Source organism: Microchirus variegatus (genome assembly GCF_963457635.1).
Source record: "Microchirus variegatus genome assembly, chromosome: 11".
NCBI lineage: Eukaryota > Metazoa > Chordata > Actinopteri > Pleuronectiformes > Soleidae > Microchirus > Microchirus variegatus.
The window spans coordinates 20892895-21037073 of record NC_139812.1 but is presented as its reverse complement, the minus strand read 5'-3'; the positions used below and the strand labels follow the sequence as shown (position 1 = coordinate 21037073).

The 144179-nt window shown below is 40.0% G+C and overlaps 3 protein-coding genes across 3 annotated transcripts; 2 read left to right on the top strand and 1 right to left on the bottom strand.

Moving 5' to 3' along the window:
- The first annotated feature begins 9499 nt into the window (after positions 1-9499).
- edrf1 (erythroid differentiation regulatory factor 1) lies at positions 9500-21951 on the top strand. The gene is made up of 25 exons (XM_083897211.1): positions 9500-9709; positions 9950-10158; positions 10623-10689; positions 10780-10905; positions 11042-11166; positions 11293-11440; positions 12402-12503; positions 12613-12734; positions 12988-13099; positions 13304-13451; positions 13538-13649; positions 13755-13866; positions 14212-14499; positions 14600-14671; positions 14756-14903; positions 15007-15198; positions 15368-15568; positions 16202-16420; positions 16521-16747; positions 18083-18241; positions 18338-18487; positions 19954-20107; positions 20404-20513; positions 20603-20754; positions 21358-21951. Exons 1-25 carry the CDS (start codon positions 9611-9613, stop codon positions 21518-21520), a joined length of 3717 nt encoding a protein of 1238 aa, XP_083753337.1. The 5' UTR covers positions 9500-9610; the 3' UTR covers positions 21521-21951.
- A 3840-nt stretch (positions 21952-25791) lies between these two features.
- Positions 25792-34065, top strand: dhx32b (DEAH (Asp-Glu-Ala-His) box polypeptide 32b; the record flags this gene model as incomplete). Its single annotated transcript, XM_083897424.1, has 11 exons — positions 25792-26076; positions 26193-26386; positions 29582-29960; positions 30059-30298; positions 30424-30517; positions 30608-30757; positions 31781-31972; positions 32061-32201; positions 32457-32647; positions 33236-33426; positions 33864-34065. 11 exons carry the CDS (start codon positions 25792-25794, stop codon positions 34063-34065), a joined length of 2259 nt encoding a protein of 752 aa, XP_083753550.1.
- Positions 34066-37977: 3912 nt separating this feature from the next.
- Positions 37978-133722, bottom strand: adam12b (ADAM metallopeptidase domain 12b; the record flags this gene model as incomplete). Its single annotated transcript, XM_083897423.1, has 23 exons — positions 37978-38029; positions 39148-39314; positions 46424-46675; positions 50042-50150; positions 51911-52097; positions 52249-52357; positions 55740-55817; positions 57063-57261; positions 57790-57898; positions 58594-58789; positions 59859-59948; positions 64499-64676; positions 80156-80304; positions 84721-84805; positions 85905-86074; positions 86486-86557; positions 88344-88409; positions 89997-90189; positions 91236-91312; positions 95685-95763; positions 126191-126264; positions 130489-130607; positions 133491-133722. 23 exons carry the CDS (start codon positions 133720-133722, stop codon positions 37978-37980), a joined length of 3042 nt encoding a protein of 1013 aa, XP_083753549.1.
- Positions 133723-144179: the final 10457 nt, after the last annotated feature.

Genomic DNA, 144179 nt, shown 5'->3' with positions numbered 1-144179 from the left:
GCAGTTAGCTTCTTACTTTAGATAATCTTAGCTATAATGTTTATTCTTTATAGTTGGTTGGTTGTTGGTGTTTACCAGCAGTTAGCTTCTTACTTTAGCTAATGTTAGCTATGATGTTTATCCTTTATAGTTGGTTACTTGCTGGTGTTCACCAGCAGTTAGCTTCTTAGTTGAGCTAATTTTAGTTAAAGTGTGCAAAGGAAAGAATAATGTTATGAACATTATGGAGACTAATAACCGCTGAAGAAGTAGTAATGTAATACTTTCTTTTGGTTTTAATCTGTGTTATACAGCAATAAATTGACACTGAATTTATGTTGTGTTTTAATCCTCAGGACCACACTATGGACACAGTATTTTCGACAAGTTTTATGGGTAAGGCTTTAACTGTGACATATTCAATGTTAGGGGTCATAAACTCAAGACAAACTACTGTGACACTGTGAGCCTTTTTCCTCTTTGTTTCAAAGGCGATATATTTCCTCATGGTGTTGTCTTACAGTGTGTTTATTAGCAACGGCGAGCACAATGGTGAGGTGGTTAGCATTGGTGCCTGAGAGCAACGACACACTTTGATATCTGGGGCCATTTGCTTTGAAGTTTGCATGTTCTTCCTGTTTGTATGTGTTGTTTTTTTTATCCAAGTACTTCAGCTTCCTCCCACATCCCAAAGACATACAGGCTGCAATTAAGATAATGAGAGAATCTATATCGCCCGTAGGTGTGAATGGTTGTTTGTTTCCGTGTAGCCATTTCCAGACATGAACTCGAGACAATGCCAAGTGTTTACCGTTCAAGCGCAGCGGGGTGATTATAATAGAGAGACACATTCACAGCAGGAGAACAGCTTGAGCATGAAGGAGGCAGTTTCACCTGCTGCATTCTCACAGATTCACTTAAAAAACGATCCAGAGACTAGACTAAGGAGCTGGCAGAATAATGTCCGCAGAGACTTTTGCGGATATTTGCATTCTCACATACAGCCCCTTCGGACAATCTCTGGACAATGTCCAGACTTAATTTCATGTCTGAAAGCACCATATGTTGGCTCCGTGTTAGGCTGGTGACTTATCCAAGAGAGCCCCCCCCCCCCAAAGAATAATTTAACAGAGGATGGAACTCTCTTCCCTGAGCATTTCATGGTTTTATTTTCACACATCAAATATTACTTTTGATAGAGTCAGTAAAACAGCTGTTTGTTTACAGTGTGGTAATTGCACTTGTAAATGCTCAACCAAAGCTTCTTCATTAGTGCTGATGTTGGTCATTGTTCAAACCTTCCTTTATCTTGACCCCCCCCATCAACTACACACTCTCAATTAAGAAGGTGAAAAAGATGATCCAGAAGAAGGTTCTTGGTTCCCACGATGACCCTTGTGTGCAGCACTGAAGTGAAGAAACTATTTGATTGCAAGATGGCCATTTCACTTATATTAAGCAGTGTTATTTCAACAGATTCTTACTTTCTGAGGTTATCCACTGGGGAAAACGTAGGCTACTCTTTTTCCTTTTCCCTGTGGAGGCGCCGCTTCAGCTGTTTGGCCAAACGTTGCCACCTGATAAAAAGCAGTAATCTTTATAGTAAATCTTTATTTTTAAACCTCATTATTCAAACAGACGACACAACTTAAATCATCTTACCTTTCCTGCGCATCGTTGTACTTATTCAGCCTGTCGGCCTCCATCTGCTTCTCCTCCATCCATCGCTGTAAGAGTTCATCCTTCTCTCTGCAAGCCTGTGCCAGTGTTTCCTTTAGTCCGTGCTGCTCTGTGCACAACGACGCCAACTCTTTGGATTGACACTCTATGGTAAACTCACACTCCGAAAGGGTCATCTTCAAAGTGTTAGACATCCTTGCGTGGTGATGTGCCTCTTGGCGGTACTGCGACATACTGAAATAGAAAAGTAATTAAAAAAAAAAAAAAAAGAGTGATTCATTCCAACTATGATGACCTTGTCAAATTGTTGCTTTGCTTAAAGATGTTAGTGCTGGGGAACAAACGTGGCTTAAATTACAGTTATTCAATGAAGTTGTTGTTCACCATGACCCAAGTTTCTATCACAGAAGCCAACTTTCAAAAGTAAAACTTATTTTCCTCAATAGTGTTCTGCAGAATGTCTATTTGACAGCCATGACACAAAACAAAAACAACTCTGCAAGTCTCCTTATAAACGAACTGAAACCACTTGCCAGCCAAAAACAACATTAAGGCAACAGAGAATCCATTAGTCAACGCATTCTGCGAAAGGAATTCTTATGTCGTGAACATGCAACTGCCTCGTCTGCAAATAACAGGCGAGTCTGATTAGACGAGCACTGATGTGATTACCGTGACTGCAAGTTCTGCAGTTCAGCTTCCTTAAGGTGCAGGACTGTGGTCAAGTCAGAGACAGTCTGGGACAGCTGTGGGGAGACACACACACACACACACACACACACACACACACACAAAAGCAAAGCATGAACATATAGTGAGGAGAGCTATAAATTGAAAAGATGGCACCCACCCACAGGGAAAATAAAAAAAATAGTAATTTTTTCCCAGTTGTATCTGCACATCATTTTTATGTCTGTCGAATTCTGTGATCGTTTGCCTTTGTATTGGAATGACTGAGAAATAGTCATATATATATACACACACACAGACACACACACACACATATATATAGTATATCAGCAAGCTTGTGTATGTAATTCTCGAGCATGTCTTGAATAAACATGAACAATCATACACTTAAATTAACCTGTAGAAGCTGTTTTTGTTCCTGGACAAATGTGGATGTGTTCCAGTAAAGTGTTTGAGAAATAGCTACTTATTGTATGGTAAATATAGAAAGAAAATACAAAAAAAAAACTGAGGTTGGGAAGCACAAAGTACTACCCCTATTCTAGTAATACAAAGCTACATGCAAGACGGTGAAGTATTCCTTTAATTTAATGAATCATTTGTATACACTCTTTAAGTGGGTTATAGAGGGTTTGCACCTACGTCACGCTCGGGACAGTAACCCGGATGCGCGGCCATATTGGAGGTTCTCCAATACTGAACTGTGTGATATCATGAATACCCAAGGTGTAACGTTAGCCAATAGTTTTCCATTTCAAGGACCTACAGTTTGATATGCATGAGTCCACAGACCACGGTCTATATTTCTATACACTGTACACTATATGAAGTATATTATTATCATCACATTAGAACATTATTTAAACTCTTTTACAACCACGGGGATCACCGGTGACACCGTGGCGCATGTGTAATTCAAATTACCGTAACTCCTCCCCACTTCTTGCAATTTTAATCATTCGAACTGCCCCTGAAAGTATGTAAATATATCTATTATTATGGTGCTAAAAAGGTTAAGAGCCGCTGCTATCAACAATTCACTTACCCGACAAGAAATGGGCCGAGCGAATTCGGATGTCCAGATTTTTGCCTCGTAGATCCTGATTTAGCTTCGTTAATCACAAGCGCCTCCTTTCCTCTGATAACTTTTGAAATTGTTCTCCGCGATTTGTTATAACCCTTGGCAGTCAATAAAACTCCAAATGACCGATTAGTACAGCCAAAAACACGGCAATAATTCATAATTTCCTTTCGTTCGACGTTCGGGATCTGCTTGAGCGCGATTTGTTTACCTGCGGAGTGCATCCAAAATGGCGACTTCCGGTTTGATGACGCGGTGATGACGCGCCGTGAAAACCCTCTATTGCTGTAAATCTGGTTAAAAGTGACTTACATAAACGTATACTGTACCTGTGAACATGACTAATTAAATTGACCATGTTATCATCCGCATGTAACTCACCTTTTCTGCCAGACGCTCAGTCTCTCTCAGCTGCAGCTGAAGGATCAGGGTGTTTTTCTCAGTATCAGCTCCAGCGTCATCCAAACTGAACATAATCGGGGATTAAAATGCGAAAAATATACATTTTATCAATATGAATCAAATGATTTACTTCTAACCTTTTGCACTGAAAGTCGTCCAGAATTTGTGTGCGAATTTCCAAACGCTCCTCCAGCTGAGACACTAAAACAAACCACACACAACGCATTTATAATAGGCAGAGAAAGTGGACGCGTCATAATAAAAGCTTAGAATAAACAACAATCGTCTCACAGCTGGCAAAAACACCAACGTATGGATGTTTCTCAGTCTGGTCTCGCTGTTGCAGCCGAGCGCGCACGTGATTCTTCCAGCTTCCCATCGTGGAGTCACATTCATTCATTCAGTGAATGTTTTCCAGAGTTTTCACAGCTCCTCCTCCTCCTGTTTGTCATTCTTCTGCTGAAAGTCACTTAATTGTGTACAAACTTCGTCGTAATTGATTGGTTTGTTTAGTTGCATTCAAATATCTTCCTACTTATATTACACATTTCTTTAATTATTTTACTTTCTCGTTGTTGACGCTCATTTATTTCTATTACTTACTATACATATATTTATGTGTGCATATAATGAATTAATGAAACATATCCTATTTGCTAGGGTGAAAGTTAAATAGCGATGCTCCTATGAACATTCCTATGAATTAGTTTTTTTGTTTCCACAAAAATCCACTTAAAGTGTCAAAGGTGATATTTACCCTAGGTATTAATTATATAACTAACTGAGCAGAAGAGAAAAGTAATATCTTTAATAGAAATACATTATCAAATATCAATAAACCGAGAGGGTAATGGCTGCAGCCTGAGGGAAGGCGGAGTTGGACCATCCAAAGACTGTAGTGTGTTGACCAAGTACTGCAAAACTAATTTATTCCCATTCCAAGGGCATCCATAAGGCAATAATGATGGTCTCATGCAGTAGTAAAAGAAACATAATAAATGTGGATATAGATCATTTAATAACTAATAAATATTGTCACGTCCTGGCTCTAGGACAGAGACAAATAAGGGGAGACCAAGCTGGAGTTCAATGAAAAGATGTAACAAATAGATTTATTATTAAACAAGCAATAGAGTGCAGTTAAAACTGCCTCAACTACAGGAGTGCGTCTGGGAAGACAGAGAGACAGCTCTGCTGGGATCCTCAGCTATATAGACTGCAGTGGTTCCTCAGGAGCAGGTGAGCTGCAGTCAGCTGGCTGAGAGCAGGTGAGCTGCATCAGGCCTGGATTACCTGATGCTCTGCTGGGCTGTCTGCAACAGATGAAAGAGAGAGACAGACAGACACAACAGCACAGCCTAGAGGCAAGCCAGCAACCATACAGTGAGTATCTCTATGGGTAGAATATTGACCAGAGGACCTCTACACACCAAAGATTTCTTCAATGTGATAATCTATAGAAAATAAAGGGGGAGCCTCTAACAAGGACTGTTTTTATTTACCGACAGGATATTCAGGAAAAGGGAAAAGAGGGATTGCTTCGGGGAATCTACCCTGAGAACTCGCACGCTGGCTTCTGCTCCCACTTCTGCCAGCTTTGTCCAGGGTTTTCTTACAATATTTTATGCAAGTAAGTCAGTAAGTAAAATAAATCTTGCATCCCATCCAACGTTCTTGCTTTTCCTCGATTAGTTGTAAATCGTAATAGGTGTACATTCGTCTCATCCTTAGTTTTTGAGTCATTTTAAACAGTGCATTTGTGTTGCCTCGCTCTCCTCACGCTGATAGTGATGTACTGTGACTGTTGACGGGTTTCTGCCCAACAGCCATTATCTTACTGAACGGTGCTACCAAAGCATAGCTTTTATGTTTTGCATAGCTTTTATGTTTTACATGTTGTGAATGTGGATTTGTATGGGTGGGATATGTGCAAGGCTTTTTCCATGCACTTTTTTATTGCTACTTTTGCACTGAACAAGGAATGCACTAAATTTCGTTGTACTTGTTAACAATGACAAATAAAGATATTCTATATTCTATTCCATTCAAAGTCTCCTGTCCACCAACTAGCCTGCAACACTTCACTTTGCCAGGAGAGGTCACTGTAACTGAAGCTTTGAGTAATTAACACATTTTCTAAACAAAAGTGGTTCAGTGTTTCATGGACAGGTTGACTTTAGCTGGACGGATGTGTCCAGAATGAGCAAATTAGATACACAAATACATGTGTGCCATCTCCAAAGCATTGTAGCAGTTCTATGCAGGAGAAGACAGACCTGAAGCTGCCTCCTGCCAAGTGGCTGAATGAAAACCCCCAGCTGGGCAGTGTTGGCGCCACAATATTAGGCTCCAGCAGCAAGAGCAAGCCTTTTTTCAAGGTATAACTCAAAATACTATTTTTATAACTGATACTCATTGCTCCATTGAGATACAGTGTTGACCTATGTAATAATATTGTTAGTTGTGTCATGACAAGTATTTTTAAGTTGGTCATTTAATTTGTCGTTTGGCCTCACTCACTGTCATCTATCTAAACATTAATCTTAACTGTTTTGATAAGCAGGACTTTTATAATAGCAGGTATATTATAAATCTAGCCAGTGTTAGTCTGATTAATTGGTACAGTAACTGCAGTTGCTGGTGCTGTTGAACTGAATTAAATTACACTGTTATTGCACCGGATGACTGACTCTTGGACAGAGACTGAAGGGATATGCAGGATGTGGAGCCATAGACTTTAATTAAATTAAATTGTTATATATCATTTATATATTTTTTAAATATGAGAAGATGATTCCTGGAAATGCAGTTACAGTGAGCAGATGCTGAAAATTAATGAAGGAACTTTGTTTAAAAGAGAAAGAAAAACATGACATCCTGACAGAAAGTAGAGATGATAAGGTAACAGATGATTTCACAAGTGACTGAAATCATCCAAAAAACTATACAGAAATTGTGATCCTATTTCACAAGCTTTCTACAAGAGGATATAAATCAAGAACAAGAGCATAGTGCATAATGTGGCAACTAATCTTGAAATGGTAAATTAATAATTTCCAAGAGATGTAAATGAACTTAATTCTATGCATCTTATAAAAGCTGGAAAATACAAGAATAATGCTCAAGAAAGAAAGTTTCCAAGTTTAAATGTGTTTGTACACATCTTATTGTTTTTAGGGTGTTCCTAGGTTTTAATTCAATTCAAAATAATCAATTATTTTTATATAATCGATTCATTGGTAATGGTCATTGGCCTCATTTTAATTTTTTTAATGTTTTATTATTGTTATTCTACATAGCTTGTCAATTGAACGTCGCTGTAGTGGCACTGCTGTCAAGGACAAATTTCCATCAAGGACAATAAAGTTTATCTTGAATCTAATCCACGGCTCACTTAATTCGCACTCACAGCGGAGTCTCAGAACACACAAAGCAAAACACATCATCTGTTGTTTAAAAAAAATAAAAAATAAAGAATAGTGGACTCACAGTTAGAAGAGCTGACACACTACCCTGCTGCTGACCGGGAACAGCTGCGTTGGCTGAGCTGAGCTTCAGCTGTAGAGCTAATGCTAACTTGGCATTCTGTCGAGATTTCGCCGCTTTCTCCTCCCAAAACGAAACAACCGGCCTTTCGTCTGATACTACGCTGGATTCGCTGGAAGTATTGTTGTGTCCGCCAATAAGCCATTTTATCTTGTTCCCATCGCTACAAATATTGCCTTAAACTCAGACTATCAGTTTTCTTTGAGCGGCGAGCGTACATCTCGCGTGACCTGATGCCAGGTAGGCGAGATCTCGCGTTAAATTTGGCTTATAAATTAAAGGAACACTATGTAGTATTTATGGGTTTATATAACCCAAAATCCACCTTTTATACATATTATGTGCTCCTGCATTGTCTAGTCGCTGTATAATAGTTTTTGTTGCATTTTCGTAGTGTTTCAAAAAGTCATGTAAAATAACATGGTCGCGGGCCGTGGTTGCAAAGCCACTGTTAGCAGCGAGACGCCATGTTTCTACCGGAGCCTGTAAGGACAAACGCGAGAGAACAAATCAAGCGTCTCTTTACTTGTAGCGGAAGTCCCGCCTCCTCTCTCTCCGCTTCGTCTGCTACGGCCGCGGTAGCTCGCCCTCTCCCTCGCCTCACGAACCTCATCCGCTGACACGGAGAAAGACGAGGACGACATTTGACCGGCTGAGGATACCGTAGCACTCAGGGAAGGGAGGGGGTGAGCAGAGCAGCAGGTCTTTGTTGTAAATTTCAGCCTCTCCTCTAGATGGCACTATAAACTACTTACTCCACCTTTACATTTAAAAAATTGGCCCTTTGGAACACAGAGGTTCTGATATATATAAATATATATATATATATATATATATATATATCCTTGTGCTCCCCTCACATTCTCTTGACTCCCCTTCTTTCACTGTCGGATGAGCAAACTGTGAAAATATCGAGGAAAAGATTTATCAACTTCCTGAATTTCAGAAATGATGACACTAAACTACATTTTTAAAATCCAACACATCTACTTTTTTGTGTTTTAATCCTCAGGACCACACTATGTATGGGTGCACACAGTATTTTTGACAAGTTTTATGGGTAAGGCTATAACTGTGACATAAACTCAGACAAACTACTGTGACACTGTGAACTTTTTCACACGCTCTCTTTGTTTCAAAGGTGATATATTTCCTCATGGTGTTGTCTTACAGTGTGTTTATTAGCAACGGAGAGCACAATGGTGAGGTGATTCATTCCAACTATGATGACCTTGGCAAGTTGTTTCTTTACATTTAGATGTTAGATAAAAGGTTGCAAGTTAATCTTCCTAGATGCAACAAACAGAAGAAACACTTTTGTGGTTTTGGATTACACACTTTAACCCCATTACCCAAGTTTTTATAACAGAAGAAACATTTCAAAAGTAAAACTTCTTTTCCTTATACGTGTTGTGCAGAATGTCTATTTGACAGCCATAACACAAAACAAAAACAACTCTACAAGTCTCCTTATAAACTAACTGAAACCACTTGTCCACTTGCCAAAAGTGTCAAAGGTGATATTTGCCCCTGGGAATTAATTATACAACTAACAGAAGTGGAAAAAAGTATTATATTTAATAAAAATAAATTATAAAAATGTTAAATTGTCACGAATAAACCCGCAAAATGTAGAACGTGCTCGACTTTTCTACAAAGATCGAAGCCCAAAGCGTCTATGAACTCTACTACTTCCGGTTCATAGTGTTATCCTAAAAAAATATCGCCGTGAATCAAATATGTTCCGTGACATCAGCTGAAATTTATTGAACAAAATAATAAAATATATAATATTTTTTTTTCCTTAATGGCGAAGTCATTTCAACGGTTGAAAAAGTAAAACAAGAAACATGCGGCTAAAACCGGAAGTTGTTTGCTGTCGCAGTGTCGCGTGTTTCCTGACAACAACAGACTGTGGGAATGAGAGAGAAGCTGCTGCCGTGTGGATACACTTGTATAACTTTCCGTGTTTAACAAAGCGACAACTGCTTACGGGGTGAAAGTCACGGACGTTTCTTCTAACAACAGTGCTGCTTAAGTACACTTTATTTTCTCCACTGTTCTGCGCCGTTCTATGGATTAGCTAGCATGTCAAGCTAGCGGATCAAAGTGTGTGGCGGATCGCCGCTAACTTTATTGATAAAAGTGAGTGTCGTCTTTGAAGTCAACCATGGACAGGTTGACTTGTTGTTAGTAAGTGACTGGTGTTTGCTGGACGGTCGTGTGTCCAGTATGAGCGAAGCAGCAGCTGGAGACGGAGGGTCCGGAATCCTCCCTGACAATGCACTGGAGCAAAGTAGTGGTGCCACCTGCTCCGAAAGCAACAAATATGTAAGTAACTACACCGATGGGCATGTAAACATGTGTTGTTATGGTATAATAACGACAGCTAAACCACAAATATATGCACTAGTTGGCTACAGTGGTCAGTAGACTTCAGTCAGTCACCACCCAGAGCCTCCTTAAAACAGTCAGTGTTACCTCAAAAGTGCTGGTTGTACAGTCTGACTGTAGCAGGGAAGAAAGACCTCCCTTACTAACATATGATGCTTTTATTTCGTTATCCTTCAGGAATCTGCTGTATGCTCAGGCAGCTCTGAAATCAAGAGCCGTGCTGTGGTCAAGTACTCTGCTGCCCCTCCTCCTACCAGCTATGCCTTGCTGCAGGAGAAGACAGACCTGAAGCTGCCTCCTGCCAACTGGCTGAGAGAAGACCCCCAACTGGGCAGTGCAGGCACAACTATACTAGGGTCCAGCAGCAAGAGCAAGCCTTTTTCCAGGTAACTCAAAATACTATTCAAACAACTGACTATGTTGACTAACATAACAATATTGTTAGTTGCAGCATGAACAGATATTACATGTTTTTTTATTTTTTTATAAAAAAAACTAAATACTATAAACACTATGAACTTGTTAGTCGGGCAGATGGTGTCTGTTGATGGTCAGATCCTAACCATTAAGAGAGATTAGTTCTCGCTAGTCAATTCGTTTTAGGTACCACGGTGTAATGGTTTCAATATATTCTGCCTTTTTCCACTGGTATTACGAAAATTGTGTGAAAGAGTTAGCAGTGCAGTGTTTTACGAAGCATTGGAGAACTTCCTTCTGCATAGCTAATTATCAAACTAGTACTGTGTTTTTACAGTGGGTATAACCATTAATCAGCCTGTCTCTACTCTATGACACAGTAATTAAGTTACTATTAAGTAAGTTAAGTAATTAACTTTTCTACTTTTTGTAGTTTCGGGATGGCCTACGACTTCATTGACTGCATAGGCGATGATGTTGACGTGGTGTCAGACTCAGAGGTTTGTGGGGCTGTTGTAAAGCTCACATTTGTTTCCTAAAAAAAACACACACCCCACCTGATGTGAATGTCTGTTCTCTGTTACATTCAGAACATCAAGAAACTTTTGAAAATTCCCTTCAGCAAGTCCCATGTCAGCATGGCTGTTCACCGGGTCGGGAGGACGCTGCTGTTGGATGAGCTGGACATTCAAGAGCTCTTCATGAAGTCCTCTCAGGTACAGCAAAGCTTTTTACTTGGACAAATTAAAGTTGTGCCGTGCTCTTGTACAAAGATTGTTGCGCAAGCATTTTAAAATTACATCATGGCAGAAAGTGGTTTAAGTGATTCACCCTGCTGTGTTTGTTTTGTAGACAGGAGATTGGACATGGCTGAAAGAATTTTACCAGCAGCTAATTGATCAGAAATGGCAGAGGAAAAAGAAAAGTAAAGAGCACTGGTATCAGCGAGCAATTCTCTCTAAATTCCTCTATTACAGGTGAGTTAATGTGTGGTACACAAATTCTGAAAAACAACAAGTTGACTGCACCATGGAAGCTGGATTAAACGTTCTGCCCTAGTTTGTTTTGGTCACCACACTGTCAACATCTCTGGTTTCTTTCAGTATAAATGGCAGTGGAGCTGAGGAGGCTGTACCAGAAAAATCCAATGAGGGGGATTTGGAAAATGGTACAGAGGAGTTCAGTTATTCATGGCCTGCCTCATTCCTGAGCACACAGTCAGATGCAGAGGAGTCAGATGCTCCCAAGGAGGTACACAAAAAAAAATCCTGAGAATATCAACTAAGCCTCTGAAAGATATAATGCTTGAAAATACACACATTTAATTGCTAAAAACTAGTGCTGTCAAACGATTCAAATATTTAATCGCATTAATGTCATAATTCACTTCGCACAGTTTTATCTATTCTAAATGTCCCTTGATTTCTTTTTGTCCCATTATTTTTTCTCATTTTAATGCTCTTGTCAACATCGAAAAGTGGATCAGCTTGCTTTGTGCAAATGTTTTATTATTATTATTATTATTATTGTTGAAAACAACATTGGTATATACTGTAGTGTAGGGCTGAACAATTAATCAAAATGTTTTCGAAATTGCAATACAGAGAGACGCAATATTTGTGTCGGAATTATTATTACACATCTTATTCTACAGACTTAAGAAACATTACATAGCATATATACGTATATTTAACATATACCAGACATACATTAGCGAGTGGCAGGTGAATATCTCTTGTCACCCTGCATATTTTGAGTTATTCCTCTTACCGTGAGAGCCGCACATAGCATAGGAGAGGCTGCAGTGTTGTGAATAAAGTACCGCTCTTCAACGCAGATTAAGTCCCGTAGTTTAATGTGTTGTTGCCGTAACGAGCTAAAGCAGCTGGCGGTCTTCTGCATACATCGTTACTTGGATGTGTGGAGTGCGTCGAGAAATGATCCAGGCTGCGTTGGATACGGCGAAGCGCATAACGCTCACCATCCAACGTTAGACTACTAGTCTTTTGCCAGCTCGCAAGCCCAAACAAGCGTGTGCGTCTCCAGTCGAGCTACATCCGGTGTGGTTTTACTAACATTAGAAAGTTTGCAAGGCCAAAAAGTACGTTCAAAAAAAAACATAGACACTGTTAAAATGCGTTAACGCCGGTAATTTAACTGACAGCACTGTGTGTGTGTGTTTACTGACGGTATTAATTTGTGAAACATGCAGGAAAGTGATTCTTTGGAGAGCAAGTTTGCTCTGGGCCAGGGGACATCTGTACCAGAAGAGCAAAACCTCCCTACACTGTTCAACGAAGGGGAGAACAGTCAGGTACTTCCATCTTTCCCCCCTCTTCTTTATCGGCATGCACTTAAATGAAGCTAAATAGACGCTACCTTGGTTTGTTACATACTATGTGTTTGTGTTATTTGTTTGACAGGGTTTAAGAAACGACTTTGTGCGAAACATCATGTGGACTTTTGAGGATATCCACATGTTGGTTGGCTCCAACATGCCTATTTTCGGAGGTGGTCGATATCCTGCCGTCAGTCTAAGACTCAGGTTGGAAGTTTGTTGCTATCGTCCATGTTTTAAATGATTAGTCTTGTAATTTTTATTGGATTGCATCTTAATTTTTAACAAGAAACTGCACATCTCTTCAAAATATGGCTTGAAAATGGATGTGATGACATGAGAACGTTGTCTGTCGGTCAGTAATTAATATGAGGTAATCAGAACAGCGGTGTTGAACTAGAATACAATGGCTTGTTTGTATCAAACTTGTCTCCACATTCTTTCTCTCTGTGTTTTTCAGGGACAACAATAAACCAATAAACATTTTGACAGGTATCGACTACTGGCTCGACAATCTGATGTGCAATGTCCCAGAACTGGTTATGTGTTTTCACGTTAATGGCATTGTTCAGGTAAATTACTGCTCGCTTTTTTTGTACTTTAGCTTCTTTTCCATCGTATATCATTTGTATTGGTAGTGAACGTGTTTTTGAAGGTCCCATATTTTCCATGTATTCTGAAATATAAACAAATTATAATTTGAATATGGTGAAAGTGTTACACCGTCAATATACAGTGTTTACATTAATAATGGGTAAATACATTTGTTTGTTTAGAAATATGAGATGATGAAGACTGAAGACATCCCTCATTTGGAGAACTCAACATTCTCTACAAGGGTGGTGAAAGACATTGCCCAAAACGTCCTCTCCTTCCTCAAGTCCAACTGCACCAAAGAGGGTCACACCTACTGGCTTTTTAAAGGTGGGAGACGAGCCACACAAATTCTTGAATCTGTACTTGTGCTGTACCCTGTGCACATGTCTATCTTAGTGTTTTCTTACCGACAGCTAGTGGGAGTGACATTGTGAAGCTCTATGATCTTACTACTCTGTGTGAGGAGGCTGAAGAGGAGAAATGTCAGAATCCGTTCACTCTTCCTGTGGCTGTGTTATTGTACAAGTAAGTTTCTGCAGTTGTGGATACCATAAATATAATATACTGTAAAGTAAAAATACATTTTAAAAGTTTACTTGAGTCAGTTTTAAGTTTTATGTTTTTTTGCAGAGTGGCAGGCAACTTGATGCTGAAGGCAAAGCAAAACAGGAAGCACTATGGCACAATCCGAACACTACTCTTAAACTGTGTCAAACTCCTGGATCAGGAGAGGCATCCCCAGGTAAGAGGGAATCCTTAGTGAAAGTTAAAGACATCTTCGCACTTTACACACTCTGTCTGCAGAGAGCTGCTGCAAATGCACATGTACATGCCATGATTCCTTTCATACAAAAATGGGGGTCTGACATGAGGAGGTCTTAATCTCCTTAAGTGAACGAATGGACACAACCTATATGAGATAGAGAGCTACTCTGCGATAGGGCTGCGATATAAAGAAAAGATCAGATTCCACATCCTAATGGAGTCAAGTCTTTGATTTTAAATTTAAAAAGTATTGAGATGACAAAGAAAGTACAGGGTGAAATCATTGATTGGACCTGCCTCCCTCGTTCATCTGTCTGTTCAGATCATTGCCTCAGCCCACTATATGCTATCAGAGCTGTTCCATCTCGACGAGACTCCGGAGGATTCGGAGGATGAAGGAGAGTCGCTCCAGGCCGGGGGCTCAGAGGACAGCTATAGCGATGAAGACAGAGAGGAAGAGGAGGAGGAGGAGCTGACAGAGGACAGTGACGAAAACGACTCCTTCAGTAGCTGCACCAGCCCACAGGACGATAATAAAGCTGTGGCTGTTATCCGCTCTGTGGGGGAATTGTCAGTCCCAGAGAAATACAGCTCTACTCACCAGATCAGAGTGAGTGTAAAGTTCAATGTTAAACAGATTAAACAGTGTGTAAAAAAAAAAAAAAAAAATTAAAAGCGAAACGACAACTAATATTTCCTTTTTTCTCCAGCCAAGTGGTGCTTTCCCCATTTCTCAAGACAAGGAGGAAAGATGTAGACACGTCCTGAGCTATGTACTAAAGGTGAGTCAATGAATGATGCTTACGTTTGCTGCACATACACACGTTATGTGTCATCAAATAATAATTGTGTCACCCATATCACAGGGCCTTCAGGCAGTGGACGGCAGCATTAAGAAAGAGAGTGATCTTCCAGCTGCAGACCCTAACACACCAATCCCTCTTAAGTATGAGGATAGAGATGCTATTGGGGCCTGTGCATCTGAAAAAGGCACATCTCTTCTGCTTGAAAGAGGTCAGCGATTGTTATATCTCATAATAGAACAGTAAATAACGTTGCTACTTAACTCGCCTTGTATTATCTTGGTGATGTATGTTGCATCTTTCTCTGTCACCAGCTGGGCCCATGCAGGTGGACCAGAAACATCAGACACGTTCAGGGATGATCCCCGGCTCCTGGCAGCACCACATGAAGCTACAGCTTTTCCTCAAAGCCTCCAAGGCCTACTACATCCTATCTGATGCAGCCTCTAATTTACTGAAGTACGGACGAGCTTTGCGTTACATCAAGCTCTCTCTGCAGTGCTATGGTAAGGTTATCTAACTTTTTGAAGAAAATCAATAAATTGTTCATAATGCTACTATGACATCGCTGGTTGGAGGAATTAAGCAGTTTAGGAAACATTTAGATTAAACTTCTATGAAGCAAATTCACAGGTAAACATTTATGTCTTCTACACACATATTGTCTTCTTCCAGATGCCTATTGCTCTGTGAGCATTGCACGACACCCACAGGTGCTGCAGTTTCACACCCAGTGTCTCGCTCTGTGTGGAGACATCCAGCTGATGTTGGCCCAGAACGCCAGCAACAGAGCGGCTTACCTGGAGGAATACAGCTACCAGACCAAAGAGGACCAGGAGATCCTTCACAGCCTGCACAGAGAGAGCAGCTGCCAGAGTCAGTCACTAAAAACTTAAGGGCCACTTACATGTAGCCGTTTCATTTTTCAACTTTCCAACTTACACTGCCGTTCAAAAGTTTGGGGTCAGCTTTACAATTTGTTTGTGTTTTCCATTAAAAGTCACACTTTTATTAATCAAAAGAGTTGCAAAATGAATAGAAAACATAGTCAAGACATTGACAAGATTAGAAATAATGATTTTTATTCAAATTAATAATTTTCAAACTTTGCTTTCGTCAAAGAACCAGCAAATAATTTTTCAGCTGTGCGAACATAGTTGCATACGGGTTTTCAAGGGTTTTCTAATCATCGAATAGCCTTCTAATGCAATTAGCAAACACAATGTACCATTAGAACACTGGAGAGTTGGTTGATGGAAATAGGCCTCTATACACTTATGTAAACCAGACGCTTGCAGCTAGAATAGTCGTTTACCACAGTAACAAGTTATAGAGTTTATTTCCGAGTCATTTAATGTAATATTCATTGAAAAAAGAGCTTTCCCTTAAAAAATAAGGACATTTCAAAGTGACCCCAAACTTTTGAATGGTATTGTACCCGTTTGTTGTCTTTTTTATTTGTCTTAGAATGACCAATTATTCATCAATCCTTTTACTCTTTCCATCCAGCCTTTAACATGGCAACAGACCTAGCCATGGACCCTGAGTGTCAGCTGTTTGTTAGCAGCAAGTGCTATGAGGAAGCGTATGAACTGCTGGTTTCCAAGGCTTTTAAAGGTCATGAGTCAGATCAACTGGCCAAGGTGCTCAAACGACTGGGAAACATTCGCAACGAGATGGGAGTGTACTATATGAACCAGGCAGCGGCCATGCAGACTGAGAAAGACGGTATGTTGGTTCACATTTGCAACACCCTAACAGTTGTATAATGACATTGAACATAATTCTATTGGCCCTCACCAACCCTATTCTCCTACTCCGCCTACAGTGAAAAAGTTAGTTTCTGTAGCAGAGCAGGAGTTGTGGAAAAAAAGTTTTGCCTGCTTCGAGAATGGCATTAAGGATTTTGAAGCCATCAGAGATAACGCCAACATCTCCTTGCTGCTGTGCAACACTGGCAGACTGATGAGAGTCTGTGCTCAGGCTCACCGTGTAGTCTCTGCCAACCAGAGCAGAGGGGAGTTCTCACATGAGGAGGCCCGCTACTACAACAAGGTGCCATATTAAACTCCTTTCTTTAGCCACACTGAATGCATATGCATTACATTGCTGATCTGCTGCTTTTGTGTTGTGCACACTAGGGCTGGAATGCTTAGTTGACGTAATCGATTACGTCAACTTACAGAAATTACAGAAATTTGACGATAAAATTTAAGCGTTGACCCGTTGTGTTAACTTGCTCATCTGTAACTGCAGTGTAAACAAACATACTCGAGCTCTCCGACTCAAAGTTTCCAAAATTTGGAAACATTTCACTGAAAATAAACCTGCGGAACACGTTAAATGCGATTTCTGTGAAGCGCAACTCTCATTCCATGGTAGCACTACGGCGATGCACGAACACCTTAAACGCAGACACCACAGAGCTGCTGTATCATCACGTAACGCAGAGAAGTGAGTTCACAAATAACGTTGATACCTCATAGATATTTCACATGCTCATTTATTAATTAACCATCAGCCTATGATGCAAGTACATAATACGTTTGTGTCATACGTCTATCTGTTGGAAAATCATGGAAGAAGCTAGCTTAGCGAACGCTCGTTCACTTCCGTTAATGCGTACTTTACAGCAGTAATCAGTGAATTCCAGTCGAAGCTGCTTTGACATACTTAATTTCAGCCCCTGTCGATACTAGCATTCATTATGAATTGTAAACGTCTTTCATTTATCAACTGTGTGATATGGAGCATATTAATTAGATATTTAAGCTGTAAGAAATCTGTGATAATTTGTTTTAGGTATTTAACTGTGTTATAAATATTGTGTTATTAAAGCACACACGTGAGTCCACGCTTATGCGGTGTGACGTTAAACAAGTCCAAAATAGGTGCTAACGGTGATAATCACGATTAGTCGACTGATCGAAAAATAATTGATAGATTATTCGACAACAAAAATAATCGTTAGTTGCAGCCCTTGTTCAAACGAGGAGTAACTGCTGTGTATATATGGTCGGGTTAAATAATATAATATTAAATATGCCCATGGACTCCAGCTAAGACCATTAACGTATCTTATTTTTGCAGCTAGTGGTATCTAATCACTGTGCCAGTTATTAGCATAGCATGCTAGAATTTAAGAAATGCTTGGCATGCTTGGCAAACAATCATGTTTTTCCTAAACATTGATGAAGCTACGAGTCAGAATATGAATGGAATTCTTAATATCTTAGTTTTATTCGGTTGACTCTTTTAGTGTGGCTCAGGATGACTTTAACCCCAGTATTTAAAAAAATAAACTTATCTCACAAAATGGGGAAATTATATATTGCTGATCAGTATGCTGTCCCATTCTAATGTTCTTCTTTTTATTTAATTTAATACTAGGCCATAGACTACTACCTGCGGTCTATGAGGTCACTGGCAATGCGAGAAAACCATGCTGTAGTGTGGGACAATATAAACTGGGATCTGTCAACTACGTATTACACGCTGGCTACACTCCTGCAGGACTACGCCCATCTGTCCGGGAAAACCCAGGAGCAGGTGCCCTTTTATCGCTAATATATATTTTTTTAAGCATTAAACATTTAAGCAGTTTGGGAAAATCAGTCAAATCCTTCATTGTAATGTTCTTCCCAGATTCAACGGGAAGTGGCTGAGGCGTTGATGAAATCTCTGAAATACTGTGACCTCCAGACCGAGTCGGCTCGTCAGCCGCTCTACCAGTACAGAGCTGCTACCATTCACCACCGACTGGCCTCTATGTACCACGGCTGCATGCGCAACCAGGTGAGAAGTCATGTTTTTCTTTCTTAGGAATACCTTTTCATCCATAAAGTGTAGCAGTAATTAAATCCGCGAGAAACGCGCACGGATATGGAATCGGTCTCGCGCGTCCGCGTCGTCGTCGTCCGCAGATTTTAGCCGTTAACGGGATAACTGGAAAGGCGTTTGAGATTAAATGTTCTTATTTTTTTTATGGGTCACATACCCCCTGTAGATGATCCCTATTGATTTTGAGCTGTCTACCATTATTATCAATTAGTTAATTAATTAATTAATTAATTAATGATATAAAAACCATATTTTCGCCTGTATCTTCCAAAGTATTGCAGGTATTGGCTTAAAATGTTGCATGGGCATCACATACCACCTGAGAATTATCCCTATCTTTGTAGCTTTATTATTAATTAGCAAATTAATTAATTTATTATGCTAAAAACACATTTTCGGCTTTATCTTCCAGACTGATGGAGATATTGCCTTCAAATTTTGTACAATGATTCATGTAACAACTATCTACAAGTACAATCATTATTACTTTGGCTATGATTGGTAATAGTTACATAATAAGTTAACTGGTTAACTTATTAGTGAACACAGAAAAAATTGTTACGGCATTTTTTCTTTATTATTGAGCTCATTTGGACACATTGAGGATATCATGGGTTTATTTAGTACTTATTCATAATATTTATTACATTATAATATAAATTTATTAATTATCATATAAAAAATAGTTAAGCCTCCATTTCTTTATTAATGCATTGAATGGAAAGTTTGAACATATTGTATGCTTTTTCATGAAATTTAATAAACAGTGTTTTTCATGAAATTTGGACACTGTGAAGATATGGCAGGTGTGGTTAGCATTTTAATATTCATAATATTTAACAAGGTATAATAGGTTAACTAGTTTTATTAAAAACTAGAGAAATTTATGAGTTCAGGTATTCTGTGTTAGTTAGTAGGGTAGTAGTCTCAGTGAGTAGTTTCCTTCACCATCAAAAGGCACTCAGAAACTGGGAGAAACTCTGACAGGAAGAGGTCTGGCAGACCCAAAGCCACAACAGAATCAGAAGACAAGTTTCAGAGAGTCAACAGCTTGCGTGATAGGCGGCTCCTCATCATCACCATCCTTTTGCCGACTCGACGACGTACAAAACTCCTGCGCGATGAACCGAAGATTTCAAACTTTGATTCATCTGTCCATAACACCTTCTTCCAGATTTCAGTAGTCTATTGGCAGTGTTGATGGCCCAGGCAAACCTCTTCTTTTTATTCTGACGTCTTAGCAATGGCTCGAAGTCTTCTTTTCACAGTTGAAACTGAGCTTGCTTATACGACCACTATTAAGCTGTGCTTGAAACTGTTGTCTGTGAGCCGCCTATCACGCAAGGGTTACCCTAGTAACCCTAGTGTATGTCACCCAGTAGTGAAGGATGTCCGTGTTTCTGGCTCTAATTGTTTGACAGGTGGGGGATGAACGCTTGAGGAAGCAGCACCGGAGCCTTGCAGAGCTTCACTACAGCAAGGCTGTAAGTTTATTCCTCAGCCTCAAAGATTCTCCCTGTGAGCTGCTCCGCACTCTGCTGGACAGGGTAGACTTTGCTGAGTTTACTGTGGCAGGTGAGAAACTTTTCCTTCCCCACCAATTTTAACATAACATATCATAAACAAATCAACTGGCCAGTTGGCGCCATCTCAACGTGAGACAGCCTTTTCCAAGAGGAAGTTGAAGCCTCAAATGTGTCATTTGTGACCGGCTTCCATAAATCCAAGCTTAAATTGAAATACTGCAAATAAATTGATATAATACAGCTTTAAAAGTCTATATTCTCCCTAATAAAAAGTCAAGACTATAGTTAAATTTTGGTAATCAACAGGCCTCTTGCAGTTAAGTTTAATATCTTGTGCTTCCACAGGTCAGAGCAGCAGTGCAGCTAAGCTAAAGAGCCTGACTGGAGCTCTACAGATCATGACAGAGACTCGCTCTGCTTTCCAGCTGATTCACAGTGAGCTGCAAGAGGAAGAGGTAAATTAAAGTCGTCGTTACAAACTTCACTGAGCTGTGTTCTGTCACCATTATCACTCTGTAATCCCCCCCCCCTGTCTGTGCCGTAGCTGGGTGAATCAGTACAGTCTCCTGATGTGGCCAGTGCCTCCACCTCAGGCTTGAACCACCAGGAAGTAATGAATTTAGTTGGGTCATTTGAGCAAAGTTTCTCCTCCCTGCTGCTGCAGCTCAACAAACAGATGACGAAACAGAAGCCAAGGTGAGAGAGAATCCACACACACGTTGCTTTAAAGATGTCTAACATTTAGGAGGGTTATTGGCAGAATTGTTTATATATGTGTATATTGCCATTAAATTCATAGCCTCAAAATGAGTGCTTTATAGTTACTTGAAGTGACGGCCTTGCAGGCTGTATCAAAGCGATATTGTAGGTAGTCATGGTTGTGATATTTATTACACTGTAAAAGGACATTGTTTCTGTTATGTGAAAGCCACTGCAGTTCCCTGAAACTTTCACTAATGCTTACAGACTGGATGTTTAAGGCTTGACTGTGAATATGCCTGAAGGTAGAGGCAGCTTTCAGAGGTTACTAGAGCAGTTTATTGTTGTCATGGCAACTTGGTGCGCTGCTCTGTCATGTGGCTTTGTACAGTGTACTGTTTGAGCTTGAATACATACACGTGATTTGATTGGCTCACATCTCTGTATGACAAGACTTAATTGGCTGCTGCTTGGAAATGTGGACATTTGTCAACTTCTACCTCACAAAGTGAACTGTATCCACAGTGCAGTTTAAAGCCTCTGTGGTATAGTCCATGTGGCTCTGTCTATGCTCACTCCAGACATTTATGTTTATGACAGCAATAAGGATGAGGAGCTGCTGAAAACATACAAGAACAAGTACTCCAAGCTGCTGCGAGCTGACAAAAACGCACCTCTCCTCAGTCGCATCACGCTCTACATGGAGCTCCTGCAGCAGCTGAACCCACAAACAGGAAGTGAAGACGCAGGTACACCTTCATGATAATGACATGAACAATGACGACGCTCAATACTGTGACTCCTGCTCTCTGCACCTTGCTGGACAACCAAACAACTGTCTTCAGAAAAAAAAAACATAAATTCATAATCACAAAACACCGACATTGGTGTTATAAGGCACATCCTCAGGCAACACTGACAAAAAGAAAATTTCACCTCCTGCGCCTTTAAAAGAAAAACAAAAAACCTGTGTGCCTCACAGGTTTTCAGTTGTACAATTTTGTTTGTAAATTTAAAATGTCTAATTTAATTTTCTGTTCATTTCAACAAACAACATATGAAGAAGCTGATTTATAAATAATTATCATTATGGATTTTTTTTTTTATAAACAATTGGTGGCTTTAAAAAGTGAAAATATTTACGCTCAGAAAAACTGTTATTGAAGATGGACGTGATGAGCTCAACTGTGTTAATTTCCAGGGGGGAAAAAACATTGTGCAATAGTTTTGCAACATTAAATGCAAACTCAGAGGTTATGTTTTGTTCACAAAGCCGAATGTATACATGTGTGTTTATATCAGCATGGTTTGCTGTGACATGGAAATAAAAGTTTTTTTCACATTTCAATGAATTTTTGATCTATCTGACCCACGTTTACAAACAGTTCAAAGTGCCTTTAACAGAATACAAACTGGAATGTTTTAGGTAAAGTGTTTCTGTCATTTTATTCTCAGTGGTTAGTCTAGTGGGATGTCCCGGATTGATAAGTAGTATCGGAAAAGGTAGTATTGTTAAAGTCTTAATGATACCTATTCCTAATCGCTAATTGGCCCCAGTGCCATCTCTGAATGTTCAGCTTTGGGGTTCAATGTTTCATGGACAGGATGTCTCAACTGGACAGTCATGTGTCCAGTATGAGCAAATTAGATACACAAATACATGTGTGCAATCTCCAAAGCATTGTAGCAGTCCTATGCAGGAGAAGACAGACATGAAGCTGCCTCCTGCCAAGTGGCTGAATGAAAACCCCCAGCTGGGCAGTGCTGGCTGGCAGCACAATATTAAGCTCCAGCAGCAAGAGCAAGCCTTTTTTCAAGGTATAACTCAAAATACTATTTATACAACTGATATTCATTGCTCCATTGAGATACAGTGTTGACCTATGTAACAATGTTGTTAGTTGTGGCATGACCAAGTAAACTTTGTCAGTCCATTTTTCCAGTGACTACTTTTAAAATGGATTGGGTTTGTTATGTTCTCACTCACTGTCATCTATCTAAACATCAATCTGGAGTGTTTTGGTAAGCAGGAATTGTATAATTGCCAGTATATTATAAACCTTGCGAGCGCTGGACTGATATTTGGTATGGTAACTGTAGATGCAGGTGCTGTTGAACTGAATTACATTACACTAACAGTTCTTTTTAATTCTAATAATCTATCCATCACATTTAAAGAAGGGTCAATTCAATATTGTAAACACCTGTCATTAGTCAGTCAAAGTCAAAGTTTGTATTAGAGGTGGAAAGCATCATGGTCTCTGCTCTGCTTAATTATGAAAACTGGCTGGACAGATGGTGTCCATTGATGGTCAGATCCCACTCATTAAGAACGATTAGTTCTCCAGAGTCAATTAATTTTAAGTAAAGTGCACCCGCAAAGTACGTATATAGTTATATTACAGCTTTATTACAAAATTGATTAAATAAAAATGTACATAACATGTACATAAGTATTCACAGCCTTTGCTCAATACTTTGTTGACAATTCCTGGACTTCATGGCTTGGCTCATGCACGGTCAACTCTGGATCCTTATATAGACATATAGGTGTGTGCCTTTCCAAATCCGTGTCCAATCAACTCAACTCAATTTGCTAATCCATTCTTCAGATGTTTCCTTTGCAAATGTTCTATGTGGAGAATATCTGCTTCCACTTTAAATCCAGTTACTGTTTAAAATTTTGTCAACATGCTCCATCCTTGGCCGCTTTGCCTTGAAGAGAAAAAAAAAACAATTCAAGGTGGTCACTGCAGAAGGAACATGACATTTTGAATGCAGCAGTGTCAGTGAACCGGATCACCCCTCTGGTCACTGGACTGCAGCAACAGCAGATGGAGCCCCAGTGGAACCCAAACCGTGCACGGACCTCATTAATCAGACTGGACCGCTGGTGCACCGGGTGACTGACTGCTGCACAGAGACTGAAGGGATGAGCAGGATGTGGAGCCATAGACTTAAATTACATTTTAAGACATACGTTTTAAAATGTAAATATATATTTTTTTAACATATGAGAAAATGATTCCTGGACATGCAGTTACCTTGCAAGGATGTTGAAAATCAATGAAGAAACTTTGTTTAAATGAGAAAGAAAAACGCGACATCCTGACAGAAAGTAGAGATGGTAAGGGCACAGATGATTTCACGAGTGACTGAAATCATCCTCCCCCCTCCCCCCAAAAAATAAATACAACTATACAGAACTTGTGATCCTATAAAGTAGTGTTTGAAAAGCTTTCTACATGGGGATATAAATCAAGAACAAGACCATATTAGTGCATAATGTGGCAAATAATTTACATCTTGAAACGGTAAATTAATTATTTCCAAGTGATGTAAATAAACTTCATTTTATGCATATTATATTAAACAACTAAAGTTTGGGAAATACAAGAGCAATGCTCAAGAAAAAAGTTGCCACAAGTTTCTCCCAGATTCTTATTGTTTTTAGGGTGTTCCTAGTTTTTCAAGTATCAATTATTTTTATATAATCGATTAATTGCTTATGATCATTGGTGTAAATGTTTTTTATTATTATTTATCAACACGTCGCCTGTAGTGGCACTGCTGTCAAGGACAAAGTTCCCTCTGGGACAATAAAGTTTATCTTGAATCCAATCCACGGCAGGCTCACTAAATTCGCACTTACAGCGGAGTCTCAGAACACACGAAGCAAAACACGTCCTCTGATGTTTTTAAAAAATAACAATAATAATAATAATAATAATAACAACAATAATAATAAAATAATGAACCATAATAAAATAGTGGACTCACAGGTAGAAGAGCTGACTCATTATGCCCTGCTGTTGACCGGGAACCGCGGCGTTGGCGGGGCATCAGTTGTAGAGCTAACGCTAATGCTAACTTGGCATTCTGTCGAGATTTCGCCGCTTTCTCCTCCCGAAACAACCGGTCTTTCGTCTGATACCACGGATACCTGGATTCGCTGGAAGTATCGTTGTGTCCGCCAATAAGCCATGTTTATCTTGTAACGATCGTCACCATGAGTGCCTTAAACTATTATGTGCTGGTCAGTTACTGTCAGCTTTCTTTCAGCGGCAAGCGTAAATCTCGCGTGACGTGATGCCAGGTGAGCGAGATCTCGTTGGCTTATAAATGATATCACATTTTGGCCCTTTGGAACACACAGGTTCTGGTTTCTTTAAACACTATAAATAAATAACAAAATAATATAACTTGTAGTTTTTTCCTTTTTTTTTTTATTTTTTTACTGGTCTTTACTTTTTAGTTGGATTTACCACTTATGTCCTTTTAAATAATAATAAATATCTGATATTGGAAAATGAATTGCAAAACTAAAAATGTAAAACTGATAACTTTGAAAGTTTTTATGAACACATGCAGTACCTGCTCGACCCACCAGGGGGCTGCTGCTCAAACTGTAGGTATCACTGGAGTACAGAGTTCCCATTTTTAGTATAAATAAATTAACATTGGAAAATAACAATAACAATAGTTCACATTGTTTATCCCCAGGCTCACATTTAACAGATATTTGCCAAAGTGCATGTTTTAATTTGGTTTGATTATAGATTTAAAAAGCTGTTATCGCAGATTGTGCCAACATTAACAGGTTTTCATTTTCAAGCATTTTTTTTGTCCTTTTTCTTTCTTTGTTTTGGAGACATGTAAATATGTTTGTCAACCACTGAGATAATTAGTTCACTTATTAGTCAATTCAAACCACAGCTGATGAATAAATGTATTTTACACAAAATCGTCTTCAGCTTGTGGCCTTTGCGTGTGAGCCAGTTTCCATTTAAAAAGACCAGACCCCTCTGAGTCCCTGCCCATCCATCTTTGTTCTCACACAAGTGTGTGTGTGTGTGTGTGTGTGTGTGTGGATTTCAATGGGATTAATGTCCACATGACAACACTCGACTGGCTGCCCAGTGAGCCTTTCATTTGGCGTCTGTGCTCAGTCCAGTACTGAAAGCTCACAGTTTCCAGACTCCATTCCTTCACCCTGGATGTGTAAATGAAGCCTACACCAGACAGATACTTGTGATGGCGCAGGACGACACCAGCTGGACAGGAGAGGACTATTTTGAGGGGACACTGCAGACTCTGTGTTCAGACACAGCAGCACTGAGTCACGGGGACAAAGGATATGATGACATTTTGGAGCTTAATCCGTTTGACGGTCTGCCGTATTCTTCCCAGTTTTACAAACTGCTCAAGGAAAGAAAAGAGCTGCCAGCTTGGAAAGCAAAATGTGAATTCATGGACACTTTGGCCAAAAGACAGTTTGTGGTCGTCAGTGGCTCTGCGCAAACTGGGAGAAGTTCTCAAGTGAGTATACTGTGCATGTTTTTGACACTCGAGAGTTGGGAAAATACTGCACTTTTACTTCAAAGTACTCCATGTGTCACATTTGAAAACTCTTCTCACTCTTCATTCTGAAACAGATTCCACAGTGGTGCGCTGAATTCTGTCTGTCAGTCCAATTCCAGCACGGCATGGTGGTTTGTACCCAGATCCACACGCAGCAGGCTGTAGATCTGGCTTTAAGGGTGGCTGATGAAATGGATGTCAACATTGGACACGAGGTCGGCTACAGCGTCCCTTTGGAAACATGTTGCACTAACGACACAGTCCTCAGGTACGTCTGAGCCTGCACTTCCTACATTCGGACTGTAGGTGTTCTGTAACCTTCTTTGAACTGGAATTAACATCCGTCCTGACCGATCCGATCACGTCCAATGAGTTACAGCAGACATGAACATAATCCATCCTCAGCATGAATTAGAGATCAAAACTAATCAGCACTGCTACAATATTTGCACTAATCGCTGTATGGTACATTTTTCTAATGGTTATTAGAACTTAGAACTGTAATTCACTCGAAAAAATATAAAAACATTAAAATTGCAATTTTGTTCTTGGGAACAGTCATGACATCGGTGTGTATTTGAAAACAGGGCAGGGAAGCCAGATCAGATCTCATGTTGTCACACGAGATGTAACCAGGAAGCATTTTAATGTCATTTGTAACAGTCCTACTTCAAACTGTAAACACTTTAAATATTAACATCATCAAAAATAACACCAAAAAGTTACGCAGTGCAGCTTTAACCCTCACTCTTCAATTTAATTTACTACTATATAAAATATATTAAAGGTGCATTATGTAATAAATCTAAAGCAACTGGTCATAAAATCCTCCTAATATGTCACAGAGACTCAGGAATAATGTTCATATAACAAACTGAACTCACCAACAACAACAACAACAGTACAGCCAAAATATTTGCATTCAAAAAAAAATCTTTTGCAGACTGCAAATCATGTTTATGTTTTGAAATCATGTTTTGGCATGTGGCGCCACCTACCGGCCTCTACCAATCATTGCAGTCAGTAGAGTCTCAGCTGCCGAACAACCACAGGTTACCAGTTACGTCAGAAAACGAAACCTAAAAGACCTCGGTATTTTGAATTTGAATGTAGTAACCGTTTTTGACCACATTCTTACATATGGTGCCTTTAAATATTAACATCAGCGAAAATAACACCAAAAAGTTACGCAGTGCAGCTTTAACCCTCACTCTTCAGTTTAATTTACTACCCTAAAGTCATTAAGGACAAAAATGCCCACTTCCAGATTGATCAAAAGATTTACCCAAAAAAAGCAGAAAAAAATATATTAAAGGTGCATTATCTAATAAATCTAAAGCAACTGGTCATAAAATCCTCCTAATATGTCACAGATGCTCAGGAATAATGTTCATATAACAACAACAACAGTACAGACAAAATATTTGCATTAAAAAAAAAATCTTTTGCAGACTGCAAATCACGTTTATGTTTTGAAATCATGTTTTGGCATGTGGCGCCACCTACCGCTGTCTACCAATCATTGCAGTCAGTAGAGTCTCAGCTGCCGAGCAACCACGGGTTGCCAGTTACTTCTGAGCTACAATGGCGGAGAAAAACGAATTTGAGTGTAGCAACTGTGTTTGACCACATTCTTACATATGGTGCCTTTAAATCTTTACTATTTATTTGAAGCATTTTTTTTGAAAGTGGCCATTTTCTCCTCTAATGACTTAAGTATAGTTAATTATTTTCGCAGTGTTCTATTGATCTATTGGAATTGAATTAAATTTGAATTCCCAAAATTTGTCAAGAATACAAAAAATTACCCAAAATTAGGCCAGAGCAATCTTCCCCAAATGGACATTAATGAAGCCTGAGGCTTTAAGGCGGTCCACATGAGGACAGATGTCAATACTAAATCTGAACAGGGCCTTTCTCTCCTTTTGCCGGGTTACAACAATGTGTGGTTATCATCACACACGGCTTAAATCACCGTGCCTTTACTTCCTCTCAAGTGAACAAAAGGCCTGAGGGGACTCTTTTCAGAGGCTCCTCACAGCTGCCTGGCTCCCCGTGTACCCATATGTCACACTCCCTCGTGTGGGTCCCTCATCATTCAGCTGGGGGAAAAGTAACTCTGCACATTAAGAGGACGGAGGAAAGATAAACAGACAGCAGGATGGTGTGAAAGGACCCACTCCCCAGACTAATTATCAAAGTAAATTACACTAAATGGGGCCAAAGCTGAAGTGTAGACAAAGTGCCTTTCATTAAGATGCCATTCCGAGGCCAGACGAGTGAATCTTCTGAATATAGCGCTTTGCTGTTTAAGCCTAGGGGCTTCTAATTAAGTAAACACAATGATTTATATCTTTTCAAGTACCCCTTTAAACCAGTTTAGACACCAGTTTAATCCTGGGCTTAAACTGGGTTTTCACTCCTGAGTCAAATGACTGCCATTCATGCTGGGGGGTTTATGCACCGTTGCAACGCGCATTCATCTTCTGGCCAATAGGGTAGCTGTTAGCATTAACCCTTTATGGTACAACTCAACCATTTGGTCGACCACACTTTAAGTCACTATATCTCAAATTAAAAATGCATCAAGCTGAACTCACTAACAATTAACGTGACTTGTGCTGAATGTTGTACTTTATGAATCATGCAAACCAGGTTTATTATGAACAGACGTCTCAACCGTTTGGTAGAGGCCTGTATCTGAAATACTGTAGGGTCTAATTAAAAAAATAAATAACATATTGATTGTCGTTATTGTTATCATAAGTAAATAAAATAAAATAATAAAAAATGCAAAGAAATATTTTTTCCTTTTTCTTGGTGCGTACCTTAAAGGGTAATTCTTACTTTTCTGGCAGTTGCAGTGCTCAATACATTTATTTTCAATTTAATTTAATTTAATTTAATTTAACAGATCAATTCAAAGAGAGACCCAAGTAAAAGATTCTGAAAACATTATCACATACTTCATCTACCTTTAAAAAAAAATCATAGTGTAAACGAGGCTGTAGTCATTGCTACGTGCTAAGGACACCAATCTTTACTCACATAAGTGTACAATATCCTAAGAATATGTTTGATTTTTTTAGCATGTTGTTTACTGGCCTTTTCCAATTGAAAACAGACATTTATGTTGCTTTATAAACCACTCACTACCACACCAAAGAGAAAATCAGCGATTTTATATCATGACTCACTGAGCCACTGCAGCCTTAAAGGTGCATTATGTAATAAATCTAAAGAAACTGGCCATAAAATCCTCCTAATATGTCACAGAGACTCAGGAATAATATTCATATAACAAACTGAACTCACCAACAACAACAGTACAGGGGTTAGAACATGCTTCCTGGTGCAGGGGGTGCACACAGCACTGTCAGCTGTGTCCATACTTCGTTATACAACCACACAGGAAAAAAAAAACCTGTCTTTGGTGTCAGTATCATTTTATTATCCATGTCAGGTACTGCACAGATGACATGCTGCTCCGAGGGATGATGTCAGACCCTTTGCTTGAGCACTACGGCGTGATCGTGGTGGACCAGGCTCATCACAGGACCGTAGCCACCGACGTACTCCAGGGTCTGCTGAAGGACATCGCCCTACAGAGGCCAGAGCTCCGCGTGGTCCTCCTGACCTCCGCTGACCCCGGCCCCAAGCTGCTGGCTCACTTCACCAAGTCCGCGGTGGTGCCTATGATTCACCTCGACAGCCCCAGTGGAGGGGAGGTGGTGTACGGCAGCACAGGCGACGGCTACTTCTGCTCTGCTCTCCGTCTGGTGCTGGAAATCCACCAGTCTGAAGAGGAAGGAGACGTGGTTGTGTTTCTGGTGACGGCGCAGGTTCAAAAACACACACATACACACACACACACACCAGCACATGACAGATTTCAGCCTGCAGTGAATGTGACCTTTCTTCTCTATTTGCCCTCCACCAGGAGATAGATCTGGCCCACAACATCCTGTGTCATGAGAGGCACAGCTCAGGTCTTGAGCTGGGTGAGCTTCTGCCTGTCGCTGTGCATCCTGGTCAACCTGGGAATCTACCAGCTCAGGGGGAGGAGGAGGAGAAAGGCCGGACCCGCAGAGTTTTCCTCACATCCAGCCCAAACGAAGACTTCTTCTGGGCTTTTGGCTCAATACGCTTTGTGATTGACGCTGGGCTTGAAAAAAGATATGTAAGTCAGTCCTTCTTTGTTATAAAATTGATTGGGCTACCCAGAAACAAAACCAGAGCTTTAAAAATATGTTGCTGTCTAAGAAATCTAAGTGTAAATACTTGATATACGTGATGCCGTTACAGGTTTATAATCCCAGGATCAGAACTAACTCAGCCATCTTTCAGCCAATCAGCACGGGACAAGCTGAGAGTCGCAGACAGTTGACGGGTCCAACAGGTGAGAACTTTTTTAAACTGTTTAAAGTAAATTCACCGTTGCCGACATGTCAACATGATATATTTTTTTCGATTTTTTTTTGTCCTGCAGGGAAGTGTTTCCGTCTGTACCCGGCGGAGAGAAGCCTTCCTGCCGAGACACGACCACACATGGTGGAGTCTGACATCACGTCCACTGTGCTCTTCTTGAAGAGGATGGAGATCGCTGGGCTCGGTCGCTGCGACTTCATCGACAGGCCGGGTAGCTTTTTGACATTTTTACTCTAAATATTACATGTCCTCAGAGGTGGTTATTATATGAACGTTGGGCTCAGGCAGTCTGTTCCCTTTTGTTTCCACATGAGAACTTCTTTTTATTATTATTATTGTTGGAGAGCAGTGAGCTGTGTCTCATCTGAACTGACAGCTCCTGTTCTGTGAGAACTGACCTGCTTCTGTGGGCTTTTGTTCCTGCACATTTTATTCACTCGAGTCTCCCATTAGTTGATTGCTCAAGCTGGTATATGTGTGGGTGGAGAAAATAATTGATAGTATTAATGTTGGATTTGTATTCTATCCTCACTATCTCTTCTTCTTTTACAACAAACTTGATTTTTGCAAAGCGATGTGTTAACAGACTTATGCTGCTGTATTTCCTTGTGCAAACGAGGATGTTATAACACTAAAGGTCCAATGTCGCACAGGGACAGAAATTTGGATTACAGTTAAAACAGAAAATAACCCCTTAGAGATCTTGTCAGTGTGTATTTACATGAATGTCATGGTTCTTTGTTGAATAATAGTCAATCAAGCAAGCTTCTTGTTGCAGCCAGTGGAGTCGCTCCCTGGTGGCTATTTAATATGTTCTTCCTGTTTAGCTGTTTAGCTTCAAATCAGCAAAACGGAAAACTATGGCCATTTTCTATGCAGAATGTGGTCTAGAGCTGCAACTAACGATTATTTTCGGAATCGATTAATCTAAAATGTTAAAAAACGTTGATCAGTGTTTGTCAAACCTGGAAAGAAACTAAGAAAATATTCATATTTAAGAAGCTAAAACAATCAGAAATCTTGTTTTAATAATGAAAAAAGCTTCAAACCGATTATCGATTATCAAAATAGTTGTCGATTAATTTAGTAATCGATTAATAATCGATTCATCGAATAATCGTTTCAGCGCTAATGTGGTCTATAACTGGTAGATACTCATGGTTGTAATATTGGTATCACTATTGGACGAAAGTGGTGTTGAGCCACACTTACTGAAAAGGTTCCATTTTGTCAGATCCTGGCAGCCTGATGCAGGCTTTGGAGGACCTGGACTACCTTGCAGCTCTGGACAATGATGGCAACCTGTCCGAGGTGGGCATCATCATGTCCGAGTTCCCCTTGAAGCCCCAGTTGGCCAAGACTCTGCTGGCTTCGTGCGAGTTTGACTGCGTCAGCGAGGTGATCATCATAGCCGCCATGTTGACAGGTAACAAGAGTCGGCGACGACCTGCGCCGCAGAGACACGCGTCTGTCAAACAGTGCATTCTGAGCATCACATTTGGTTTTTTTTCCAGCACCTTCTTGCTTCACGGTTCCCTCAGTGAACCTGAAGCCAGATGTGAACCAGTGCCGCATGAAGTTCCAGCACCCAGAGGGAGACCACTTCACCCTCATCAATATCTACAAGGCCTTTAAACAGGCTCAGCAGGATCCATGTGAGATTATAGAGATTATCATCTTCAAACGCCTTTTTTGAAGTGTGGTTGTAGGACACACGGGAGGGAAATAGCCTGATAACAAAAGGCTCATCCAATAAGAATCTACACCAGCGATATCTTAAGAATCTATGTTTGCTGCTTAATCAACAGTAGACAGTTAGGGGAACGTCCTGAGAACTAAAAGAGAACGTTCTATAAAGGTTGTACGAAGGTTGCGACAAAGGCTTCTAATAATCTGCTCTCTGACTCCAGACTGTAACGTTAAGACGTGGTGTCAGGATTCCTGTCTGAGTCTCACCTCTCTGCTGATGGCGGACGCGTTTCACGCCGAGCTGACCGACACTCTGAGGAGGATCGAGCTGCCGCTTTCGTCGCCCGCCTTTGGTTCCCGAAGAAACACCGTCAACATTAGGAGAGCTTTGCTGGCAGGTTTCTTCATGCAGGTCAGATTATATAGGCGTTTCTGAATGACGTCACACAAAATGCACAAACAATAAAGCATTAAAAAAATACACATTTTATTTTAAAAATACATCTATCTATCTGTTTATCTATCTATCTATCTATCTATCTATCTATCTATCTATCTATCTATCTATCTATCTATCTATCTATCTATCTATCTATCTATCTATCTATCAGCTAGTTGTCTATCTATCTGCTGCATATGCAAGCTAGTTATCTATCTATCTATCTATCTATCTATCTATCTATCTATCTATCTATCTATCTATCTATCTATCTATCTATCTATCTGCTGCATATGCAAGCTAGTTATCTATCTATCTATCTATCTATCTATCTATCTATCTATCTATCTATCTATCTATCTATCTATCTATCTATCTATCTATCTATCTATCTATCTATCTATAGTATCTGCTAGCTAATTATCTATCTATCTATCTATCTATCTATCTATCTATCTATCTATCTATCTATCTATCTATCTATCTATCTATCTATCTATCTATCTATCTATCTATCTATCCATCCATCCTTCTGTGATTGGCTGTTTTATTGGACCTCAGGTGGCACGAGACGTGGACGGTTCGGGGAACTACGTCATCATGACCCATAAGCACGTGGCACAGATCTACGCTCTGTCAGGTTACGGAGCCAAGAGCCCGAAGCTGGGTCTGCCGGAGTGGGTGCTCTTCCACGAGCACTCCTTCTCTGAAGACAACTGCCTCTGCACCGTCACCCACATAACACCCCAGGAGTAAGTCTCCCAAGTGTTACTCTCATTTAACTGTATATAGAAATGGACTGAAGTAGTCATTTTCAAAAAAAAGTCTGTTCTAATGTTAGTTTGTGGGAATATGAGCATCTACTTCTCACATGATTCATGACGTCAGTAAACATTTTCCTAGGTAATTTATGAGAAAAATGGACATGGACTTTTAGTTTTCTCCTGAAGCCAAACAGGAAATTATAGTAGTTGAAAAGCTACTTAGAGGATGAAAAAGCTGTTTTAATTGAAGCCTATGGGAAATTTAACCTAATTCTCACTTGCTTTATCTGGTCTATGGAGCTTTAAAGACACAGTTTAACACATTTTTTTACTTTTAGCACAGAACATGGAACTGGAACATCAAAACTGCAGATATAAATTGCGATTTTTCCAATTTGCTTGTCCGTTTGTTTCTCTCCTACTAGGTTCATTCAAACGGCACCACAGTATTTCTTCTACAACCTTCCGTCCAGCGAGAGCAAAGACATCCTCCAGAACATTTTGAACCACGCGGCGTCTCATAAACGTGAAGAGACGCCTTCAACCTCCGGAGAGCAGCAGCAGCAGCAGCAGCAGCAGCAGCAGCAGCAGCAGCAGCAAGGCTACGATCGCTGTGTTATACAGTGACTGACAATTAACTCACTGTTCCCAGCAAAGGTGATGAAATATCTAGTATTAACAGTAACCAACAGTAAGGACTAATTGCACTATACTGTAGTGATTTCCAAAGACTGGGTCACGACCCATAAAGACATTATGCACTAATTTGCTCTTGGTCTCGATTTATATCCTCTAGTGTAAAGCACGCGAAACACTGCTTTAAAAGGTCACAATTTCTGTACGGTTGTATTATTTTTTTAAAGATTTCAGTCTGATATCATCTCAACTTTCTGTCAGGATACCATGTTTTCTTTCTCATTTAAATAAAGTTCCTATGATTCAATAAAATATGGAAATTATATAAGTGTAATTAATCTATGGCTCCAAATCCTGCTCGTCCCTTCAGCCTCTGTGCAGCGGTCAGTCACCCAGAGCACCCACTGTCCAGTCGGATTAAATGAGGTCCGTGCACGATGTGGGTGCCACTGTGGGATCTCCGTCTGCTCTTGCTGCAGTCCACTGACCATAGGGGTGATCCGGTTCACTGACACTGCTGCTGCATTCAGAACACCATGTTCCCTCTGCAGTGTCCACTCCAGCATGAATCTATTCCGGGGGGGGGGGGTGTGTGTGCCAGTGTTGGTACCACATCAACAAAAGATAAATCTGTAAAATACAGAGAGAGTTCAGCATTTCAAATTGTCAACATATAACGTTTTCTCAAGTGTCCGTTCCTGCGTCAGTCCATATTTGAACACAAAAAGTCAATTTACGCACATTTTTAATGTACTTACAGTTTATTTTCCATCGCATACGAGTATACCTTTAGCCTACCCAGAACAGGTGTGACTATCTTCAAGAAGCTCTTGAAGACCCAGCAAGGATCACAACTTGCCTGCAGCTCCATATTAGCTGATTAGTTGTCCCAATATTTCAGTGTGTGATCCTGAAAAAGATCTGGGTTACAAACCACCATGTCGTGCCGGAAACTGGACAGACTTCTGGACAGCTGTCTGCGACTGTGGCATCTGAGAAGAAGAGTGAGAAGAGCTTTCCAATGTGACACCTGGAATGTAAAAGTGCAGTATTTTCCCATTCAGTGTATACTTACAGCTCTTTCCTTTCCTTCAGCGGGTTGTAAAACCCGGAGACATCAGCAATCGTTTACACATCCAGGGGAAGGAACGGAGTCTGGGAACCGTGAGCTTCCAGTAAATGTGTTGGACTGAGCACGGACTGCTTCTTACAAGTGACGCCAAAGGAAAGGCTCACTAGGCAGACGGCCGACTGTTGTCATTAGGACGTTAAACCCATTGAAATCACACACACACACACACAAACACACTTGTGTGAGAACAACGATGGATGGGCAGGGACTCAGAGGGGTCTGTTCTTTTTAAATGGGAACTGGCTCTCACACGCAAAGGCCACAAAGCTGAACACAATTTAGTGTAAATTGCATTTATTCATCAGCTGTGGTTCCAATTTACTAATTAGTGAACTAATTATCTCCGTGGTTGACAAACATATTTACAAGTCTGCAAAAAAGGAAAGAAAAAAGAATATAATGTGGGCATAAAAGCTGTTAATGTTGGCACACACTGTGATAACAGCATATATTAGCAATATTTAAAAAGTGAGCCACTGTTGTTGTTATTCTTATTTTCAAATGTTCAAAAGTTTTGTTTTTATACATCTTTATGGACCTCTGTGAGCAGCAGCCCCCTGATGGGTCAAGCAGGTACTGCAGGTGGACCACAACCACAACTTTTTTAAAAATATATTTTTGTGTATTTAAGCTTCATATGTCACACATTCATGAGGATTGAACCTCATACGTAAAAATGTTTGTTATATTAACTTTCAGTTAGTCAATAAGGTGAAAAACAAGGTCAATTGATTACAAATGTGTGTTTCCTGCAAATATGCTGAACATTTAATGATCTTTTTTGAATTGGGAATATTTTTTCTATATATATTCTTCTAACGATTACCAGATTTTTAAATTATTATATAATTTTATGGATCGTTTTTATACAAGGCAACAAATGATTATGCAAATGAAATAGCAATCACCTTTAATTGGTCCTGGTGGTCCAGTGACACAATGTGAGAAGTATGAATCGCCGTCCTGCATTCAATTATTTTTACCAGCAGTTTTTGTAATAATATAAACTGTGTAGAGAATTTTTAGATATATTTTGTATTTAATTCACTAGACAATCTGATACTTGCCATTTGTAAATTAAATTACACATGTTTTAATTACACTGTAAAGTTAAATTGTTGATTTTTAGAGGCAGTTTGAGAACATTAAAGCAATTTAACAAGAAATAACTGTAGACTGGGTCACACGGGGTCTGCAGATTAGATTATTAACCATAGGTTAGCCTATAAAAGAGGGAAGTGCTTCATGTTCTGTAATGACCACTGTAGTTCAGCAGGTGGCAGTGTCGGGCTGCTGCTGCTGCTGCAGTCCGGCTCTGCATATAATGAAGCTCGAGAACAATGAGAATGAAAACAGAAGTTGTTTGTAAAACAGTCATAAAGGCAGTTTTATTTGGATCTGATCTCAATCAGTCAGTCAATCGAAATCTCTCCGTTTAAATGATCCGACGAACATTCGTCGTGTGGCCTACGAGTGACAGGGTCAAAGGTCAATTCCACCGCCTGTAGTGTAAATGAGGAACGGCCATGCAGCAGTTTGTATATTACTGTGCTTGTAAAAAAAAAAGGTCATAAGGAGGACGTACAATATTTACAATTTACAATGGGTACAAATGACAAAGCACTCACAAACAGTATTAAACAGAGCACGCAGTTACTCCAAAACAAGAACGCTCAGCCTTTTTTTTTCTTTTTTGTTGTTGTTGTCGAAACAGTTGAATCCCTTCATGTGTGACAGCAAACCAACAACAAACACACATCACGCGAGGACAGTGCCGAACTCAAAAGTGCAACGGCGAGAATGTCACGACGGCAAAGTGAAAGGAGAGAAGATAGAGATGGAGTTTGGAAGAAGGCTCTCGTCATCCAGCTTCAAAAAGACAAAAAAGTGAGCGAGTTGGAACATTTTTAAAAAACACAAACACTGAAGTCGACGCCGAGCTATTTGGCGTCGGCGTAACTCTCTGGCACACGACTGCTCGGGTCGAACCCGCGATGAGGCCCTGCAGCGTCTGCCAGCATCAGGAGAACCGCGTCCAACACACGCAACGAGCGGCGCGGTGTGTGTGTGTGTGTGTGTGTGCTTTTCCTGTTTGTACTTTACGGGCCAACGTGAACTTATAAGGGAATAAAGGAGAGGAGAGCCGATTTGATTGATCTCATAATAATAATAACGCTGGCGTCGCTGAAAGTCCAAGTATTTGAATCCAGCTTTTAGATGATGCATCTAGAAAACTATTAGCACGGCTAGAAAAGCACCCAAAACATGATTCATCTATCTGTAAATCTATCATGAACGTAAGTGAGTGAATGACCTGAACTCCATGTCCCTTTATTCTCATTTAAAAAATCCAAAAACCAAACATTCAAGCAACTCCACAGGTTATTATTTATATAAAAACATTATACATATCGGCATTTCACTTGAGAAAAACAACCAAAAAACGTATAAAAACCGTCAAAGAATGGAAAGTGACTGTGACACCATGTTCCCATTCTCTTCCAAACCTCACTCTTTGTGCACAAACTGGTGATACTGAAGTTAAATAGTTAAATAGATAAATAGTTCATTGGTACCTGAGCGAGGAGAAGAAAGCACCTTTTAAGAGGCGTCGGCGACGTGTGTCACCGTTAGCCGTCCTCCTTTTTCATCAGAAACTCTGCCCGACGCTTGGAAAATGTCCCACAGACGCTGACAGAGTCTTTAGTGCAAATCGAGAGAGTCTCCATCTGTAACGTTGGGTAATCTACGCGTCCATGACGTCCAAGACTTCAGCAGTCCTCTTGAGTCTTTGGTGGTCTGTAGGGCAACACCGGCACAGGTCTGAAAATGTAAACACAAGCATGAATAAATTATGTCATTGCAGGAAGTTAAAGGTGCCATATGTAAGAATGTGGCCAAGAATGGTTACTACGTTCAAGTTCAAAATACTTTTAGTAGTAAATGCTTTTAGGTTTTGTTTTCCGACGTAACTGGCAACCCGTGGTTGTTTGGCAGTTTGATTTCAAAACATAAACATGATTTGCAGACTGCAAAATATTTTTTTTAATGCAAATATTTTGGCTGTACTGTTGTTGTTGGTGAGTTCAGTTTGTCATATGAACATTATTCCTGAGTCTCTGTGACATATTAGGAGGATTTTATGGCCAGTTGCTTTAAATGTATTACATAATGCACCTTTAAGTTCTAAGTCAAGTGCAAAATTAGGTCTTAAAGGTAACGTTCAGATTCAGGAGCATGAGACATAATGAGTATTTGATCGGACAATAACTTAAAGTAGACATATTATACCCTATTTCTCCAAGGTAACCTAGTTCCCTGGTGTCCTTATGAACATGTCTGTGACATGCTTTGGTCAAAACACCTTAAGGATTAAGCACCATAGCAGTTCAATCACTCTGCCAAAACAGCCCTGTTCAGAACGCTCTGTTTTGAGTGCCCGTCTCTTTAAATGCAAATGAGATACAGGAAACTACGTCAGCGTCACTGAGGCTCCGGCAGCTAACAGCAGTTAGTATTCGGGTTAGCCATCATTTGCCGACTCTAGCCGGCACATTGCCGTCATATATAACATGTAAATCCTCTGAGGCTGGAAGTTTGTGTAGAACTCTGTGCTGCACTGTGCAGCCAAGAATAGAACACTTTGCCGACATCTGCTCTTCCGGATACTGTTGCCCTCGTCTGCACTCTCGTGTTTTTTAGGGACAACGCCGAACTCCACAAGACAATTCCAGGAATGTGTGATTGTGACGTAGCAATGAGTGCGGAAGTCAACATTGCGTGTTTTATCTCCTGTAGGCGGACCACAAAACACTTTGCCTACTCATAGTCAAAAAAAGTTGATTTTGCATAATATGTCTCCTTTAAGATCACGACCACAACAATCATCTCAGACACCAGGACTCACTAATGTTAAGCTGATGTTTCCTGTTTGCACTGACCTGCTGGGTAAAGGGATTTTGGGTGGAAGCCTGGGCACAGTGGGGATGGGGACGGGGAGCGGGATGTGAACCCTCCCTGCTGCTGCGGTGCCGTGACCCGGCCGAGAGATCCTCCCAAGTGGGTCTGCAGGCAGAGGCTTCTGGGGTGGACTGGGCTTGTCAAAGTCCTGTACGGAGAACAGGAAACAGACTCAAGAGTCAGTACAATCCAACCAGTTAGTTAGCTCACTTTAACTTGGAAAACCCTACACTACTGTTCAAAAGTTTGGGGCCACTTAGAAATGTCCTAATTTTTGAAGGAAAATCAAATTTTTTTTTTTCAATTAATATGAAATTAAATGAATCAGAGATATAATCTAGACATTATTAATATGGTAAATGACTATTCCAGCTGCAAACATCTGGTTTTTAATGGAATACATAGGTGTATAGAGGCCCATTTCCAGTGTTTGCTAATGGCGTTAGCAAACACTTTTAAAGGAAAACACAAAAAAATTGTATAGGTGAGCCCAAACTTTTGAACGGCTCCAACCTCTCTTTAAATATGGATTAGCTGAGCAGACGCTACCGGGAGACACGAGCAGCCACGTTTCACTAGAGGGCACTGTTGTGTTATCAGCAACTCCTTTGTGTTCCCACAGCTCATATAAGTTAACCCCCCCCCCCCACCAGTATCACCAGCACCATCTCCCCCGGTGTCTGTGGCAGCGTCTGAGAGAGTGCACAGGGTTATCTGAACGTGGTGCCACCGTGAGTTACCGATCTACAGTGAACGAGGCGAGGCGGTGATAATCATCTGCTACCATCGCACCCACGTCCACGTTCACACTGGCCACACCACAGAGCAATAGTATATGGATGAACTGAAGCAGAATATAGACTAAAAATAAATCCACCAAAAGTAAAATAAAAATAATATCAGATATCACTTAACAAGGATAAGAATATTAATACTTATGTTCCTTGGGCCAGACAGCCTTAAAGGAAGGTTGTCGGTTCAAATACTTGGAAGGGACACAGGCTGGGGTGTCCAATCCTCAATCCCCCACAGCAGACCCTTACTACTATAAGTGAGGTGATAAAAAAATAAAACTGATAAAATCCACTTTTTGTTGAACATTTATTCAGGTTAGACTTTTTATTGATCTGTTTTTTCTTTACCGAGACCTGGGTTCCCTGGGTTCAAGCCCCAGTTGGAACAAGGGCCTTTCTGTAAAGAGTTTGCATGTTCTCCCCGTGTGTGCGTGGGTTTTCTCTGGCTTCCTCCCACAGTCCAAAAACCATGCAATATGGGGATTAGTTGAATTGGTCACTCTAAATGTGTGTGAGTGAATGGTTGTTTGTCTCTATATGTGGCCCTGCGATGGACTGGCGAACTGTCCAGGGTGTACCCCGCCTATCGCCCTATGTCAGCTGAGATAGGCACAGCACCCCCCCACCCCCTGAGGATAAAGTGTTAGATGATGGGTGGATGGATGTTTTTCTTTACCTTGTGTTTTTAGTTCTGTCTGTTCAGTTTCTTGTGTCCTGTTTTATTTTGTATTTCTTCCTGTTTTCCTTGTCCAGTTTTGCTTCCTGTCCTGTCCTCCCTGTTGATCGTTTGCCCTCACCCTGATGTGTTTGCTCCTTTTTATGGTCTGGTTTTTGTGCTCCTCATGTTGTTTTTTCTTTCAGTTCGAGTTTTACCTTTTTTGGACTTTTATTTCTTCAAAGACTTAAAAAAAAAGGAGTAAAATTGCTTTTGGGTCCTCCATTTTTTCCACCTTATGTCACTTGACTAATACGCAGACAACTTTGAAGTTAAAAACAAATGCGTCAGGACACATTTTTACAGTTACTGGTCAATAATTCCACGATGTTTACTTTCTCGATTACATCCAGAGACATTACAGACGTATATAACCAATTCCTGAAGCATCACTACTATAAAACTGTATCCACTGTATTCTTGGGAGCATTCAGTTAGAATGTCTTAAAAAAAGAAGAATGAAGGCAGTAATTCATTCATGCCAAATAATATTTCCTTTATGTAGAGAGCGAGAGAAAAAAAAAAAAGTGGTTTATCAAGATGCGACTTCAGCAAAACTCTCTGAATACAACAGCCCCGAAGCACTTCAGATAAACACAAGGCGCTCCGCAGAGGTTGAAATGTTGTGATGCTTTCATCAGATTGTTGCTCCGTTCGCAGCACAGCAGGTTCGGATTCTGCTGAAATCTGCACCACGGTCCCACGTGGATTCTGTTCTCACTTGTTGAGAATTTTTGGGGGTAATAAAAACGAACCCAGCGGGGGGAGGAGGGTGGGGGGGTGGGGGTGTCACTGCTGTGATCCTATTAGAAGAATCTGGGTGAATAACCCACTGAAACTAACAGCATTTCACAGACTTCCGCATAAAACTGAGCCACCCGCTGTGATCTTTAAACACATATTCGGCCCTGATAAAATCCTACACGTGTAAGTTATGGATGGTTTAGTTTCAGGCTCTCGCTCCACAAAGTGTCGGGACGGGTTTTTTCGACAGCGAGGGGAAATTAAGACGTGAACTGCCAGATGCAACCCTCTCAAACCACCCCCCCCCCCCCCAGAATAATTCCAGGTGCCATGTGCATTTCTAATGCCGCTCTTGGCAGGAAAGCCTCACACTGAGGTGTTCGCACGTCTCAATTCAACATGAAGGATTGCATTGTGCTCTGTGGCTTGAGAAAGATCTATGAGCCTTGGGCTTACAAGCACCTTTCACAACCTGCCAGAGGAGCTGAAAAATGTGTGGACGTCTGGCCAAAAACAAAGTGATTTGTCTAAGTTCCTGAAATGATGACATTTTTTTTTTTTTTTTTTTTTTTTTTACACTGCAGCAGTGAAATGATAATGCTGCAGTCTACATTTTTGCAGTGCACCTGACCCGGTTACAGCTTTATTTCACTGCACAGCAGTTTAAGAAATTAATTTTTTTTTATTGTTGCTCCTGTGAATTTGGATATTTTCCAAAGCCAGTTTATCAGATGTTGGGGAAATACCTTGTTCCTTCTATCAGGCTCCTGCCAGAGTTCTACAAATCAAATTTAAGGCCTTTTTTAAAATGCCATTTAGAATGAAATGTAATGCCGGCTAAAACTACCATCATAATTTAACACATTGGCCTCAAACTCAAACGAGCTGGAGGCCAGTGAACTTCTAGTCTGGTCAGACGGGGGTCGGTGATGTAAAAAAATCAACTATTCGTGATCATATTGCAGCCAATTTCAAAATAAAAGTCTTTATTTTCATCTGGAACGCTCAACAAAAAGCATTTATGATGCAAAAGGGATCTATAAATGACAAAAATAACAGACAAACGTGATAAATCTAAAAATATATATTATCATTTTAAAATTTTGTTTGCTGTTCATGCAAAATTGCTAACAAAACAACACATATGATCAACATTCATTATAACTCAATATTTAGATTTAACAGTTAGTGGATTCCACGCCCTAGAAAAATCATTATGCCGATGACACACTAATATTCGTATTTATGCATATAATATTTATGCAATAAAAACGATTAGATAAGTGTATTTATATTAGGCCAAACTTTCCCAACACTCCATAGAAATAGGTTTTTTACTCTCTATGAAAGGAAATAAATATTCAGCACTATCGTCGGCCAGTGTGGCGTCTTTTTTCTCCTCCATTTTATCGTGTTTATTTGTCACAAATTGCTCACGAACAGTCACAAACGCACAGGGGAACCAAGCGAGACAACACGACAACAATTGCCCACGAATCCCCGCTGCTTCCCGACGTTAAGAGGATTACAGAGTTGGGAGTCGTGCGCGTGTCACAGACGCCGAGCTGGTCATTTCCAACCTCGAGCTTTGCAGAGTTAAATATCTATTCTACGGGTACGTTGTGAATTTCAAGGTGGATATTAGATATTTCAGGGTCACTTTTGTTCCCCGACGACGACGACGACGCCTGCTAATTTCCTCCGCCTGCTCTACAGGTGTCTGGAATGTGTTTTTGCTTCATCGGAACAAAATAATAAGCAGATGTGTTTGTGGAAACTCACAGCGCGCCCACACTTGTTTTCTCGCCTCATTTTAATAAATGCAGGAGAGGCTTTATTTGTCTGAAACCCCCCCCTTCCACCCCCCCCTTCCACCCCCCCTCCACATATAATGAAATGCTGTCTGCACGCAGGCATAAGACAAACCAGTGGAAGAAGAAATCTTTTATAATTGGACGCATTGACACAGACAGCGGGGGATTGTGTCAAGTGCGACAATGAGGTTGTAAATACACGATTCCTTTAAAGATTGATGTCCTCCACGTTCCACGCTGGCCTGTTTTTAATTCTCAAACGGAATCCTCTCTCCGTTTTGCTCCATCTGTTTCATTACAAGCGGAAAAAAACGAGCGAGCAGATATGAGCAGGTAGCTCGGGTTTCATTGTTTTGGCAGGTCAGCGCGTCAGGACTATTCATAAAGCAAACAGTGGCCTTTTCAGATAAAGTGCGTCGTTAGTTGGCGCAGCCTCGTAACAATCAAGGGCGACATGCTGGTGTAACAAAGGGCACCTTTTTTTTGTTTCCGCTGGTGACTGATGGCTTTGGCCTTGTAAATTTTGCACAGTTGGGTTTGTGTTTATTGCATTTTTTTTAGCACATCGTTTAGCTATCAGCACATTAAAAAGAGGCGAAAGACAAAGACACAGCAGACGCAAGACTCAGCGAGCGAGTGTGTCAAAAAAAGACCGTGGCTGTATGGAGATATAGCATAATTAGCATTAGCAGTATTCTCCACCCAGGTTTTGAATATGGAAAAGTAAAGTAAGCTAATTTGTAGCATAAATCAATGGAGCATAACAATGTTATCAAAATGCAAAAATGCTCTAATAATTCAACTGTAGCATTTATCATCTATTTCTGCAGCATCCTGAAGGTGCAACAAGGCAACAGAATATTCAGGACTGGACATCAGGACAAAACCCCCCAGAAAATACATTTAAGAAGCTAAAAACTCAAAATAATTAAGGATTAATTTAGTCATCAAGTAATAATTGATTAATCTGTGCATGCAGTGGGGTAAAAAGCACTTTGTATTTGCTTTTTAAGTCGATCAGAATGAAAATGCCCCCGTTTAGACAGCTGAAAACACTGCTGCTGCTGCTCCCTCCTCTGCTCACCTGTATAACAAACAGTGGGAGGAATTATCTGGATTTACGTTCTGCTCTGTATCCAAGTGTCATATCCTAAAGCTAATACCTTCCTTGTTTTTAGAAAGCAACAGACATTTGCCAATTTCCTCTTCCCCCCTAACCCTCCCCACCCCCGGGAGAGCCAACGAAACAGCACAACTCCCCCTCCGGTATAAAGGAACGGAACGGATCAGGTTTTGGATCCACAACCAGAGCAGACAGATGGATTTACTATATCCACTGAATCCAATGCTGCTGACTCAGCAGAAAGCAGCGCCTTACTCAGGAGTTAAGTCAAAAAGGGGGGAGACCGATTGAATTTTGCCGTTATGTGAACAAGCCATCGGACGACAAAGAGTGACCGTAGATGTGCCTGAGCAACTTTTTACACCATGATCGATTCGATAGCTTTCATTAACCGCGATTTATATACAGCTGAATCATCGCCATGTGGCGAGAGAAGGGACTTACAGTATAACACTGTGTCCGTGTGGAATGAAAACATCAGAAACTCGTCAAGGTCAAGGGTGGAGAGATTGTTTTGTTAGCGGCTGTTTTTCAAAGCTCATAAATGAGCTTTAAAGCCAACGGTGGAGGAGGAGCAGCGAGGGCCCTTAACCACACAGCAAACTTTTATCTGCTCAAGTGGATTTATGCGACACGACTGGCAAAAAATCCAGAACAGTGAAATTGTTTTGTCAACAAGAGTTAAGAGTGTCCCTAAACGCATCACCAATGATTCATAACAGTCCGACGAGAGTGAAACTTTGAGGCAAAAGGAAGAAAACGTACAGTGTGGCCTATTTTGGTCAAGTTTACATCTCAGCACACTCATTTTGATACTCCATCCATCATCCGTTCATCCATACATCCTATTCTCTGTGGATCGCTGACTCTGAACCCAAAGAGTATCAGCAACTTTTATCTACCGCAAAGACTGAAATCAAAAACTGTGACTGGAACATAAAAGGTTTCTGTCTCACTCACCAGTTACCAGATTTCATTTATGTATTTGAGTCTATGTGTGCAAGTAAAAACCTGTTTTTAAATAATGTCATGACACCAGAAAAATCCAAACTTGTGGGGAGACACGGTGCACAGAGTAAAGGTCGTAATTAAAATCTAAATTTTGAAAATCACTGAAAGAAAGTATGGTTTAGACCAGTGGCCCAGTAGTCCAAGACAAATCAGGCCCCTCAACCTGAACCCCTGTTCATGTGCACACACCAAACGAATAAAGTGAATAATGACAAATGTTTATATGTAAAAATAAACAGCAGTTGTAGGCTTTTGTTCCTATTCTCACTGTCTATATGGATAAAAACTGTCCTGTGTTTATAAATAAATCAAAACCAAGCTTACTCTTGAGATGTTGCCTAGTTTGACTTTAGAATTGCTCGGACAATAAAGGTAACAGAAGTTCAGAGGTCACAGAGGGGGTTGGGAATAAATAAATAAATTCAAAAGTGGACCAACAACAATGGGTTTTAATTTGCATCTGATTATCCAACACAGTATGTGATTGTGATTTTCTTGTCTTCTTGCCAGACGAATTCGTCTATTTACGAAGTGTGCACATCGCTAAAAAGGATGCCAAATTCAAATTCTGTTGAGTTTAGACTGTGGTCACAATTGACTTTTTTGTTTGCCTTGGGCTATTTCAAGTTCCCACCAAGTTTTGTAAAATTGGGTGCAACTTAATCTTGGCTTGCTCCATCCACGTTTCACCTTAGGGGGGTGCTAAAGAGCCCTGGTGCAACGCACGAATCCGAGCCCCATGCCAATATCGCATTTTCACCAGACCTGACCTCCGTGCACGTTAACCCCCTCAACTGGCATATTTTAATAACCTCATAATCTCAGTTCTGATCTCTGGCGCCCCCTCTTGGACCCCAGGTTGAAGAATCAATGGTTTAAAAAATAGTCAAAAGTAAAGCAAGCTAAAATCTTAATATGACTACATGGTTTTTATCTACTACTACAAGGCTATTTATGACCAAATAAAAGCTCTAAACATTTCAGACTTGATGAATTCTTGAGTCCACATGAGGTGGATCATTAAAGGATTCATTAACAATTTTCTTTCAGACAAACCTGGTCGACCCTGTACGACGGCTGCTGGCGAGGCAGGCTGAGAAAAGGCGGCACCCGCGGCGGCGAGAGCGACGCGTGCGCAGGCAGGAGCCTGTGGTGGGCGGGGAGCGGCGGCAGCGTGGGCTGACCCACGCTCAGAGACACCGGCATGGGCTGGCTGATGTGCAGCGGCTGGTAGAGAGGCAGCCTGCGCAGGCTGTGAGAGTGGAAGCTGTGCTGAGGGAGGAGCGGCTCCGTGCTCAGGAGAGATGGCTGCAGGAAAACAGGAAAAAAAAAGAGAAGAAGAATAGGATGAGTCTCATCTGTTACAGCAGACACAGGTGTCACTAAAGACATTAAAGACGTCTGTGATGAAGTGTCTCACCAGGACAATAAAGCGGTGGCAGTAAACTGTTGCGGCCAAATGGAATTCAGCCATAATTAATTTTAATATTATTGACAGTCGAGGCTTTTTCCGACTTGCGACGCGTCAAAACGTCCTCTGTGACTTTTTAAACGCCGTTTAAATGTCAGCCTTTGATGAACAGTGGAATTAATGATAACAATAAAACTGTTATTATCCAGCTGTACAAATATCCTCAGGAGTTTCATTCAGGTTTGGCCTGCGCCAAGTCCAGAACTTTGGACCAAATCAAGGTGGTTCTTAGATGGTTCTCAAACTGTGGTACGTGTACCACTGAGGTTCCTCTAGAACAGGGGTGTCAAACTCATTTTCAATGAGGGCCACATCAGCATAATGGTAAGCCCCGAAGGGCCAGATGTAACTGTAACATACAGAAAAAATGTAACTAAATGTAACCAAATATAATGTACAATAAAGGTAACTACTCTGTAACATATTGCTAAATAACTTTCTGTATTTATTACTTACTCAAGTTACAAATATGATGCATTATAGATGTAACCTGGTCCGTGATGGTGTTTCTTGACAAACTAGCAGTTTTAAAAGTCTGTATCTGGTCTGGTCAGGCACAATAAAGCAAGCTTTCACTGCCGCATCGTTTTTTGGTTGTGGCTTTTGTGAACACATTCTGCTACGACCACAGTCTCAATCTCAATTTCACTCGTCGCACGATGCAATGATACACTGCGATCTAGTGGCGGGAAACGTAGTTTATGGTCAGCGCACGCCTTAAAGCGGACCTAGACCGGAAGTTGAAATTAACGCTGTTTTTTAGTGTGTATCTGCGACATTACCTTGTTTCTGAAGCCCTGAAGGTTCAAAACAAACAGTTCAGCCACTGCTGAGAACGCTGTGTTTTATTGTAATCTCGGGCTCAGCGAGATCTCTGAAAAAACCCAGTCCGGTTTCGTAAACACCGGTTCTCCGGAACAGCAGATCCTCCTGCTCCAGGGGCACTAGTCCGGGCAAATCCGGTTGCGTACATTGAACCGCAGAAGAAGAATAACGTCCGTTGTGGAGGTGTTTCATGAGCAACAGTGTCTTCTGACTCTGGGTCTGACTCCGGGTCAAAGTCATAAAAGGGACTGCGGCGGGGAGTCGTGACAAAGCTATTTTTAAACATTGATAAAACAATGTTTTGATAATGAGTAGCAGTGCATCCACCGTTCCAGAGGGGGGAGCTGTGCTTCTGAGAGAGCGGGTGTGCTGAATATGTCACTTCCGGGTACTGGCCAATCACAAGACTCTGTCTTCTGGGTGAGAGAGTTGAGTCGCGGCTGGGAAACACCATCAGAAAAGAGGATTTCAATCGGCCTCGTTTACAGCAACTAGGAGGTTTTTGACCATAAAAACAAGTTAATGTATGTAAGTAGACCTCCATAACTAACATATATGTGCAACAGGACCACTCTAGGTGAGCTTTAAAGCAGCATAGACCTATTTTAACACCGATTTTTAAGACCAATTAATCACTCGCGGGCCACATGAAATGACATGGCGGGCCACATCTGGCCCCCAGGGCCTCGAGTTTGACACACATGCTCTAGTGTTGCTCAGAGGAAAGAATAAATCTGCCTCCTGTGAAAAGTGTTGTAGCCGACCCATTTACACCACTGTATTTTAACGACGGTGATAATGGCGTAACTTCAAGAGCTCAATATTTTCTCAGGTGCTACTTGGTGTAAAAAAGTTTGAGAACCACTTTCTTAATGCATTCATTCATTAATTAATTCTTTCAGAGAGTCACAGGAGGAGGAGGAAGAGCTGGACCCAGATCCAGCTGACAATGGGCACAGAGCGAAACCTTCAAAAACAAACACTCTAAAGTCAAATTAAACCCCACTCTGCATGTGTTTGGACTGTGGGAGCACAGGGAGACGGAGACTTCACGCAGACACAAAACGGCTGCAGATGAAGCTGGGATTCAAACTGGGAACCTTCTGGCTGTGAGTCATTAGAGAGTTGCGTCACTGTTGTGTTGTGACTTGGTTTGACAAAGCACTTCAGCTAATCAACAGGGTCCCAACTAATGACTATTTTTCATTAATGACGCATTTATTTGGTTGTGTTTATTTGTCATAAAATAGGACAAACATGTTGGCACATAGTAGTGGCAAAGCAAAAAAATTGAAAAACCAAAGCAATTAATTGTCACAATAGGCAATAAATTACATCCTCCAAGGAGGTTTTTATGGTTTTAATTATAATAACAAACTTTCATTGTTTTTGGCAACATTTGTCTGTTGTGAGCAGCATAACTCAAAAAGTGAAGGACGGATGACATTTTCTGTGGATTATTAGATGTTGGTGTTGATCCAGGTATTGATCTGGATTTGGTTTTATACACAGACACTCTGGGAAACTGTTTGAGGGCTTTGTCTAGTTCAGTAATCGATTAAATGCATCGGAAAATATTATACAAACAACCTTTTATCAATAAACCCCAAAAAAACTTTCTCTAAAGAAGCAGAAAAAAAGAATCACTTTCCAGTGCTATAAAACTCTCCTTTATCTGAAACAGCTGATGTTGGAGTTGGTCATAAAACTGGAAAACAAGATTATTAAATATGACGGTTTGAAAGTGAAATGTAAAACCCAGAGCCATGTTTTTTTTTCTCTCTCCCTCGTCCAGCTGTTACTCGTTTACACCAGATGAAAACAATAACACTTTAAACAAGCACACATGATGTTAAACGTACCCATTGAGTGATATGGGCGATACAGACTCCTGCACTCTTATCTGTGATAGATAATGTATTAACGTTTCATCGTCCCCTCTGTGCTTATCGTTCGTCAAACAAGAAAATATATTTTCTTCTATGGCCTGAATCAATCAACTCTGCCCCCCCCCCCCTAAAAATAACAGAATCATCTTTTATCATAAACACATATTAAAGTAGCTCAAATGCATCCAATGCGGCAACCTCTCAATTACACTTCCTCTGGCTCCTGTCAACAATAGCCCTGTAATTAATATTCTCTCTTCGGGAGATACAGCGAGGTGGAAATCAATCAATCATCACCGGGCGTCTCGTCATCCTCGCTTTTGTCAATGCTAAAGCGAGGCTTTGGGCGGCAGGAATGTTATTACACAAGACAAGCGAATCAAAACGGCTTGTGACAGAACAAACGCCCCCACACACATGTAGTCATACTATATCGATATAGAGTGGCTGCGTATGAACCATCAGGTGCAGAAACAGAGAGTGACTCACTTTAAAACTGCTGGATCCAGAGGGTTTGGGTGGAGGTTTACGCTGAGGCGTGGGTCTGTACGTGGACTGGGTCCTCGTGGGGCTGGTGGGCCTGGTGGCCTCCACAGATCTGCATACACAACATGAAGAAATTACACAAATTACATTTATTAATTTTGTAAACGGCTAACATATTGTTGTCCTTAAGATTCTTATAATATCTGTGGCTTTGCGGTCATTTTGGAGGGAATTAACGTGCATAAAAACTTTGCATGGAGGTCAGGTGTGGGGAAAATGCGGTATCGGCATAGTTCCCGGACCCGTGTGTTGCTCAAGGGCTCTATAGCGCCTCCCCAAGGTGAAAACAAAATTGAGTTCACTGATTTTCCCGAAACTTGGTGGGAAGATGTTACAGACTAAGACGAACAAAAAAAGTTGACCTTAACCATGGTCTCAACTCAACAGGAAGTCGACAGTTTGAATTTTGACGCCCATTTTGGCGATTTGCACCCTACGTAAATGAGCGAACCCATCAAAGGTAAAAGTTGTGCGTGGGGCTTTAAACGTTGATGAAAACGGACAAATATTGGCACGCAATTCTGGCCAAAAACGGGCAAAAATGTTATAAAATGAAGGAAATATGTACAAGTGGTACAAAATGGCTCAGTTGCGCACCCTCGGAGGTGAAACCCAGTAGGACAAAGTGGAAATCAAGTTGCACCGATTTTCGCAAAACTTGGCGGGAACATGGTACAACTCGAGAGGAACAAAAAAGTCTATCGGGACGATGGCGTCAACTCAACAGGAAGTCGGCCATTTTGAATCTGGCATCCATCTTTGCGATTTGCACCCTTTGTACGTAAATGAACAAACTCGTCCCGAGAGCGTTAATCATACCAACATAAAAAAAGGCGTCAAATTATCAAAAGGTCCTGCAGATTGAAAAGGGGGCGTGGTCACAGCAACCATCGGGAATTTGGGATGAATTTAGACCAATTTTGCCACAAAACAGGAAGTGCCGTGTAACTTTGCCGTACATTGAGAGCCCCGGCCAGAAAACAACACATCCACACATTTAATCTGACTCAAGGGTATAGCGCCACCTGCTGGCAGGGCAGAGTTTTTGAGGGTTATAACAGTTGTTTTTGCTTTCACATGAAAAATGAACAGTATACTGTATATAACTATAACTATTTACTACTGTAAAAACATGTTGGTCAGTATAATTTTTTATCTTCAATTTCAGCCAAATTAAAATAATTTCACCTAGAATTTACACACTGGACCTTTAAGAGCTACTGCAAATAGATTACAGTTGCACCTGATACTATGAAATACATAGTTAATACATATACATATGACAACATAAACAGATAAACAAGGACAATAACACATTTACTGTATTTATGTGTCAAACCTCTGAGTTATGACTTTGACCACGAGGTGAATTTAAATGAGGTTTGGGAAGAGCACATTAATCTGTGTCGTACAGGTCTGTAATTTCCTAATTATTTAACTATATCATTAAGAGCTGAGTGAAAAAAAAAACACTATAAACCAGAACAACCTCATCATTTGTTTATAATTGAAAACGTTATCTTCCGCATGTACCGAATTGTACAGTTTCCAGTGGACAAGTTTCACAATGACCTTCTGTGCGCTGATTAAAAATATCGCTGGTTATTTTGGAAGTTCATTTAAAATGAATCAACTCAAAGTGGACCAGATGAACACAGTAATGTGGCTGTTTCTCCCTCGCAGAGTTCTTCTCCGGTCACTGCGGGAAAATGATTAGGGAAGTTTTTCTTCTTTTGCGAAAAAAAGAAAAATCAACTGCAAATCATTTATGTGTTTGTAAAAATAAAGTTAACATTAAAATATAAAGTTCACCTGAGTTTCTCCAGCGTGCTCTTCTTATCATCGAAGAGGAGCCGCAGCAGGGTCTTCCTCTTCAGAACGACGATGGCGGTGGCTGCCAGGAGGCTGAGCAGGGTGACCAGGGTTGCCACGGTGATGGCCACGCTATCAGCTGATGCCATATATGACAACACGCACATTAATACGCACACACGCACATCTACAGCACAGAATGGTGGACAGGACATAATGCAGAGACACAGTTACAGCCGGGCCGCGGTCGGCAGCACAGTTTTGACATTTGACATTTTCATTATTTGAGCATTTCTGTGCGTCACTCTTAGAAAACGACATCTTTTTCTCCTCAGTACCTGCTTGTCTCATTGGCCCGCTGTCCATGCTCCCACCAAAGCCGCCTTTCCCGCAGAGCGGAGGAGCCCAGTGTGCTTCGCAGTGGCAGTTCTTCTTGTTGTTGCACACCTGCAACCGTGTTTTTACAGTTTAGCACTTAAGTAGTAAAAATCTAAATGTCATTTCTTAATATAGTGAGCAAAAAAATCAAAGATATGAACCTCTCTAAACAGGATCTATCTTCAAATAACAAGACACGGTGCCACTTCACAATAAGATTTAAGATTTTATAAATCACTTATTCTTTGATATTTGGAATCCTACGAACGACCATCTTCGATAAAATGGTGGAAAAATGATTTCTGTTTCTGAAGGTAAATACTTTTTGATGGTTAGTCTACAAGAATTTTATTTTGCTCTGAATATAATATACCGAAGGCCAGAATAGGCAAGAATGTATGAGTTAAAAATGTACATTATGTCTAGGAGCAAAGTGTTTCTCCAAAACTAGTGGCCAAGAACGCCAGTGTTGAGAATCCAAGTGTCCATTTCATCCATTAGACATATTCAAAATTCAGTTTAATTATAAATATTTGAACATACAGTTGAATTTAAGTACTTTGACATACAGTATTTGCCCACCATAGTTACTTTCCCGGGTTACTAGTTACTTTTATAATGCTGTAACTCACTTTCTTGCCCAGTTAGCTTTGGGGAGAAGTAACTATAACTAATTACATTTTTAAAATAAAATAGTGTCCTTGTCTGTCTGTTAATCGTATAAATGCCCAACTTGGAAGAAGCTTCACTATGGGCACCAGTGAGTGCAGTGGCAAATTTGACTTTGTTTGGATAAGAAATGCAAGAAAACGGGCTGCATTAGTCGGTAAAATGAGTTCTACAAACATCTACAAACAGAATCTTTGGTAAAGTGAGATCGCATGTGTCTAATTGTATATTTATAAACCCGTCAGTGACCTATTAATAAATCCTTAAATAAGATTATTCTTATTGTAAAGTGGTAACATGACACAAATTGACCACTCAACTAAGTCTAGGTGAGGTCCTAACACAAAAGGAATGGATTTGTTTGTGCACACGAGTGCGTCATAATAGATAAAACATGTGTTTGGGAGAGACCGTCCTGTTAAAGCCTCAGGTGTCCTGTGAAGGAGCTTGGATCCAGGAGGATTCCCCTGGTGAGGTAATGAGGACCAGCTGTCAGTCGGAGGGAGGACGGAGGAAACGTTGAGGCGGCGGGAGACGCGGAGAAGCCGCGGGTGATTTACATTTAGCGCAGGCACGCAGTCAAGTGCCTTCCCTGCCTGTAGGCCGTGGCCACTTGTTTATACGAGGTGACGCGGGGTTAAGAGACCCTCGGGGGCTCAGAGGGAGGCAGGATTCACGGGGAATTCTATCCGTGCATGAAGCCAAATACGGTACGAACAAACACTGGCTCAAATCTGACGAGAGATTTTTATTCTCTGCAGATTCAACACCGAAGACGCGTAAACAATCTTGAATGTATTTACATTTAATGTCATGCATTTGAAGACACGCACTTTCAGTTGTTGAAGAAACGCACGTACAAAGATGCAGCAGCAGCCTCTTTTTTTTTTGTGCAAAGCTGTAGAAAAGCTGAAGCTTCGAGCAGCTGCTGAGATTCCAGTGGACCCGAGTACCGGTCGGTGTACGCCATGCAGATAAACTCCCACAATGAATTCAGCAAAATTCAATCTCATGGTGTCGGAGAAAATGTCAAGACAAATCGATTCAGCAGATATTTTCTGCAGGAGGAGGAAAGTCCACAAGCGTTGGCAAAACACTTTCACTCCAACACTCCAAAAAAAAGTCAAATTCTCTCGCTGTTATTGTTGTTACTCTGCACGAGCAGCTGTAACCCATTATCCGTCGAAAAGCTTTATTGACCAGCTAATCTGGTTTAGGCGTAGTCATTTATGAAGTGATAAAAAACCTTATCACCTTATTATATGCTTTAAAACCTGCTTTGTGAAGCTTTTTAAAAAAAATACAAAATGCTAATTAAGCCCTTCAGCTACACCTGATGCCAACGCTGCGCACGGGAAGCGAATCGTTTCACGATAAATCGGCATCATTGAGCTCTTAAAGCATCCATGTAAAACTTCAGTAGTAGTGCTGGGCACGTTAACGCATGATGCGTTTCCATGATGACTGACCGGAAAAAGACGAGCGTGACGTCATGTTTACGCGACTCCCCGATTGTTAAAATGAGTCTCTAAAGTAACGCTAAACTTTAAAAACAGAGGCACACGTACGCAGTGCACAGGTACGCTGGTTATTTGTAGCGCTGCTCTTTTCGTTTAACAAACAGACCGCTCCAGTTCGACTGCAGGCTCGCTAACGGCGCTAAAGGAGCTAATGCAGCTAACGGAGATAACTGGTAAAGGGGGGACCGTACCTATGTTCCCCGGGTCCTATGTTCCCCGATTTGTATGTGACCGGGGAACATAGGACCCTTTCTCTAAACTTAACCCTAACCCTACCCATTTCAAAAAAGGGTCCTATGTTCCCCTGTCACATACAAAGTGGGGAACATAGGACCCTTTTTGGAAAAACGGGGAACATAGGACCCGGGGAACATAGGTACGACCCCGTAAACGGTGCCTAGACACCGGTGCCGCGGTATGTAAACATGACGTCATGCGGGTCTTTTTCCGGTCGGTCTTCATGAAAACGCGCCATGCGCTAACATGCGCTAACATGCGCTAACATGCGCTAACATGCGCTAACATGCGCTAACGTTGATGCCGTTATAGTGCCCAGCAGTATTCAGATGTAAATTCTACTCCTCTTGGTCACTCAGCAGTTTGATAGCGTAAATGCTTCTTGCCCCCGCCCGCCCCAGCGCTGCTGCTGCATACACACAAACGCTCCCTCGGTCAGATATGATAATAGCATTGCCTGACAGAGCCATCGACAACAACAAAAATCCTACCAGTGCCAGATTGAGATAGCGATAGCTGTAAGTGCAGACCACAGAGCAGAGGTCACCGCAGACAGATTTACTTTGACTCTCGCAAACAAACAGCAGAGTAAATAAAACATGAACACGGCCCGTGTTGAATATTTGATAAGAAAGGTGAACGTTTTCTTGGCAGGAAGTGCTACTTTCGTGCTCCAGCTGCAGTGCCATACTGTATCGCATCTCTCCGTCAGAGTCAGAAGATGAACAACTATTAGATGGACCCTAAATGATGCCGTTAACCAGAATTGATTTAACCTCAGCGGGACAATGAAGACTGATTGTACAGCACAGCAGCAGCTGGCGTGATTCACTGGCTGCACTGTAAATACAGCAGCTCGTCCGCCATTGTGTGCAATTAAAAGGCAGTAAAATTAAGAGCGGGTCTTAATTCTGCTCGGCGGGTCAAAGTGACGCAATTGATAGACATGATTTTCAAGGGCTTTGCTACATAATTTAACAGTAAATATCGAGCGAAAGCGGGCGGCGGCGGCGCTCTGCACTCACCCCACGTCCGTTGCACTTCCCCGAGCACTCGTGCACGCCGAACACGCTGACGTTCTGACACTGGCGATTCATGCACACCTGTGAAAGAAGACGCATCGCTGATGAGCAACACAACAGAAACACACATAACACAGTTCACACACCTTGGTTGACGTCACTTTCAAGGACTTTTTGACCTCTGCCAAGGAGGTATATGTTTTCCTGTCTGTTAGCAACATAACTTGAAAAGTCACAGATGGATTTGGATAAAATTTTCAGGAAATGTCCACAATGGGACCAGGAACAAGTGATTCAATTTTGGGCATGATCCATAAACGCAATCACTGGTTGCAACACTCGCTGTCTGACCCAGGTGTGCCAACAGGGTGTATTTTGACACTGAGCTGCCTTGGCGGAGGTCTGTGCTCTTCGAGTGCTTTTCTAGTTGAGAGATGCAACAAATGATTATTTTTGTAATCGATTAATCAGAAAATATTTACATTTAAGAAGCGATCAGGAATCTTGTTTAAATAATGAAAAAGCTTTGAACCAATGAATACCGATCAAAATAGTTGACGATGAATTTAGTAATCGATTAACAATCGATTAATTGTTTCAGCTCTAGACTTTTTAAAGGACTTTGCAGGAGCAATTCCCTCAAAATTCAAAGACTGAATGTGCTGACACAGCTTAGGATGGGAGGGAAACTTGTAAGAGCCAATTAGCCCATGGAGCCTGGATCTTCTGGATGCATCATCTGGACAAAGTGATTGTCCTTGGGATCGTGGTCTTTGTCAAAGTCAGTGATCAAAGTCAGTCTTTCATCATTTTCTTTGATGAACCAGAGATCTTGGAATTTTCATTTCCCAGGCATCACGTCGCCATTTGCTCTCTTGAAGTGTATCCTTCGATTTCAATGTACAATGTTTCAATGTACAAAATTGAAATAATTTCCAAACAATAGCATTAAATGTTTCCGATACATCCACACAGTTGCGTGTGTTTTCCTGGTTTACTCGGGAACGTGATGTACGATCACCATTAACACATTTTTGCAACCTGATATAAGACAAATAAAAGTTAATACTTATAGCTATTTAAGTGTGGATTGTGCCATTTTTAAGGAAAAAACTGTTACGCAGCAATAATCCATTTAAAATCGCTTGAGAACTGAATCGTAATGAAATCAAACTGCGATGTAACCAGAGATTCCTACTTGTACTAAGACTACAAAAACCTAACAATTCTGTCATAATCAGTTATTATACACTGATGCAAACATACATTTTCACTAAATTCTTTGCCATTTAATCCACCAAAAAGTGCAATTTAACTTCTCCTCACCATGCCCTCTCCACACTTGGTACCAGCCAGAACCAGTCCAGGGTCGGGCATGTCGTCGCCCAGGTAGACGTGCGTTCCCCGACACAGAATGCGCCCTCCTTCCTGAAGCGGGATGTTGGTTTCTATGGAAACGGCATTCGTTCCGATCACAGGCCGGTTGGCTCCTCCCTGGCACTGAATTTTACCGCACTTGGCATCCCTGAAAAAACATCACACACACACACACATCAACAAGCGTGCACGCAATCTTTAATTAAAAATAAAACACACACATCATAAAACACTTGATTAAAAAAAAAATCCCTTAAACATACAGGCCTATCAGTGACAGGCAGAGATAAGTGTCACTGTAGCGGGGGGAAGAAAGCTGCGCTGCTTCCAAAGTGCGACCATTAAAGCAATTACATCAATTAACAAAGAGCTTGATTACAGAATTCACCCAAAGGGAGAAGATCCTTCGAGTAATTAGCTGACAAGAATAGCCCGAAATGATTCACAAGCACTTTCTCAGCCTTTCATTATCCACCGTCTTGCTCGAATTACGCTTTGTTACCCGTGTAAACTTTTGTTTCAGGACCACATGTCAGACTCCAAAGCGTGATGATGACGACGACGACGGCGGCGATGATTGCTAATGACACCACTTACACTGATCACTTGTGTTCGGTAATTTTTTTTTACTCGGAATCTTTTTACTGCACCGGTGCAGCTGCGGAGTCTTGTGTACCTGGCATCGCATTTGGCAAAGGAACCTTTGGAGTCCTTCCCGCAGTTCCCGTAAGGATCGCCTGCGGAGTTGACTCTCTCGAAGCAGATCCCGGGGGCAGGTTTGGCACCTGCAAGAGAAAACAAACAAGGAATTACAAATAATAATCACAGAGACACTGTATGAAAGGATGGATGTAAAAGGCGGAGATTATACACATGTATAATGTCTCTATAAATGCACCTGTGTGTGCCAAAATATCGATTTGGTGATATATCAACGTCCTTCTTTGTGCATTATGTGCATCGATACCCCTGGTGCTCTAAAGTAAACAGTCTGTGCCAGTTTCACTCGTCGGGCGTTGCTGCCCAAATGAATGAGGGGAACGTTGAGAGATGCCCTATCCATGTTCAATACATAGACTTTATGACCATTGACCTTTCTCAATGTGAGAATGACAGCTGGTATCGTCCAATAGGAGCGTGGTTAAAGGCGACATCGGCTAAGTTCTGGTTTGAAACAATCAAAATAGTGAATCTTGAGGCTTCAGAGCAGGATTTCAGATTCTTGAACGACATCACGACCAATTTCCACCTGGTCCTTACCTCCCTTCTTTCCTGCCTTCCTCTCTTTTTATAGAGTCAAATCAAACATACCAACAACAAGAAACCACTATAAAACAAAGACAGACAAATAAAAAGGAGTCAAAAACTTGTACCAAATCAGATGATTCCAATCAACCTTTTTGTCCATTCTTTAATATATCTATTTAAAACCAATCTTTTTTTTCTTGGCTTTGTGTCCCCTCTTCAGTATGTGATTTACCTGGTCCCCACAGAGTGATGCACTGCTGCTCGTGAGTCTGGCAGATGCCGTTGTAGCAGTATCCGTCCACGTCGTGGCAGGCGTGGCCGTCGTGCAGGTAAACGTTGGACGGACAGTGAGGGTTGGAGCCCGTGCAGAACTCGGGCAGGTCGCAGGAGTTGCTCGACTCTCGACACAGGGTGCCAGCTGGCTTGAGCTGTATAATCGCACACAGATGATTACAGTGATTCCCGAGAGACTGAGATGTTGATTGTGACTTAATTACTATTTACTCAGTGTTAAATGTTTTTGTTGGACTGTAATCTCTCTGCGTGGATGAATAGTGAACACGGCGAGGGTCTTTTTTCTTGCACCACAAAAGGTTTTTGATGAACTAATCTGACATGCAAATTTAGTTATGTATGCAAAACGTAACATAGGACACATGTTAAAAGGGATAGTTCAGGTGAAGTGTGGTTGTATGAGGTACTGAGTTCCAGTGGAGATACCTCTGGTGAAAAAAAAGCTATATTTTGTGATTTCTATGTAAATTAATTGTTTGGATTTATTTACACAAATGTACCAAACAAGGCAGCAGTGATTCAACCTTCCAGAGAGTATTAAAGGTTCAGACAGTTTGAAGTTGAGAAATTGTTGTTCATAAGCTCTGGAGAACGTTTGCGTCGATGAAGTGTGCTAGCTTAAATGCTAGCACGTTAGCGATGAAGTGTGCTAGCTTAAATGCTAGCACGTTAGCGATAAAGTCAGCTAACTTAAATGCTAGCATGTTAGCGATAAAGTCAGCTCGCTTAAATGCTAACACATTAGCGATAAAGTCAGCTAGCTTAAATGCTAGCATGTTAGCGATAAAGTCAGCTAGCTTAAATGCTAGCAAGTTAGCGGTAAAGTCAGCTAGCTTAAACGCTAGCACGTTAGCAGTCAAGTCAGCTAGCTTAAATGCTAACACATTAGAGGTAAAGTCCGCTAGATTAAATGCTAATGCATTAGCGATACATTCCACTAGCATAGCTGTAGAAGAGTGACAATGTTGTGTCATGAAGGGAGTTGTCCTCGGGGTGGCAGCAGAGGCTGTGTAGTTGGGTTAACCCTTGACCCTTGTATCGTAAGGATATTACAATAGCAAAGAAATTGTGCTGGGCTGACTTACTCGTGGCTGGTCACATATCTAGAGCAAACCTTTAAAGATGCTTTCCATCTATAAAATAATATAATTTGGTTGTAGATAATCCAAAATGGAGGACTACATGAGGTAAAAAACATCTTACCTTGCAGTCTTCACAGCATTGTCCGTGGGCACACACGGCATCGCCCTTCAGTGTGCATGTGGTGGCGTTGCAGCATGGGTTCATACATTCCTGAGACAGAAAAACAAAGTTTACAAAATAGTTTGAATCTCTCAGCTGATCCCTGACTTCCAGGTCAGGGGGAGCACACTTCCTGTCCAGAGACTCCCCGTCTCAACTTCAAACCCTGACCTGGAGACGTCAGACTGGAAACAGGCATAGACTTTTTGACTCATGCTGGGTCACCGGGTGATCTTGTGTCGCCTGGTGACATACTAGAGTTGCACACAGGGAATACTTTGTCTTATGCAAAAACAGACAGGAGGTTTGCCCCCATATGCCCCTGCGTATACTAACCGGGGTTCACACACTTTGGTTGACAACAAATAGAGTTTTCAAGGACTTTCCAGGACCAAATTCCCCCAAATTCAGTGACCGAATGTGCCGACACAGCTGCAGATGGGAGGGCAACTTGTCAGAGTTGCTTCGCCCATGGTGTCCACTTTTATTGATCTGCATCAATCTGTGTCTGTGTACATCAAGCAATGCAGGGCACGAAACAGTAGGTGGCGTCGCAACAAACAAGGGGGTAATTTACCTAAATATCAACTCCTTTGTGCACAAACTTCAAGCTAGTTCAATGACCCATGTCGATTTAGGGTGATTTTGGGTGAAAAAACTTTTCAAGGACCCATGAGAAACCCTGACAAACACTCCCTGGGTCAGGTCTGATAGTATTGCCTGACTCCTGAGTACATTTTAAGATGAAGGGCACAGCACATAAATACATTTACAATATTTCTGTTCATGTAGCAACAATCAGAGGCAGAATAATAAAACAATCCATAACAAAAATCACTGAAAGTTTCGCACTTCAACTGAGGACCATTAGGGCGTTAAAGGAGCTCAATTTGGGCTTTAAAAGGCGTCAAGAGGTGAGGAGAGCAGTAAAGAAGCTACTTCACCTTAAAGACAAGAGGGGAGAAGATACTCGAGAAGCTGAAATGGGAATAATGGCACGACAGACTTTTAAAAAGTGATGCTCCATGACGTTCATACTTTAGAATATCACAAACCAAACATGGCCGCTTCCCTCGTGAGGCTCTCGGCTAATGATAAGACGTGTTAAAAGAACAAGGAACATGGAGGAAACTGTCGGACGTCTAATTCCCAGTCGATGTGTGGTTTTACGAGTCTGGCTGTTTACCGCTTGGCCCTGACGTAAGCTTATTGTTTGGAGAGGAGAGGGAGAGAGAGAAAAAAAGATTTGCTTTCATGTCCCCGTGTAAGTGGGCCAAAGCAGATCAAACAAGCAGAACCATCTGTGGTGATGTGATGGAGGTTATGGAAGGGCAAGCTGGCAGGGATGGAGCTGTTAAACACCGTGGTGCTGCTTTGTTGGTGATCAAACGTACACAGGTGTGAGGACAAACTCGTATTTGTTCGACAGTTTGTCATTCATTAAACCCCTTTTTTTTCTCTCAGGATAAAATAGGTCACGATATCAGGTCACACCACTGAAGGCACAGATCACTTTAGTTTCTTTTCTTCAACCGCACTTTAAAGGTGAATTATGTAATAAATCTAAAGCAACTGGCCATAAAATCCTCCTAATATGTCACAGAGACTCAGGAATAATGTTCATATAACAAACTGAACTCACCAACAACAACAGTACAGCCAAAATATTTGCATTAAAACAAACATTTTGCAGACTGCAAATCATGTTTATGTTTTGAAATCATGTTTTGGCATGTGGCGCCACCTACCGCCGTCTACCAATCATTGAAGTCAGTAGAGTCTCAGCTGCCGAGCAACCACGGGTTGCCAGTTACGTCAGAAAACGAAACCCAAAAGACCTCAGTATTTTGAATTTGAATGTAGTAACCGTTTTTGGCCACATTCTTACATATGGCACCTTTAAATCTATCTTTAGTCTAATCTCATGAATTGTATTATTTTTGTGTGTCACGGGGGAGACATGGATTGCATCGTTTAAACTGGATGTGTTTATCGGCTGCAGTTTGTGTTCAGATCATATAATTGTTTATTGTTTTAATATAAGATAAGACAAGATAAAGTTTATTTATCCCTCATCGGGGGGAATTCACTTGTTACAGCAGCAAAAACAGTTATGACAGACAACACAAAACAAGCAAGGGTTCAAGAAAGGTAAAACAGAAAGAAAGGAAGGAAGTTATGGACATTATATGAATGAATGCTAGAGAATATTGCATAAATAAAAATAGTGTAATATGTGAAATGCATTGAGATTGTTTGCTGATTTCTGTCAAGAAAATCAATAACACGATTGATTTTTGAACTGAAAAACACTTTTCCTCAGCAGCATGTGTGTGTGTGTGTTTAAGTGACTAACTAACAAAACAAAACATAGCAGACTGGACACACTCCGATGTTTAAGAAGCGTATTCTTTGTTTCCTTTGTCACAAAGTTGACCAGGGCTTGGATGAATGGGCCTCTAATAAGACATTGACATGTGAGAGACATTTTTTTGTGAGTACACACTGGAGAAACACACAGAGGGAGGGTGTGATGTAAACAAAGCACTTACTGCACACACTTTGTGTGTGTGTGTGTGTGTGTGTGTGTGTCTCAGGTGGTTTTAGTCTTTTCTTTTTTTTTTTACACAGCAGGTTTTAGTGCTTTTAAGCTGCAATAACAGTGTCAGTGTCAGAGAATGTTAAATGTGAAGCCTGTTGTTTTATTGGTGTGTGTGTGCGTGTGTGTGTGTGTGTGTGTGACTGAGCTCTTGAGAGCTTCAGTGGTTCTGGATGACTGCTTACAGGACAGTTAGTGATGTTTTCTTTGGACAGCTTGGGTCAAGTCAAGTTAGAGAAGTGCACGTTTGATCGTTTATTTCTGCTTTACTGATTCCACTTCAATTATTTTCTTTCTTTTTGTTCCTTTTGTCTTCTATGTTTTTTTTACTTTTGTTGTTTACTGGATCGCACGATAAAAGGGCCACCTGCAGTGTTTTTTCCCTGAATAATATTATCCACACATCAATGGAGTTGGAATTTTAAATGTCTGTATTGAAATATCTTTAAAAAATGACATACGGCACGTTATATAGTTTTATTTATTTAATATTTCCAGTGCGTTGGTCCAAAAACAGACAAAGAAACTTATAAACAAAGAGTTTACAGCTATTTCTAATTTATAACTCCAGTCCCTGTTTGGCCCTTTACATAAAAAAATACATTATAAATACGGATGCACTATATGATCAGCAGAACACTGGTATCAGCTGAATATAGATAGATATAGGGCTCAATTAATCTGTCGACTATTCTCTCGATTAATTGCGTCCTTGTTTGCTCCATAAAATGTTGAAAAATGTCGTTTCCCAAACCTCAAAATGACTCCTTTTAATGATTTATTTGTTACATGAAACAGAGAAAACAGAAAATATTCCACATTTAAGAAGCTGAAAACCAAATCAATCGATTAGCAAAATAGATGTTGTCTATGTCTTTTCAACTGAATTAGGACCATTTTGTACCACTGAATGCAAAAATGACATCCATTTTTCTCAATCAACATTCGATTTTGAAAAATCCGATCTGACTAAATTGATTACATTTTTGTGACATTATCAGTTGATTTTCATTAATATTTCTCATCCAAAAAAAGGTTTTAGCAGATGTAGCAGAATACGTCAGGCTTATTTTTGCAAGATCTTCCAGTCGAAGCCATTTCATTCACTTGTAATGTATATAAAAAAATCAATTAGTCATAAGTTGGCACATGCAAAATCTTCAGAATTTGTTTATTGCAAGAAAGAATGTTGCATCATATGACGTGAAAAAACCCGTACATGTAAACAAAAAGGTTAAAAAACAAATATGTAGCTTTGTTCAGAAAGTTGACCTGATTGAGCAAAACCAATGTGATTTTTGGATTCAGCACATCAAAATGATCCTAAATCAACTAAAAAACCTTAAACAATAAATTTGGTGTTGACCACTGTAATTGAATAATGCAGCTCTACATGAGCATGAGTCACTAAATGACCTTTTGACCCTTAGACTTATCCATCTCTGTGACTGTCACTCCTGATACACCGGCATATCAGATATTGACAAAAAGTAAATCCCGTAAAACACCCCTAACTATAAAAAACCTGCAAAAACACGACAAAGCAACCCAATGAAGTCTAATAAAAAGCACACACACACACACTCACCACACTACAATTATCACTAATAAGCTTAAAATGGGTACAATTAAACGATTTAACACGAGTCAGCGTTTAACCTTCAAGGCAAAGGATTTTATAACTAGCAAAATAATTTGATATCAACTGGTGATTAATACGTTTTGACAGCCTCTAACAGAGAAGGCAAACCTATTATGCTCCTATTTACTCTCTTACTGTGTCGTCTTTGGAGAAATCTGGATATATTTAAACCCTAATTTAAGAAAACAGTGTTTTGAAGCAAATTGTATCTTTTAAATATGCGATAATGATGACAGTGGACGGACTTCTCGTCCATTGTGAGTGAGTGTGTGGGTGTGTAGTTTTATTAATCAACATCATCTATTTTTAAATGCACTTATCACCACACAGCGCCGGAGACTCTTGATTGTCGGTCCTTACCTCGGGCTCCCCGCAGTCGCACTCCTCGCCCTCCTCCACGTAGCCGTTGCCGCACTTCTGTCCGCCGTAGAGAACCTTGACCTCGGGCATGTTGTACAAACACATGCCCACGCCTTTCTCCAGACTGGCAGCAAGGTCCTTCTTACTGCACGTGCTGAACACCGTCGGGAACGGATACCTACAAGGTGAACGCAACACTAAGGATTAGTGAAGTGGAAAACGTTAAAAAATGAACCCCCCCACCCCCCCTCCCCCCCGAAAAACTTGAGCTCCTACTGTCCGTCAACACACAAAAGATTCAGCCAGAGCAGAGAGCTCTCACTGCTCCTCGTGCGAGAGGCTTTTTCACGAGGACATAATGGTCACTGACATTTTATGAGCTTCGCTTCAAGAGAGTTTCAGTTCTACTCAAAGGATAAAGTGGCAATCAAATGTCCATTTTCTCTCACTTTCCAGCATATCTTGGACGGAGCAGGACAAGTACGTGACCGGAGGGAACAATATGAAGACGGGTAATGATAGATGTGAATGACCTGAGTGTGTGTTTGTGTGAAAACCTTGATAAATGACGAAGCCTAAAACCATTCTGCATTCGTTTCACTCTCTGGTTTGTGCTTTACCCTAAAGTGCTTAGCTAATTTAATGAAGAAGGGAATTAAGATTTCTATATTAAATAAAATAGACGAAAAGTTCAGGATGAAAACTGTGCCAATAACAGCTGTGAAGCCTGAGGGAAACGGTTTGTGTTTGCTGCACTGAGTTTCTGCGAGAACGACAAAGATGCAGAGAGAATCACACACACACACACACATAAAAAAGGAGACGTAGTCATGTAGAAGCAAAACGAGACGGAGATAACAAAGAATAAATAAAGAAACTCTTACAACAGGCATGAAAAATGGAACACATTGACCTTAAAGATGTACAAAATGACCACATTGTAATGCAAAAATTGCTACTAAACCAAGGACAGGAATTAAAAACACGGACCAGACAGAAGAACGGCAAGAATAATAAGAAGGAGGCGACCCACGAACAAACCTTCTTTACAAATAAAATAAAAAGTATGTGTCGAAATGTGAAATTAAAAACAAACAACCCTGCATGTGCTGGACTGAAATTTAAAAATAATATTACACATATTGTGTGTGTTTGTTGTGCAATTAGGTGTGAGGTGATGAGCATGAAGTGTATTGTGCATATTGATTAGCGTGTGTGCGTTCTTGTACTTGCAGCATACTGAGGACCAGTGAGGGTTTTTAACCAACAAAGCGAGGTCATTTTTACGAAGTGGGGACATTTTTGGCCGGTCCTCACTTTGTTTTCATTGAAATCACTTTTTTTTTTAGGTTTTAAACATGCTATACTCTTTTTTTTTTTAACAGGGGTCTTCAATTTGGTACAAAAACCCATTTTCCAGACCTGGTGTTTCACACACTTTTTGCTCTGGGGCTCCACCTGCAGACATGTTATGGTACTGCACCCAGTAGTTCTTTATAGATGTCATTCATGAAGTAGATATTTGTAATTGTGTTGATTTATGACGTGGAAATGCTGGTCCTAACTTTGTCAGAAACCCAGTGCTCAGTATGCAGTAAGTACGAGTATCTGTGTGCGTGTGTGTGTGTGTGTGGTTTGTCCAGATTTCAACCCGAGGCTATTGTGTCTTCACGAGCCTGGAGGTGTTTGCACAGAAGCATGAATGATTTGGAGTCTCTGTAAATTATGATGAATAAAATAATTATTATTAAATATCAAAAATAATTTAAATGTGTGAGTGTTGAGAGTCAAAACCCACCTTTGTTTAAACTGCCATACAACATTAAACTATGTCCACACTCTGATGCTCTGATGTGGTTTCCCCATGACAAACCCCCTTAAAGCTGCCTCCTCTGAAGCCTGCATGTGTTCTGCTCTAATCTCGTTACACACAGCACTAAAACAAAGTGTGGGACAACATCATAACACGGCCTTGACCTTGTGCCCAAAATCTCACACACAAGTGTGCATGTACTGTATGCAATTCATTCAATCGACACACACACTGTGTTCGTTTGTCCACTATTGTGGGTACAAAGTGATTCTAAGGGTGTGTCTCCTGAGTAAAACCACATTATTTCATTTTCATGCTTTCTTGTGCAAAATACAGTACAGTTCAAAAGTTTGTTTTTTCAATGAATATAACATTAAATGAATCAGAAATACACTCTATACATTGTTAATGTGGTAAACAACTATTCTTGCTGCAAATGTCTGTTTTTTTTAAGGGAATATGTACATAGGTGTATAGAGGCCAATTTCCATTGTTCTAATGGTACACTGTGTTTGCTAATTGTGTTAGAAGGCTAATGGATGATTAGAAAACCCTTAAAAACAAAGGGCAACGTTTTTATTTTGAATAAAAATCATTATTTCTAATCTTGTCAATGTCTTGACTGTATTTTCTATTAATTTAGCAACTATTTTGATGAATAAAAGTTAAAAGAATAAAAGAGTTTTAATGGAAAAATTGTAAAAGTGACCCTAAACTTTTGAACGTAGTGTATCTTGAATTATTTCCCCTACTTTGCTTGTTTAGGAGCTCCACATGTGTGACTGGTGGTTTTGTTTCATTTTATTCTCGTCTTGATTCCAAAAATCATTAGTAGTCCAGTCCTAGTTGCTACAAGTCAACAAATGCAGATCTTCAACTAAAACTCAGGGTCCTTATCCCTTTAAATGATTGGATTTTTAAGCCTAGAACAAAGGGAGTATAGTTACTTCAAATTGCAGCTGATTCAATTAACAAATTTGACAAAATGACTTTGTTATAGGTGTATTTACAGTGTTTCTAATGTTATTTGTTGTTAACATGGTTCTGCCTTCACTGGGTCTCACATAATTTAGTCGAACAAAGATTGAGAAACAACAATAAAGACGTGCGACAACCACCGGATTTGGCCTCGGTCGTGAAAAGAGAATCTCACGCAGTCACGGTGGGAACAAGATCTTAGCTTCAAACGGAGCACGCGGAGGATACGGGGGGTTAACGGGGGGCCGATGTCTGGCAGAGAAAGAAGAGGCAGCTGGTGTTGCACGCTCGGAACGTTGACTTCAGAGAGAAGAAGAGTGTCGTGAAAGTACTTAAGCGGCGACGGACTAATGAGGTCTTCAGAAGCAGCGAGGTGTGGAGACTTGTGTGTGCAGAGCTCACGGCTCAACACGGCCGATCTGAAGAAAGTCAGCTTTACATAGGATATGTTGAGCAGAGGTGTCGTGTGTGTGTGTGTTTGTTAGGACTTTTACTGGTATAAACACTGACCTTGTCAGGACCAGTAGTCCTCATGGAGACCAAAAACCTGGTCCTAATGAGGCAGAAGATCATTCCTGGAGGAGCTGGTTAAGTTAAGGTAAGCTAAGATTTGAATTGTGCTTAAGCTAACCCTTCAACACCGAGCGTATCGCTGACGACTTTGCATCACCGTAGTTACGCAGCGGTTTGTGCTATCGGAAAAATTCCAACGGTTTCTGAAAGCTGAGAAGTTGCACACCACTCATGCCAAAGTTATTGGTTATTACGGTAATTTAACTCGTGCTATTTCAGGAAGCCGAAAACACTGCGTCTTTTTCGGCAGAGAGGAGAGTGTACGGTTTCCTTTTTTTTTTATTATTGTAAATATGTTTTACGCTGATCGAATTCAAAATTTAACACGCACAATCTGGTGTTCATGTACAACTGCAGTGTTTTTCTAAATAAAGTTTTTCTTCATTTTAAATTGTTAAAATACTACTTTAGCATGCAGTAAATTGTAAAATAACTGCCAGAAATTGGAAGTCATTCTGGGACAAAACTGGACAAAAGCACATTCTCTTGTCTTTTTATGGTTAAATTATGCAAGGCAAGGGTTAAAGGTGCCATATGTAAGAATGTGGCCTAAACGGGTAATACATTCAAATTCAAAATACCGAGGTCTTTTAGGTTTTGTATTCTGACGTAACTGGCAACCCATGGTTGCTCGGCAGCTGAGACTCTACGGACTGCAAAGATTGGTAGACGGCGGTAGATGGCACATGCCAAAACATGATTTCAAAACATAAACATGATTTGCAGTCTGCAAAATATATTTTTTAATGTAAATATTTTGGCTGTACTGTTGTTGTTGATGAGTTCAGTTTGTTTTATGAACATTTTTCCTGAGTCTCTGTGACATATTAGGAGGATTTTATGGCCAGTTGATTTAGATTTATTACATAATGCACCTTTAAGTATTAACTTCTCATGGTTAATGTTAGGCTGTCCACGTGATTGGAAGTGTCCGAAGCAGTGCAAACCTCTGTGTGTGTGTGTGTGGGGAACAAGACGACCTGCTAAAATAAAAAAAAATAAAAAAGGATTCCGGGAGATTTAGGCTGTGAACATGGCATTGTTGTATATTTTCTTTTACACATATCCATATCTTGGGTTGACAGAGAATGTTCTGAAATACAGAAACTATGCAGCGAGTGGCAATTCTTGCTGCCAGAGGTCATGGGGGGAGAATCACCAGACTGCTGAACTCAAAGAACCACTTGTTCCAGCACAGGTATGTGAAAAATGTCTCTAAAAACACAAAAGTGATGAACCCAGGAGCAGACTGACCAAACACCAGCCATTTCTGTAGGTGAATATCGTCTCATCCCTGTCCCAGACTAAATATGGGAAAACCAAAGTATCCAAAAAAAAAAAAGTAATTACAATCCATCAAGGCTTTAATGATATTTAGCGAGACTGAACATTGATTGAAATCAACAACCGCGTTCACAGGAGGACCACTGGAACACGCTCGCGTTTAAAACGGAACACAATTCCCATAAATCTGCGTGAAATAATGTCGGAAAACAGCTCCGATCTGCTCCGGAGCCACGTGTTATCACAGCTGCGACCACGCGGCCGCTGCGCGGTGTAAAAGGAAATTAGCTGAGCTGGGAGCGCCGTTTTTTTCCCCTGGATAATATTAGCTCTAAGCTTGTGCACACTCTCCAGGTGTATTCTGCTGGCGCGGTTTACTCAGTTACACAAAATCTAATTAGGCAGTCCTCGGTTTTTTTTTGGGGGGGGGGGGGGCTGTCGTTAGTGTTTAAAGGCTAATGTGTCTCGCACACTGAGAATACCACACTGTTCTAGATCTAAATCTCATTAATGTCACACTGCCTTATGCGTTTTGTAAACGTCGACAAAGAGAAAATAGTCGGCGGGAGGAGAGCACCCGTCGATATCAGCTCGACTTTTGTCATTGCCGAAATCTCAAAGAACATTTCAACTAATGCCATCATTTAGTGTTTTCAAGGGGCAAGGAAAACAGATATTTGCTCATCTCATGCTGCCTATTTGTCGACTTCCAGAGAGTTGGTGCACGCTTCACCGGGGCTTTACCATCTGCTCTCTCCGTGGGCCGACTGTGGTCATGCTTTGCTCAGACAACGGACAGTTAATGTATTTTGGCACGAAGCAAACTTTAAAACTGAGTCCATTAAAAGAAAAACGTAAAGCATGAAACACTCGCAGCAAGCTGCCACCCGTCTCTGCTGCTGCGGTCCTTTACCTAAACTTTTGGAACAATACCATCTGTTCAGTGTTTAAGTGTCAGTGTTTTCAAATTAAACTGTATACTCCTTTCCATTAAAGGGCCAAAACGGAAAATTAATTAGAGAGTCGTCGGATCCCAGGTTCCATAATATATATATTTATTCTCAGTGTTCACAAATTCACATATCTGTACTTTACTTTGTTCATCAAAATCAGTAGAAGAAGAAGAGTTGGTAATGGTCTGTATTTATGTGGAGCTTTTTCTAGTCTTAATGAGCTGCTTTACACTACTGTTTTCACCCATTCACACACTTCAACATGGGTCATGCTCAAGAACCTGTACTGTAGACTAACAGAGGCAGGAAATGAACCTACAACCTTCCAGTTGAAGGACAACTCGCCCTACCACTGAGCCACCATGGCTCAATCATAACTCCTCACTCCTCACCTCAAACACAGTAAATGTTGTATACTTAAACTGAAGTAATATTATAAAAAACTGACTTCAACTTCTACAAAAGTCATTTTCTGGTGAGATACTTTTACTCAAATATCCCATTAAGGTACTTTTATTCTCATATGTATACATGAGAAATCCACTTATGACCAATAACATATCTCTGTGATATAAGGCGCTGTCAATGTTTGGCCACAGCGTGACTCACAGAGAGATTAAGGACAATTAATTCACTTTCTAAAAATAATTTCAAGGATAATTTCCATAAACGGCGATATTATAATTCTGCATAGTCTGACGGGCCAAATGAAACCCCTTTGTTGGGCCAACTTTGTCCCTCAGGGCAGTTTTTTTCTGAACTTTTTTTCCCCTTCGGTTTCACAAGCAAACATGAATTAAACATTTTGCTACAAACCACTTTTATGATGTGACATGTTGTCCAGAAGGAACAACAGTCAGTGGGTGTGGTATAAGAGGAGCCTATTAAGATTCAGTTGTTACTACGCAACACGAGACATACACCTAAAGTTTATGGTTTCATTATTGCCTGCACATAAATTCAGAGGGATACACGGAGACAGATTGAAGAAAAGGAGATGAGCTTAAGATATATTAGTTTTCTTTCCTGTGTAGTTGAATATATACTTTATATATATATATAATACTAGGCAGAAGCTTTAAAGGACTCATATTATACCCTTTCTCCAAATTAAACTAGTTCCCTGGTGTCCTAATGAACATGTCTGTGACATGGTTTGGTCAAAATACCATAAGGATGAAACACCACAGCAGTTCAATCACTCTGCCAAAACAGCCCTGTTCAGAACGCTCGGTTTAGTAGCGTCTCTTTAGGTCTACCTTAAAGGTCCACCTTAAAAAAAAGAAAAAGGCTACAGGGAGCTAACATCTTTTAGCATTTGGAAAAGTGATCATTTGCAAAAGTGATCATTTGCAGGCTCTAGCAGGCACGTTGCTGTCAAATATAACATGGGCAGATAAATCCACTGAGGCTGCAAGTTTGTGTAGAACTCTGTGCTGCACTGCAGAGCCAAGAATAGAACTTTTCGCGGACTTCCGTTTTTTCCGGATACTGTTGCTCTCGCCAGCACTCTCTCTTGTGTTTTACGGACAAAGCGAAGCTCCGCGAGACAACAATTCCAGGAATTTAGCGCATTGTGACGTCCCGAGGAGCGCGGAAGTCAACATCGCATGTTTTATCTCCTGTACTTGGACTGACGAGGACCACAAAAACACGAGTGAGTCATTTTTTTTTCACACTTTGCTGACTGATAGGATTTAAATGATTAAAAAGTTTGATTTTGCATAATATGGGAACTTTAATTGTTCCCTCTGCTAATCAACAAATCAAGGAGGTAAAGGACATATATTTTTCGTGACATTTTTGGGAGATGGAGGAGATCTGGATCAGAGAATCCCGTATCATCAAACACTCAGATGCGGTGACGCTCGTCTCAATCAACGGGCTTAGACGTCTTAGACGATTCCTGTCAAGTTTAATCACGTCACGCATGTGAGGTCAGTGGGATTAAAGAATAAGGAGGAGGAGGAGGAAAATGTCACTCAGAGAGAGTGGAGGATGAAACAGGTTCGTATACATTTTAAGCCGTGGCCACATGAGGTCTGTGAAGGCCTCTCTCTCTCTCTCTGACTGACACCAGGCTGTCTCTCCCGCTCTGTGAGCGTCACCACAGACTGACGTGCGTTTAGGTTGAGGCTAAGCAGCAGCGACGCGTCTGACCTTTCGGGCAAAAATGTATAAGGCTGCAATATACTGTCGGGAGCCCCGAGGTGATTAAATATCAGTACACGCTAAAGATGCATTCACTACAAACACCCACGAGCGAACTTTTTATGCAAAATCTAGATATGTGTTTGAGCGGGGAAATGTACAGCCAAGAAAAGCAGTAGTTTTATCCGAGTATGTGTGCAAGACAGAGGGAATAAATGACTCTGAAGCTCTAATGCAGGAGTCCTTAAACTCAAATGACCTGGGGGCCTCAGAGAATCTAGTCTGGTCCTTCATGGGTTTCAAAAAAAGTGTGTTTCACAATCTCGTCCACAATAAAAACAGATATACGACGCAAAATGAATCCATTAAATAACTGTAATAACTCATTATGACTTGAAATTACTTGGAGGGCCACATGAAATCAATCGGAAGGGGAGAGTTTTGCTCTCAGGTCGTGTAATATTTATTCAAATTTGATTTCTGCGATGAAAATGTGAGCGCCAGCGTTGCCCCTCTTATCCACAACGTCAAATTATGACACAGTAATGTGGAAATAAGAGGATAATATTATGGTAATATCGTGTCGCAATATCCAGGTAAAAAGCTCGGTAATGAAAATTACAAAAACGGCTACAATCAGGGTAACCTTAGAAATTAGAATTAAAATAACATAATAATCCATCGTGAGGTTGCAATAAAAACATCTCGGGAGGATATTGCACATCATTTTAAAAACAATAAAACCCAATAAAATTTATGATGCAAAATGAATCTGTAAATAACAAAAACACATTAAATCAAAATATCATGTAGACAAGCTTACATATGCATATATAATTAAATGTTGAATTTAATAATGTGATTAATATTATAACCTAATGTATGATTATTATATGGTCAGTTTGGGCCATGTTTCATTAGAATTTTTTGTGTTTTAATGTGACTCAAAATGTATAATTAAAGGTGCATTTATGTAATAAATCTAAAGCAACTGGCCATAAAATCCTCCTAATATGTCACAGAGACTCAGGAATAATGTTCATATAACAAACTGAACTCACCAACAACAACAGTACAGACAAAATATTTGCATTAAAAACAATATTTTGCAGACTGAAAATCATGTTTATGTTTTGAAATCATGTTTTGGCATGTGGCGCCACCTACCCCCATCTACCAATCATTGCAGTCAGTCGAGTCTCAGCTGCCGAGCAACCACGGGTTGCCAGTTAAAACGAAACCTAAAAGACCTCTGTATTTTGAATTTGAATGTAGTAACCGTTTGTGGCCACATTCTTACATATGGCAGCTTTAAGTTGAACACACATTCAAACACACATTTAAATTGTCACCAAGAACAAAATAAGGCTCAATTTGACGCGATTCCAAATCCATCCCGGCCGCTGCTGTGTCTCCTCCTCTCTGCTCAGGTAAACGCACAAAGACACGAGAAAAATCACTTTTGAGCTTTTGTCTTCTGATGACGAAACTCTCCGCTCAGTTTCCACGAGACAGACGAACTTCAAACACGTCCACGTTCCTCTTCTTCTTCTTCTTTCCCTGCTCTCTCTCTCTCTCTCTCTCTCTGTTAACTCTCTCCTCTCTCACTGATGTGGCCGGTGGGAGCGTCTCACACAGACCTGCCACAGATGCTCACGCTGACATCACTTCACTTTTGTGCTCTCTCGTCTCTTCCTGTTTCACCAGCGACGGAGATAAAAGGCGAGTAAAAAAAACCCAAAAAACCCCGCCGCTCCCTCGCTCTGCCTTGTCTATCCAGGGCCTCTCCGCAGATCTGCCGCTCTCTCTTCAGCCCCGGCCCTGATTGCAGCTGGCAGCGTCACTGCTAATCACGTCATCTGGATGCGGCGCGTCCTCTGCCCGATTAGCGTTACGGAGTCCGGCTTTAGCGTCTCCCGAAAACAGCAGAGTCAAATGAGCCACGCTTGCTTTTACAGCGACGTGTTTGAAATCCTAAAGGCTTGTGTGCAGATGGGTTCATACTCTTCATTTTTCAAACTCAACGGAGAAATCCAGTTGATTTGACAGCCTTACTTTCCAAAATCTGGCTGCCTTTTAGCTGTGAATAAGCTGTGAACACACCATGAGGGAGCGTCTTCCCAAAATAAAGCTCATTTACACATCAAGCAGATACAGCGGCTTAATTAGCCTCATCACCTGACGATACAGAATCCATTATTTTTTTTTCCCACTGTTATAGAGGGAAACTTCACACTCTTTTTTTTTTAACTGACAGATGTTCACCGGGGGGGTGTTTGTTGCCGGGCAGGAAATAACAGTAACAGTGGCTTTATATTCAAGCTGACAAGTGACAGTGAACCAAATTGTAAAGCTGCAGGCCGAGGGCACGTACGAGCCAAGGTGGGGAAAAGGTTAGGGAAAAAAAGAGAAGGCAGTAAAACAACAGAAATGCCAACTGCCATAAAATACCAAAGACGAATAAAGAGGAGGCCGTAACTCAATCTCAGACGCCGTCGTCTGTGAAGTAAAGATGAAGAATAAGAAAGAAAAACCAGAGCAATGAGCAGGAGAACTATAAAACATACTGTCGAGTAAAGTGACATCGGTAAAGAGCGTTTTCTGATATAAGAAATAGACAGATTGAAACGGGTTGTATTCTGATTTTGGCTGGATTAACCACAACGTAATCAGATTAGAACACGAGATTGAAGGTTTTCACTCTATGACACTTTAAAGCAGTGTTTGCCAACCCTGATCCTCAGGAAACACTGCTGTGCCATGTTTTACATGATGCCCTGCTCTAAAAACACCTGATATAAATAAAAATGTCAGCTCATCATCAAGCTCAACTTTCAACTTTTGTCAATTTTTTTTTTAAATGTTATATTTCAACTTTTGTCATTCTTTTTTTCAATTTTTTTTTTTTTCTCAAATTTTGCCTTTAAATTTTTTTTTAATAAATAAAATCAAAAAAAAGTATTTTTATTATATATTATAATTTTTTTTTCAAAACTGTAATGTTTCAACTTTTGTAAAAAAAAAAAGAAAAAAAAGAAAAAAAATCTTAATTAATGTTTTATCTGAATCAGGTGTTTTTTTTATGGAGCAGGGCAACATCTAAAACATGGCATGGCCGCGTTCCCTGAGGACCAGGGTTGGGAAACACTGCTTTAAAGATTCAACACACACCTTTATTGTCCTTTCACAATAAAAGAACAACACAGTCGTCTCGCTGTCCTTGCCAATTCAGAAGAGCAAGAATATAAATATACAGGAAATAAATGGAAGGTAAATTTGTCTCCATTGTAACGGCACGCTATCCTCCAGTGGGCTCCTTCATCACTTTATACTTCGTACGTATACATCTGTGCTCTGTCTTTGATTGAGAGGGGAGGAGAGGGCAAGAAAAGAAAGACGGTGAAACAATCCAGAGACCGGAAAAGTGCAATATTATTTCAGAAACTTACAGTGAAACAAAAAACCCCACCAATGAACCTAATAAAAATAATGAAGATGAATAGTTTTGCTGTAATTGAGTCAGTTTATGTCTCGTATATAAAAAGTCTTTAAATCCCCATGATTTGTGACAACACTGTGGATTTAAAGCATGTAAGGATCAATCTAATGACCTGATTTCCTATACAGACCCATTGCTATCTATCTATCTATCTATCTATCTATCTATCTATCTATCTATCTATCTATCTATCTATCTATCTATCTATCTATCTATCTATCTATCTATCTATCTATCTATCTATCTATCTATCTATCTATCTATCTATCTATCTATCTATCTATCCACTACCATTCAAAAGTTTGGGCTCACCTATACAATGTCACACTTTTATTCATTCAAAAGAGTTGCAAAATGAATAGAAAATATAGTCAAGACATTGACAAGACTAGAAATAATGACTTTAATTCAAAATAATCATTTTGCCCTTTCGTCAAGGAACCAGCAAAACTGTTTTCATCTGTGCTAACATCATTGCACAAGGGTTTTCGAGGATTTTCTAATCATCCAATAGCCTTCTAATGCAATTAGCAAACACAATGTACCATTAGAAATGGGCCTCTATACACCTATGTACATATTCCATTAAAAAACAGACGTTTGCAGCTAGAATAGTCTTTTACCACATTAACACAGTATAGAGTGTATTCCTGATTTATTTAATGTTATATTCATTGAAAAGAAAAGTGCTTTTCCCTCAAAAATAAGGACATTTCTAAGTGACCCCATACTTTTGAACAGTAGTGTAGAACATTTAAACGCCTACAGTAGGTTTCATGGCGTACACACAGATTTATCCTGCGTTCTTAACTCAATACAAACAAAAAGGTCACCGACTCCACCGTTAATCTCAAAGAATCCAATGACTCCGCCGTGACTCACAGCATATTTACCTCACGCAGATCAGTCATGTGTTCATAAACTGTCTCTGCACGACAACATTAAATGAGTGTTTGGCCAAAGCAAAGTCGTCATCGCGCGTGTTCACTGTGGAGTGCATATTTTTACAAACTACACGGCATGTAAATCCAGCCGTGCTTTTTTTGCTCTGCATGCATTATGCATGTTTTTATTGTTGTGGTGTGAGAACAACAGGGTGAGCTCACTGTTGCGTCGCCGCTAGCTATAACCGATGTCTTCATGTTTTCCCTCTGTACAGTATAAAAAGGGTCATTTCAGTTTTCCTGGGACTGGGACACTTCGAAAAGGAAGTCGTATGTTTGTAATTGTTTTTATCGTACAAGTACATTCTACTCTTCTGCTCAAGAGGATTTGCACGACATTGTTGAGGAAGTGATACAGGAAGTGTCACACACGCACAGGAAGTCGGACGAAAATACAGACATGTATACTAAATAAAAAGTTTAATGTCTGTCAAATTCTGTGATTTTTTGCCAGTTTTAACAAAATGATGCGAGTGAAAGTGGGTCTCACTGCTAGGGGTGGGGAAAATTTTTTTTTTTTTAAAGTTTCTATTTTGAAAATAAACAAAAAACAGTTTGTATTATTTGTGTACAGTTTATTTTTGTAACTTCTGGGAGAAAAAGGCTGCTAGCCTAAGCTTTTATTTATGCAAGTTATAGTTTTTATTTGTTTTGAATGAATAAATTAATCCAAATGTGCCCTACTGTGATGCAAAACGCGTCATTTGACTCACAGTAGGGCACATTTGGATAAGGGAAAACAGATTCTTTTACAAGTCAGGGAAAAACTGAGGGAGGGAAGCACATTTCCTAAAAAATACTACTGCTATTCTAGCAATACAAAGCCACATTCAAATCGGTGAAGTATCCCTTTAACTTTTGTCTTAAGTTTGCCTTTGTGTGATCACATTATCACATTATCTTATACAAACTGTATTTTTTTGATGCCATAATTTGCCTTAACACACTATGCATTGTATCAATTTTTAATCGAGAATCAATTTTGAATTGAATCATGACCCTAAGAATCGGAATCGAGTCGAATCGTGAGCCACCCAAAGATTCACATCCCTACTAACTGCCTTCTTCTGCTTCTCAAGCGTTAATCTTGATGTCTTGAATAAAAGGCTACAATACTAACCACTAAACCACAGAATGACCCCATATTACATACATTTCCTATGTTTTTTGCTTACATCCTGACAAAGTGATTGATAAATAATCACATACGGTCATTAAACCACTGCGTCTCAACACTTTATCGACATGTTAATGTCGCGTCGGACCTTTAATGTGTGCAGTAAAGACATCGGGTGGAGTCTGTGTGAGCTTTTTCTTCTGAGCAGTGCTGTGGAATTTAACCCCCACACCACATTCATCTGTGGCTCTGAGGCACTCAGACCATCAGACGAAACCAGAATGGCACCGGACCAGACCAGAGGGGTGAAATCTGGTCCAGCGTCTGGGTTTGGGTCTTATCTGCTCGCTGTTTACCGACAGTCACCGAGTCCATCACTTGCAGCAGCAGCAGCAGCGACGGCGTTATCTCAGCGAGCCAGGCGACACGAGCAGAATACGAGAGCAGCTGCTTCAGTCGCCGGCCAATCTGTGCCTGTGTGTGTGTGTGCGCTTGTATTTGTCACCTCTCTAGGACCTTTGCCAGGACTGGGTGTCCTCATGGAGACCAAAACCTGGTCCTGATGAGACAGAACCTCATTATTGGGGAACTCGTAAAGTTTAGGTTTGCGAATAAAATTGGCCAAACATATTTAGACTATTTATCCTCTTGATTGCTAAAGAACGGCGTCAGCATTCGCAGTAAAATCCTAGAGTATAAACTTCATATTTATCTATATCTTGTAAACAATAATTTCTGAAAGGTTCTCAAATTAAGTCCATACTTTGATCACATCTCAATTGTTTCATTTCAAACTTCATCGCAGGGTTGTTCAGTCATTGTCTTAATATATATATGGCCCTAACTATATATATATATATATATATATATACTGTATTTTACACAGTATATATCTACATATTGAATTATTGCCCAGTCGGAGTCACAAGAGTACTCTGATGTTTACCAAGCAAGATTTTATTGGAAAAGTTGATACATTGAAATGCAACTGTTCCTCTTCTCATCCTCCATATTTCTCTTTCTCATTTCTTACCTTATTTGTTTCTCTTCATATAAGCCCATAGAGGCAGATCCCCGTCCACCCAATTCTTAACCCTTTAACACCTTTGTTTTTGGTGCTAATTTTAACCATAAAAGGTCCAGAGGCTAATTTTATCAGAATAACCGTCAATATCTGGCAGTTATTTACATTTTTACTACATGTTAAAATTGTGCATTAACCATTTAAAATTAACGTGAAACACGAGCACCAGATTTTGCGTGTTAAATTTGAACAGTGTAAAACATATTTACATTAACATTTGTTGTCACAATGTCCAAAAACAGGCCAAAAAACAGAAACTATATATGTACCAGTGTTCTTTCCAACTCTCTCTTCTCTGGTGACTAAGACTCTGATTTGCCGGCGTCCTGCAACAATGCGAGTGAAATTACCGTTATAACCACGTTGGCTTTAATGTGCAACTTCTCAGCTTTCAGAAACTGTTGGAATTTTGCCGTTAGCACAAACCGTCGCGTAATTATGGTAAAGTTCCACTTTCACACATTTGTAGTATCACATACAACATGTAATTTACTTCTAAAATATTAATTATAAAGATTGTATGGCAACAATTAAGATGAGGGAACACATATTCACCATTAATAGGTGCTTTCTAACATATATAAGTAGCATACTAACCCTTTATTAGAAATCATTAAGCATGTATTAACAACACCTTATTCTACCTCTATTACGACATGAATTAAGATTTTCCCTACATAAGGTGTTAATACGTGCTTAATATTGACTAATAAAGGGCTAGTATGCTACTTATATGTGTGTTAGTAAGCACCTAGTTAATGGAGAACATTTTCCCTAATCTAAAGTGTTACTATTGGAACATTCTACACTCTTAGAAATAAGGGTTCCAAAAGGGTTTTTCTACACTACCTGGAACCATTTGCTTCTGAAAAACCCTTCCCCAAAGAAAGGATTTTTCAAGAGTTCTTGGTAACACTAATGGTTCCAGTAAGAACCATTTTGATCCAGAGAACCCTTTAAAACCCTTTTCCTGAATAAAGGGTTTTAAAAGGTTTCTTGGTGGAAGCCCCAGTATGGGTTCTTTGGAGAACCTCTTATGGGGGGTTCTTGGTGGAACATAAGACAAAACACACACAGTTCTAGGTATAACCCTTTATGTTGGGTTCTAGGTAGAACCCTCCAAAATGGTTGGAGCCAAAAAGGGTTCTCCTATGAGGACAAGCTGTAGAACCTTATATGGTTCTATTTATCACTTTTAATTCTAAGAGTGTATTCTCTTTTTCAATAGTGTTTTGTAGGAGAAGGAAAACCAGGATCTCACCCTGTGGACGGGGTCATTATGCAGCCTCCGCGGTCCACCGTCATCCTGCAGCCACAGCCGCGCTCCGGGGTGTCGTGGTTCATGCCAAAGTTGTGTCCCAGTTCGTGTGCCAAAGTCACGGCTGCACCCAGTGGGTTCTCCGAGTGATCCTGCCATGGAGGGAAAGGTGGGCGACACAAAACAATGAGAAACACGCCAGTCACTGTACATGTAGTCTCCTCTAATACAAGTTCAATCGAAGGCTACGAGTAAAGCGAGTAAAAACAAACCATGTAAAGTTCAAAAGAGGACAATTTATGAGCAGAATGTTCCACAAACTGTCCCAATTCCCCGCTCCCATCCTTCCTTCATTACTCATTCTCCTCACGGAGCCCGAACTCAGCTGCCAATACATTACCCCCACAGATTCAATCATACAAAACAGGTACGGCACAAGATGCGCCATGAACCGGCAACCATGTGACTCCTGACCACATTGATAAGCAAGAGAAGTAAGTGCCCGACACAAGATAGGAGACGGGTGGGAAATAACAAGAGAGTTTGTGTGTCGGCTCGTTTTTGTGGGGGAGACGGAACAGACCGATGAATAAAGTCAGTGTTAAAGTAAATATGAATATGAATATGAATCATACTGAAAAACAAGAGATTAAATGATGATTTCTTTCATAAGCAATCTGTTTTATTCTTTGCTGATGAATCAGCTTTGGTCATAAAATCCACAAAAATATCATTTGATAAATCCTACATGTCAATCATCATCATCATCATCATCAAACTAACTTGTTTTTATTTTATCCAAAACCGACTCAAAATTTGGAAGCAGACGTCATTAAAGGTGCATTATGTAATAAATCTAAAGCAAAGGACCATAAAATCCTCCTAATATGTCACAGAGACTCAGGAATAATGTTCATATAACAAACTGAACTCACCAACAACAACAGTACAGACAAAATATTTGCATTAAAAAAATAAAAATATTATGCAGTCTGCAAATCATGTTTATGTTTTGAAATCATGTTTTGGCATGTGGCGCCACCTACCGCCGTCTACCAATCATTGCAGTCAGTAGAGTCTCAGCTGCAGAGTTAACCACGGGTTGCCAGTTACGTCAGAAAACGAAACCTAAAAGACCTCGGTATTTTGAATTTGAAAGTAGTAACCGTTTTTGGCCACATTCTTACATATGGCACCTTTAACTTAACAATTCATTGATATCATTTCATGAGGTGGTTTTGCTCGTCTTGGACTAATATCATAAAAAAAACCTATATATTTTTAAACACATTTAGCCATTTAGATACTCTTAAATATCATTTATTTTCCTTTTTACATGTATATTTTGCATTTTTATATACTTAAATGCTGATATAAACACAATTAAGCATATGTTTTGCCATCGTTTCATCAATCCTTTTTCAGAAACACTTTTTCAAACAGAAAATAAGTAAGATGTAGACCTTCAACTAAATCCTACAACGATTTGTTTAACTTTACATTTTGTAACAGTAGATTTTATCTGTCAAAAACAGGGAGGTTTCTGATTATGAGAGTTTGTTTCCACACGTTTCATTGTTCTTCTTCATGTCCAGGCCTCATTTACTCCACTTCTTCTTAAATTCATGTTTATTTTTAATCTTGTAATGTTATTCTTACTCTTTTTTTTCCGTTATATTATCTTGAACTTTTTAATTTCTCATTATATTTTAAGAGCTGTAAACTGCCTAAAACACAAAAAAGTACTGTTGTACTGTCTATACATCATAAATGTTCAATGTTTAACACATTTTATCACGTATTAAACACATTTGACATATAATCTTGGAATTTCACAGGAATATTTCACTACACATCTGCATGCATGTCAACATCTGCACAAGTCCACACAAAGAAGGGTGTTATTTGTATTTAGAGTATTCAGTAAATAGGAACTTCAGAACATGTTGCTGCCAACCTTGAGAAAAAATAAACCCAACAAGCTTACAAGTCGACCTTTAATAATAAACATGTTGTAACGTGGATACGGCTTTTTTTTTTGTTTTTTTTGAACTTCTTCTAACTGTGGTCTTCAAATTTCCTCAGCCACATAAATGAGAAAAACACATGGTGCCTTTGAAGGCGAGGTCATGTGTCAAAGTTGAGGGAACGCAAAAAGTATTTTGTGCTCTGATTACAGAGCGGCGCGATGAGGCGCTCGCACCGCGCCTTAAAACAAGCAAGAAAAAGTGATGACTTTCATCTGGTTCTGTCATATTTATCAGTCACACAGTGTGTGTGTGTGTGTGTGTGTGTGTGTTTGTGGTCATGGTTAAATGATTCCTCACAAAAAAAAAAAAAAACGTCTGCAGAAATGATGCAGCTCTTAGAAGCCACAGTCATTACACTGAGTTTTTCTGTTGTTTTGATAGCGGGAGTCTGATAGTGTTGGTGACAAGCAAGAAATGCTCCGAAAACATGTAAAAAAAAAAAAAAAAAGAGTAGAGCTCCCAGAGTAGAATAACCAAATAAAAATGTTTTTCTCATTGTTCGCTGATGGAGCCTTAAAATCATCACCCATGTGCATTCGCTTAGAAAACAAACAATCTTATATTGTTATATTAACATGTGGTCCGAATGAAGAATTTGAGGCCAATTAGCGCACGGTATCGGAACGGTTTGAGAAATGGCTCGGCTCAGCTGGCCTCTTCAGTCTAAGTGGTTACACGGCCCTTTAATCTGGGTCCAAATCATCTGCCGTCTGTTAAGCAACAGGGACAACAGACATCTGGAGGAGCCGCAGCCAAAACAAAACACATCCATTAATGGAGGGATACACATCTGGGCTGAAGTGTAATGGAATTGGGCAGATCAACCACTTCACGGTTTGGCATGGACGTCGAGTGCAGCAGCAGCAGCAGCAGCAGCAGCAGCAGCAGCAGCAGCAGCAGCAGCAGCAGCAGCAGCAGCAGCAGCAGCAGCAGCAGCAGCAGCAGCAGCAGCAGCAGGCAGACGTAGAATCATTGAATGTACAATATTGGTGTAAATAAACTCCCCCAAAAAACAAAATAGTATTTTGATTTAAATGTGTGCTCCGCAAGAGCCGGCATAAACAACTCATGGCAGCTCATAAAAATGTAAATGTGGTTTTATTTAAATGCTGCGCCCTTTGATTTACCTCCACCGGCCCTTTAGGAGATGTCACAGGGAAATAACTGAATGACAGCTAAAGGGCATTTCAGATAAAAAAAAATAGAAAATAATAAATAAATAAATAAATAAATAATGGTATTCAAAGTTTGTTGCACTGACTACTGAATTAAGAGCAAGAAATTTAAGTTTCTGGTTATTATGTGTGAATTATGCGCCCACAATAATGAGCCTCACTACAGAGTACAGTTACACAAAGTTAAGTTACACACAGACTGTTAAAGCTAGGAAATGTGTGATTTATGCATATTTACTCAGAAATGCAGAAGATTAACTGCTCGTCAATTGGTATTATCACAAGATATAATCGCAATATTTAAGTCAGGATGCGCTATTATCAAGATATTTAAGTCACAATTTAATATTAACACAATATTTAAGTAACGATACGATATTATCAAGATATTTACGTCACAATATTATCTTGATATTGAAGTCACAATACGATATTATCACGATATTTGAGTCACAATACGATAGAAATTAAATTTAAATCACGATACAATATTATCAAGATAACAAGTCACGATATGATATGATGATGATCACAATATTTAAGTCACGATATTTAAGTCACAATACAATATTATCACAAAATTAAAGTCACAATATGATATCACAATATTTAAGTCATGATACGATATGATCACATTATTTAAGTTACGATACGATATCACAATATTTAAGTCACAATAGGATTATTATCATGATATTTAAGTCACGATTCAATATCACGATAAATGACTTTAGTTTCCTTCTATGTCATAATTATATTTTCTAATATGTATATATGTATATTAACATAAATAGTATAAACATATTATGTTAATACATTTATATTACGAATTATGTGATGAAATGTTGCAGAAAGATGTCAACAGGAAGCCGTGTTAAAGGGGTGAGATTAAATACGTTTTAAACTTCTTCTCACTCCTTTTCAAACATAAGTACAAAGCAGTGAATGTGAATCATTTGATTTGCTTGTGAATTGAACATTTGTTTTAATCTTTTCTTCCACATAAACCAAACTAAACTAAGAAAACAACAATAACAACTTTAAGCTGCCTGAAAACAGCCTCTGAGCCTCTCAGGTGTTTGGTGAGTGCACTGACGTTGACAGGCCTCCAGCACAAACATCATTATGTTTAAAACGATGACTTCCTGCCAAAAACCTGTCCGTATAAAAGGTCCGTTTGGGCAAATAACAAACACCTTTCCTGCTTTTATCGTGTCTTGATTGCGTTAGTCTGTTGAATCCCAACCAACAATGTCAGCGCTGATACAATCAGGTAGCAGAGAGGAAGAGGAGGGTGGAGACACGGTGGGAGCAGCAGCGAGAGCTTTTTTTTTTTTTTTTTTATATATATATACACACTCACCATGACGATGCCTCCAGACTGCTCAACTGTGCACATGCTCATAATGGGCGCCATGCCAATGGTGGTGCCCTGGAAATAAACCCCGCTGCAAAGGAGAGAAGGACACAGGCAAGGTGAAGAGGACATGGAAAATATCTGCAAAATCATACTGTAATGCATGTTTGTGTCATCGTTTTATTGACTTTTATATGACTTTTTATACCTGAATAGCACATGAGAAAATATTGACTCAAATTGTTATCAGTGTTAAAATACAGTGGAGTAAATAGGTCGAGCAAAGTCAGCAATGGACTTTATTCACACTCTCTCATCAGCATCCTCTTCCTCACATATACTTCACACACTGGTAACGTGAAATTAGATTAAGATGGAACGAGAGATAAGGTTGACTCTAATTATTATTATTATCCAATCACATACCTTGGTTTACACAACAGAACAGTATTTCACCAGTGCCACCAGAGGAAGCTTGTGTACCACCGGGGGTACATGTACCACAGTTTGAAAACCATGGCTGTACACTTAAAGTGCCAAGTAGAACCATATACGGTTCTTCCGCTTGTCCTCATAGGAGAACACTTGTTGATTCCAGGTAGAACCTCTTTATAAAGGTTCCACCAAGAACCCTTTTAAAACCCTTTATTCAGGAAAGGGCTTTTAAAGGGTTCTCTGGATCAAAATGGTTCTTACTGGAACCATTAGTGTTACCAAGAACCCTTGAAAAACCCTTTCTTCAGGTAAGGGTTTTTACAGAAGCAAATGGTTCCAGGTAGAACCTCAGCCATTGTAGAAGAACCCTTTTGGAACCCTTATTTCTAAGCGTGTACATGATATAAACACTTGTTGCTTATGCTGTTTATTTTATTTTGAAATCCAGTGCAACAGTGATAAATTAAAGGAAGTAAACATTCAGTGTTTTTATGTCAAATTCATGATCATGTGTTACTACATATATACAGTAGGATAGAAGGATATAAACTTAAGAACTAATTCCGCACAAACTTAAAAAAGATTTAATTATGAGGCACTAAAACCAGATATCAGTGAAACTACTTTTCATTTTAAGTCTTAACGCAAAATATTTCTTACATACAGCTCTTTTAAAGGTATGAAATTGCCTCCAAAATGTACATAACTTCAGAAACAACAACTTTTGCTTTTGTTTGGTCGAGCTAAATTTGCACCTGATGAGCTGAGCGTTGTCGTGCGGCTTCTGGGGCAGCAGCTTCACCTTCCTCCAGTCCAGGAACTCGTGCAACGTGGCGAAGGGATCCTGCGTGACGGGACATTTGTCCGAGTCGCTCCACACCTCCAGACCCACCAGGGCCACGCGGATGTTCAAGGCTCTGTAGAACTATTGATCAGCACACACACAGGAGAGAGAGAGAGAGAGGGAGGGAGTCAGTGTGACGGGGGATTTACGGAGCTTTGATGACACGAACGATCAAACAACCTTCAAAAAAAAAAAGTCACTTTTGTAGCCTTTATACTATAGTTACATTTCATTATCAACATCCAACATGTCTTCTTTCCACGTCTCAATCCATGCTCCCTCTCAAGAGAATTCATCCATCAACCTCCAGAACGTCTCCGCTATAGATCCACAGCTCTGACGGAGGTTTTAGACGGACTACAAGCAGCTGTTTTACTGGGCCGTTCATATATCTCGCCGTTGTCCCCATTAATCTGCGCTGCCAGCGATATTTCTATTTTAAAAAAACGTGATTTATCCCTCCTGTGTGGAGAGCAGAGAGGGTGTTTTTACCTTGTCCACATAATTGGCTATCTCTGCCAGTCTCTGTTTCACCTTGTCCACGTCCTTCCCCTGTTTCTGAAACTGCAAACAAAATGACATGGGAACGCTGACAGCACACAGTGGCTGCTTTTGCACCGAAGGCAGAAATGACACAGTGTACACAGGCCATTTAAACTCACAGGATTCATTATACAGAGTAGATGTTTTCAGGTAATGACTATTACTGTTCATATAGCAGCTTTCATGCTCAAAATGCAGCGATAAGTGCTTGACGATACAAAATACAACAAAATGCACAACATGTAGAACAAACACACGTAAGAATATAGAACAGGAAGTGCTTCAGAATAGTTAAAAATTATAAAACGTTGGGTAACGCTTTCTTTTACAGTCCCCTAATTACCAGGTATTTACCTGGTAAATTCATGGTAACACCAAAGTGTTACTAGGTAATTACCAATGGTAATAAGAAAGTAAATACAGTGAAACTGTTGCCAAAATACTGGGCATTTACCTGGTAACTATATAGTTAATTATAGCGTGTTATTACTGCTGTTAATAAGAAGGTATGTACAGCTTAACTATGGCAAAACTATGGTAAATGTAAGTGTATTATTGGGTTATAAACTGGTAATAAGCAGGTACCTACAGTCCCCTAATTACTAGCTATTTACCCAAGGGGTAATCTAACAAACCTAACCCTAAAAATGTGTGTAATTACATGGAAACAAGCTTGGCTTTCTTTTACAGTACAGTTTTACTGTACTTACCGAGTACATTACCGTGCATTACCCAGTATTTTGGCAACGGTTTCACTGTATTTACTTATCTTATTACCCTTGGTAATTACCTAGCAACACTTTAGTGTTACCATGAATTTACCAGCTAAATACCAGGTAATTAGGGGACTGTAAAAGAAAGCGTTACCAAACGTTGAATAAAAAAGCAGAGATTTTTTTTTTTAAAGTGACAATGCTCCATAATTTGACACCTAAAAATGTTATTTGTCCATTTCTTTCCATCTTTCCATTTATTATTTTATCCTACACTATCTTTTTGTACTTTATCTTTACTTCCCTATTGCTTTGGGACATTTTTCCCACAATAACATAACAATTTCTCAGCATGTTTTACTCTGTATGAATAAAATTTCCTGGCTTTGCAATAATTACTTATTAAATGGGCTTCTTTTTTTGTGTAATTTGTGTTTTTGTGTCACACAGAATGACTTCGAAGGCAGTATTTAAAAAAAAATGAAATGCTAAAAAAAAAAAAAAAAAAAATCACAGCCAATATGTTTTACTGTGTTCGGCAGGTTGTCAAGCTGTGACCATCTGGATGTGGAAAAATCCTCCTCGTGTTGGAAAGACTGATGGCTCGGCCATGGGCAGCAGGTACATTGGCAGACCTGAGCTTAAGCTGTGCATCCAAACACAGTAGAGCCAAACCCCGACTGTACATCCACCTTCACCGGTGCTGCACTGATGTCACCTTTGAGCCCTAAATCCTTTTTCCTGCATCTCGTTTCCTTCCTTTCTGGTCTGTGGCATTAACTGCCAAGAGGAAAACCCCCCAAAAGGAGACCTTACTATATTTATATGGGAGAATCCTGTATCCCCCCCCCCCCCGTTTCCTGTCTACTCTGCTGGGGAATCATTCAGCACTTCCTGTCAAAACAGAGCTCCTGCCACTAGACCACACTACTTCCCTCATTGTGACCTAATTCCGAGTCTCCACAGGGACCTGCTCTACTGTTACTACAGCTTACCCTGCACTTTTTTCTCCTAGCCGGCTGTATAAAGTGTCGTTTCTGTTGTTCTTCAACAACAGATTTTGTGAAAGGAAAGCGCGGCAGCAGGTGCTTTACCTCTCTGTTGTCTGCGACGATGATCAGCTCGACATACTTCGTTGTCTTCTGAGCGTGTCGTTTATGCTGGAGTGGAAACAAAAGAGATTGGAGGATTACTGACTGATGTGCAAGTGCAGGATTTAAAGTCTGAAGAACTGTAAAAAAAAAAAAAAAAGCTAACCCAGTTCTATTGCTGGTTTGTCACTTCCCTATCTGAGGGAACCAGAAATCCAATTTGTTCTACACAAAGTGTGAAAGTGTGGCTACTTCCTGTGACCAACTAAAGATTATTTTCATCATCGATTAATCTGTCAATTATTTTCTCCATGAATGGATTCATCGTTTGGTTCATAAAATGTTTCTCAAACCTGGAAATTATGACTTTTTATTGATTTCTTTGTTATATCGAGGATAAAAACCAGAACATATTCACATTTAAGAAGCTGAAAAATCAGAAAACTCACAATTTCAGCCTTAAACAGTTGTGGTTGCCACCCTTCAAAAAAAAAAAAAAGAAGTGTACTCATCTCATGAGAATATACCACCTAAAATTAAATCCAACATTTTATTTAAAATGACCAGAATTCCCATGATATTTTTCAACAGGAAGAAGTCACACTATGTACTTACATAGGACAAGTGAAGTTTGTGGTACGAGAAAAAACATGTCAAAATAGCAGAGAGCATTAATGGATTCCCACAGATCCAGAGAGAAGGTGGAGGTGAATAGAACTGCGATAAAAAAAAACATATTGAGGAGAAGACAAGCTAATTATTTTACGGATAACTAAATCATGGCAAATCATGGACTAGATTTATGCACACTTTCAGTGACAACAGCACCATATTGTGTCATTGTTTGTTTGTTATTCAAATTTGACAGAATTTGAATAACATTTCAAGCTTTTCTATATTTTTGTGTGAATTTTTTTTTAAAATCACGTTTGCATGAAACAAGATTTTAGTGATAAAATAATTAACTGCAGATTAATCTAACTTTTCTACTACTATTTGTCACGGGAATCTGTCCTTTGTCAGATGCCTATGTCCTTTATGTATTTTTTGGTTAACTTGGTTACAATAATCCTATTTTATCTGCATGACAATAACAATAAAAAGTAACAAAATGTTACATATAAGATGTAATATATGAGTATCTCATGTCACTGAGTATTACGTAACAGATTATCACCCTAAAAAAATAAAGTCAGAGAAGAAATACACAGGTATTCTGCTGTTAGAAGCTAAAAACGATGAGCTCGTAAAAATTCAAAAGCCCAGGTATTTCTTAGTGGCCATTAAGTGCAGCGTGACCCAAATGGAGTTTTTATGGCTCGGGAGCAAGTGGGGGGGCAGATGGATGCTGCACCTGCTCCGTGCAAATCAGCCGCCAAAAACCTTCTCTGCATTGGCCGTCAACGCGGAGCTCGGTGTGCAGATAAAACGAGTGTCGAGCCCAAAAGCGTCACCCTGAGGGAACATATCCAAACTGATCTGCTCGCCACTCTGTTTCACTTTTGGTCAAAAGCCCCATTTACCTCGTCATCCAACCCAGTGAGTGATAGCTTTGGAAACGTGTGCAAAATATCTACAGTAAAGTGCTCAAATTGACAACAACTGCAGTGACTTTACTGTACGATTTCTTATATAAAGATAATATTAATATCTCACCCTCGTGTGGAAGGACTGGAAGGGGCTTTTGATGTGGTTTTCAGCAGCGGCGGACGACGACGCGTTGAAGCCGTGGCCGCAGGCTCCCGGGGTCAGTCGGAGTTCTTCCACTCTGTAGATGAAGTGGGACCCGGCGTCTTGTCCAGACGCTGGCTCGATGATGAATGTCTTATTCTCAAGTGAGATGAAGCCTCTGTAGAGATGGCAGTGCAGGTTTTTTTTTTATTTCTTTTTAAAAAAAACAAACAACAAAGCTTCAAAGGATAATAACTAATCTTTAAAAAAGCAGGATTTGACTTTATGCTGATCTCTAATGGAATATGTGACAACTGAGGCTGCCCTTGGCTCATTTTAACTGGAGTTGGATGAAACTTAAAACCTTTTTAAATGTTTTTTTTATCTTGGCAAAAGAGGATAAGATTGTAGATAAGTTTGTTAATTTTAAGTATTTTTCCACCATCTAATCCACTTTAAATCTAGGATAACGTCTTGAGTGTCTTGAAAGGCGCCTTAAATATAATGCATTATTATTATTATTATTATAAAAGGCACTTCCTGGTAAAAATAAAGGTTTAAAAAAAGCATTATTATGATTACATCTCAAATCCTTATAAACAAGTAATCTTTTGTCACAAAGAGGCAATATTTTATCATAAATGTCACTTTTTTTATCACGTTGGGGTTGTTGGGTTGAGCTCTTTCACAGTCACAAATGAGCTCGGCCTCATTACACACACACTTCCTTTACGAGCACTCGATCAAGAATATTTAGCCTCTAAATTGATCATATTTCTTTTAATGTTCTTTGTCATTAGCTGGTGCCGCGTCGATGGAGATCATCGCGAACGGACTAAACATTTACATTTTCCCCTAAACGGTTTCCTTGTTGTCTAATTAGGCAGAAGACGACGACGACGCCGCGTTGCTTAAGGCTCGACTGGCTCCCGTTTTCAAAGATCGTCCACTCATGCTCGGTCATTAGCGACACTCGGACACTCAATACTGACAAAATCAGTGCAGATATCGACTGTGGACAGAGACAATAAGGCGTGACATTTTTAAACATTTCTTGCAGGTCACGGAACGATTCGCTGACCGCACGCTTTAGAGGCTTAAGAGTGACTGTGATGAGGAGGAGAGCGACTTCGGTAAATATAAACACTGCCGTGGCAAACAGCAAACCTAAAGGTCAGCGACGAGACGCTGCTGGAATCTGAAATGAAAGTCGGCGTTTCTTACCGAAGGCCTGAGCAGACGCTGAGGGTGACGTCAGAGTTTGGATGGGCCTGCACTTCTCCATGGTAGTAGCAGTTATTCTGAAAGGGAAATCAAGTTTCAAATCAACACATTGTGATGTTATTTTCTGCCTGTTTTTTAATTATTCATTCATTTTCCACTGCTTTATCCTCCATATAAGGATCACAGGGAGAGAATCTGACTCCCATCTGACATAGGGCAAAAGGCAGAAGACAACCTGGACAGGTCAACGGTCCATCAAAGGACAAACCGTCACCTCGAGAGTCAATTTAATGTGTCAAATTGATCTAATCTGCATGTTTTTAGACCAGGGTGAACATGCAATCTTCTCACGGAAAGGCCCTCGGTCAAACCAGGATCCAAACCGGTGACCATCTTGCTGTGAGGCTGTTCATAACCATCTTGAGGGGTCACATTGAGTTTTTCAGAATTAAAATGTTACATTTGGCAGGGGTCAGATTTAAGTTACGGTGAGGAGCTTGGACAATCCAGGAGAGGCTCTCCAAGTCAAGAGGAGCCAACTGAGGTGGTTCGGGGCATCTGGTCAGGATGTCTCCTGGACCCCTCCTTCAGGTCCTTCAGGGAGGAGACCTCAGGGACGACCCAGGACACGCTAGAGGGATTATAGTATCTCTCGGCTGGCATGGGAACGCCTTGGGATCCCACCACCACCGGAGGAGCTGGTGTAAGGGGACGGATGGGGAGAAGGAGGTCTGGGCTTCCTTATAAAGGCTGCTGCCCCTGGTGACCTGGACCCAGATAAGTGGAAACCACAGAACTTTTATATTTGAGAATGGTTGACATACATAATATTGTGGTTTTCTCATACGTCCACATCCTGTATTCATGGAATCCGTTTCCATTGCATTTATCTGCAGTTAATGACCTGAAAAACAGTCTTTATCTACTAGGTTCAACACTCTTGTGTGTATTGTATGTAATGTATTAATGTTCAAAAAGGCATAAATCACGAAAATATCAGGAGATAATCTGTGAGTCCAAGTGTATATATGAGCTAGATTAAAAAGAATTTGCAATATCTTATTAAGATACTGTAATCGCAAGGTACAACAGTGTTTGCAAGTAGAGCATTGGCCATTGAATCAAGATCTCCAAACGATCTGAACACCCATTTGATGATTAAATGTACAATATTATGTTGTTTTCTCTTTCTTTCTAAAAGCTACTTAGTGAGCTGATGCTGTAATGTACATTTAGAAAAAGTGCACGCTCTGAAGAGCAAACAAGACTCTTCGAATGAAAAGGGAGACGCAAGGAAATGAAATGGACGAGAGGTGACAGTAATATGGTAATTGTGTTTCCTTCATTATTCCACCAGGGTCGTATGAGTAAAAAAAAAAAAAAGGGAAAGTGGACGATTCCTCAAACACGAGAGGATCAAATGAGAGAGGGGAATGAGCACAGATCTCACTACACTGAGCATTCATTGTTCCCAGGGAGGAAATAAACAAAAATAAACAAAACAAAAAAGTCATTTTTACAAACATCTGTTCGACAAGAGCGGCACATGTAAGCGAGCCAGGTGGTGATGGAATTAAGATTCATAAGCGAGTGTAAAAATAGAGCAGCTTCAACAACACAGCTCTGTTCTTAGGCTACGGTTGACCTACATTAGGTCACCTTCATGGTAACACCGGGCAGCAGTCGTGATTGGCTGCCTCCTGCATTGTCTTTAAATGTAAAATACATACAAACAAAATGTTTTTTTTAATTAATATGCTTACACAATTTACAAGACCTCCTGAGATGGAGTCTTTGCTAATTTCTCATTTTGCCATCTGTGTGACAGAACTGCAGAGTTCTGTATTGACCTGTTCCAATTCATTAAACCTAGGGCTGTAAAAAAAATGATTATATTCATGACTGATTAATCTATGACTTCCCACTGATAAGTGGTGCAAAAACAGAAAAATCATCCTGAAATGTCTTTGCTTTATCCACAAAACAAAGATATTCAACTACAAAATATCCACATTTAAAGGTGCATTATGTAATAAATCTAAAGCAACTGGCCATAAAATCCTCCTTATATGTCACAGAGACTCAGGAATAATGTTCATATAACAAACTGAACTCACCAACAACAACAGTACAGCCAAAATATTTGCATTAAAATTTTTTTTTGGAGACTGCAAATCATGTTTATGTTTTGAAATCATGTTTTGGCATGTGGCGCCACCTACCGCCGTCTATCAATCATTGCAGTCAGTAGAGTCTCAGCTGCCGAGCAACCACGGGTTGCCAGTTATGACAGAAAACGAAACCTAAAAGACCTTGGTATTTTGAATTTGAATGTAGTAGAAAAATTCTTCGCTAAAAACCAAAGTCTGCATGACCTTGCACTGATCTCTACACGAACGTCACATCTTGTGTTTAAGTTTATTTCATACACCGTGTGTTTACTTGAATGCTGGAGCAGCAGCAGGAGAAATCTGTTTATTTTCACAGATTCCTCGCAGCACACCTCGGTGTCTGCTGATCCATGATTAACACACGCCTGGCTGAGCGCTTGCTTAGTTCAGAGACAATATGTTCCGACAGCGAGCAGCTGTGTGAGGTCTATCGCGACGCGAGTTGCGCGAACGCGACACCTGTGACATCCCCTCCCCGCTCGAAATGATTTTGAAATTGAAGTGATTCTCTTCTTCTGTACCTGTGCGATTCTGTGTTTTCCTACAGGTGTTTCAGACACAATGTAGTCAACACACACACACTCTCCCTTCATCCCTTTAACTCCAATGAAGGTCAATCTTTAGATTTCTGATTGTTTTAGCTTCTTAAATGTGAATATTTTCTTCGTTTCTTCGCTCCACATGACAAAGAAATCAATGAAACTGAAACATTTTGGTTTGTGCACAAAACAAGACATTAAAGAACATCGACATTTTATGGACCAAGCGATTCATCGAGAAAATAATCAATAGTTGCAGCTCTAGATTAGTTATTTTGGTATGTTTTTTATTACTATGTCATGATACTATACTACCATGTCATAACTATGTTTATATTGTCAACTTTTTTCGTTCCATATCAAAACAATCACTTTTAATCATCATAAATATTATTATTTCCATGTCTTTTTCTTAAATAGTTGGCTTCTTTTTGACTTCACCGGCCCCTTACTGACCAAACAAGACACTCAGTGGCCTGCAGGGCATTTGAGTTTGAGACCCATGCTCTACAGAATGCATGGATGGACACAAATCCACACAGAAAACAGAAGTGTGGAAGCTGTTATAGCGGCAAACGGGGGACAAAATTCATATTAAAGTACTGTATGTGTATTTGAATACATCATTACAGTCCCTGTTGGTGTAATAGTCAGGTGTCTGATAGTGTATGTGTCCGTCTGGTGCTCTGTCCTTCAACCTAGCAGTTATCAGGCAGTCGGCATCAGGAGTGTGTTTTTTATTTCCATCCTCCAGCCAACTTTATTTATTGATGGTTATCTGGACACAGAGGATTTCAACAAATAATATATATATATATAGAAAAAGTTGTATGAAGTGTACTGTGCTACTCTACTTCTTACTATCACTTCTCTCATTGTATGTTCTATCCAGTGTCTGGTTTGGATTCTGACATCAGCTCTTGCAAATTAACCAACATTCTCCCGCAAAGTGTGAATCACATGTTCGCTGCTCAGTTTGCTGCTGCTCAACAGTGATGTTATTTTTCAAGAAAGAGAGAGAAAACACTTTAAAAAGGTCTAAGATTTCTGCATAACATTAATGTTAAAGCCTGAGGCTGCTACACTGGCGACCTGATGTCATGCAGTGTAACCTGACGTCTAAAAATATCTACATCATAGACTTAAAAGACAAAGACAGTTTTCATTTTGAAGAATAAGAAAATAAGTGAAAACATCCTCCTGCACCTTCGTGAACCCGTATTTAATTTGTGTTACGATTATATTGCAGCATTTCTTTTTTTCGCTTTCATTTATATAAACATGTTTGGAAATAAACATTCATGTAGCACAGTGCGCGGCCTTGATATTCACATTTAATCTCAGATCCCCAAAGATTAAGGCACTTAACACACACAGGACAACTAGAGTAGATCATCTTCTAAAAAGGGGATTCCACAATAAAATCCTGATGGCAATGTTGGCTTGAAAACAGAGCAGCATTACAAACAAAAAGAAACAGCTTTTTATTAACTAGGCCAGAGGATCTGTCTCTCTCTCTCTCTCTCTGTGTGTGTGTGTGTGTCCTGCTCAGAAACAACCAGGGCTTTTCAAATATCGCCTTACAAATTGTGTAGATTTAAAAGGAAAAAAAAAAAAAAGAGTAAAAAAACAGAAACAGGGTCACTTGTTTTCCTTTTTAACAGGGTGACTGACTGCAGCGCTGCAAACTGCACGTTAACTTGACCATAAACGTCAGAAGCGCTCGAGCGGCACCGTACCGTGAAGTTGTGAGCGCCAGTGACTGCGCTGCCGTCCTCCTGGTAATGCGTCTCGGTGTAATGGCTCGCAAAGAGACCCCTGAGAAGAGAAGAGAAGAGAAGAGGAGAAAGAGAAACGCGTCAAACACTCGGGTATCTTAACTTCACAGAAAGTGAAATGATTTCTTTGTAAAAGATCTCTGGACCTTTCTAATAAAATCACTGTTGTCTGTGAGGATTTAGAAGATTTAGGGGGATGAATGGCAACCATACTCAGCATTTTTTTGGTGTGAACTTCTTCGGTGATTTTGTTGGTGTCCTTGAATCCACTGAACAGAAAACCCCACTGAGGTCATTCATTTTGTGCGTGCGAGTGTTTGTAGACATATTATAAACAGTAGGTCAGTGTGTGTGTGTGTGTGTGTGTTTCTCCTCAGGCCATGAGCAGATGGACAAAGTGAGCTCCGCCCTCAGCAACTGGTGAATGAGGAGTAGGAACACCGGTCTTTTTTTTTTGCAGCTACATACTCATGCGGACGTTAGGGAGGATGATCCAAGTATGTGTGCATATACAGTATATGTACAATATATATACACATACACACTGATCTCATCAACACCAGTACTCATTAGGAACAAAACTCAGTCCTAATGAGGCAGAACTTCATGTCTTAGAGTCAAATCGTGGTTAAAGTTAGGGAAAACCTGTCCAAATTAATGGAAGTTAATGCAATGTCCTAAGAAGAATAGCTACATAAACCATGTGCGTGTGGTCCAGGTATTACTCATGTTGTGGGGACCTTAAATGGGGAACAAAATCAAGTCCCCATAATGTAAATTAGGGTCAGGATTAGGATTAGGACAGTAGTATTTATGGCTTAGGTTAGAGTAAGTCTCCAGGAAATGAACGCAAGTCAATTCAATGTCCTCTGAAGTCATGGAAACCAGACTGTGTGTGTGTAAAAAATTGGAAAACATCATTTTTTTTTTCCAGAATAATGTGACACAAAGCTACCATATATCCCATTTTCCATTATTCCATTGCACAAAAAAATATCCAAATCATGAAAATTTGACATTGATTGCAGTCTTTCAACAAACAAAAGTGTTTTCTTATCTATTTTTGGGCCGGGAAAATTAAAGTTTTTTTATTAAGGGGATTACAGAGCAGAAAAACTATAATTAAGTCTGGATACTAAAGTGCACTATAAGTGCCGTGCCAAAACAACAACACTTTTTTTTTTTCCCTGCATAAAACATGAGATTCACAAAAGACAGAAATGGAGCCTGACAGGATTTAAAAACTAGAACATAGTGTTTCTGAAAACCTTCATATCCCACACAATGCTGTGCCGTCCCTCACAGAAAACAGAATTAGACCAGAATCCATTAAGCTAATAATGCTTGTTTTTCCCCACTCCCAACATTTTATCCGGACCATTTTAAGTTTTTTTGTACGACCTGATCAAAAAAAGCAGAATCAATCCTCTGTAGTCCAGACCATTTAGCTTCATTAAATACTTATTATCTCTTTAATGTGCCTTATCATGCCATTAGCACGGTTTTAAGCAAAGCTGATAAGCCACAGGCCTGTAATCACTTTAAAGAGACCGGCATGTCTCATTAAAAATGGATGACACATCAGAGAGAGAGAGAGAGAGAAGCATATGCTTAATAGAAACATCACAAAATAGCACTTTAAAAAGTGACTCTATCACAAGACTTTAACGTCAATATTAGATATAAAAAGGACAGGATTTATGTCGCGTAATTCCGAGCGAATGCGACATTTCCAGCTTAGGCAGAAAAGCATGTTTCCCCTGATGCTCTGACACTGTTTGAGAGCAAAGCTGTGGCTTTTACATGCGTGTAATCAACTCTTTGGCAAGAGTGCACAGTACAGCGGGTTTATTTATTTAGGCCACGAATGTTGATAACGGAAGTCTGAGGAGAGTTTTCCTCCTCCGTCCTCGCCACGCCCCCCCCTGGTTATACCCTTCGACTCCGCGGTGTTGGATTGTGTTTACATGCGTCTGAGAAGTGTGACCCTGCTGATGATCAAAAAAAAAAAAAAAAAACGTCCCAGCACATAGAAATAAATAAATCTGAGCCGCTGGAGGAGTGACAATCCTTTAACGCTCGCTCCCGAGCTCGCATGTACTCGTAAATAGGGGGAGATTTTGCTATTTTTATTGACAGCACTTAGGAAATGTCCTCCCCGCTGCAGCGGAGACGTGACGGTTTGTGGATTCCGTTGAACGGCAGTAATGAAGGACAGTGAGGGTGCAGATTCTCTCTGATTACTTCCATTTCTTCCCACTTTTTCTCGACTTGATTTTATTATGTGCATTTAACTTATGTTAAAGGTCCCATATTATGCAAAATGAACTTTTTAATCATTTTAATCCTTATATTTGGGACTCTGGAGGCCCTAACAAAGTGTCGCCAAAAGTGTGAAAAAAGATGACTCACTAATTTTTGTGGTCCTCCTCAGTCTAAGTACAGGAGATAAAACACGCTATGTTGACTTCCGCACTCATTGCTATGTATCAAGACGATAAATTATACAGAATAGTTGTGTCACAGAGCTCCGCTTTGTCCCTAAAAAACAAGAGAGTGCTGGCGAGGGCAACGGCATCCGAAAACCGGAAGTCCGCAAAAAGTTCTATTCTTGGCTCCACAGTGCAGCACAGAGTTCTACACAAACTTCCAGCCTCAGGGGATTTATCTGTCCAGTGGATACATGTTATATGACAACAATGTGCCTGCTAGAGCCTGCAAATCATCACTTTTCCAAATGCTAACGGCTGTTAGCTCCCAGTAGCCCTGTCCCTGAAGTGTTCTGAACAGGGCTGTTTTGGCAGCCAACTGCTGTGGTGCTTCATCCTTATGGTATTTTGGCCAAAGCATGTCACAGACATGTTCATTAGGACACCAAGGAACTAGGTAAACTTGGAGAAATAGAGTATAATTTAAAATCTATGTCAAATGTTTTGTAACTAAAGCACTGGATCAATAAAATGTGTAATTTAAAGATACTACACCACATTTTTGATGAAATATGGATGGACGTTGGCAAAAGGAATGAGTTTGAATGTCAGTGGAAAAACAAGTGCGACTTCTTCGAGTTAATAAAAGGTCAGAATGAAAGAGAAATGCAGAATTTCACAGAACAAACACTGATATTAACTTCTACTTTATAATTTTCTGTTATTAAAAACATAACACTATTCTTTATTGAAGACACATAAATGTCCTTTAATTGCTTTGGCCAATAAGCATCGACTCAATGCTCCGAAGGTGTGTGTGTGTTACGATTCAGTGCACACAGTCCGACATTGAATTAAAGATTCCCTACGCTAATTAAAAAAGGTTAATTGTGATGAATACGCAGTTCTTAAATTAATAGAAACTCTATCCCAGGTTTGTTTAAAAAAAAAAAAAAAAAAATCTCATTCTCTTTAGTTTAGGTGACACAAAAACAAAACTGATTTATATCTCTGAATATAATTTCCTGCATGGATTAATGTTGTGTAATTATTCTTCTTTAAAAAGGCCAGAGGAGGAATAAAAGTTTGTAAAAGTAATTTTTTTTCGTATAAAAACACAATATTTTAGGTGCAGCTTTTAAGTTGGGGCTGCAACCAATGCCTATTTGTAATTATTATCAATTATTACGTCTCTTATCTTCTCAAAAATGTCCATCAGTGTTTCCCAAACACTGGAACCAGATTACGTTCATAGATAAAAAACAACATAATGAAGCATTTCCACAATATTGAATAAATAATCATGCTGTAAAAATTAGTGCTGTCAAATGCGTTTAACAGCGTCGACGTTAACGCGCGCGTGACACGTTTCCATGACAACTGACCGGAAAAAGACGCACACGACGTCATGTTTACGTGACTCCGGATCGTTAAAATGAGTCTCTAAAGTAACGCTAAACTTTAAAAACAGAGGCACACATACGCAGCACACAGGTAGCGCTGCTCTTATCGTTTAATAAACAGACCGCTCCAGTTCCACTGTAGGTGTGCTAACCGGCGCTAAAATGAGCTAACGGAGCTAACTGGTAAACGGTGCGTGGACTCCGGTGTCGGGGCACGTAATGATGACGTCATTCGCGTCTTTTTCCGGTCAGTTGTCAAGGAAACGTGTCATGCGTTAATGCGCGTTAACCTTTTGCACAGCACTAGTAAAAATGTAAATCCTACACTGCAGCCTTTGCATTTAGCGCGCTATTGTCGCACATTGTGATGAATTGTTCAGCTCTATACACTGTGGAGGTTATAATATACGTTTACCACACTTGGGCGTTGACAAAAGTAGTGGGGAGTATAAATAACGAGACGTGATCAGATGGATCTTATTCAAAGACACTCGCACGCCTCGTCTCGACTTTTTAACCTCTCGTCTCCCGGCGTTCTGTTTGCATCTCTCTAAATGATTAAAAGGGGGATTACAGATGTACTGTACAGTATATATAAACCACACACACACACACACACACACACACACACACACACAACAATCAATGAATGTCATCCAGAAGATATGACAAAAAAATAAATAAAAAAATGCAGGGACATCGCAGGCAAGGACGCGCGGCACAGGCAGAGAAACTCGTTACAATGGACCATATAAAATCTCACCTCCTTTATCACCTCTGTGGAAATGAAGGACACATACGGAGGCGAGAGTTACTGAACCACACACACACACACACACACACGCACGCACGCACGCACGCACGCACGCACACACTACCACGTGAGTTTTGTTTGAATAAAAGCAGCCGTATTTAATCAACGCATGTCGTGTGTGTCACACACGCCGTTTACATGAATCCCTGTGTTTTTTAACACGGTCCACGGAATACCATGTTCCGTGCAAATTCAAAGCGACTGAAGCTCATTTGCATGAACGTGACTCCATGCCTCCGTGTCATAATTTCCCATTATACAAAAGCCCCTTGAGCATGAAACCATTTGAGAGAAATATAGCTCCTGCAGGAGTCGATCTGCTTCCTTTGAAGACTCATAACTTCACTGATATTTCTTTTTTTTTTTTTTAAATCCCCTCTCCCGCCCCACAAGCCTGACCCTAAGCCTTATTCCAATAGCTCCTACTTATGCTACTGTACGCTTCAACTCTCCCCCCCCCCCAAAAAAGAGAGATGAACTAAATAGGTGCGGTTGACAAGTCTAATTCTATTTCCACACGTGCATGCGGCCGCGTTCCAAATTGATTTACAGACAGCTCAGCGTCCCTGCAGCTTAGGCTCGGCTGTGTCGTGTGCACTGGAGTGAGGGATGGAGATGAGGGTGGGAGGAGCAGAGGGAGCAACACAGGAAAAAAAATCTCCCCCTGAACTGTGGAATTAGTGCCTTCCTTCCTTCCTTCCTTCAATCCACTCCTCTGGCTTTGTAAAATATTACTCATGTAAGTTTTACTTCTCTCTCTTTCGGATAAAAAAAAAAGGAATCCCATTAATCTGTTCTTTACAGTTTGCACTTTTATCAATTTGACCGTTTCATCAGTTTTCCGGTTTCTCATCGGTGTTTGCGTCCCAATTCAGGGAAGTCGCGTCCTTTCATGATTCTGTAGATTTTGTTAAAGTGATATGAGATGGTCTCCTCTAAATGGAAGGATTTTGTCTGCAACACTCACTGTTGCATTGAAAGCACTGTGTTGAAACCACCTGCATCTCTAGTTCATTAGCCCAGTCAATGTCCAATGGACTCAGGGATGGTTGGCCCAGGAAGAATCCTCAAATTGGCTCAAATAAAAGCAAGGTCTGCAATTTAAGCTTCTTACATGTGAACATTGTCAGGTTTCTTTGCTTCTGTATGACAAAAACCCCAAATAAACATGAGGAAATTGTCATTTTAAAACACTGATTAGTTTTTAAAATAGTAAGTTAGCAATTAGCTGAGAAAATGATTCCCCAAACAACAACTTGAATGGCTGTCTTTGAAGGACACAGCTTATACTGTATGTACAGTATTTTCGACACAGCACTACTCATATCTGCCTCCCAATGATTTCTTTGTTATATGGAGCAAAGAAATGAAGAAAATATTCACATTTAAGAAGCTAAAACAATCCAAAGTCTTGTTTTAATTAATGAAAAAAGCTTCAAACCGAAGAATCAATGATCAGAACAGTTGACCAATCGAATAACTGTTTCAGCTCTAATGATAGCACTACAAAATGTCCCATAAAACATACTATATTATTATATGAATGAAAATAGTCTCATGATGCAGATATACAATTTTGTCTAAATAGTCCAATCTAAACTATAAACATTAAAAGCCATAATATATTATATAGAATTATTATTTCTCAGAACTGTTAATTATTTGAATTCGAACTACACTTCATCCATAGTGAGTATAACTGTGGTTTGAAGGACTGATCGACCGCTTTTACCAACAGAACAAAAAAAAAATCCAATATAAATGCCGGAGTGGGCAGCAGACCAATATCAACCAAGCCTATTTAAATATTGACCGACCAAAGCAAAGAAACCCCGAAGCCATTCAATGAGTCGAGACTCCTCCTTTGTTTAAAGTCACACATTTGAAATCTTTCAGCAGAGACATCACACGGGTCCTTTTCAAATACAGATCTAATCACAGGCAAAAGGACAAGGACAAGGAATTTCGAGCAAATTGGTTTTACTGAGGGCCACACGGTTGGTGCTCTTGCATTTGCAGCAGGAAGTTTGAGCCCCGGGTTGGAACTACGGTTGCAATATGGGGATTAGGCATTATCTGTGTGGACACCAACAGGATTGATGGTCCAAAAGTAGCCGGCCATATCACGAATCTGGAGGCTCAGAGTCCAGACTCTTACGGGTGAGGTCACCACTGGTCGCCTCTCGTCTCCAACACGTACGTGTGAATCATCTGCCTCTTAAACCCATGAAGGCATTCATGGTGAAACGCATACTTTCTGATAACACATTCAAATGACATTTTCCCCCCATCACTGACCATATGATTTCTTTCATGCCTGCTCGGCTCATTGAAGAATATATATATATACATATATATATATATATATATGTATATATAGACCCAGAGGAGCATCAGTGACAGAAAGTAATAAAATGCACTGATAGTGAGTGACAGCGAGGTCATGTGATTAATTCCTCAGGGAGGACACGAGGAGACGAGAGTAATAATGCATTGTTTGAAATAAAAAGCAGCCGTCTTGACAATGCTCATGCACTGAGAGATTGTACCACGTTCCTGATCACTAGAGAGCAATTGACTGTCATACTGTGTGTAGAATAAGTTCCAGAGCATGTGATTCTACATTGATTGTGAGGACATTGTTGGCTTTCGACGTCAGGAACGCGTGCTTCTTCTGGCATCTTCTTACAAAGCATCTCCACTGCAATATTAACCTTTTTATCTTTTATTCTTCCAGATATATTCTCATTTTTGCCACCCATTGCATTTCACTGGCTTTTTTTTTTTTTTTCATGAGTGCAGCAGAGTCTTAATAGAATTTGGGTAAAAAGGTGCACGGCTGCAGGTGCAAAGCGAGGATTAAACATGGCACGGTGTCAATCCCTGGAGCGTTTTTATGGTTTTAATGAAAGCGCACGTCAGTTATGGTGTGAAACATTGCAATTTTTTGTCGCCGGAATTATTTCCCCCCCTCACTTGTGAACTAAGTGGCGGCCAAGAGCGCTGAGGTAAAAGCGGAGCAGTTAGAGAATGAAGTGCTTCATGGCTGTTGGCTCCAACGTCCGGAATATTCTAACTCAATTAAACGATCCCGACACTAAACATTATTTTTCTTCCCTCAAAAGACTATACAAAGAACATGAAGTCATGCTCCCCCTGCACCCCTTTAAAGGGAATAGTCTGTCAAATCAGCGAGGAGGGAAAAATGTGCTCACACAGAGAGCAGAGTGAGCGAGTGTGTGCGTGAATAAAGACAAATTCTCCTACTTCTAATGGAGCAAAGGGTGAAAAAGGAGATCGCTGCTAGCTGTTGGTGAAAATCAGACGCTGAAGGATAAAAGTGAATCGTCTTTTCATAATGATCATTATTTGTCGTTCTGCTCCATTGTCTTTAAAGCACTGTTTGATTTGAATTTCTTCTGTTTCTTGCTTGGTCTTATACATTAATCTCTTTATAGGTCCATCCATCCATCCATCTATCTATCAGCGAGTTAACTATCTGCCATCTATCGCTAGCTAGGTATATATCTATCCATCTGTCTGTCTGTCTGTCTGTCTGTCTGTGAGTTAACTATCTGTTAGCTAGTTATCTATCTATCTATCTATCTATCTATCTATCTATCTATCTATCTATCTATCTATCTATCTATCTATCTATCTATCTATCTATCTATCTATCTATCTGCTTGCGAGTTAACTATCTGCCATCTATCGCTAGCTAGGTATATATATATATCTTCTAGCTAGTTATCTATCCATCCATCCATCCATCCATCCATCCATCCATCCATCCATCTATCTATCTATCTATCTATCTATCTATCTATCTATCTATCTATCTATCTATCTATCTATCTATCTATCTATCTATCTATCTGCAACCTTACCGTCCCGCAAATAATGGGTATTCTATGGTATTTTCCAGGTGGTTGACCAAACACTTGATAAGTCTATTTGGGAACATACTGCCGTTGTATGACCTGACATGTGAGACACGAGACCTGATAAGACAGTTTGAGTCAAAACAGTTCAAAGATATCATGCTTTAAATAAGGATTTTAAACATTTTTCACCATCAAACTTCCTTAACTCTGCTATATTAAAACCCTGTCTTACACCCATTGAGTTCACTTCTCATTGTCAATACACTGAGAAACGGTGCCAACATAAAGAATCCGTCCGGTCGAAGGTTTTTTGGCTCCCTTCTGTTAGGATACCACGCACAGAGACACGCTGCAGTCTGTAGATTCGTCAAACAGAGAGTCATCACTTATACGACAGTGGTCGGGAAAGTGTTTTTTTCCGTGCACTCTTTAGCCGTCTATCAAAGTGTCTTGTTGTGATAAACGACCACGTGTCAGAAAGAAACAACGCTTTATGTTGGATGTCCTCCATTTTTTTTTTTGCTCTCTCCGTTTTACCGAGTCACATTCTTCTTCTTCTTTGTGGAATTTATTGCCGCGTCGTGCTGGAATGACGTCACGCCAAATTCAGCTGACGCATATTATGCAAATTATGCGACGTAATTAACGCGTCTGGTTAAGCGCTTACACGAGCCAGATCAGGGCGTATCATTCCAAACATCACAACTGCACTGCACCGCGGTGGTGGAAAACAAGGCTTCAGTTAATTAGCTGCTGGTGTTAGTATTCTCTTCACACATCGCTCCACCGAGGCGGTTTGTTGAAAGTGGATGCTCCTAAACATTATTCCATAGTGTACGATTCTTTATGAACGTAACAAGGGAGAGCAAAAAAAAAAAATGTTTCAGGTCACTGGATGATGCCAATGATGCCAATGATGATGATACTAATTCAAAACACCTGCAGGCAAAAAAATCACCATAACAAGCAGAGCGCCATCAAATCTTTATACGGCGCACGTGAGATGTTTGAAAAACGTGCTCTGGAGAGCAGAGAGCCCACGTCGTGTCTGATTGATCTATTGAGTTTAACTGACGTAAGGGTTAGTCTGAACCTGGTGTTGATTATCTTCAATTACTGACGGACAGATTCCTCAAAACACAGGAAACAAAAATGCTGGAGAGCATGAATCAACACCAAAAAACTGACATCCAAAAGAGAGAGTTTCTTCATCGATTAAATTGAGTATTGTTTTCTATATAGAGCTGTTACAATGCACAATTTTGGACCGGCCCGCGGCCCATTAAGCCATAAATAATGCATGTATTATTGAAAAGACAATAAAACTGTAGCGTCACCTATTTATGACACTTTGCAACACTTGGCGTCCCTTTTTGGCAAATACTAGTACAGCTGTAATTGTTGGCAGCCTATGTATGTACCAGAACATTTTGCACTATGAGCCAACTGTAGTGGTACCTGTGTCTTGTTGGTACTGGTACTTTTATTTCTGCAAAAATAGCCTTTTGTGGCCATTGCACCTAATTGTGACTTTTATACCCAAATGTTGTTGGTACTGTAACTGTGACCTTTTTGCCCTGTACGCAAATTCTATTGAACCTAAATGTTGGTGGTTTTGTTACTTTTGGCACACAACTAGCAGCCATTTCACTTAATAAGTGCTAAATAATTTATAACATTTTGTATCTATTTGTATCCGTTTACTGTACATGCAACACAAAATAGTAGCACAGGTGTTGACCGGCCCACTGGCTGGACAGGCTTCCGAAAAGCTGGCCCTCCGGAAATGTATAGCCCTGCAAAGGTCATCAATAGGTCATAAGTGATATTTGTGAATAGAACTATTTTTGGTGACGTCAAAGGTAGTATTCGTCAGTAACATCACTATTTAGCGAGTTAAAAACAGTGTGACGCCAACAAAAAATCCTGAAATATAATAATAAAACAAAAATACTAAAAAATTGAAAGCTGCAGTCCAAAGTTCATCCAAAGACACTTTTATGTTGTGTGTTGAAATCCTCTTCAAGTCAAGACGCCCATCAATAAATAAAGTTGTGTTGGGCATGAGAAAAAAAACCCCCAAAAAACTGTTGCACTGTTCAAAGGTCGGTTTCTGACGAGTGCGTAAAAGAACCACGCGGAACACGTGGAAAACCAGAGAGTGCGGTCGCTTTTTTGCGTCTTCATTAAAAGTTTGTGGGGAAATAAGTATTCTAAACAACCTCTGGGAGAAGTTTTTTGTATTCTCGTCCAGTGCGGAGATGAACTGCTTCTGTATTCCCATTCATAGCGAGCTACACACCGGAACTAATGAGTGACTGGGGATCTTCAAGGGAGGTGGGTCTATTATTATTCATTGAAAAAGAGTAAACAAACGCATAAATGTTCATGTCAGAGGGTTCCTATCTGTCCAATTAATCTATGGTGTCTCCCCAGGGCTGCCTCGCTGTTCAGCCATACTTTTTTTGTCTTAAGGGGGGGGGATGCAATTAGGAGCTGAGCAGAACAAAAAATATATATTTTGTCTTTTATTTTCTGATTTATTCTTGCCCAAAAATAAGGGGGAACATGAGATAATTGAAGCATATCAATATAAATCATCCTCTCCCACAGTCAGACCCATGCGAGCCATCTGAGCGGTTGTTTTGAAAGTCGACGGACGAAAGCGTCTCAAAACTTTAACTCTCGCCCGCACAACTGAAGACGACCGCTTCAGTGAAACACTTCATCTCCACTGACTGCACACACGTCCCCAACCATCAGCAATTCTTCCCTCCTCGCAAAAAAAAAAAAAAAAAAAAAAAAAAGAAGACAGTCTCACGTCATTAAACTCCCCGGCTCTTAACACTTTCATGGACGCTGCGCCGATTCTCCAATTGGATAATAGTGTCTAATTTGTCATTCTCCGCCCCATTACCTTGTGAACATGGTGAAGACGGAAAACTTTCACTTGGCACTGATGTATCATTTTAACATACTGATCGGGGTGAGCAATCTGTCAGCAGCGCTGACGCCGTGTAACGCGAGGCTTCTGGGCGTCGACAGGGAGACGTCGATTACTGGACGGAGCGACGGGCGCTAACGCAACAAGAGTTAGGAAGACCACACATCTTAGAAGTAACGTCTCTCATTTTAAAGACATCAAATATATACCTATATGTGTGTGTGTATATATAATATATATAATATATATATATACACATACATATGTATATATATATATATATATATGTGTGTGTGTATATATATATATATATATATATATATATATATATATATATGTGTGTGTGTGTATATATATATATATATATATATATATATATGTGTGTGTGTGTGTATATATATATACATATATATATATATATATATATATATGTATATATACACACATATATATATATATACACATATACACACATATATACATATACATATATACACACATATATACATACATATATACACATATACATATATACACATATACACATATACACATATACACATACATATATACACATACATATATACACACACATGTATATACATATACATATATGTATATTATGACTGTAACACGTTAGCATATAGTTGTAAAGGTAACTACACTGAAGATTCCCAACAACTGAGAATTGTAGCAAAATATAAAAACTCCCAACAATAGTTTCCAGAGAGATATGGATATATACAGTATATACATATACATACATATATATATACATACTTACATACAAAGATATATTATATACATATATACACGTATGCATACATGTATGTGTGTATATATGTATCTATCTATCTATACATACACACACACACATACAAACACACACTGTATATACACAGTATATAGATTGAGACAGATAGAGATATAGATAAATGATGATATAGATAGATAGATATAAACAGAGATGCATATAGAGACAGGGCCAGACAGATATAGATACTGTATAGATATATAACAGCTAAAGTTTACTGACAATTTAGTTTCAGTTTATACATGACTTATATTCAAAATGTATCATATATATAGATGCATTGCAGAGTGGAGGGACGGTCCATTCCAATAAATATTAAAGTGAGGTACATCATTTGTTAGAATTAAAATGTCTGCCCTCATTTCTACAGATCTACACTGGAAAATCCTTCTTACAGAAGTTTATAATGATGGTAAATCCCTGCAAGTCCTTGGAGATAGATCTATAGCAATGTGACATTTTAAACTAATGCATCTTCTGCATACAACACTGGTCACATGACCTTGCAGAGCTCTAAGAGGTATGACAGTACATGTTATGTGTTAATTATGTTTAGTTGAAATACATACATGGGTGAATAAGAGACTTGGAACACACGTGAAAACGCGAACGTGAAATCCTGCCAACAGAGAAATTCTGTTAAACAATTCCTGTACCGCACCTAATCTGAATTTATATCACCTGTACGCGGTGACGGCGCGGTGAGCGATATTGCCGGCAGTAACCTTATCAGATAAACCCCATCGAGAGGCTGCAACAGCTGCTGAGCTGTGCCGTCTCAAGTATAATCACCCTTATTTCTCATGGGTGCGCAAACAAAAGACCAACTCTCTGTGCCACACTGAGACACAAGAGGAGGATGTGACTCACGCGCACAGAGCAATTCCTATTTTGACAAGGATTTCTCATTAAAGCTCTTATTAAAAGCGACGGCTTTTGGAAACTTGTGAAGACTGATTGTGGGAACTGCAATTTGGTGACAAACTGTATACACTCATGGCTGCATCCTGTGGGAGACAACAAAAAACCCGAGGTGGGGTTTGTACAGCGTGGTCCAAGCATGCATTTTGTGAGAAATCTATTTACGTGCAGCGGACTAATGTAATCATTCATGTACGACACTCTACAGGATGCGTTTCCTGCTGATGCAGACAAATGGCGCGCGGGATTAATATGGATATTATGCATAATCAACATCTGTAGGCCCATTACGCAATTTAAAAAAAAAAAAACTCCCAATGCAGATAATAAATTTGCTGCTCACCTACAACAAGATAATAGCTCATTCCATCTGACACAATAGAGCACATGACAGATTGTAATTTATAATAAAAAGTGCTTTGTGAACAGAGATGCAAATCCCTCCCCTCCCCTCTGTGCGTTCGGAGGCTCTTGCTCTCTGCGATTTGCTCAGAAACTGAAAGAGGAAATCGCTTACGCTTACAGGTTCCTAATTGTTTGTCCTGTGAGCAGATGGCCCTCTATCTCTATCTCTCTGTACTGTAAACTGTACGTAAGGTTAAAAGCACTTGAACATTGGCGATGTTCTACTCGCATAAACGGAAAATGAATATAGATGGTCGAAAAGACACAGAACACAACACGAGCGTAATAGTTAAGTACAATTTTATTTGTACTGCTACAACAAAACGGATGATGTCATAAACCGCGTTTAGTGCTTTAACGTCGTGTTTTTTTATAAGAGCAAATTTGTAAAACATAATATAACATTATTTTTACTGCCATTTCCGTAACACTTAACGTTGAATATGAACCGGCCGTTTCTGAGAGACACTATTTGATCAGTCCTAGACCGGAAGTTCCAATTAACGCTGTTTTTTTCAGTATGTATCTGCGTCATTACCTTGTTTAAGAAGCCCTGAAGGTTCAAAACAAACAGTTCAGCCACTGCTGAGAACGCTGTGTTTTATTGTAATCTCGGGCTCAGCGAGATCTCTGAAAAAACCCGGTCCGGTTACGTAAACACCGGTTCTCCGGAACAGCAGATCCTCCCGCTCCGGGCACTAGTCCGGGCACATCCGGTTGCGAACATTGAACCGCGGAAGAAGAATAACGTCCGTTGTGGAGGTGTTTTTCACGAGCAAAGCAAAGCCTGGCTCTGATGGTTGGCTCTGTTCCCACGACTCCAAAAAACTACCACTCAAATGTTTTTCCCCCAAACACCACCCCAGACTCCTCACTCCACTTCTTTACCCTTATTGTCCTTCAAGATCAGGCCAACTTCTCCCAAGGACACTTTGCATTATCCACAAAGTCTTCAGCCAACTCATTAAAGATGGCAGGAGGCGAAATGTGATTACTGTGTGCTGTACGCTTAAGGAAGATATCACTTCAATGTCAAAAAAGAGGGGGAAATTTTCCAGTCAGATCAATACTCAAACAGGGAAAAAAAGAGAAGAAGAAGGAGTGTGTTTTGGGTGAGTTGACGCCGCACATGCACACACTGCAAAAGGAGAGCTGGAGCAGATCTGGCTGCAAAAGCATTTTTGTTCCTCGAGCCGAGGATGGCAGCGAGCCAGAGCAGCAGGTAAAGGACTTACAGCCGCCGCAGTTAACCTCTATGAAAAACTTGGATTATGATCCAGGGCGGATTTATTTCAGGTACCACTGAGACAGTAAAATATGATACAATGGACTGTTCCAGTGATAAATCAGACGATTCTGAAGGATTATCATCAGGCACAGAAACTCAGCACAGAAGGTTTGAGGGGGAAAATGATGAGAAACAAATTGGAACGCGAACACAGATTTTATATCGGTCACATTGAGAATCAAAATGGAGACGACGTTTGTTATAAATTAATCTACCATTATGTGAACATGTACCGCTAACTACAGTGTTGTGGTTGTCACCATAGACCATATCTGAAAAAGAACATCCACTTCTCCTAAGGACACCAATGCGCAAGTACCAATATAATGATTGGCCACCAGGGGGAAACCTCTCTGTTTACAATTTTTTTTTAAATTTGATTGGAAGTTTTATGGAAAAATAAGCTTCTAATTCTCACTTGATTTATACATGACGTGACATTTCCCTAATGAGTTGGTCACAATCACTAGTTTCTGGTCTTTTTTCAGTAGCACAAGTCAGGTTTGTAATTATATTCCCATTTACAGGAAAGTAGACGTGAATGGACAGTGATTGACAGCTGATAACAACAAATGGCAGCATTTGAATTTTGGTTCGCGAAACCACAAAATGGTCGCGACCAATAACAGTTCTGGCAGCTGCAAAACGGGAATTCAGACAACTTCACGACTGGTTGCCACTTGGTTTTTGTCATCCCCATGTTTTTGTGAAAAATTCAAAATGAACACAAACAAGTATTCAATCAAAAATATACGATTTATGAGATTGGGTTGACAAACTGTTTGTAGTTTAAACCAATTTATTTTTGGAAGAACTGAACACCAATTCACCGCCAACCGATCTGTGCCAAATATCGGTACCTGTGGGTGCATCCAAGTGAAGAGAACACCATAAATTAAGCGAGAGGGGAAGATGCAGCTGCTCTGGGCTTCATCCACGAGCTGCTCTGCCTCCAAAAGCTCAGCTCAGAAGTCCAGAAGAGTACAAAGTCTAACCTGAACCAGACAGGATTTTTTTTTTTAAAGCCCAACGCAGTTTACAAGCTGCACTGTGATCATGTCTCTGATGCACGACATGGTCACTGACAACAGGCACGCTCACAGCAAATGACCATGAATGCACACATGGATATAAAATTAAAAAAAGCCCAGCCAAGGTGAAAGAACACGACCCAAAACTGATTTTTGGCAACAACAACAAAAAAAACCTGAGCCATTTGTCCTGCTACTGTGAACACTGTGTTCTGGTTTGGCAGTCCAGGGTGGGGGTAGGAATATGGCTCTAAGGTGCCAGCCTGTTCATTTTGGTAGGTCTAAATACATGTTCTTGGTATTAAAAAAACCGTTGAGACTAATATTGTGAAAGTTCATTATGTCTACTGATTCAAATTAGTTTTTTTGGTTCGTTTTTTAGACAATAGTTAGTTTTCCATTATCTTGCTAACCAATTTTGTCGTGTATGTTGCTCCTTCATCAGAAGATAAGTTAAAGGTGCATTATGTAATAATAACTCTAAAGCAACTGGCCATAAAATCCTCCTTATATGTCACAGAGACTCAGGAATAATGTTCATATAACAAACTGAACTCACCAACAACAAAAGTACAGCCAAAATATTTGCATTAAAAATATTTTGCAGACTGCAAATCATGTTTATGTTTTGAAATCATGTTTTGGCATGTGGCGCCACCTACCACCTACTACCAATCATTGCAGTCAGTAGAGTCTCAGCTGCCAAGCAAACCACGGGTTGCCAGTTACGTCAGAAAACAAAACCTAAAAGACCTCGGTATTTTAATGTAGTAACCGTTTTTGGCCACATTCTTACATATGGCACCTTTAACTTTCTGGTGACGTGCCTGAGGGAGCGTACATGCTGTCAAACACCTGGAGCGCCGACCTGGGAGGGGCAACCGTAAAGCAGGAGGCGTGATCGACCTAACATCAGGTGACAGTTCTGAGGAAGGTGGAAGATACATGCCGAAACTGGTAAGCAAGGTAAAGGAAAACTTACTATCGTCTAAAAAACTAACCAAAAGTCTAGACTTCGACTTAAAACTGCTTTTCTTTTGGATAAAAGGCAACTCTGGTACCAGTAAAACAGAGATGATTTTCATGCATTGTTTTGTTTGTTAACTTTCTACAGTAGAATATAGCCTTGTATAAAGACTAAACACATGGGAACTATCAAAGATAACCTTTAACTAAGTAGCATACCATGTCCTGATTATTCAATAAGCTCAAGAACACAATCAAACAACTCTAGAGATACTGTTGTGCGCCTTTATGTAGCTCGAGTGTCACGATCTTCCATTGGTGCGAAAAGATAAAAGCCTGGTGGACTTCATTGTTCTCTAGCCTCACAGGAGAATCATCGGCACGACACAATGAACACAACACAAGTGCAGTGAAATAGACGAGTGGATTTTTAACCTCGTATTGATAAATTAATTTACTGTGACAGGACGCGTGAAGGGCGTGGAAGGAAGGGACGTGAATGATATGAAGGGGTAAAAAAAAAAAAAACATGGACAGGAAAAAAGTTAGAGGGAGTGAACTGACTGACTGAGCTGATATCACAGCTGCTGCAAAAGCATCAAGCACATGTGCAGTTCACGACCTCGTGCAGTTTGTTACAGGTCAGCAAAAGATTTCTTCAGACGGGACCAGACGAGAGTTTGCTTCACGGCCGCGATTCGGCATCCGAGTTGACAGCCAAACAAGCAAGAGGAGATCATTCTTCCCCCCACATAAAAGAGCGGCGACAAAAGACAGAGCAACGTAGAGTTCAGCTTATCTCACGCGCTTGACAGATCTAATTAGTGTCGAGGAAAAGTGGGATTTTTTTTTTTCTCCTTTTGTCTGGTCTGCAACTCTGCTCACAACAGACACGTTCTGCCTCTGTGGTACCACAACTCTGCATTGTCATCGACGTTATTGCGCTAATGTGCATCTTTCCTATAGAAATCAGATCATTGGGGGGATGTTGCTATGGGGATATTTTTTTCCCTCCCTCGTCAAAAGCATAATGACTTTGTTTAGATGTGGCATGCGTTTCAAAAGGGCTCCTTTTCCTCTTTTCTTTCCTGTCACAGAAGAATGAAAGGAAATGTTCTCACAGGGAAACGCATGGTCGTCTTTTTTTCACAGAGCTCGTTACATGTACACATCCAGCTCATTGTGTTTGAAGAAGAAAAACAACCCAAAAACGCATTTTAATCAAAAACGGCACACTTGAATAGGACTTGAAGTGGCACACGATGACAATGTATTTTGTAGGCCTTGAAGAAAACTATATTTAGATTTGTTGGCATGCGTCACCAGGGGCACACTGACTTCATTTAGTGCCAATCTTTCATTTGACATTTAGATCTGACAATAAATTGCGCTCTGGGTGATCAGACAGTAATAAACCGAGGGCAGACTATTGATCCGAGTGACCAAAACATTCCCAGACGTTGTCAAGGATACAACATCAACTACATTGAACACCTGCGAGCAGCAGCTCACACCGAAAAACACCCCAAAAACATAATCTTATCTCATATAATTCAAAACATGTGCATGAAGTTGAAGATGAAACCAATTAAAAAAAAGTTAACTCGTGAAAAACTGCTTCAAGGACGCAACATGGCATACACTTGCCTGGGGGCCCCCAAGATGAAAGATGGGCCCCCCCTTGGGGAGCCGCAAAACACCATAAAGGGCATTTTAATTTCATCATTTATTAATGAATCCATTAACGTACTTTTAAATCATGCACTTGTAGAATATTTTTATGCCATTTTTGTACATCTAGTTTTAAATGTAACTTCTTATGTATGTTTCATCTGCAGGTTTCATAATTTGGAGTCCTTCATTTCCCATTCAAAGTGATTATTCAGTAATGTATTTTAGACTCATACAATACTTAAAATGTTATAAATAATTATTTCATACCATTTCTCTGAAAAAAAAATGAAAAAGTTATTATGTTGGGCCTCCGTGTCCCTTTTGCCTGGGGCCCTAAAATGCTTTGAAACACCCCTGCCTCTTTCAATCTTGATTTCTCACATTTGTACATAGAAGATGTAAAGTACAAACCAGGTAATATTAACGCTGGTAACAGAAGGTGTTGCAAACCAAGCGTCTCTTATCTAGACACCTTCACTTTTCAAAAAAAGTTGGACAAACTTCAGGATTTATTTCCATTTTATATATAAAGCTTCTTGAAGCCGACACCGTTTCATCTGCTTGGAACCAGTTGCAGAAACACCCGGAAACACCCTGGTTGCTTGTGAAATAATTCAGAATAATTTGGGTGGCAGGTGAATCTGCTGGCTGACGCATTGACTCATGCACACTTGAATGTTTCTGGTATTCATCCGTCTTCTTATTTGTGCTGCCGTCTCGTTTCGGCTGTGATTTTGGAAACACAATTAAACTTTTCTGCTTATAAAAAACCCCAAAAAGGGCAGCGTAAATGCAGTAAATCTCACCATGTGTGGCCAGCTCTATTCTTCTTCTTCTTTCTCTCTCTCACACACACACTCACATGTACAGTATGAGCACCATGCTCCCCCAGACAGCGCTATTGAAGTCTTTAATCAAGACTAATGTGGAATGTCCTACACGACCGCCATTAATCATTTCAAATTGCCCTGCTGTGCCATTGATCAATGCTATAGATCACAGCATTTGCTGCTAGCGCAGGTCTGCATGTCCCACCAGCCCCGTTTTCACTGCACAACCAGTCTAACCTTAATTATTACATGTAGCAGTGTCGTTACCATTGAAAACATGACAGAGTATCCTTCATTTCATTCTTAAAAAGATTTTCCCCAAAAATGACTCTAACCCCATCCTTATTACACACCGGTAGTGAACACACAAATAAGCTGGGCACAGGAGCAGTGTGAAGCACTTTCTGCATCCAGTGGAGCAATCAGGGATTGAGTGTCTTGCCCAGAGGCTGGAACATTTCAGGATTTGATCAAAGTGCATCAGGGAAAATGGATCATTTCCCTATTTTCAAAAAATCATTAAAATTATTCCTTAAGAGCTTTGCAAACATTTTCAACGCATCCTTGATCAGGGCGATGCTGACTATTATGATGGTAAATTTCAAGTCATTCCGAGATACTTTTTGTTTTTGAGAAAAAACTCAGCTCCTTGTCAAAGTGCATCAGGGAAAATGGATAACTTCCTGATTTTCAAAAAATCATTAAAATTATTCCTTAAGAGCTTTGCGAATATTTTCAATGGATCCTTGATCAGGGCGATGGTGACTATTATGATGGTAAATATCAAGTCATTCCGAGATACTTTTTGTTTTTTTGAAGAAACTCAGCTCACTGTCAAAGTGCATCAGCGAAAATGGATCATTTCCTGATTTTTTTTAAAAATCATTAAAATTATTCCTTAAGAGGTTTGCAAATATTTTCACCGCATCCTTGATCAGGGCAATGCTGAGTATTACGATGGTAAATTTTAAGTCATTCCGAGATACTTTTTGTTTTTTTGAAGAAACTCAGCTCACTGTCAAAGTGCATCAGGGAAAATGGATCATTTCCTGATTTTTTCAAAAAATCATTAAAATTATTCCTTAAGAGCTTTGCGAATATTTTCAATGGATCCTTGATCAGGGCGATGGTGACTATTATGATGGTAAAAATCAAGTAATTCTGAGATACTTTTTGGTTTTTTTGAAGAAACTCAGCTCACTGTCAAAGTGCATCAGGGAAAATGGATCATTTCCTGATTTTTTCAAAAAATCATTAAAATTATTCCTTAAGAGGTGTGCAAATATTTTCAACGCATCCCTGATCAGGGCGACGCTGACTATTATGATGGTAAATTTCAAGTCATTCCGAGATACTTTTTGTTTTTTTGAAGAAACTCAGCTCACTGTCAAAGTGCATCAGGGAAAATGGATCAATTCCTGATTTTCAAAAAATCATTAAAATTATTCCTTAAGAGCTTTGCGAATATTTTCAATGGATCCTTGATCAGGGCGATGGTGACTATTATGATGGTAAAAATCAAGTAATTCTGAGATACTTTTTGTTTTTTTGAAGAAACTCAGCTCACTGTCAAAGTGTATCAGGGAAACTGGATCATTTCCTGATTTTTTCAAAAAATCATTAAAATTATTCCTTAAGAGGTTTGCAAATATTTTCACCGCATCCTTGATCAGGGCAATGCTGACTATTATGATGGTAAAAATCAAGTCATTCCGAGACACTGTCAAAGTGTATCAGGGAAACTGGATCATTTCCTGATTTTTTCAAAAAATCATTAAAAATATTCCTTAAAAAATTTGCAAATATTTTCAACGCATCCTTGATCAGGGCGATGCTGACTACTATGATGGTAAATTTTAAGTCATTCCGAGATACTTTTTGTTTTTTTGAAGAAACTCAGCTCACTGTCAAAGGGCATCAGGGAAACTGGATCATTTCCTGATTTTTTCAAAAAATCATTAAAATTATTCCTTAAGAGCTTTGCGAATATTTTCAACGCATCCCTGATCAGGGCGACGCTGACTATTATGATGGTAAATTTCAAGTCATTCCGAGATACTTTTTGTTTTTTTGAAGAAACTCAGCTCACTGTCAAAGTGCATCAGGGAAAATGGATCAATTCCTGATTTTCAAAAAATCATTAAAATTATTCCTTAAGAGCTTTGCGAATATTTTCAATGGATCCTTGATCAGGGCGATGGTGACTATTATGATGGTAAAAATCTAGTAATTCTGAGATACTTTTTGTTTTTTTGAAGAAACTCAGCTCACTGTCAAAGTGCATCAGGGAAAATGGATCATTTCCTGATTTTTTCAAAAAATCATTAAAATTATTCCTTAAGAGGTTTGCAAATATTTTCACTGCATCCTTGATCAGGGCGATGCTGACTATTATGATGGTAAAAATCAAGTCATTCCGAGATACTTTTTGGTTTTTTTGAAGAAACTCAGCTCACTGTCAAAGTGCATCAGGGAAAATGGATCATTTCCTGATTTTTTCAAAAAATCATTAAAATTATTCCTTAAGAGGTTTGCAAATATTTTCAACGCATCCTTGATCAGGGCGACGCTGACTATTATGATGGTAAATTTCAAGTCATTCCGAGATACTTTTTGTTTTTTTGAAAAAACTCAGCTCACTGTCAAAGTGCATCAGGGAAAATGGATCAATTCCTGATTTTCAAAAAATCATTAAAATTATTCCTTAAGAGCTTTGCGAATATTTTCAATGGATCCTTGATCAGGGCGATGGTGACTATTATGATGGTAAAAATCAAGTAATTCTGAGATACTTTTTGTTTTTTTGAAGAAACTCAGCTCACTGTCAAAGTGCATCAGGGAAAATGGATCATTTCCTGATTTTTTCAAAAAGTCATTAAAATTATTCCTTAAGAGGTTTGCAAATATATTCAACGCATCCTTGATCAGGGCGATGCTGACTATTATGATGGTAAATTTTAAGTTATTCCGAGATACTTTTTGTTTTTGAGAAAAAACTGAGCTCACTGTCAAAGTGCATCAGGGAAAATGGATCATTTCCTGATTTTCAATAAATCATTAAAATTATTCCTTAAGAGGTTTGCAAATATTTTCACCGCATCCTTGATCAGGGCGATGCTGACTATTATGATGGTAAAAATCAAGTCATTCCGAGATACTTTTTGTTTTTTTGAAGAAACTCAGCTCACTGTCAAAGTGTATCAGGGAAACTGGATCATTTCCTGATTTTTTCAAAAAATCATTAAAATTATTCCTTAAGAGGTTTGCAAATATTTTCACCGCATCCTTGATCAGGGCAATGCTGACTATTATGATGGTAAATTTTAAGTCATTCCGAGATTCTTTTTGTTTTTGAGAAGAAACTCAGCTCACTGTCAAAGTGCATCAGGGAAAATGGATCATTTCCTGATTTTTTCAAAAAATCATTAAAATTATTCCTTAAAAAATTTGCAAATATTTTCAACGCATCCTTGATCAGGGCGATGCTGACTATTATGATGGTAAATTTTAAGTCATTCCGAGATACTTTTTGTTTTTTTGAAGAAACTCAGCTCACTGTCAAAGGGCATCAGGGAAACTGGATCATTTCCTGATTTTTTCAAAAAATCATTAAAATTATTCCTTAAGAGCTTTGCGAATATTTTCAACGCATCCCTGATCAGGGCGACGCTGACTATTATGATGGTAAATTTCAAGTCATTCCGAGATACTTTTTGTTTTTTTGAAGAAACTCAGCTCACTGTCAAAGTGCATCAGGGAAAATGGATCAATTCCTGATTTTCAAAAAATCATTAAAATTATTCCTTAAGAGCTTTGCGAATATTTTCAATGGATCCTTGATCAGGGCGATGGTGACTATTATGATGGTAAAAATCTAGTAATTCTGAGATACTTTTTTGTTTTTTTGAAGAAACTCAGCTCACTGTCAAAGTGCATCAGGGAAAATGGATCATTTCCTGATTTTTTCAAAAAATCATTAAAATTATTCCTTAAGAGGTTTGCAAATATTTTCACCGCATCCTTGATCAGGGCGATGCTGACTATTATGATGGTAAAAATCAAGTCATTCCGAGATACTTTTTGTTTTTTTGAAGAAACTCAGCTCACTGTCAAAGTGCATCAGGGAAAATGGATCAATTCCTGATTTTCAAAAAATCATTAAAATTATTCCTTAAGAGCTTTGCGAATATTTTCAATGGATCCTTGATCAGGGCGATGCTGACTATTATGATGGTACATTTTAAGTCATTCCGAGATACTTTTTGTTTTTGAGAAAAAACTGAGCTCACTGTCAAAGTGCATCAGGGAAAATGGATCATTTCCTGATTTTCAAGAAATCATTAAAATTATTCCTTAAGAGGTTTGCAAATATTTTCACCGCATCCTTGATCAGGGCGATGCTGACTATTATGATGGTAAAAATCAAGTCATTCCGAGATACTTTTTGTTTTTTTTAAGAAACTCAGCTCACTGTCAAAGTGCATCAGGGAAAATGGATCATTTCCTGATTTTTTCAAAAAATCATTAAAATTATTCCTTAAGAGGTTTGCAAATATTTTCACCGCATCCTTGATCAGGGCGATGCTGACTATTATGATGGTAAATTTTAAGTCATTCCGAGATAATTTTTGTTTTTTTGAAGAAACTCAGCTCACTGTCAAAGTGTATCAGGGAAACTGGATCATTTCCTGATTTTTTCAAAAAATCATTAAAATTATTCCTTAAGAGCTTTCCGAATATTTTCAATGGATCCTTGATCAGGGCGATGGTGACTATTATGATGGTAAAAATCAAGTAATTCTGAGATACTTTTTGTTTTTTTGAAGAAACTCAGCTCACTGTCAAAGTGCATCAGGGAAAATGGATAATTTCCTGATTTTTTCAAAAAATCATTTAAATTATTCCTTAAGAGGTTTGCAAATATTTTCAACGCATCCCTGATCAGGGCGACGCTGACTATTATGATGGTAAATTTCAAGTCATTCCGAGATACTTTTTGTTTTTTTGAAGAAACTCAGCTCACTGTCAAAGTGCATCAGGGAAAATGGATCAATTCCTGATTTTCAAAAAATCATTAAAATTATTCCTTAAGAGCTTTGCGAATATTTTCAATGGATCCTTGATCAGGGCGATGGTGACTATTATGATGGTAAAAATCAAGTAATTCTGAGATACTTTTTGTTTTTTTGAAGAAACTCAGCTCACTGTCAAAGTGCATCAGGGAAAATGGATCATTTCCTGATTTTTTCAAAAAATCATTTAAATTATTCCTTAAGAGGTTTGCAAATATTTTCACCGCATCCTTGATCAGGGTGATGCCGACTATTATGATGGTAAATTTTAAGTCATTCCGAGATACTTTTTGTTTTTGAGAAAAAACTGAGCTCACTGTCAAAGTGCATCAGGGAAAATGGATCATTTCCTGATTTTCATAAAAATCATTAAAATTATTCCTTAAGAAATTTGCAAATATTTTCAACGCATCCTTGATCAGGGCGATGCTGACTATTATGATGGTAAATTTCAAGTCATTCCGAGATACTTTTTGTTTTTAAGAAAAAACTGAGCTCACTGTCAAAGTGCATCAGGGAAAATGGATCATTTCCTGATTTTCAAAAAAATCATTAAAATTATTCCTTAAGAGCTTTGCAAATATTTTCAATAGATCCTTGATCAGGGCAATGCTGACTATTATGATGGTAAATTTTAAGTCATTCCGAGATTCTTTTTGTTTTTGAGAAAAAGCTCATCTCACTGTCAAAGTGCATCAGGGAAAATGGATCATTTCCTGATTTTCCAAAAAAATCATTAAAATCAATTTCAATCAAAAAAAATCAACGGATCATTGTTCAGGGTGATGCTGACTATTATTCTCGGAAATTTTAAGTGTCATTGTTATTGATGCATGTTTCCTACTTACACTGACTGTTGTTACTGTTAATGTATAAAATTGCCAAACCTCATGAATACAGGCCAAAATGTATCTCAAAACAAGGCTGCTTTGCGTATAAAGCTGACATGACAATGTAAACAGCTGTGGCGACACCTTGTAAAAGTGACAAAATACAGAAGCTGTTACTCACAGTCTATTTTCTATTTGTGGAGACAGTTTGATCTAAGTGACCTCCACCTCCTGGTAAAAAAAAACAACCCACAACAAATTCAGCCCTAGCTTTGTGGAATAAATCCAGAACGTACAAGGTTTACAGTCAAACACACTGATTTGGAACATACACATCACTGGAAACTACACATACACAACTACTTTTTTTGTATTTTTCTCCTCACACATACAAAAAAAAAGTTGGAGCCCACTGATTTCTCTCTGCTCAGTGGATTTGTACTTGTTGTGACTTGCCTTCCTGCAGACTGTTTTTCCTGGGACAGGGCCAAGTGGTTAACAAACAGCAGTTTATTAATTGGTTGTGGACGCGTGTTTGTGGAAGGGAGGACCGGGGATGAGTTTCACACTGGCCTTGCAGCAGGTGTTCTAGGCTGGGGAGCAGTGCCAAATAAGCAAAGTGCAGCGGGTCAGCAGAATCGAGCAAAACAAGAAAAAAAACTCCACACACAAGTATGAGTCTTCACGGAGACCATGCCATAACTCAGCACAAAGAGGCACCACATACTAATCTCTTGAGTTTATTTGCTTTAGACTCTGTACAAGTATAATAAATGGCCCCCCAAAAATAAAAGTTTCTTTGCTCTCCTTTTCTGCCTGATTCAGCACTTTGTTCTTAAGTAGCATCAAAGTTGAATAACTTCCGTACTGAACTTATATCCGTGTGTATTATGGGAAATGGAGAATACATTTTCTTTCATTCTTGAGGATCTGAACCTTAAAACATAACAATGTCTTGAGTAGATATTGGATGATTGTCCTGACAAAAATTATTGCTACGACTGAAAAAAAATCATAATTTAGTAAATTTAATAGAAAGATGCAGCTCCCCCTTGTGTTGGATTTGAAAAAAATCACAAGGACTGTATATCATGATTATTACCATAAAAGAAATTCAAGTGCATCGCTCACGATGAGCGATAATATCGTACGTTGTCCCATCACTAGCCTTCAGAATTTGAGATGGCAATACCATTTTTTTTTACGTCTTTTTATGCCAAAATCATCATAACCTTGAAAATCTACCAAAAGCAGTTGGATATAGTTGGTCCATTTAAAAGCAAAATATTCTAATCACGTAAAGTAAGAAATAAACAAACCGCAACATGACTAATTTACTATGCTGTTGCTGTGCCTGTGCTTTGTGAATACTTTATGCCATATTTAGGGTTTTTAGTTTTATCAAGTTATCTTGACCTCCATCAAACCAGTACTGAAGATATTTTGTCATCTCTATAGAAAACACATGAATAGAGCCGAGGAGTTGATATGGATATGAACATTCCCACCGAGTACCACGAACACAGTCTTAACCAAACATACAGCCTTGGGGCATTAAACATGGAGAGGGGTTGCCTTGAGCGTAGATTTATTGCCACGAATCTAAAAGTCATCTGTTTTCGTTTCATTCATTCACCTTTTTACGCGTCTTATCAAACGGAGCGAACTGCAGCCGTGACGAAGCCGAAACACACAGAGGTCAGAGAGCACCTGTTCTCAGGCGATTCAACTGGTGAAGCGATATCAGAGGACACATCTGGTCTGACGGGGAAGGGGGAAGAGGCCGGATGACAATGACAGCTCATTGCTATTGCTGCTGCTGCTGCTGCTGCTGCTGCTGCTGCTGCTGCTGCTGCTGCTGCTGCTGCTGCTGCTGCTGCTGCTGCTGCTGCTGAGCCTCAGGCTGGTGACAGATGACTCACAGCTGAGGCTGAGGTCACTGGAGCTCACATGGAGGACAGAGAATGGAGGGGTCAGTCGGCTTGGACACAGCTATATTTTTTCCCATTCCGCCACAGTGACATTTAAGTTATAAAGTTTTTTTGGCAAGTTTTTTTAAGATTGTGTTTGTGAGGGTTTTACTTACAGATCAGGTTTTTTTATATGGTCAATGCCGAGTTTCGAAATCAGGGCAGCTGACGTCAAATAAGAGATGATATATTTTTTAACCCATATAAGATATGCAATGCATAGCATTTGTTATCATCATATAATATATGATGATATCGTATGTATTTTCAATAGAAATAATGTAAAAACATGAAACAAGGCATTAAAAGAAATCCTCTAAACTTTTTGGATACAAAAACCTAGTTTTAAAGACTTCGGAACATACGTTTCTGAGAACAAAATGTGTAAATGGAGATGGTTCCAGAGGGGGGAGCTGCGCTTCTGAGAGCGGGTGTGCTGAATATGTCACTTCCGGGTATTGGCCAATCACAAGACAGTTGGGAAGACTCTACGCTGGCTGGCCAATCACAACACAGTCTGTCTTCTGGGTGTGAGATTTATGTCTGAAATATCGCGGCTGGGGAACAGCGTCAGAAAAGAGGATTTCTATGGGCTCGTTTACAGCAACTAGGAGGTTTTTGAACATAAAAACAAGTTAATGTATGTAAGTAGACCTCCATAACTAACATATATGTGTAACAGGACCACTCTATGTGAGCTTTCAGTAATAATCAGACTTTGAAAAAGTCAAATCATCACGATAAGGAACACGCAGAACTCCAGATCGCTCTCAACTTCACCAAATCATTCATAGATGCAGTGATAATTATGGTCATCTCAGCAACAGTAGTGCTGTGATGTGTGTGCGTCCCAGAGTCACGGTGATGGATGTCTCACCAGGTGTCGATAATTGTCGAGTCAGTGTTTGTGTTGTATCTCTCATTCTCTCTGAATAAGAAACACTGGCAAACGGGACCTGAGTCAGCGGCAGGGATGCGACGGTGTGCAAATTTCCCCGCCAGGTAATGAAGTCGTGAACGAACAAAAAAAGGTGGCGCTATAGAGAACACGAGGGCTGCGATATAAACAAATGGATTATTCTGTTCATTATGTTTAACCAAAGGATATGAAGCTGAACACAGAGACCTTGTTTTTATAATAAAACAGACTCAAAATTATTCTTAAAAGAGTCAAAATAATTGACTTGAGTTATCGATGAATTCTCTGACTAATAGGAAACGTGTGTTTCTGAGCACACGTTTAACATTGATTACAACGACAACTGCGCTGTTCCTCGTCAGCTGTAGATTTCCCAATCAATTTTAAATATGAATCACAGTTTGCCTCAGTGTTCTTTACAATCTGAACACGTAGCATCGTCCTTTGGATTTAGAACAACTCCCAAAAATTACCTTTTACCAGTGGGGGGGGAGGGGCAGAAGATTCTTATATGATTCAACTGGCCTCTCTTCCTGTTTATTTACCTAAAAGCAACGCGTCCAATCTTTGACAAACACTTTTCAGATCCACACGTTTATGAACTCTGCATGACATTCGCCACTTGTTTCACAGTTCACTGTTATTTCCCCCGCAGGTCTGAAAGGGGAATGGAGTGATGAAAGGAGAGAGAGAGAGAGAGAGCAGAGGAGGGGAGGACAAGTGTGTCCTCAGAACCCTCTTCTGCCTTATTCTTTATCAGCTTTCATCTCTTGGCCCTTTTTTCAAGAGAGAGGGGGGGGGGACCATAAGAGTCCAATCACTGGGAAACATATTTTCACCCTCCTCGAATACACGACATCGCAGCTGAGACATAGACAACTCCTTCTCCTTTTTTTTTCGCATTTATATATATATAACATCAACCAGACTCATGCTGCGGTCACACAACTCCATTAGTGTTTGAGAAGACAAATTCTGCTCTGGACACACCTGTTGTCCACACAACCCCTGGCTCCGATTTAGTATGGTCCACCTTTGGAAACGATGACGCAGTAACCCTTCTCGTCATTCCACGATTGTGCAGATTTGTCATATGCTCATTTCAAATCGCTCCTTCCCAAAAATACAACAAAATGGGCCCAAATCCAGCAAAGACATGGAAACGTCAGAGGAAGCAGTTGGAACCGAAAGACTCCCCGTCAAAACATTGTTTACTTTGTATTCCTAAAGCCAAGGAATAGATCAACTTCATTATCAGTCCAAACAAACAATTCTCTTTTGCATGCTACTATATTGTTTGTCTACCTGAGCGGCACAGTGCCTTGAGATAATGTATGTCGTGATTGGGCGCTATACTGTACAAATAAACTTTAATTAACATTTTTGTTTGTCTTCAGACTGGATAATAAAGTTATAATGCCACTTTACATGTGTTTGACAGCACTGTGTGGACAAAGATGTTTTTTGAGAACTTTGAGGCCCGTTCATACACCTTACCTGATGAGTTAAAGTCAAAGTGAGTCAAAGTCAGAATATTAACATTTAGGCTATATAGAAGAAGTCACGGAAAGAACTCCACTCGATGTCATTTGTACACAATACTTCTGTTCAGTTTTAATCATAGATGCAATTTGCGTGTGCAAAGTACCGTGTAGTGCAGTGGCCTCACACATGTGGCCCGCCACTTTAATTTAAACTTACAATGAGTTTTTTTTCATTATTAAAACAAGATTTCTGATTGTTTCAGCTTCTTAAAAGCAAATGTTTTCTTTGTTTCTTTGCTCCACATCACAAAGAAATCATTAAAACGGAATCATTTTGGTTTGTGGACAAAACGAGACATTCGAGAACATCATCATTTCCACGTTTTTAAAAATTTTCTGGACCAAATGATTCATCGATTAATCGAGAAAATAACCGGTTATGAAAATAATCCTCAGTTGCAGCTCTAAATGAGTTATTTCTGTATATTTTTTATTACTATATTAAATTTGCATCATAAATATGTTTATATATTGTCAACTTTTTGTCATTCCATATCAAAACAATCACTTTTAATGTGAAATTACGTAAAATATCATCATAATTAATATGTCTTTTGTCATGTAGAGTGTTGACATTGACTGCTATTGAGAACCATAACTGGAAAGCAGTCAACACAAGTGTGAAGTCACTCCCAGTTCTGACTATAGGCCTTAGCTGGGGTCATGGGTTCATCCATTGGCATATGGAGTATGGAATGACAATCAAAATGAATCCGAGCGGAGACTCACTCATTTTTCTCCAGCAACAAGATCAGCTGTTCACCTTCTGCACGTACCAGCAGCTGGAGTGACGCAGGATAACTCTGAAACAAACACACACACACAAACAAAACAGAAGGTGACTTTCGAGAGGTGGTGCCCAAATTTCACACGTCCCGGTCTGCGGTTCAACGTTTTTGACTCGCACTTCACCTCGCTCTGACACACAAGGCAGGATGTGGCAACAAGGCACAATAGCGGAGGAGGAACAGGATGAAAACCTCCACATCCCACACTTCCCCAAGTCTGTGCAGGACAAAAAAAGTCGGCACGCTGAACTGAAAGTTTCACAACTTCAGCCAAACGTCTAGAGATTTTCCCCATTTCCATCTCATTTTCAATCCTATATTCAGCACTTTTTTTTTGTGCAAAAGTTTGAAAAAAGGTACTTAATATTTAGATTCTTATCCGTTTTTTTGCAGTTGCATATGAAAAAGATCCTATCTCTCCCTCTGTTCCACATTTTATTCAGCAGCAGCAGCGTAACAGGGACTTCAAACACTCAGCCAGGACAATTAAGATCTACAGTAAAGTCAAAGACATGAACATCAGAGTCCTGCATCACATGGTGTGGCCCATTATCTCCGGATAGGATCACGAAGGCAGACTGAAATAAATGACTAATCCTAAAATTACACTAAGGTTGATTTTTCAAAGGAGTCTTAGTAACTTAGCTTCTTCCATCTTAAGAAATTACTTCATTTTTTTTATGTCCAAACCTGTTGGTGAAAGCCTTTTTATCCCCCCTTTTTCTTACAGCTGCAGTTCATTGTGATCACATTTATCAGATTTAGGTTTTCTCTATTCAATAATTTTTAGGGTCTTTTGAAAGTCAGCCATTTGTGACTTCATGAAATCAAATTATAGTCGCTGATGACATGATGGAAAAGGATGATCAGAGTCAGACTTTTTTACGTTTCGCTCGACTGTGAAGCTGCTGCATATGTCTTTTTTGTGTCTTATTAAACCACATACTTTTTTGTATGTTTTAGGGATTTTAAATCACACTCTTACAAAAGCTTAGCAGGTTAGTCAACCATCACATACATCTTCTACCGCTTTGCCCTCCACAGGAGGGTTGCGGGGGTGTGCTGTACCAATCTCAGGCTGACTTAGGGCGATAGGCGGGGTCATACCCTGGACAGTTCGACAGTCCATCACAGGGACACGTACATAGACAAACAACCACCCACTCTAACACTCACAGTCACTTTAGAGCAGGGGTGTCAAACGTACAGCCCGGGGGCCATAACTGGCCCGCCAGAGGGTCCAATCCGGACCACAGAATTAATTTGTTAAAATGTCATTGTCAAATACAATATTTTCCACTTCCAGATACCTGTGACTAAATGTTTGCGCCTTTAGTGTGATGTGTACATGGTAAATTGAGGCATAATATTGTTGTCAAGAAATTTCATGTTTTGTAAAAGATACATTCTTGTTGTTCATAGGTTATTATGCCATTATTTTACTGGTTCGGCCCACTTGAAATGAAATTGTGATGTATGTGGCCCATGAACAAAAATGAGTTTGACACCCCTGATTTAGAGTGTCCAATTTACCTAATCCCCATATTGCATGTTTTTTTGACTGTGGAGAAAACCCCACATGCACACACGGGGAGAACATGCATACTCCATGCAGAAAGTCTAGCCTTCAGGGTTGTTCATTCAATTTATACTAGAGTGCAGAAACAACAGCCACACTGATTAAGAGGTTAAACGAATGGGATGCAGAAGATTTTCATGGTAGAATTGAGAATTTCTGCGATAACGATTGAATACTTTTCTGAAAAAGAGTTATTGTACAGTGTAAAACCTTGGCCTTACAGCCTGATCCTGTATAGACGACAGAGCCTGGGCAGAAATGACCAGACATGCACAGTGAGGAATTGTGCCTGTCTGAACTGTGTTCTTTCTGCAGTGACATTTTCTTATGTCTGCTAACCGCCGCCCTCAGGCAAAGACTTTTTCTCGTAAGGTGGCCTTCAGCTTTAATCGGTGAGCTCGTGTGCATTTTGTGTGGGAAAAGTAAGTGAGAGTTGACGTCATATCAGCGGTCCAGCAAAGTCTGTAAGCAATGACTCTTCTGCGGTGCTTTTACGTCTTCTTGATAACCTTCTATTGGCACATGGGGCAGCTGTATAAATCCGTTATCCGTGGAGGTTTAAGCCACTGGGTCTCTTGATAAGACAATCACCAGCTGCCCTAGCGGTCACTTTAATTTGGCGAGGGTCAGCTTATAGACAGCGTACTGTAAAACCTCTCTGTCTCCTCCGCAAAGAACGGTCTGTGTCAGCAGCAGCAGCAGCAGCAGCAGCAGAGAAAAAGGACAAGCATATCTGATATAGATATAATAATAGGGTCCATAATTAACTCCATAAAACCACAAGTTTAATTTCCCTCACTCCTATGTGACATGTTTGTGGTAAACACTTCTTGTAATTAACATCCCTGTCCTTCTTCTATACCGACCGACCTTGAGAAAGCAGGAAAAAAAACCCAACACTGATGGTGTGAGAGGGGAAAAAAAAACCATTTGATTTCTCAGGAGGTTTTTAACACCTACACATTTACTGTCTCTATAGATTCTTCTTGACTTGTTTTCCCAGCCTGGAGAGTCTGACACGCTTGTTAATGCTGTGCTGTATCTATGCATCTTTTAGGAGTATAGTCCAGAGGCAAGTGGGTTTCTAAAATAATCCTTCTCAAGTTCTCAAAAAAAACCATCTTTGTCCAGATTAAACACACAGAACAACCTACTGTTAAGTGCTGCCGGAAGCATGTCATGTCAACAGGTGGCGATATAACCATAACTGCAAAGTCGTTTTTTTGGCCAATCGGAAGCGAGATAGACAAATCGGTACAACCTGTTTCTGTTAAGCCTGATCGACAATAGAGGATTTGATTTTAAATAACATGGGAGACCACAGACGTAATGAAGTTTGATTTTCAACGTTTTAAAAGCAGACTATAGGCGAAGACACAGGACAACACACTTGGCCGTTTAATGAAACAATTTAAGGGAGGAGATTCCAGAGAATTGGGATCTCACTGATGGTTAACACGTATGGTTAAAGGTGCAATATGTAATAAATCTAAATCAACTGGCCATAAAATCCTCCTAATGTGTCACAGAGACTCAGGAATAATGTTCATATAACAAACTGAACTCACCAACAACAACAGTACAGACAAAATATTCGCATCAAATTTTTTTTTTTGCAGACTGCAAATCACGTTTTAGCATGTGGCGCCACCTATCGCCGTCTACCAATCATTGCAGTCAGTAGGGTCTCAGCTGCTGCGCAACCACGGGTTGCCAGTTTCGTCAGAAAACGAAACCTAAAAGACCTCTGTATTTTGAATGTGAATGTAGTAACCGTTTTTGGCCACATTCTTACATACGGCACCTTTAAATGTGGACTTCAGAATATAAACAGACACAGAGTTGGACTGTTGGAATCACCTTGGGCATGTACAAAGTGACGGTTCTGAACAAAAGTACGCAAGATCCGTTTCCCCAGGGACTGAAATCTGGCCAATAATCCTCTAGTGTGGGGCTGGCTTTAGTCAAACAAGAACTATATGTATTTGGTGCATGTTTAAAGTCCAGACACTGACACAAGTTTGACAATCCCATCATAGAGTGGAAACACTGATGCACAGTTTGACATTAAAAGCGGAAAAACTCCACTTCCCCGTCTACAAAATGATAGACAGAATGTTAAAGTCTTCAACCTGGCAGGAGTTCTCAAAAACAAAGTGCAAACTGTCAAAAACTACCTGCCTACGATGTGTGTGTGGACTGGGCCATTTCTGGTACAGAACAGAAAAGACCTGACACAATCTGCGAGGCAAGATGCAGCATCTTTTTCTCGCACTTCTTCTCATTGCACTTTCCACTCGTATGGAGCTGTTGAAAGGCACAAGAGTATCAGGAACAATTTTGCAGGCATGTACCGCCTGCGGGACAGGGCTCTTATTCAACAAAACAACACTGAGGACTTACTCCAAACAAAGGAGAGGGGGGGGGGGGGGGGGGGGGGGGGAGCAAGCGAGGACAGACACCACAACAGAGAGGATGAACAGAGCTGAGGGAGGGAGAGAATCGAGCGACGTGCGAGGAATTTGAATACTGTGGATATGGCAAAGAAAAAAAAGATGTGTGCTTTTGTAATCTCACTGGCATCAGCTATATTCTGCCTGTCTGAACAACTTTATTGGCAATTAACCCCGGTGCTGTGCAGCGACCTTGTGAGTGTTTACCCCGGGTTTGAGCTGGTTGAGGGGTCTTCGCTCCTCGCCCTTCAGCAGCAGAGGAACAGTGGTCTCGTGGCGTTGTGGTTGGTTGGCTCCCACTTGCTGTTTGGCCTCCTCTGGTGCAACTGTGAAAAGAGAGTCGGCACAGAATGAGTGGACTTGAATTTATCGCATTAAAGTCATGAAATGACACTGATGAAACATGTTACATGACACACGCGCAGGCACTTCCATGGTAGATTTTGGTCAAAATAGCAGGTAGACAAAGAAGTCTGCAACAGGGGTCAACACCGCTCTGTGCGTGTCCTCAATAATTCAAGCACAGCCATAATGTTTGAAGGAAAGAAATAAAGAAAAAAAACAAAAAACTGCAACAAAAGGCAGGGAGGATTTATACATAGCACAGCGCCATTACGTTCGTGCACACTGTGCTGCTCCAGAAAGAGTAAAAGCTTGCTCTTGTTCCTGTGAGGAGACGTGCTGTCCCCCAAAGACCCTCCGCGATAGGACCTCAGCCTCCGACAGAGCATCAATAATTGATGCTCTCGCAAAGTTTCTATGGAACTTTATGATATGTTCAGACAGAAAAAAACAACTGGCATGAGAAAAGAAATTGCACTTTCCACATCTCTTTTCTATTTGTTGTATATACTCTACTCTTAAATATGGGTCTATTTATTATTTTCACATTAAAACACATTAAAATGATTCATGATGAGTGTCTTTTTTTTATCTTTCATGTCTAATTTGGTCAACATTTATCAGAGAACAGAACAGATCATGTTTCACATTGAAGAAGCTGAAATTAGAAAACTTTTAGCGTTTGATTTACAAAGATCCCAACTCACACCAAAAGATAATTTGTTGGCAAACTTAAACATAAAAGCAAATCCTCACAACTTTGAGCAGTGGCTGTCGCTAGCTCGACTGCTAATTAGGACTATCTGGCACTTTATCTCTCGCATGTCACTATTCCGCAGTCTAAGTGGTGGTTAAGAGGCCGGATCATGAAAGACACTAAATAATGACCAAAATGGAGTGTCTCCGTTTTAGAATCAAAAGCACAGATAGCGAATAACTTCAGCCGACACTTAAAAAAGACCCCATTTTGCAAGAATCTTTAATGGAAATCAGTGCAGTCGTTTCCTTGTGTAGAAAACTAGGCATTAAACATTAAAAAACCTACACACACACACAGTGAGAAAATGCAAAGCCCACATTGAAAGGCCCTCGTGGAAGCACCGGTTCGCAAACCTAGGTCTTTTTGCTTTAAAGCAGTGGTCTCAAAGTTGCGGATCATTTTGAAATGATCCAATCCTAGCTTATTTGTAAAGCACTTTAGGACAAACAGAATAACATAGGTTAAAAGACTAAGGGCCTGATTTACTAAAGCTTTGGGCATGCAAAAACGTGCGCAAACTGGATTGCACACGCAAATTTGTGTTGATGCTGATCTACTAACAGGGCCCAACGAGGATTGCGCCTCTCAGACGGGCAAAATAGCTCTTGCAACTCATTTAGCGGTCTTTACTTAATGCATATGCAATGTGGGGCGTTTACACGCAATTTAGCGCTCTCTATTTGGGATCTTAGTAAATCAGGCCCTAACCCTGGATTTCCACTGGACGCGGAACGGCCGCGGAACGGCAGCGGCGCGGTCGCCGTTGCAAATCGCTTCCATTCTAATCAATGAGAGCATTCCCACCGGCCGCGCTGCGGAGCGTCTCAGCAGCGGCCCAGAAGCGGCTCGCCGCGCCACATCGCTATCGATAGGAATCAGTTCTATTTTTTCCGTTGCCGCTGCTGAACCTCGTAAATTTCAACGAAGCAGATCGCACCAGACAGGAAAAGCGACACAGAATCAAAGTAAAACATTTCCGCACCCCTTTCAAAATAAAACACAATACGCAGGTAATATCGCCTGTCACAACTTCACATCAACATTACGTCGTGACCGGTGCTGCCAGGTAAACAGTCAATTAATCAGAGCGTCTCGGAGAGTCATAATGTACGACGAGAGACTGATTGTTGAAGTGGAGAAACATAAAATCATTTATGACACCAGATCAACAGTTCTTCCATGTCGGAGAATGAAAAGAAGCTGTGTTGTTGTTGTTTACTTTATACACACAGTCTATCGCTGGATCTCGCGAACTCGCGTCCGTTCGAGATTATCGCGCGATCTTCCGTGAATACCGCCGGCTCCCAAGGCTCCGCGCCGCTGCCGTAACGCGCCCGGTGGGGATTGACGCTGGGGAGAGGACGAAGCAGAACCGCGCCGCCGCCGTTCCGCGGCCGTTCCGCGTCCAGTGGAAATCCAGGGTAAGACTAAATAAAGTACATATAAAAAAGGAACCAATACGGCATATCGATATATCATTTTGAGCTCATATCGCAATAATAACGCAATGGTTGCTTTTCCCAAAAATCTTTTTCAAATTGACTGGCCCCCAACTGACCAGACTAGACACTCAGTGGCCCACAGGTAATCTGAGTTCGAGACCGATGCTTTAAAGCAACACGGATAGTCACTACTCCGCCATGTGGCATCTCAATTTTAAATTTTAAATGAATTCATTCATGCAGCAGGCAGTCCACAGCCATAGCCAAGGGAATTTGGCGTGTGACCAGAGAGTTGCTGGTTCGAGAAGGAACCCAATCTCGCTCTAAATTGACCCCAGCCACAGGGGTCATTGTGCCATTCCTAAGCCAAGAAGGGCAACTGGGGTAAAAATCTCAGAATGAGGAGCTGAAAGAAAAAAAGTAGCCTATTTTTCACCTTTTCCAAATGACCTAAAAACAACTTTTTTCTGCTTTCTGTTCCGTACAAAAGTAAGTTACATATCAGATAGCACGTATACCAATACAAGCACGTACTGTATGGATTCTGGCTTCAAGCAGATTGTGGGAATCGCAGCCACAATTCCCTCCGAGCCTTCAGCGTCCCTTATAGTTCCTCTCCACCACACAACTAACTCAGGCTGTCCCCCACACTCCCACGGTCTCACTGAGCACGTCTAGAATGTAAGCAGGCCCAGCTGGCGTCACGCGAAGACTCGGCGAACGACGAGCGGCGGAGATGAAGGCGAGCGGGAGCGTCGGAGCGGAGAGGTTGTTTGAGGTTTTCGCGCGCTTGGCGTCGACAAAGCGCAACAAAGAGCAACGCGTCTCTTTCGCTGTGAATCCGGCCTGTTCACTGGTCTCCCGCGAGACTTGCACATAAAGCATCCATGTTTGCATGTGCACGTTCGTCATTGCACTGTAAGAGTTCAGCGGCAAAAAAAACAAACAAAAAAACCAGTTATGTACGACATATTTACTCTTCCTCCTGACTTAAATGTCTCGCTTTTTATTTCCTTTGAAGATGAAATTATGTGACGACTCCTGCGCCATCGCAACTACATTTCTTCTTCAACTTCAAACAGCCCGTGAAGGCGGTGGCCCAGAGCCCCCGTTTTTTCCACAGTGCATAATAACCTAACAGGGGCATAAAAAGGAACCTCCTACTTTTAATGGGGTTATTTGAACATGTTTCCGACGGTGGTTTGTTGGTTTTAGTGGTGCATAAAAGCTACGTGAGCCAGACTGAGCAGCGTGACTGAGACCACAGGCTGTGGCTAAAGTGCCATTAAAAAGCGAGCTATAAAAAGGAAAGTAGTCGGCAGACATCTTGTTAATAAAAGACTTTGACACTTCCAGTGGCGTTCCTCGCAATCCATTTAGACCTCACAGACACAGGGAATGAGCATGTGCTAATTAAACAATACCGATTCAGGAAGACAAAGGAACGTCGTCCAACCACAAAAGTGGTTAGAATTCAAATATTATTGCACCAAAACAAATCGTGCATAGATTGTGTACAGATGTGTTTTACATGTCTAACACTAAATTCAATAATTCAGTCGGAAAGAAGAGAAAGCAAAAACCGACGTCAAAGCCGCCGAGTTTCTCCCACTGCGTCGGTACATTTTAAAGATGATGAATATCACCTTATTCCACCACAATCTAATAATTTCTTCCTTGGGCCATAACCTAAACCCCCCCCCCCCAGAAAATGTAATCAGAATCCAGCCTTTACTTTATGAGTCCCACTGCTCATAAACAGCCAAACAAAATGCCAGCAAAAACATAAATTATCACATTGTGTCATTTTCTTTAAAAAAGCAAATGTTTATGCATTGTGCAAACAAAAGCATGTTATTGCCTATCCCCCCTCCCCCCCTCCTCCTCAGATGTGTAAAAGCAAGTTAACAAGCATTAGTAGCATTAGGGTAAAAATAAAGAGTGAAGTTGCAGCAGAAATTCCAAATCTCTTACGTAGCCTTCAGTTAGCATTAGATCTCAAAAAGATTAAGGTTAAGTTTGTCTATTGAGGGCTACTGTAAAAACATGGTGGTCATATTTTTTTTTTTTTTACTTAAAGGACTCATATTATACCCTATTTTTCCAAGTTAAACTAGTTCCCTGGTGTCCTAATGAACATGTCTGTGACGTGCTTTGTTCTAAATACCATAAGGATGTAGCATCAGAACGCTCTGTTTAGTAGTATCTCTTTTAAAAAAATGTAAAACGTAACTTAAGGGACAGGAAATGACATCAGCCATAGAGCCTACTGGGAGCTAACAGCAGTTAGCATTTGGAAAAGTGATCATTTGCAGGCTCTAGCAGGCACATTGCTGTCATTTATAACATGTATCCACTGGACAGATAAATCCTCTGAGGCTGGAAGTTCGTGTAGAACTCTGTGCTGCACTCTGGAGCCGACAATAGAACTTTTGGCGGACTTCCGGTTTTCAGATTCCGTTGCCCTCGCCAGCACTCTCTCGCGTGTTTTACGGACAAAGCGGAGCTCTGCGAGGGGACAATTCCAGGAATTAAGCGTCTTCTGACGTCCCACGGAATGCAGAAGTCAACATCGCGTGTTTTATTTCCTGTACTTAGACTGAGGAGGACCACAAAATGAGTGAGTCAAATTTTTTTCACACTTTGGTGATTGGTAGGGCCTCCAGAGTCCCAATTTTAAGGATTTAAATGATTAAAAAGTTGATTTTGCATAATATGGGACCTTTTCATTCCTGTCAAATGAAAATAATATCACGTATATTTAAAACACAGGACCTTCAACTTGATTAGAGATTGACATCTTTGTCGTGCGTAACAGCTATGAAACCGCTTTACAAAATATTAATTTCACGATCAAACTCATGGCTTTCTCCTCTTTTGGGGGTTACTTAGAAAATAAAACCAAAACTTAGTATTCCTAGATGTTTTCTGGAGAGTATCTTGATCGCCATGGCAGCAACAATTTGTGTTCTCATATTGAAAACAAGGCAGAATCAGCAAAACACTCAGTATCCAAAAACAACGCTCTTAACACCAAATCTCTTTTAAAGCCTCTAATGTAACAGAAGGTGTTTTTTTCTCCCCCCTCCTGTAACATTTTAGCATTCCAGCCCGAGCATGAGCTCTATTAGTAATTAAACAGTTAATGGAAAATCAAACCATGTTACAACAGCAGGAAAATGACAGAATATAAACAAACAAATTGAGCCACAATTACTGTTGAACTCAGGAACGGCGTAATCGACCTCATTATGTTTACCTGCTGCAGCAGGGACACTTCCTGATGACTTTCACATTTATTTCTCTATTTTTTTTTTTTTAAAAGAGGAGAAGCACGCACACGTGTTTTGATTAAAGCGAGGACACGGGGCGCGCGTGCATAAATTCTACGTCGAAGCGGCATTATCTGCATTCCTTTTTTCGCCTGTAGAAGAAACGAGAACTGTGCTGCTTTGCATTCACGGCTAATACCGCGTCTGCTCAATCAGCAGTGCTACTTACCACGAGGCCCTCTCTTAAGACGCACGCGAGAATAGAGAATGTAAGCAAGGTTAAAAGGAAGGCGGATGAAGGACGTCGTAGTCTATAGGCGACAACATTACCACTAGAAGTCAATCATGATCACATTAAAAAACATTTGCATAAAAGCTGTGTGCAATATAATTGCTAAATTAATGCGGAAAACAGCCTACATAATAATAATAAACTATGTGTATAGCAGGAGGTTGCAGCTCAGAGTGCTCCACAATAAAAGGAAAATAAAGTTTTAAAAGCAAATACAACAATAAAACACATCACAGGAAGGAATGAAAAGGTTTAGTCTAAAGTAAAAAACTCTGTTTTAACTTTGAGATGAAACTAATGCTGCAAATAAAACAATAACATTCAACACAGGGTGGAATAAAATAGGAAAAGGCTAGAGTCAAGAGGTTAAAAGGCCGTTTTGACTTTAAAATAAACTAGAAATAACAAAACAACACGGGGTGGAATAAAAAGGAGCTTGTTGAAGGCATAGAGTCAAAAGACAAGTCTTCTTTTCAGTTTACATGAACACATTTATTTAAATATGGGCGCTGTCTCTGATCTAGCCGATACTATTTTGAAAATATTGTTGATTTCATTTAATATTTACTGCACCTTTATTCAAAATCAATGAATCACATGCTTTGAGAAGCACGTTTGTTTACTTCTTTTAACAAAACTGATTGGACGACTGCAGATCTAATGATTTATTAATGACTGACTTCATTCTACAGTACTGTAATACATCTTTTTTCATCATTATTTAATCTGAGGCACTGACACTTTCCAAGATTAAGCGGGAAGTAGTAAGATACAGGGGATAAATTGCTATTTTCATGATGTTTTCATGAGTATTATACATTATGAAAACACTAATTCACCACTAACCTTTAACATTCACCCTCAGTCTTTGCTGCTTCTATTCACACGGGCCTCATCTTGACAGTTTAACCCGTGGTGTGAGGACATTTCTGACATGGAGAACATCCCCTTAGATCAGAGGATAAGAATTCAGATTATGGACTTGATCATAGCAAATATTCAACATTCAAAATTTTGCACAGCAGCTGCGTAAGTAGCCCCCTGCAGCCTCTAATTAAAACCTGAAGCTGAATCTGTGAATGTGCTCAGACGGTAAATCTCTGCTTTCAGGGTCTTTTTCAGTGAGTCACAATTGGCAAATAGGAACGGAAAGAAAAGTACAATGGTTGTCCACAAAAGACAAATGTCCTGACAGATATGCTGACATGCATCACATGGCGGAGCTACTTCAACCTGCAAATAAATTTGATGGGAATCTGGAGGTAACCCAGATCCATCTGTGAGAGTGCCTACTATATAGATCATAATGATAAAGTATTGAGTCGAGCTGACATCAGGGAATATAGATCTGAGGTAGGGCTTATTATCACTGGACAGATTTGCTCTTTCATTTATGCATTTTACTGTAAGAGAAAATTAAAAAACCTTAGACGACAATGGGCGATTGATGATCTTTTTCCAACTTTTTTAAAGCTTATGATTAAACGGTTGGGGATCAAATCCCAAAACCCCAAATCAGGGCTCTCTGACTAAGTATTATTTTCATGACTAATTAATCCAACAATTACTTTCTCAATTAATTGAAGTGGTTTGCTCCATAAAATGTTGAAAAATTTTGATGATATTCTAAAATGTCTCATCAAAAATTATTCAGTTTTAGTGATTTTTGTTAATCGGGAGTAAAGAAACAGTTGGCAATTCATTTCATAAAATCTTAATCAATCATTGCAGCCCTAAAATCAATAGCTTACATGTTCATGAGTTTCTTGCTTGGGTTTGAAGGAGAAGCTAGCTAGCAAGCTATATGCTAGATTAGCATAAACTGAGGGAAACAGCTAGCCAGGCTCTGAATAAAGATCACAAAATGTGCCAAAAACAACCTCGGAACACACACATTTATATGTCTTGTTTGTGTATTTTAAATGTAAAAATGACAGTCATAGTCAGAGTAAACGAGACTCAAATGCAGACTGAAACGTGGAACACAGGAAAGACTGTTTTGCTTTGACTTAAAGAGAAGCTAGCTCGCAAGCTATGCTAGCTCAGCATAAACTGAGGATAACAGCTAGCCAGGCTCTGCTTAAAGATCACAAAATGCGACAATAACAACCTCAAAACACACAAATTTACATCTTATGACATGTTTGTGTATTTTAAATGTTTTAAAAATGACAGTCATTATCAAAGTTAGCGTAAACGGGGACTCAAATGCAGACTGAAATGTGGAACACAGGAAAGACTGTCTTCCTTTGACTTAAAGGAGAAGCTAGCTAGCAAACAATATGCTAGCTTAGCACAAACAGGGAAACCGCTAGCCAGGCTCTGCTTAAGAGCACAAAATGTGCCAATAACAACCTCAAAATACACACATTTACATCTTATGTCTTGTTTGTGTATTTTAAATGTTTTAAAAATGACAGGCATTATCAAAGTCAGCGTGAACGGGACTCAAATGCAGACTGAAATGTGGAACACAGGAAAGACTGTCTTCCTTTGACTTAAAGGAGAAGCTAGCTAGCAAACTATATGCCAGCTTAGCATAAACCGAAACAGCTAGCCAGGCTCTACTTAAAGATACGATAATATACTATAGGGACTTACAAGAAGCTTCAATTGGTGGAAGGTAAGAGGCAAGCAGGTAAGCAGGTAAACATAAGTCCAAAGTGAACGGGGGCGGGGGCTGACTTCACAGGATAAAACCCAACTGAACAGATGATCCAACAAAGGAGACTGGGGAGCACAGGGAGTATAAACGCATGAGGGAGTCAGGGATAATTGAACACAGGTGAAAAGCATCAGGGCGGGAAGACAATCACCGAGGAGGGAAACTAGACAAAGACAGTGTGGGTAAAGAAAGAAGTGACACACAAGGAAAGCAAATCAAGGAAACGTGGCCAGGGCAAGAACTACAAAGTAAAACAACAGAAATCCTGTGCCCGTGAAATCCAAAACAACAGAAAACTAAAATCTAATACAGAGGAACCTGAATGTCCGTGTCCAATCGTCCAAGGAGACCATCGTGACATTGACTTTTTGTACATTTGAAACAAACAGAAAACCGCTCAAAAGAGGCCACACTGGTCGCTGCTGGATATGACGCACATGAAAAGACGATTCTCCAAAACATACGTATTCTCTGACAATGCCGGGAACTTAATAATGCACAAAACCACTTTTGTTATGCAGTACATGTGTTCATTATAATGGTACTTTTCCAGTATACAGTTCTAGCACTATTCGGATTGAATATTCATTTCTTCTTCTTTTTTTTTGCTTTTCCATTATTGATAGGACTTGGTACCTGATGATTTTTTTTTAGTACCAGCTCTAACGAGGTTCCAAGTGAGCTGAGCCGATACTAAAATGTGACGTCAGCAGACTGTTAACTCCACTGATTAGTGATGCTGGAAGAGTTGTGAATCAAACAAAAGTTGAAGTTAAAAAGACTTCAAAATCCTGAAAACGTGTGTTAATCTCCAACATTTCGCAATTAAGGAAATGTCTAAAATCTCAATATTTAACAGAGGAGTGTGGTGTAAAAGGAATAAAAAAATAGCTTTTTGCCCCAAACATCCTTCTATTAATTACAATAAGTGTCTTTCTTAAATTCATCACTATGACATTTATTTATTTACATATCTAAGAACAAATTAGATGATTTTATGACAATTTAAGCTTTGAAAATGAAATTGACAGCAATTATTGACCCACTTCTCAAAGATGGCAAACTATACCCACATTTGTGCATAATGCAGCCACCAATTTCCAGGCATGTAACCCCTTAATCAGGGGTTCTCAAAGTTTTGATACCTGAGGGCCAATTTAGGAACCCAACGTTGGACTGTGGGCCGCCAAAGGAAAAAAAAAAGAGGGAAAAAAACTGAAGGAAATCCCATTTGTAATAATTTTAATGACCAGATTGCAGTTCTACAGTTTACACTTATTGGTCTGTATCCGGTAATGTCCAATAAACATTTAACAAGATTAATACCTCCTGGATTAAAACTATCAACTTTAATTCATTGCGGGCTGCCAGAAATGTTTCTGTGGGCCGCCATTGGCCCCTGGGCCACACTTTGAGAACCAATGCCCTAAATTAATCAATTCCAAGAGATGATTGGTCAATAAATAAAAACTTCCAACCTTTCTAAAGCATATATACATAAATCTGAACCTGGGGACCCCAAAGAAATCTCCTGCGACCCATTTGTGGGTCCCGACCCAGCCTTTGATTATCACCATTTTCTCCCCATTCACAGTCACAGCGGTTGCACATGGATTAGCCGTCTGAGAGGGTAGAAGAAAAACGAAGAAAGGCAGTAGTTGTGTTGACATTTAATTCATCAGCGGGGAGCGAGAGCCGCCCAGAGAAGAACAGAAAGGCGTCGACGTCATCTCGAGGACCACATACAGTTCATTCCACAAAAGTCTTGTCACGGTGTTTATGAAAATAAAGACTGAGAGTTCCAGCACATTCAATACATCATGTTAAGAATGACTCACATTAAAAGGCTCCTGATGTTTAAAAAAAAAAAGAAAAAAAAAAGAAATAATACAAATCCCTGCTGCACATCTTGAATATGGCTTTCTTAGACAAATATAGACATGGGAAGTGCAAGATGTGAACAGCAACTTAAAAGACTCCTCAACTGCAAGAATAAATCACACAGTGAAGCCGTCCCTTTCTCTCCGTGGAGAGAAATAATGTATTTTTCATCACTGCATTTCATTATGAGCAACATAACACACCGACTCGCTTACACCATGTTCACGTTCTCCAGCGACGTGAACACAAGTCACTTGCCAGCGATGTCATTTTTCATGTACTCGAATGTTTCAAAGGCAAACTGAGAGCGCTATTCACAAATGTCGTTATATTTTCAAGAAGACTGATTGGGAGACGGCAGCATTAGGGATGAATGTTGAAAAAGACCAGAGTGACTGGATTTGAGTGATAAATGTAGAGTTTAATACACCGGCAATCGAAACTGAGGCATAACTGACACAAAAAGCCTTTAAAGGCCCAGTGTGTACAATTTTCATTTGGCAGAACCGGAGTATAAAATAACTCTTCACGATTTATTACAACTGTAAAAATACCTGATTGTATGAATTGTTGCTTTTATTACCCACAAATGAGACGTTTATATTTATTTCAGGAGCTCCAAAAGAGGGCCACCATTTTGGACCACCATGTTTTTTTATTTTTACAATATCCTGCAATTGACATATTAAATATCCTTTGAGTGTAACTGAATTTGGAAGGGAAAAGGTGAGTTGAGGGATATTCAATTTTACACACTGTGTCATTTAGGCTGCACGTCTACAGCCAAGCTAGTGGCTCCACAGCATATTTAATAAGAAACGATGTAGTAGTTGCTTAAAGGGATGGATCAAGACTTTTAAGGAACTTTCCTGAGACAGGAACAGAAGGGAAAACTGATTTTAACTATTTTATAAAAGGCCATGATTTCAGAATATATGCCTGTTTCAGTCTATGATAATCTTAAAGGTGCATTATGTAATAAATCTAACGCAACTGACCATAAAATCCTCCTAATATGTCACAGAGACTCAGGAATAATGTTCATATAACAAACTGAACTCACCAACAACACATTTTTTTTTTTTTGCAGACCGCAAATCATGTTTATGTTTTGAAATCATGTTTTGGCATGTTGCGCCACCTACCTTTGTCTACCAATCATTGCAGTCAGTAGAGTCTCAGCTGCCGAGCAACCACGGGTTGCCAGTTAGGTCAGAAAACAAAACCGTTTTTGGTCACATTCTTATATGGCACCTTTAAGATTAAGATGACTTCATCTTGTCATTAAACAGCCTTTTCTAACAGGAAACTGGATTTTTTTTAATCTACTAACTCCCCCAAACCAAAGCCCATTCAGAAAATCTGCATTTTTAGCTGATGGGAACACAGGAGCTGCTGCTCTCCTGCAGCCTCATTTGGTTGGTTTGTGTCACTGAGGCAAATACAAACAAAATATTTTAAACCACCCAAGAGATGAAATAAAACTTTTATGACTAATGGAGTCAGAAGTGGATTAACACCTCCTATGTGCCATGATATGAAGTCGCTGGTTTTATCTATGGACTTCTGTGCACTGTCCCGTAGCAGCAATAGAGATGATTTGGTGAAATCTGTTTTTCCTTGTGTCCCTGCTGGAGGACAATGTTTTCTTTTGTGTCTCAAATATCCCACATTTATTCCAATCAGAGGGACAGAACACTGGTCCTCTAAGCTTGTGCGGTTATCATTTTTGCCACCAAACATGTGCACAGGGCAGGAATTATGCCTAATTCACTGTATAATTAACTCAATCCTCACAAAAGGAAACACAAAAAGAAACACACTTAGATTCGTACGTGTTGACAAGCAAGGCAATTCACTCACACACACACACACACACACGGATCAAGCTGTCCCAAGTTGCTGCAGGTACAGCACGGCCGACCTCGGCCTCACGGGTCTTTCTTCACAAAAGCTGCTCAGCAGATATAATATTCTTTCAAAACAGCTTCTATTCCCTCCATCAAAAGCTTTCATAGAGCACAGAGGCTGACAGATGAAGAGCACGGTCGGACTCCAATCAACAATGTCTCACAGTAAATGCTCCGACACAGAGGTGCGATGGCCTCTCTGTTGTGAAATCACTGATGCGGGGCAGGACCCGGTGCCTCGGCCTGCTGTGACCCTGCTGTGTGTGTGTGTGTGTGTGTGTCACAAACCCTCATCGTTTTCAGTTGAATAAGACCTCTTTCTTCTTCAGGCCTCACTCTTATCAAAGGGGGATCCGAATATTGCTTGTGAAGAGTCAAAGAAAACCAACAAAAATAACAAGCAAAGCAACCCGCCAATCAAAAGAATTCCGGTTCCTCTCGCTCTCGTGAGTCAAAAGTCCGAAACACCCGCTGAGCCTTCTGTTCATTTTAAATGTGAAAACTGACGAAAACGCATAACGCCCGTGCACTTGGTCAAAGTCAGTCTTTGTCATTTTCCTTTGGTGAGACCTTGGAATTTTCATTTCCCAGACAATCACGTCAGTTGCTCTCTCTTTGCTTAGCGTTACTCGCTCATTGTCCTGCATGGAATCTCATGTCAACGACACAGAGAGAGGCAGTGGACAGTGTCAAAAACACCACCAGTAATTCCGACTATCCGAGTAGGCCTAGTCTACACATGTCAAGCAACACGGGGTATGAAACAGTAGGTGGCGTCGTAAACAAACAAGGGAGACATTTAAAGGGACACTGCGTAGTATTTATGGGTTTATATGACCCAAAATCCATTTTTTTATACATATTATGTGCTCCTGCGTTGTCTAGTCGCTGTATAATAGTTTTTGTTTCATTTCCGTAGTGTTTCAAAAAGTCATGTAAAATAACATGTTGTTGCATTGCCACTGTTAGCAGCGAGACGCCATGTTTCTACCGGAGCCTGTAAGGACAAACTCGAGAGAACAAATCAAGCGTAGCTTTACTTGTAGCGGAAGTCCCGCCTCCACTGACGGAGCTAATACGATATACAAAAGACACACGACATTTGACCGGCTGAGGATACCGTAGCGCTCAGGGAAGGGAGGGGGTGAGCAGAGGAGCAGTTCGTTGTTGTTAATTTCAGCCTCTCCTCTAGATGTCACTATAAACTATTAACTTTAACTAAATGTACACGTAACTTATTTCATGCACAAAATTCAAAAACATTCGACTTTTAAGGGCCTATATCAGGGGTGTCAAACTAATTTTCACTGAGGGCCACCATCAGCATAATGGTT

Excerpts from the sequence above, each read along its gene's own strand:
- edrf1 (XM_083897211.1), top strand. The coding sequence starts at position 9,611 with ATGAGCGAAGCAGCAGCTGGAGACGGAGGGTCCGGAATCCTCCCTGAC. Across the intron at positions 10,906-11,041 it reads TCTTCATGAAGTCCTCTCAG|ACAGGAGATTGGACATGGCT; the intron begins GTACAGCAAAGC and ends TTTGTTTTGTAG. Across the intron at positions 12,504-12,612 it reads ACGAAGGGGAGAACAGTCAG|GGTTTAAGAAACGACTTTGT; the intron begins GTACTTCCATCT and ends TTTGTTTGACAG.